Here is a 144,179-nt window from a genome sequence, read left to right on the forward strand (position 1 = left end):
CTTGGTCACATCCCTTTTGCCTGAGATCACAAGCATTCCCAAACATGTTTCGGTCTTGTTGGGCCTCATCACTGAGGGGTAGCTTGGGTTTCTATGCCCAGAAGGCACAGGACCCACGTCTTGGCATACCCCTCCCACTCGGGTTGAATAAGCAAAACAAAAGTGGTGATGGCTGGACGTTTTAGAATAAATCTTAACCTCTGGCATTGCTCTGGGCAACCCTCCAGACCATCGTTCTTCCTGAAATAGCCAGGAGGCATGGCCCTCAACCAATCATAGTATCCAGTGTCCCACAATAGCTGTTCCTTGACCCACTGAACAGATTCTCCACTCCCCCAAGCCACTTGTAGTAGCCACTGGGCTGGGCCTACGGTCAGTGGCCACTTTGCTTCCATAGAGGATCTGTGGGCCACTGGCTGCACTGCCAGAGACATGCCCCCCCCCCCACCCTAGCTGTGTAAGAAGCCACTGTCTCTTATGTTATGATGACAGATTGGTTGCTAATTGGTTGCCAATGTATATGTGCTTCCGGACTTCTTACCTAATTGGAGATGTATACTAAAAGATCAATGATAGATATGTGTTCTGTCAGGTCATACACAGCTCTTTCCACACGTTTTCTACACTTCTCCTCTCCTTCCTAATTTCTTTATAGCAGCTAACTCATACCTCATGTTTCCCTATGCATCGCTCGGTTGCGGGGGGCTTTACCATGTCTTCTCTTTACAATTTAAATTGTAATATTGCGCACAAATATATTACAAGTGAAATGATACCATTTCTTGCCAAATGGAGAGTTTAGCACCGGTATGCACTATTATTTTTTTTAGCTTCAACAAAATACGAAGAATGATTAAAAATAGAACAGAACATATCATCTCCTCTTAAGAATGCAAACGTGGGAAGCAGACTTCTTCCCTTCCTCTCTGGTTTCCCATCAAGGATGCTAAATCGGAGTAATGTGTTGACTTCTGGAATAAACAATCTCAAATGTTTACATTCATAATCAACCTCCTTCAAACAGAAAAAAGCCCACTGCCATAGATGGATTCCAACATGTGTTCCTGCGGCCCTTCTAATGGGAAGGGTATACGTCATGTTTATATTTACATAGGCCTTGGCTAATCCAGGAGATTATCGGGAGCAAGTGGCCCCAGAAATGTATTCAGTGGGTCTAATGTGGTTAGTGGTGCCAGACGCGCATAGGTTGCAAACAGCCATCCACTGGTTGTCTGCTTTTCCACATGATGTTTTTTTGCAGAAACACATATTTGCAAACGTAGCAAATCGATATGATGTACATTTTGAACATGCGTGGAATACAGTCATTCAATATATTTGAGAAGGATCCAAGAATTGTTAACCGTTTTAGTGTAAATCTTTCTTCACTCAGACAGAATTATATATAAGGGCTGTTACGAGGGTCTGGAATGTAGGGAAAGCTGACATCTTGGGTGCCGGTGTTCTTTCTAACACCACCACTTCAGCGTTGATCCCGGTTCTTAATCATCTGTTTGATAATAGCGATGACATTCGCATGGTTCCTGCACAACTTTGCCTTTTGCTCCATTTGTTCAGTTTTCCTCAAAACCTCTGATTCTGTCCTTGCCTCCGTCTGCTGTCCCAACTCCTAGACGTTCCCCCTCAAAGCCTCAATTCTACTTTCTTCCACCACGCTTCATTTATCAACTTCTCCTTGAAATCTGGGGGTTCTCCTTCATGTTTAGACCCTTTCCTGGCTATCCTTTGAATCTCGTCTACTTGTGCACCCCCTCTGCATCATTTTCTAATGCTTCCGTGGCCTTGCTCAATCCTGTCTCTGCCTCCTAATCTCTCTTCCACGCTTGCTCCCTTTCATCACAAAACGAGTCTGTCTGCTGACAATCCCTAAGTCACCCTGCGCTTAATATTGTTTTAGCTCTTTCGCACTACTGTACCCCAGACAGTGGAACTCCTTACCTCTTCACATCAGGTCCGTTCCCACGTACTCTCTTTTCTGCTCACATCTCAAAAAAGGTTCTGTTTTCTAACATGTATTAAACCCTACATATTTTTCCAAATAACTTGTTCATATTTTCTCCTATTGTATTCATGTGCAGGTCGTTTGCGAATGCACCTAACAAATCAATAAATATATATATAAATAAAGTTCATTTTATTCAACAAAATACCTAAGTTCGCTTCAAAACAGTGTACCATGAAACAGCTTAATCCTCATATCATTGTTTTGGAGCAGAGATAAGCAACCTGCAGCTCTCCAGATCGTTTTGCCGATTACTCCCATGACCATTGATTATACTAGCAAGAGCTGATGGGAGTTGTAGTCCAATACCTCTCAAGGGCCACATATTGCATTCTTCTGTCCCACATAACAATGGCTGGCCGCCCTCTCCTTTTAACCCCAATAGCATTAGTGTATCATCATTTTTTGTAAATGAGTTCTGCATTATTCAACTTAAATTATCCAGAGATAGTTGTGTTCCTTATCAATGTCAAATAGATGTAAGCATGCTCCAATGTCATATTGTAGAATACGAGCCTACTAGTATCCGGCACCATCTGTGGAGAACATCACAGCCATTGTGGATGTGAGGAGTACACACACGCACTAATCAGATCAACAAGCTTGCAACCCCAATTTGGAGTATGTCGAGTTTACACTAATCAAAAAAAGATGTAGGCAATCTACATGCAAAGCACCATCTGTTGGCTGAGACTAGGTGATCATGTCCCCCCTGTTTCCTCCCCTGGTTGCTTGTAGATCCATTGCTGCCCAATTGGCCACGCCCACTCACCCTGCTGTTACTTCCCTGCTTCTTTGCATCTCTGCGTCCCTCTCTGTGTCTCCCTATGACACGTTCCGTTGTTTCATAAAGATCGATACACACTTAAGAACGACCCTGATAGTATTAGTACACCTAATAATAATGAGCTGTGCATTATACAAAAATCCTGTGACATTGACGCCATATTTCAGCTTGCATGCCAATCCTCGCTCTTATTCTGTGTCTGCCTGTACAGAACTGCATGCTTGTCGAGCTAGGTGTGTGGTTCATGAAAACGGGAAGTAGCGTCTCTGACAGACCGCCATTTTCGATCAATACGCTATTAGGACTCTAGTAATGCTTTTTTCTAGCTCACACGTAATGTCAGACACCATCCTTAGGCGTGCAAGGCTAGGGCGTAAATCCATCGCTGAAGCACCCAGCTGGCACTGTCTTCATGCTTTGATGGATAAACTGTTTATCAGGCCGTGCTGTTCTCTAAACTGAGCCATTTGCATTCCACAAAGTACTCCAAACCTCCATGTACAGTGATAGGGCTATGCCTTCTATGAAGAGGCCTCGTCGATGTCTCTCTTCAGAAGTCCCAAGCAACATGACTTAGATTAAAAGGAGGAGATGGAATCATGTTTAGAACGTGTTTAGCAAGCAGCCTTTTATGCGTGACATCCCGTTCATTTCAACCCATTGCATAAGGACATAGAGATATAGGTCCAAGATGCGGACTAAAGGAATAAAGGAAATCTTGAGTGCCTAGAAATGACAGTGCTTTTGGGGGTATTTGAGGATTTGATGGTAATAATGCACCTCTAATCATACCCTGCACGGTGTATACTGATATTCTGTCTACCAGCACAGCACCGGCTTCAGGGATTCGAAAGAAAGGTTGACTCACAGGTAAGGATGGAACACACCAGCAGCAGGATGCATAGTGTAGCACAGTCACCAAGCACAGGTAATCCAAACAACCCTTCTTCGAAGCTACCTGATACCAACAGACCTACCTGGAGACGTGTTCTTCCTGCCCACCAACCCAAACATAGCCATTGGCGCCTAGAAGGGGCTGTTCTTAGTGCAATAAACGGAGCTGAAAGTGCAATGAATGTCCTACAAAACAGACTCCCACATACAAGTAAAGACTCATGGCACTTGGTTAGTGTACATGGATGACAGATATGTTTCAGTTATAGAATGAAGTGCCACATATCAAATAACAGGATGTCTCAAAAATCATTTTGTAATAATAAATAAGTTGCAAATACCTCGTTAAACCATACAGCACAGCTACGCAACCCATAGCAAAGTGAGCCATTGCGCCTGGTATAACGGAGGGTGTTAGTGAAGTCTATGCGCAAATGTACTATTTGTTTCTGCGGTTCTCCCTCTTTCTCTCAATTGGAAAGAGAGTGCAAGAAGAATCACGAATGCACTGACAGGAAAAGAGCAGGGTGGCCGCACAAGATCTCCCCCTAATTTGCACATGTACCTTGGAAGGGGTTCTGGAAGTCACGAATGTGTAGGATCACCTAAAAAGACCAAGAAAAAAAATGTATGGCATATTTGTCTGAACTTTGCTTATACGGAAATCTCGTATAGCCTAAAGATTCGAACAAATATGCGGTACAATGCATTACAGTGAAGAAGGGCAACAGGGGGATTCTGGGGTGTCCCCCGCAGACTTTTTCATTGTAATGTGAGCAGGGGTTGCGGGGGTGTCCCCACAACCCTTACTCACTAAAGTATAAAAAGAAGATAAAAAAAGAAAAGTGGACCCTGTGATGCTGGTTCCCATACACAAGTGAATTGAACCAGCGTCGCAGAGTGATGTTGGAGACAGCGGCACACAAGGAGGTGTGGCACCCACAGGTAAGTAGAGGGGTGGGGGCACGGGCAAAGTCTGAAACGTTCAGGGGAGAGAAGACCGAAAGTAATTTTCGGAAAAATAACTTTCGGTCTTTTCTCCCTCGAACATTTCAGCCAGGGTCTAACAACCCCAATCCGTATGTGTAGGTTGAGAGAGAGAGCTCCCATGAAAATGAAACTCGCATTGCCCCCCATTTTTCATTTTATAGTATGCCCAAGGCATAAGCGGCAGTGTTATACCGTACCCCAACTTGTGGACAATTGAGCTTCCGTGATCAATGCCTTTTGGCATTTCAGATCGACGCCAGGACTTAGCCCCAGGCTATTTTCCCTTTGAATCTGGCTCAGATATTCTTGCAAGTTGGGAGACCTTTTTTGTCCGAGTTAGTCAGAGCACACTCTATGAGTGGCATGCGTGCAGGGGACCGAGTTTTTGGAGGATTTGTGCCTGGCACCTGGAGTTTTAAAGGATGGACAGGGTTAGGTTAACATGCAATAATATTGTCCTCCATGCCCAGAAGAAGACTATTTGAGACAACACACAGTTGCCCACCAACTGAAGCTCTTGCAGCAGCAGACCCAAGACCCCTAATAACCCTTAATGGTTTCTGTTGTTTGCTGCTGTTGGTTATTTCCCTGGTAAACAAATTGCACCTTCATGCCTTTCCGTTTTTCAGCACCATGAGAGCAGTGCTACAATAATGCTACAAGTCTCTTCATTGCAGAGGTCACAACTATTCCAAAATATAAATTTAGCCAATTTAGCCAATTGCTTGTGCTTCAAGAACACAATTATCAGCACATCCACCAAAGTTCAGTGTACCCCCATATAATTTCTAAAATCCTTGACTGAACACAAATCTTCCATTTATAAGAACCACGGGGACAGGCAATCAGGAGGCTTGGAACGTGGGCTGACACTGCCTATCTAGCCCGTGTTCCAAGCCGCATGATGGCCGGTTCGCCCGCCCTCCATCTGTTCCTTTTTTTTTCAATCTCGCCCTCCCCACTTACCACATTGCGATGGCTTCATTATTTGTGAAGCTATGGGAAAATCTTTGCCGGGTGGTATACGGAACCTAAGAACAGTAAATGCCATTCCTAGTTCATATGTAGGTAGGATAAGACTTGTTGAAATTCAAAGAAATGTAAAGTTTCACTGCTAGAACATCTGGGAAGTAGGATGAAGTTGCCATTACATGTAGATTTCTATATCATCTTAAGTTGAAATCAGTTAGGTATTAGAAAGAAGCATTACATCCTCAATGTATCTATGTCTCAACTGGAAGCTAATTAGTAAACAGATGCACTACTTATCAACAATGCCTTTCAGATTTCCCAGTCCTTAAGTCTGAATACAAAGAATCCTTGATAGCCACCTGTATGAAGCCAATGATTTAAATCTCGGAAGAGTTGGAGAATCCTCCCACCTATTAAGGGTTTTAAATCACGTCTCAATCTGGTAGTTCCAGCCACGGCACTCACAACTCTTATGTCAAGTTCAGTTGTCAATAGAGAGCATTGTGGTTTGCAACTCAGTCTCTAAATGCAGCACCTGCGAGAATGTTCTGAATGTATCACATATCACTGAATCGGTCTCAAAATTGACCTAAATCTATCTTCGATATTGATTGTGCGCAACCTTTTGACATCCTTGGCATGTAACATGGGTTTGGAGCATCCACTCCTTTGAGTCAGAAGTGAGAGTGATGCAGGCGGTGTTAAACACCTGTAGATCCTGGTGTAACTGTGACAGACTGAGGACCAGGGCTTGAACCTAGTGTGAGTCTCATGTGGGGGAATGCCTCATCAAGCAAGTAGCTCTCAGTCAATTGGATCCCAGGATTCTTCCCATCCTCATACATCACAATGCACTCAGCTACAAAGTGGCAATCACTTTCCACCACTTCATGATATGGTACAGCATCGTGTACATGCTGCATATCTGTGTGCTCTGCTAGCAACACATCCAGCACCACGTTTGAGTGTTTTGTTTGATTGCAGCACAGTTGAGAAGGTGATACATTCATGTTGTCTCTTGCTTCTTGCTAATCTGCCCCACCCCCACCCCACACCTAAATTCTCTCACTTCTCTACCCCTGGCTGCTCTTACAGCAAAGCAGCGCATTCAGATCGTTTCCTCACTCATCTAGAGCCTTTACTTTGGAATCCCATGTAAGTGATTGTTTGCATTGCTACCACAACTGTGCCCTTTTTTCTCCAAATGCATTGCAGTTGCTGTGATTGCCAATGGACATTGAGGTTGGGGAGCAGGGGAATGGTACGGTCAATGAAACATTAAAAATTAAACAATTATATGCTGCAGTATTTTCTTTTTCCTAAAATGCGTTTACAATCATGAACAATGCAATTTAAAAGAAGAAAACACATAGGGCCTCATTACACGGTAGGCGGTAGGGGATTACCAGCACCGGTAAGGGCACTGGTGCCGGTAATCCCCTACTGCCCTACTACGAGTTCCCTTTGCGGGTCCTCCCTTAACGCCTGGTTTTTCCCGGCATTATAGACAGGACCCGCAAAGGGACCTTAGAGCTAATAACGGTACCGAAATTTGCGGTACCGTTATTAGCGCCTTCCCCATTCCCATTGAGCCCTATATGGGCTCAATGGGAATGGGGAAGGGCCCTGGTGAATGGGGAATTACCAGTCCCACCAACCTTGGAATGGACCAGTAATTGCTCCATTCACCAGGGCGGAGTCAGTAAGGTTTTGGAGGCAACCATGGCGCTATTAGCACCATGGTTAGCTCCTACCGTGTAATGAGGCCCATAGTCTATGATTATGATGAGCTCAGCGTTTGGAGACACAGCTTCTGATCTGTCAAAGAACGAGATTAGCGTGGTCATTAGCTATGCATGATTTGTGGTTGCCACTTGTAGGACTATGTCGCTATTCAGGGTCATCACAGTTTAGTATAGTTTAGTTTATTGTTTGCTTGTTAGGCACTTATACAGCAAATACATTCTATTTCAAAGCACCCACAGGGCAACAAAGAGGGGTCATGGGACTGCAGTACAATTAAAATATATAAATAAAATACAGTGGGGGAAAGGGACGGCTGAACCTATGGTGCCTTGTGAGGATTCAGAATGTGAAATTGCAGCAAGGAAGAGGGCAGTGGGTTAAGTGCTGGTGTGACCGTGCTCGAGGGAGAGCCACAGATGAAGTGTGCGTTATGCTAAGTGCTATGCAGTTAGGTGCTGCGTTAGGTGGAAAAGTGTGAGTCTTCAGTGCAGAGGGTGTGCCGAGGCAAGTGTTGAAGGCAGACAGATGCTGGGGAGATTGGGTGTGATTGATCAAGGGTCAGGAGGATGCATAAGGATCCAGGACATCAATCAAAGCAACTCTGAAATTAGCAGAGGAAGGAGGTAGGGAAGATGGAGTTGCTTTTGGAATTTAAGAAGGTCCTGCTCAAGATGCAGATGGAGGGTGAGGCTGTTCCATAGGAGGGATCCATCTGAGGAAAGTGAACAAACTCCTGCTCTCTGTTTGGTGAAACACTTCACACACAGGGAGTTGGTGCCAGAGGAACGTAGAGGTCTAGAAGGAGAGTATTTTGTAAGACAGAGCTGCAGATAGTGTAGTCCCCAGCCTTGTGGATGATGCAGAGGGATTTGAATTTGATCCATGCAGCAACCCGGAAGCCGCTGGATACTTTTTAGGCCCGGAGAGATGCTGTCCCTGGGCTTAAGGCCAAGAATAAGTCTCACTGCTCTATTCTGGTTTTGCAGAAAGGGTTGCCGAGTGGAAGAAGGTAAATTGAGGTGGAGGCTGTTGGAATAGTCAAGCCTAGAGAGAACCAGGGCTCGGGAACTGTTGTGCTTCTGGTGGAAAGTGAGAAAAGGTAGAATTGCTTTGAGAAGGAACAGTTGTAAATGGTAAACCTCTTAGTAATGTCCAGAGTGCGAGGCGGGAAGGAGACAGAGGAGTTAGAGATGACTCCAAGGTTTCTGGCCTCAGAAGAAGGAGAAGGGAGAGAGACCAAGATGGGAGGCCATAGAGAAGGGAAGAAGGAGGGAGCAGGGGTCCCAATCAGAAAGTTTGCAGTGTTGCTGGCATTGAGGCAGAGATTGTTCGAAGTGCAACAGGACTGGATGGCAGATAGACAGTCAGGGATGAAGGTAGGTGCAAATGAGTCAGCAAGAAGACTGAAAAAGAGTTGAGTGTCATCTGCATAACACTGGAAGTTGGGGTTGGGGAGGAGATGAGGAGTGCCAGCTGAGCAATGTCTATGTTAAAGAGCCGGGGGAGAGGATAGATCCCTGGGGGACACCACAGGTGGAGAAGGGAGTAGGAGAGGAGAAGGTGCCAAAAAATCACTTGGGAACAGCAGTCAGTTAGGAAAGAGTTCAGCCGTTCCAGTGCCCATTCTGAGATAACAAGGGTATCATGGAGCCATTGTATGAGGATGGAATGGTTGACAGTCTCAAAGGCAGAGGAGAGATCAAGTAGGATGAGGACAGCTGAGGAGTTGGAGTTCAGGGATGGAAGCAGCTCTTTATGGGTGTTCAGAAGATCAGTTTCCATGCCTCTGGATGCTCAAAATCCAGATTGATGAATGTGGAGACCACTGACAAGTTCAGTGTGTTAGTTGAGTTGGGGCAAAGCAAGCTTCTCCAGCAGTTTCCCCAGCAAGGGGATGATTGAAATAGGGTTGTAGTTGGATGGACAGGTAGGGTCTGCTGAAGGTTCTTTCAGGAGCGAGATTGGGAGACAGCGAAAGAACCAGCGGTGAAAGAGTGGTTGCATAAATCAGAGAGTGCAGGGGCAATAGAGCCAATGTTGTCCTTGATGGTTCTGAACAAGCAAGGGCAAACCTGTTTGGAAGAAGCCTTCATAGAGTAAAGAACCCTGGTAACCTCTTCAGGTGTGAAGATGGAGAAGGTGGAAGGAGGAGGGTGAGTGGCCAAGGGAGACAAGGGGGTGTGGCATGGGTTTGGCTGGTGAGTAACAACGGTGTTCGCAAGTTTAGGTGGCAAAGTGTGTGGCCAGTGCATTGCAGAGAGCTTGGGAAGAAAGAGGGGAGGAGAAAACTGCAGAAGGGTTGGCTAGCTGCGTGCAGATTTTGAAAAGTTCAGTCATGTTATTGGATGCACCATCTACCCGTGCCTAAATGTGGGCCCTTTTCTTGGCATGGATGGAGAATCTGTATTGTCTTTGGGGCAGACAGCAAGGCAGTTTGTCAGAGGGTGAACCTGAGGTGTGCCCCATCTTTCCTGCTGCTCTGCACTTTTGTTTCAGGGCCGCAAGTTCGGAATCATACCAGGTGTTACGCTTAGAGGCAGGTTTCAGGTGGATCCAGGTGGGGCAAGGATGTCAAGAGGATTGGTGACGGCTGAGTGAAGGTTGCTGAGAGCAGAATCGGTGGTAGAGTCTGAGGTGGTGGGCAAGGGGGGGTGAAGGTAGAAGCAAAGACAGCAGCTGACACTCATTTCATCAGGCAGATGGGTAGGGTACGGTAGGAGGGCAGAAGAGCCCCAGGTTGGAGGAGAGGAGAGAATGGTGTGACCAAGAGAGTGGGGTTAACAGAGGGGGAGCGAGAGAGAAGTTAGCATGGATTATGGCATCCAGGGTGTGTCCAGCCTTGCGGGTTGGACCGAGGGGGGATGGGGAGGGAAAGAGAGGTGCAGAGGTCAATGAAAAGATTGAATGCTAAGACAGAGGAGTCCAATTGAATGTTAAAGTCACCCAAGAGGAGGAGGTTGGAGGTGGTTGAGAGTAAGGAGGAGCAGAAATCAGCCAATTCAGAGAAGAACAGGGTGGTAGCGCCTAGAGGCCAGTAAATGGCAGCAATGAACAGAGTGGAGGGAGAGATGAACATCTTGCAAACCAGTCTCTCAAGGGAAGAATAGAGTTGGGTGGGTGCAATGGAAGTAGGAATCCACTCATGACAGTTAGGGCAACCCCATCGGGGTGGTCGAGACTTGGAAATGATCTTGAAGCCACCAGGGAAAAGGGAGTTAAAAGCAGTGACTGAACTGGCATTGAGCCAAGTCTCTGTGAGAGCGAGAATGTTGAGGTCAGTGTCTTCAAGAAGGAGGCAGATGTCAGCAGAATGTTTGTTGGCTGAGCGGGAGTTAAGAGTCGCCAGATGGAGGAGGTCTCTGCCTTTTAAGGTTTTCTGAGGTGTACATGGGTGTGCTACTCCGGTTAGAAGGGAGGGACAGTGAGAGTGGTGTGGGGAGAGGCAGCAGAAGGAAGGAAGTTAATGAGGGAAGGCAGGATCTAGTCAAAGAAAAGGAGGTTGGGTTGAGGATCCTGACCCAGGGTAGTGCCAATATGGTAGACATTAACAATGCAAGGTGAGCATGATAAGCCAGCCAAGAGGACTTCCCATTTGGTGTCACTGTTAATGGCAGAGGAAGTGAAAGGGGAGACAGTAGAGATGAGATGAGGAGTCCATAGACCTGGCGAGGGGACAAAGAAAAGGATATCTGTGAAGATCTCTCTGGAGGCTGCGCTGACATAGGTGTCTGATATGATATGATATGGCATTCATAGCGCGCCTTTACACAAGTGTTTCAATGTGCAAGGAGGCAAGGGAGGGGGAAGAGAGGGAAGACAGAGATAATGATCTTACTAGACAAGGTGACATTGAGATTGCGCAAGTGGATGGGAGGGGGGAAGGGAAAGTGCGGGGGGATGGGCAAGGGGTAGTGCAATACATAGGATAAACAGTAAAAGATAAATAAAAAAAATAGGTAACTGTGCGGCCAGCCTGTAGCAAGTGCAGGGTATGTGCAGGCATCAAGTGCCAAGAGCGGGTGGGGACTGTAGGTAAACAGCGCCCAAGTGAAGGCGTTGCCTGGAAGTCAGTGCAGGTGTGCAGCTGACAGCGGAGGGGACCTGGGCCCGAGATCAGAGAGTAGCAAGGTGACTATTGCAGTTTCAGTCAGTAGTTTAGCAAAAGAGAGGAGGAGGGAAAGCAGAAGCAAAGAGGAACGTTTTTAGGTGCTTCTGGAACTGGATATGGTTCTCCTCAAGTTTCAGGGAGGCATGGAGGCTATTCCAGAGGGAGGCCCCAGCCGAAGAAAGAGATCTACCACCAACTCAGTGCTTGGAGAAGCGACTGACCCTGAGTGAGTTGGAGGCAGATGAGCGAAGAGATTGAGAAGGAAGATATTTAGGAAGAGAGGGTTGGAGGCATTGAGGCCCCAGGTCCCAGAAGGCCTGGTGGACAATACAGAGGGTTTTGAACTTAATCCTCACAGCCACTGGGAGCCAGTGCAGAGATTTCAGTCCTGGAGAGATACGATCCCTGGGCTTGAGGCCAAGGACAAGTCTCACAGTCCTGTTCTGGAAGAGTTGAGGAGAGCAGAGAGTAGAAGCAGGCAGATTTAGAAAAATGCTGTTGCAGTAGTCCTCCCTAGAGAGAACCATAGCTTTGGAGACAGTGAGCTTCTGGGAGAAGGAGAGGAAAGCAAGAATACCTCTGAGGTAGTGTGACTTCTTGGAGATGTCAGAAATGTGAGGAGAGAAGGAGAGAGTGGAGTCAAAGATGACCCTGAGGTTTTTAGCCTCACAGGTGGGAGAAGGAAGACGGCCAACAGAGGCTGGCCAGAGAGCGACAGGAAAGGAGGAAGCAGGTGTACTGATGAGGAGAATCTCAGTCTTGCTGGCATTAAGACAGATATCATTGGTGGCACACCACTCCTGGATAGCAGACAGACAGTCAGAGATGAGAGAAGGAGAAGAAGTGGTGGAAGGGAGCCTGAAAATGAGCTGAGTGTCATCCGCATAGCACTCAAAGTTGGGTCAGAGAGCAGCAATGTGGTCAGCAAGAAGTGCCAGGTATTGGATGAACAGCCAGGGAGAGAGGTTAGACCCCTGGGGAACACTACAGGTAGAGATAGAGATAGAGGACAGGAAGGACTCAAGTTGGACCGGGGAGGGAAGATCAGAGAGGAAAGAGGACAGCCAAGTCAGGGCCTGATCGGTGATACCCGTGGAGACGGTTAAGCAGGATGGCATGGTTGACTGTGAAAGTGAGATTGAGCAAGATGAGGACACAGGGGGAATTGGAGTTAAGGTTGGAGAGCAGGTCTTCACAGATGTTCAGGAGAGCAGTTTTCCATAATTCTGGCAGCTCTGATGGCAGACTGAAGGTCATGGAGACAACCAGCCAATTCAGTGTGACGATTAAGCTGGGAGATGGCCAGCTTTTGTGGGAGTTTGCCCAGGAAAGGAGTGATGGAGATTGGGCAGTAGTTAGCATGGCAGACGGGGTTGGCTGAGAGTTTCTTACGAATAGGGTGCACAAGGGAGTGCTTCAGGTGGGAAGGGAAGACTCCAGTGGTGAAGGATTGGTTGCAGAAGTCAGCCAAAGCAGGAGCCAGAGTGTCAATGTGGTCCTTGATGGTTTTAGAGGAACAGGGGAGAACCTGTTTCAACGAGACTTCCATAGATCAGACTTGACTAGAAACCTCATCTGGGGAGAACAGGGGAAAGGTAGAGAAGGAGGGAGGAGAGGTGGCCACAGAAGGGCCAGAGGAAGAGATGGAAGTAGAGGTAGGAGGAAGAGAGATAGAGAGAAAGGACAGGATGTCCTGAGTTTTAGAAATTAAATTAGATGCCAGGGCCGTGAAGAGGGCCTTGGAGGGGACAGGCGAGGTAGAGACTGCTGCAGGATTGGCCAGCTCCTTGCATATTTTAAAGAGTTCAGCCAAGTTGTTGGATGCCGCAGAGACGTGGACTTGGATGAGGGCTTTCTTCTTAGTGCGGTCAGAGAGCCGGAATTGCCTTTGGAGCAGGCAGGAGGCCAGTTTGTCAGAGGATGTACAGGAAGCACGCCATTTCCTCTCAGCCAGCCTGCTTTTGCATTTAAGTGTGACGAGGTCTGAGTCGTACCAGGAATTGCACTTGGCTTTGGGCTTCAAGCAGATCCTCATGACAGGGGCAAGAACATCAAGAGTATCAGATATAGCAGAGTGGAGCATAGAAAGGGATGTGTCACAGTGTGAGTCAGCCAAAGGGGGAAGACAGGGTGAGAAAGTGGTGGTGAAAGCCTCAACTGACACACGCTTCATGGGTTGGATAACCAAGAAGGTAGGTGGCAGTGCTGGAGTTGGCTTGCCCTGAGGGGTGGAGAGAGTGAGCTGGGAGGAAAGGAGAAAGTGATCAAACCAGGAGAGAGGAGTGGTGAGAGGGAGAGAAAGGGGTCTGGAGAGATCAGAACATCCAGAGTGTGCCCTGCAGAGTGAGTCGGACCGGAGGGGAGTATAGAGAGTGAGAGAGAGTTGCAGAGGTTGTGAAAGAGTCCAGAGGAAGGACATGAAGCATCGAGGTGGATGTTAAAGTCTCCAAGAAGGAGGAGTTGAGTGGTCTAGACCAGGAGGGAAGAGGAGAAGTCCCCCCACTTGTAAATGTATTAATTTTGACACTTATATAGCGTATCTAGGCGCTTTAACTTAAGAATATGGTTACAGTACGGATACAGTGAGTGCTTCAGGTTGCAGAAAAGAAACGTGTGAGGTGAATTACATAATCATCATACGCTGAGTGCAAGAGAGAAGTACCTAGTGATAACATCCATTGACACACAGCAGATGTATAATCAAATAAGTAGGCAAATACATGGTGCCTGCTCCATGTTGCAGGGCAGCAGCTACACACAGATTCAGAGTAAAATCAGCAGGCAAATGCATGGTGCCTGTCCCATGTTGCAGGGTGGCAACTACACACAGATGCAGAGGACCAATTATGGGTGGGGGACATACACAGCAGGTGACATGGGGTGGGGGTCACACACCACAACACAGCAGGCGACCAAGGAGGGGCACACACCACAACACAGCAGGCAAGCAGGGGGCACGCACCACAACACAGCAGGTGACCAGGGGGAGTACACACCACAACACAGGCAGCAAACCTCTAGCAGACAGGGGCTTTGGGAATGGGCCTTGTGAGGAGGGCCGGCCAAGCCTGCCGGCCTACCCATTCGCCCAGATGAAGAAGGCAACAACTAATCCCAGACCACCAGCAGCACCATGCCCAGACCCCCAATGCAGGCAATGGAAACGGCCATCTTGGAATGGCAAATCCCTAGGCAAAACGAAAGTGGCACAACATCGTAGCAGTGAAACAGAGTGTTCTTAGGGCTCCCAACGTGAATAACTTCTAGGTGTTACAAGTGCTGATGCAGGCAAAGTTAAACACAATTAAAATCCATTCAATTTGCCTTTGCACGCCTCTAATTGTAGCCCAGTGGCGTGGGGATTACCTTGCAGGGTGTCCATGTCACAAGTGTAAGAAGTCAGAAGATGGTAGGAAAAGAGAGCTGCAGCCGCTCTGGCATCCACATCAGTAATAGGGGAAGAGAGGAAAGAAAGTGCACGGAGAAGGGGCTGGGGGTGGGCCTGTCAGGAGAGCCAGCCAAGCCTGACGGCCTTCTTATTGGCCCAGATGAAGAAGCCAACAACCAATCCAGATCCCCAGCAGCACCATGCCCAGCACTCCAATGCCGGCAATGGAAATGGCCAACTTGGCATGGCGGATCCATAGGCAAAACGAAAGTGGCACAACAACGTAGCAGTGAAACAGAGCATTCTTATGGCTCACAAAGTGCATAACTTCTAGGTGGCACAAGTGCCCATGTAGGCAAATTTAAACACAATTAAAATCCATTCAATGCACCCTCGAGCGCCTCTCGTCATAGCCCAGTGCTCTGGGACTTACCTTGCAGGGTGTCCATTTCATGAGTGCAAGAAGTCAGACGATGGTAGGAAAAGAGAGCTACAGCCACTCCGGCAGCCACATCAGTAAGAAGTGAAGACAGGAAGGAAAGTGCACGGGGAAGGGGCCAGGAGTGGGCCTATTGAGGAGGGCCCGCCAAGCCTGCCGGCCTTCCTTTTGGCCCAGATGAAGAAGTCAAGAACCAATCCCAGACCCTCAGCTGCGCCATGCACAGTAATCCAATGCAGGCAATGGAAATGGCCATCTTGGAATGGCAAATCCATAGGCAAAACGAAAGTGGCACAACAACGTAGCAGTGAAACTGAGCGTTCTTAGGGCTGTTGAAGTGAATAACTTCTAGGTGGTACAAGTGCCTATGCGCGCCTCTCGTCGTAGCCCAGTGGTGTGGGGCTTACCTTGCAAGGTGTCCGTGTCACGAGTGCAAGAAGTCAGAAGATGGTAGAAAAAGAGACCTGCAGCTGCTCCGGCAGCCACATCAGTAAGAAGGGAAGAGAGGAACTAAATTGCACGGTGAAGGAGCCAGGAGTGGGCCTTGTGAGGAGCCTTCCCATTGGCCCAGATGAAGAAGGCAACAACCAATCTCTCACTCAGAGAGGAATGAGGAGATCTGACCAGGTGGCCGAACAGATGGTAGCCACAGTAAAGGAATAGCTAGGAGAGAGAGGGAACCTGCAGACAAGGCATTCGAAAGAGGAGTAGGCCTGCATAGGAATTACAGAGGAAGGAATCCATTCAGGGGAGATCAGGGCTACACCCCCTCTGGAATGATTGGACCTGGGCACGGAAAGGATCTTGTAGCCGTCTGAGAGGAGAGTGTCAAAGCTAGTGTCATAGTGAAACATGTCTCAGTGAGACCGAGGACATCGAGGTCAAGTTCTTCGAGGAGGCAGCAGATGTCAGAGGAGTGTTTGACAGCTGAGCAAGAGTTTAGAGTGGCAATATGGAGAAGATTGCCATCCTTGAAAGACGTCCTGGGAGGGGTACAAATTAGAGGTATGCCCTGCGCAGGTGTAGAAGAAGCCTGAGGGGGGGCAGAATAGGAAGGAGGAGAGGGCAAGGTAGCCAAGGAGGAGACAGCAGGGGGAGGCAAGGAAGCCGTGAAGGGAAGAGAAGGGACAGCAGGAGAGGAAAGGAAGTGGAGGTGTGGGAAACATCTATCAAAGAGGAGAAGTTTGGCCTGAGGGCCTTGGACCAAGATGGTACCATTCAGGTAAACATTAATGATTACCTTAGAAGAGGGGAAGGAAGCCAGGGAGGCCTCCCACCGGGTTCCACCATTAATGGGAGAAGAAGAGAAAGGAGAAAGCAAGGAGAGCCTATGGAGAGTCCATAGATCTAGTGAGGAAACGACAAAGAGTATGTCGGTAAGGGTTTGCCTAGAGGAAGCACTGGTATAGGTGTCAGCGATAGGGAGGCCTGGGATGGAGACCAGGATGTCCTTTTTAAACTTCTTCCTACCAGATTTTGTGAGGAGAGCAGGATAGTCGATAGAGAAGCAGTTAGAAAAGATTGGAGAGACAGAGAGCACCATAGAGTGGGCAGGCAGAGGAGAGGGGGGGGCGGCAAGAACACTAGGGAAGGACACTGGGATGGGCGCAAGCAGATGAGACAAAGAGGGACGAGACAATAGTAGACAATTGGACAAGACGGCAGGAGCTCAGACAATGATAGAAAAGTTTGCTAGATTAATGCTTTGCAAGAAGTCAAAACCACAGAACTGCACTCATTTCACAATGTAGTTTAAATACTGGAGAAAAACACACCATAGTATGAGAGTCCTGTATAGTGGAAAAAAGGCCTAGGTTTCACAATGCAATATAAGTACTTTCACAATGCAATTTAAATATTGGAGAAAACACACCCAAGTCTGTGAGTTCGGTATAGAGGGAAAAATGCCTAGGTTTCACAATGCAGTTTAAATACTTTCACAATGTCATTTAAATACTGGAGAAAACACACCTAAGTCTGAGAGTCTGCTATGTCGCAGGGGATTCAGGGTAGAGTGAACGCTCTATTCCTCACCCGGGAAACTCCTACCTTACTTAGTTGCTGCTGGTTGATGGCTGGCCACTGGCTTCCCTGGCTGACACCTGCAGCCACCTCTGTAGTAGCCGCGCTTACCCACAGGGGCTGTCAGGCAGAGGGCTGCCCAGGGGAGGCGAGTTATGTGTACTGATCTGACCAATCAGGGGAGGTGGGCGGGCTGGGAGATGGGAGGAGGAAGGGATGAGGGAGAAAGCAATGCTGGGGATATCGAAATGCGTGGGCTGTGGCAGGGACCACAAACAACGGGCAACAAAATTAGACAAAGGCCCAGGAGTCTAAATGCAATATCAGCTCACCTACAGCTCTAGCATAGGAACATGAGATCTTGGTGCAGCAGGGTGAAGGACACAAAGCAGGGCAGGAGGAAGTGGCCAATCAGGGGAGGAGGGCGGGCGGGCTGGGAGGTGGGAGGTGGGGGGAAGAGGGAAACAGCAGTGCTAGGGATATCGAAATGTGTGGGCAACGGCAGGGGCCTCAAACAATGGGCAACAGAATTAGACAAAGGCCCAGGAGGGTCTAAATGCAACATCAGCTCACCTGCAGCTCCAGCATGGGAAAATGAGAGCTTGGTGCAGAGATGGGAAGGCCAGGGTTTGCATGCAGGATGCCTTTTTTGTGCTATTTCATTCCAGACTTAGTGAGAGAGGGGGATAGGAGATAGAGTAACAATTAGAGAAGATGGGATGGTGAGTGCCATTAGGGTGTCAGAGGGAAGTTGAAAGGAGAAGGGTGATTGCACTGCAAAGTTCTGGCCAAATCTCAGAGGTGGCCCAGTAGTAACAGGGGAGAACAAAAAAACAATGCAAATTCGAGTGCAGGATGTAAAAGGCACAAATGCAGTGAAATTAGGGTGCAGGATGCAAAATACACACCGCTAAATTTGGTTTTCATGCAAAAGGGCACACATGCAGTGAAATTAGGGTGCTGTAGTATTTGGGTTCATCAGATACGCAGGAACCAGACTGGAGACAGGTATGTATAAAAGGAAGTTACTTTAATTAGTTACAGGGCAAGTTATAGAAAGGAGGTAGGAGCTCAAGGTATATACATCTTCTCTTGTCTCTCTCCCATCCTGTGTGTCCCAAATGTCTCCACTGGAACCTTGGTGTAGTGTGGGATTCCAGGCTACTAGGCTACTTGCATTTGTGCATTCAATCCAAGTCACATACTGCAGGTGCAGGATGTAAAATACACGCAGCTAAATTCATTTTGCAAGGAAAAGGTACATATGCAGTGAAATTAGGGCACAGGATGTGAAATACGCACAGCTAAAATCGGCTTTGTGCAATGAACACAGAGCAGAGAGAGAGAGAGAGAGAGAGAGAGAGAGAGAGAGAGAGAGAGAGAGAGAGAGAGAGAGAGAGAGAGAGAGTAGAGAAGGTGATGAGGATAAGCAAAGCGAGATAGGCACATATATTTATCAGGTTGCTAGTGGAGGAGGCAAATGTAAAGTTCAACCATCACTCACTGGAGGTTCAACAGCTCGTAGGGGTGCTGAGGCCCATGTTCATGGGAGAGTAGAATGTACTCAGCAGGCTGCAGCATAGTTTGCAGTGGTGCTGAAAAGGATAGAGTCCCTCCTAGGCCCAGAAAGGCACAGACAGGGCCTTAGCTGTGGGCCCAGGAGGGCTGGAAGGGCCTGCTTCCGCCTGACGGCACCTCTCATTGGCTGATGAGAGAAGAGACAGCCAATCCTGGTGGGGCAGGGAGCAGGCAGTCAATGGCTCCAGGGCCTAGCGAGGGGGCAGCCATCTTCGAGGGTGTCAAGTACTGCAATGAGTGATGGTCCTGGATAGTAAAACCCCCCCAATGAGGGTTGCAGCCCTTCACAGTGCCCCCCTAATGAGAACACTATGATTGCACAACAATATCAGGATTAGTGTGGCAATCAGAGCATGATGCACGCTCAGCATCTAAGTTATAATAAATAGCTTTTTCCGGTCCCTCTGACAGCTACTAAGTCCCACAGGGCCTACCTTCTTAGTGATCAACAGCAAAATGCTGCTTCAGCTTCCACCGATGCACCAGGTGGTGGGACTGCTCGAGGCTGCTCCTTCAGCCTTCGTCGATGGAATGGGAGATCCACAGCCAAACCCCCGAGGCCTAGCTGTGGGCCTTTGCTGGAGGGGCCAGCTTCCGTCTGTCGGTGCCGCTCATTGGCTGATGAGGGAAGAGGCCGCTGATCCTGGTGGGGAAGGGAACAGGGAGTCAAAGGCTCCAGGCCCTAGTGAGGGGCGGTCATCTTGGAGGGTGTTGAGGACTGAATTGAGTGATGGCCCTGGATAGTAAAAAAAATAACAATGAGGGTTGCAGCCCTTCACAGTGCCCTCCCACCCCCCAACATTATCAGGACTTCTGTGGCAATAAGAGTGTGATGCTCGCTCCACATCTAAAATATAATAAATAGCTTTTTCCGGCCTCCCTGCCAGCTACTAATCCACACGGGGCCCTACCTTCTTAGTGATCACCAGCAAAACGCTGCTCCAGCATCTCCAGATGCACAAGGTGGTGGGACTGCTCGAGGCTGCTCCTTCAGCCTTCGTGGATGGAAATCTAACAGTGCAGCATTCACAGACGAAAAGAGCATATTTGAAATCATTAAAAAAACATTCCTTTGAGTTAGGGATTTTCTTTCTTGCAGCATCACTAATCATGGATTTAAAATTTTCCACTCACATGTTTTTGACTATATTTCCCAGCCAAAACAGTCTATGGTGATGGATCATAGCAGTTGTAGTTAAAAAAATCAGGAGAGGTGCAGGTTGCATACCTAAACTTTTATTGCTACAATATGCACTTACTGTACATTCCACAACTAAGGTGCATGGCTTATACCCTGGTCTTGGTCTGGAAGTATACATTTTTGGATTTGTAAGCTGGGAGAGAGATTCTATAAGTCTAGATAGCCACTGTCTTCACTAACCCCAACCAAGAAAAAAATAAAATGCATGCTACAAATCCATTCTTGGTGTGACCTGCTGCCCCCCACCTGTTTTCACCTCACTGTCAGCTACGCTCACCTGGCAGGGAAGGGTGTTACAATGACCATACACATGTCTTCATGATCCATACAAAGCCCACAGCGTGTTTTAACGCCAAGACAATATGCCAATGTATCACAGTTCTTCTTGGTCTTGGAGTACTCCCTGACTATGAAATCAAAGAACGTTCACAAGGTGTGTACCCCCTACTCAAAGACTGCATGATTGGCAAAAGCTTGGAAGACCACTTGCACTCCCGAAGTCTACATTTGTCCCGTGATGTCCAATTTTCCTGAAAAGCTGCTCACCAAACCTTTTAAAATGGAATAGGAGAACAGGTTGCTTGGAATTGGTCAGCTTAATTACTGCGATCTCTGCCTGTTTAATTACTCCCTCTCCTCTTTACCATTACTGTTCAGTACAGTATGGTACCTTTACATAAGGGAGAACCCTATATGTTGGGTACAATAGGTTCAGTCGAAAAATGTTCACAGAAGTCTGCTTTGCATCATTAATGATGATGTCAAATGACTTATACTTCAATCAATGAAAAATACACGTTTTTGAAGTCTGTATTTTAACCAATTTTCCTTTATTATTGGTACTTTTTTAAAACTTATTTCATGGTTTTTATACTTATGATTTTGCATTAAAAAAATTCTGGCAACCTTTTGCCGTCCGAGATGTATTTTCACGAATTAAGCAATGTACATGTCGATTAGAACAGTTCAGTTTTTTTAGGTTTTAGGCTAATTGAATATTTACTGGTTCAGCACATGATATCATAAAATCATTAATTACATTAAACAAACAAGAGCAGAGGATCTATTCTTCAGCTACCACCTCTTGTTGTGGTTCCCACTAATCATCCAAGTGTACATGTATTCTTATTTTATTTCCAAAAATAGGGTCTACATCTAGAAAACTATATTGATATGATTTGTCCTATATCTGTTGCTTGCGGTGAGGACATCCTATGCCTCTCTGCTAGCGTGACGCTTCGGCAGTATTTAGATTTGGGCACCTTACTCAGGACCTCTGGTTATTGCTTGACCTTGGAAAATAGCAGAACAATGTGTTTAAACTATTTTCTACTCTAAAATAATGTGACAATAAAAGTAAGGTGTATTTTTAGATTGATAGATTCTCTAAAGTTCCCATCAGAATACTGTGTATTAGTTTAACAATTTACTGACCTTGAATCTCGCTGTGCCTCTCTTCTCCCTTCCATTATTAATGTTCTCTAATTGGCTGCACTTTGTTGTTCTGCTACTATAATCCACTATACAAAGAAACCATGAATGCATCATGGACTTCTATATCTCTTCCACGATCTAGTTTTAGGTAGTATTGTGGTCGATATAGGTTGCAGTGGTTCTTGCTAACCCTTGTGCAGTTGATTTATAGTGGCTCTGTAAAGCAGGGCCTTTCCAATGCAAGGATGTGTAGCACCTTGATATCTTATTTTTTGTACCCCTCTGTGTGAAGGCTTCATTTAGTCTGCCCACAGCTGTCTCGTCTGTAGCCAACAAAACATATACCTAGTGTGCAAAAATACACATATAAGCATCTGAGCATAAATCATAAAACCACAAAGATTTTCAAATTTTTGGGATATATATTTCCAGTACTCAAATCAAAAAATGTACATCCAATACATAGATCATAAAAGACATACACAAATATTTACAACATTACAAATCACACAATGCATCACAATATAATAGAATCATTGATAAAAATATATAAAATGCAACAAATATTATACCATAAACTGGAAGCTGCAGGTTAAAAAGCGAAAATATAAAAATGTCAGACTGTGCATCAAGAGAATGACTATGAGGTTACGTATTTGCATCTCTTCCTCCAAGATTGGAGCAAGTAATTCCCCAGCAATTAGTTGCCAACTCACAGTCCCCCGCCATGCAAAGGTGAAGCGCCTCATCAATTCTTCTAGTACAAAACTGTTTAAAACGCGATATCAAAAATCTTGTCCTAATAAGAGAACACTCAAGACAAAACAAAATAAAATGCACTATACTCTCAATCTCATATGGGCAAAAAGGGCAAGCAGCTGAGATACTCATGTTCCAATGATGCTTGACCTTGGCTAGAGGAAGAATGCCAATGCACAATTTCATATACAGTGCTTTCATTGATTTCAATTTAATTCTCTCCAAATAATCTTCAAAACCAAGATATTCTTTCCTGGAAAGATAAAGTATTAGACCAGCTGACCTCGTAAATTTCGCTCGGGTTTCTCTCAACCATTTGCTTTCAAAGCCTTTTTTACCAATATTTAAACATTCCCAGGGATTTTGTCCGGGCGAGACCATTAGCTCTCCAGTCCCAGGACAATCAACTCTGTTTTGATGGCTGAGAACCAGGGTAAATTAACTCCATCTGGCTGAGACACAACATCTTTGACAACACCTCTGTACTGGCTCAGATTGCCATCTGTCCAGAGTCTAGCCGAACGAAATACCAGCCTCGTATGACATAAGAAGCCGATGTTTTGCAGGTCTAACTCCCAGAAAACGGGGGCATTCGGGGTGTTTGCATTCAATCCCAGAACTGCTTTGAGAAATTTCTATTCTATGACCCTGAGCTTGTCTGAGTTATAGTAGCCACACAACTCTGCCCAATAAAGGGCAGCATGTCTGGCCTGGCTCTTATAAATCTGTAAAATAACACTTATTGGGCCTGTCCCATGAGCCTGCATGAATCTAGACATATGTCTGCAGTGCCTAATCAGCTTCAAGCCTGCCCTAATGCTGATCCTTACATACACAATTTACAGTCAATCGAACCCCCAAATAATCATAACCTGTAACCTGCTCAATCACCCAACTACCTAGGCTAATTGTTAACCGTGGCATTTTCCCATCCCTTTTCCTGCTGAACACCATTATCTAGTTTTTTTTACATTTATTGAAAGTCCATTACCTTCATAGAAACTCTTGCATTTTTCCAATTGCTTCCATAAGCCTTCGGGCGTCAGAGACGGAAGGACTGTATCATTAGCAAATAAAAGGATGGGGATGCGCTCACCACTGAAAAATGGGGCATCAGTCATCTCAGCCAATAGTAAATCAATAACCCCATTTATAAAAAGGCAAAGCAAACTTGGTGCAAGGACACAACACTGCCTGACTCTGACATCAATTTTTATTCCAGCAGTGGTTTGTCCCTTCGACCCATACCTGATTTTCACCCCATTATTAGAGTAGATAGATCCAATTGCTCTTAGAATACCAAGTGGCACCCCCGGTTTAGTCAATACAATCCAGAGATTACTTCTTGGCACACTCTCAAATGTGTTTTTAAATCAGCAAAGACTGCGTAAATGTTCATAGGCTGTAGTGTAACATATTTGTCCAGAATCAGACAAAGCCTTAGCACTTGATCAACCGTACTGATATTACGCTACAATCCAGCCTGGAAAACCCCCATCTGCCGACTCCATGTGTCTAAATGGCCCAATACTGCCTCAGAAAAATCCTTGCCCCTAGCATCCAAGAGGGAGACAGGTTGGTAATTTGCTGGACAACCCCTGTCACCCTTCTTGTATATGTGGACATGTATTGCTTGTGTCCAGGAGTAAGGTACTCTGTTCATTTTCAACAAAGTTTGGAAACGTTTTTCCAAATAAGGGAGCCATATAACCATCTCCTGCCGATACCAGTCGATGGGGAGCAAGTCCGGCCCAGGGGATTTCCCCCACTTCTGCGACAATAGATCCACCTCAATATCTTGTCCGGTCAACACCAGCGGTGCATTATCACCCACCTTGGGCCTGTCCAGGATGACCTTGGATCCCTTGCAGAAGTCATGGATTTCTGCTTTTTAGAGATTTCCAAAATGGGCTAACCAAGCCAGCTCAGGGATACCATTCTGAATCAGGTTTTGTGCACTTCTCCTTCCCACCCCAAAAATGTTGCCAAACGCCCCTGGAGTCTCCCGCCTTAGAGGCCTGGAGAACATTGTCCAACAAGTGTTCGGAATACTCTGCCTTTTTAGTTTTAAGCAGTTTGCGGTAAAGTGCCCTGGAATCAGCCAGGGCCAAAGTAGCACCCCTCCCAGGCCCCCTAGAATGCTAAATCAGGACCTTTTTCACGGCACAACATTCACCGTCATACCAAGGAGTCCTATGGGCTGGCTATTTCCCCCAGCTAATGGAGGTCTGCTTAACCCATTTCCCGTGATGCTAACAATTATTTCATGGAATTATAACAAATGATCCACATTGTCGCCATCACAGTAGTAAAACCGCTCAAATGTGTGCTCAATCTTTGTGTAAATGACAGGTAGTTTAATTTCTAAATCTAGCTTCTGTCAAATAATATAATGTCTATCTCCACCTTTTGCCTCAGTTAATTGAGCTTTTTGAGCACAGTCGCTCCCCCTCCTATCAAACAATGACCCTGGTGCTAGGGCCACAATGGGATTGTGATCACCTTGCAGCCTCTTCATCACCATAAAGTTCTGGAGATGGTGCCAAGCTTCGACATTTACCAGAGTATAGTCTATCAGACTAGATTTAGGAGAATAGATGAAGATTTTGGGCGCAGGACAATCACTGGAAAATCTGCTATTACATGCCCTGATACCCAAAGCCAGAAACATTCCAGCTGTTACCTCAGTGGATCTGTACCTCTTTGCTGAGGGTGCCGCCACCAAATCCGTAGTACATCCTCCTCGTCCGTCAACCCCACCATGCTTTCCAATGGCTTCAATTGGAGATTTAGGTCACGAAAACTCACAATTTTTATCAGTCCCGTTTGACTGGACCTCCACTGGGTGACTCTTTCCTCCACAAATTGAAGCAAAACATTGCTAGCTACTTTATCGGGGGCAATTTTACAAGTTGATCAACAAGAAGTTGGACCCATCATGACAACACAATTGGATTTACATATAATCAACTGAAACGGTAGGGTACATGTGCTATTACCTAAATAACTTTGTGCTAATCCACAGAATCAGTCCCTCACTTGGTGGCCCCACCTTCCTCTTTACTGCTGGAACATGGGAGGTTGTGAACCCCTGAATGTCATGGGCCATCAGAGACCAGGTTTCCTGCAAAACAATGATGTCATAACAACAAACCAGGTCCAACGAAGATGGGCCGTTCACATGTTTCTGGAGCCCTGCTATGTTCCTCGACATCAGGTGGAATGATTCAGATTGTAGACATGAGTGGGTTTGAGATACTGTCACAACATTTTAATCTTGAATGGCTTCATGAGTAGATGTTGAGGGTCCACCCAAATATCCAAATATACACTGGCTGTCAGATCCCTGAAAGTAGCACTACAGGCATCATTAATTGGCCTCATTTCACCTTGTGCTATCTCAGGATAATTGGACTGTCAATAATCATTCAAGCTCTACAACTCAGCGGCCCACCCATTAGACACAGAGCCCATGGCATGGTCAAAAAAATTCCTCTGGTCCACCAGGTTACCACTCACTGTTAGTCAAAAAAACATATTTTGCAATACATCAGAAGACATATACATTTAAGAAGTTACCATAGTTGATGCAAACTCCATTAAAACCCAATTTGAGGCACTGGACCAATTTGGGAGCTCGATGTCTATCAGATCAGCACTAGTAATAGCTGAAAGACCCGGTTGCTGATTCCATAAAGCTAGCAAAAAAGGATCTATTCAAGAACGGACTCTCAGATTTAGGTTAATTTCCTCAATTTTTGCTAGTTTTCCAAAATGAGACACATTATCCAGTCCCATTTGTTCCTATTATGGTCTTGTACTCACACAGACTTCACCTAATTTACTCCATCCCCACCTCCTGTGGTCAATCACATGATCTTCCCTTTGGTGACTTTCTTTATGCACAGTGTGAGTCGAAGCACAGGCCGATTTGAATTGTTGATGACTGGCTGTTCTCTCCCAATGTCCAGGTATTGTTCTCACAGGCACTGCCAACTATGATAGTTCTCTAATAGAAATGTTAATATGAATGTATGTTAATACTTTGCTCATGTAATGCATTTGCTTATTTTAGTAGTGTGAGAAAACAAAATTCTGCCTGTTTAAATACTATAATTCATCATTCTTCACTTAGCGAAATTGTTGAATATTTTTCCAGTTATTCCTCTGGCATTTAGCTAAGAGAAATACAGCACAAAACAAATTTGCTTTTAACAGCAATATAGTTTGAAAACTAAGTTAAGACTTTTCACTTAATTTGCTGAAAAGAAATCCCAGAAACATATTATTAGCCGGATTATAATCTGCAAACATATATGGAACAACATTTATTAAAGAGGTTTCACTTAACTGGATGAAAAGGAATCCTAAAAAACTAATTTGTTTGAGGTTTTATCAACAAAATAAATGGAAAATATCTCATACAGATTTACTTCATCGGTTTACTTTGAATATCTAGAGAAATATTATGAAATCAAAAGTACATAAATAGTTTTTAAAATATACGTTCCACTGGGTCTGTCATTTTTACCCTCTGGGTACCTTCACTATAGCCACTTAATTCCACCAGCCACACTTATTTAAAAAGATAAGGCAGACATGTCCAGCTAGCAGGGGCCAGCAGCAGGGAGTACATTTTTTGAATGTGTTGATTTTACCCCCAACTTCATCACTTACCAGTAACGCATTTGGCGTGTTTGCCACATTCCAGCCATATTTCTATGTTTTATGTTTTTTTGCATGCTTGTTTTCTGTGTTATCTATTTTTCAGTGAGATAAATTGCTACACAAATATATTTTGTCACAGTCTTTAATGTTTCTCCTTCACAGGGCCGCACCACGAGTTGGACAGTAGCCCTTAAATGCAGCAGTAAGGGTGTTACCGCCTCATTTAAGGGTCTGCCCAATCTTGAATCTGGTGTGTTTAGCCCCAGCTCAGAGATGGGGGTAAACACGCTGGAAAAATGTCAATTTTCGGCAGATTACAGCTGGCGGTATTACCACACAGGAATTGTGCTGAAAATACCCCATTGGATCCAATGGACCTAATGGGGAATCAGAACTAACAGTTAGCAGTTATAGCGCCGAATGGGTGGGTGCTAACGCTAGTAAAATTGTGTTGTATCCCAGCCAGGATACCCCCAACTTGTGATGAGACTAACAGTCTTTGAAAATCCCTTCCCTGCCTGATTCACATTTCTTTCATCATCATCAATACTTATTTATGATAAACATCCATCCGACATTGCAATCAGAGTAAAACATTTCACTTATAAAGACAGTAAAACACCTGAAATGGAAGTACCATTCCCCCAGAAACATGCTGTCTCCAGAGCTCTGGTTCTCTCTAGGCTGGACTACTGCAGCAGCCTATTTCTAAATCTGCCTACCTCTGCTCTCTGCCCTCTGCAACTCATCCAAAATAGGACTGCAAGACTTGTCCTTGGTCTCAAGCCCAGGGATCGTATCTCTCCAGGACAGTATCTCTCCAGTGTCTGCGAGGATTAAGTAAGTTCAAAACCCTCTGCATTGTCCACAATACCTTCTGGGGCCTTGGGCCTCAATACCTTCAACTCTCTCCCTAAATATCTTCCTTCTTGAGCTCTTCACTCATCCGCCTCCAACTTCCTCAGAATCAGTCGCTTCTCCAAGCAACTAGTAGGTGGTAGATCTCTTTCTTCGGCTGGGGCCTCCCTCTGGAACAGTCTCCCTGCCTCCCTGAAACCTAAGTAGAACCATCTCCAGTTCTGGAAGCACCTCAAAACCTTCCTCCTTGCTTCTGCTTTCTCTCTCCCTCTCCCCTGCTTAACTCCTGGCTAAAACTAAAACTGCACTCATCACCTGGCTACCCTCTGATCTCGGGGCCAGGTCCCCTGCCCGGCCAGTTGCACACCTGCACTGCCTCCTGGTAACCCCTGCACTTGGGGACTGTTTTCTGTATCCCTACAGTCCCCTACCAGCACTTGACACCTGATGTCTGTACTTACCCTTGCACTTGCCACCAGCTGGCCGCACTTTTTACTTATTGCTTTTATATATTCTATTTATTTCTACTATCGATCCCATGTACTGCACTTCCCTCTCCCCTTTCCCCCTACAATTTTCCCCTTCCCCTGCCTAATAAGATCATTGTCTCTGTCTTCCCTCTGTTCCCCCTCCCTTGCCTTGTCGCACCTTTAAACACTTGTGTATAGGTGCGTTATAAATGCCAGATCATATCATATAATACCTGGTTTGTTGAAGAAGGATCATAATAATAATAATAATAATAATAATAATAATAATTTAGAATTTATATAGTGCTACAAACCCTCAGGTATCTGAGTGCTGCTCATTATTATCATTTATCAACCTTGGTAGGATGAAAGGCTGAGTTCGGCCCTGCCGGGATTCGAACCTGCATCAGCAGTCTCTGCACGGATGTCAAAGCGAACGCTCTACTCGCAATCATACTAGGTCTCTCTTGTTTTCATTGAGTTTTCATTCTACATTTCCCATACAAATGACTATTTCAATTTAAAAGACTATAGTCATCCTCTTACCAGTATGTTTTTATGATATATCAACAGTCTATCTCACGACATGTCTCTGCTATCACTTAATGCCCCGAGATTGGGTGATGCCAAATGGAGCCTCCTCCTCTTTTCAGACAATGCAGTGCTCCTGTCAAAGAACCCTAGAGGTCTACAACATCAACTTACACACTTTGGATCACTCTGTGCAGCTAAAGGCCTAACTATAAATACATCCATAAGAAAGGTTATGGTGTGTCACCCTGTAACTTCCCCCCCCCCCAAGAGCAAAGCCTATATTTCATCTGAATACCCTTTAGTTGATGTCTGTTGAGAGTTTTGAATACCTGGGAACAACCTTTGTTAATAATTTGAAATGGGCTCAACAGATTGAGAAAGGTAATTTCATAGCTGCTAGGCAAGCGGATTCAGTGGTGGCTTCTCAGCCCGATTTGCAGGCAGGTCAATCTCCTCTGCCATGAAGGTATACAGGATTCAATATTTTCCGGCCATAGTATATGGAGCAGAATTGTGGAGCCACACATCAAATGTCCCTCTTCAGATAACAGAAAAAAAACAATTCTGAAGCATCTTGTGAAACCTCCTGGCAGTGCTCCTTCTGCACCATTGACATTTGAAGTAGTCGATGTAGAAATTAAATACAAGATGATGATCAAGGCCTTGTTGTGCTGGCTCAGGATTTTGGCTTTGCACAACCTTGCCACATATAGAGAGGGTTTGGTAGATATTTTAGCAAAGAATGGTGCAAAGGCACTGCCCTGGTTGAAAAATGTTAACCATCTGCTTACAGGGCTGGATCATCATTTTTTTGTGCTCTGATCATTCCAATATTAAATCTCAAAGCGAACTTTCATGATTGGGTCCTGGAGACCATACTAGATATGTGCTAAACTGGCCGATTGACAGCAAGCTATTTGGTGTTTAAATCTAACTTGGCCATGAAGCTATATCTATACTATTCAGTGGGAATGAAGAAGAAATATTGGTTTATTAAATTCTGCTTGGAAATTCTCTCCCTTGCTAAATGTATGCAACATTGGAGGAAAGGATTGACAGTGTCATTTTAATTATTGAAAGTATAACTGTTCGTTTTCAGTTGTATGTTGAATTAGACTTGGATTTGGAATAAAGACATTAAGGTGAAATTATTCAAACAGTGTACTTCCAGAAACCCTTCTCCCAGTAGGGCTAAACTTGTATAAGTTCCCCATCTGAACTCTAACTTGCGACAGTAAATTGATCATTCAGATCTTTCAGAGGAGATTGCATTCTATGGATCCTTTGGACCTCCTTGAATAAGAATGTACTCTAAACATTACTGCTCACAGTTACTTTATCAACTATCCACCAATAAAAACCATCTGCTGTGTGGCTATGGTCAGTAAAATGTTGAACCATTTGGCGTATGCATGCTACTACAACACATTCTTGATTGATGTTCTGCAGTATGCCTATGTGCTGCCCTCATAGTATGACCAACATATATTTAGCCACATGGGCATATGATAATGTATTCTACTTTGCTAGTTTATTTACGTACAGAACAGCCCCAGATGGGAAATATCCAATCATTAGACCCAAGTCCCAAAGTGTTTGTTCTTTAGTTTTCTTAATGTGTTTTAAATGGACTAGCTTGTCCTTTATGTTTTTGTGATATTTTAAAAACAAACTTGGGTAACTCTTCCCACACCAATTTGAGATGGAACAAGGGTCAATATAATTTACTCTCCTCTTAATATCCTGCGTGTTAGGGCAGAAGGTGTGGCACTTATTTGTTCTCTTATGCTACGTGATTCTTTTCACATCAATATTGTTTCTCCAGGAGTACATGTAGCTCTCCTCTTAGAATGGTTTATACATTTTCTAGGGTATTCCCTTGAGAGAAGGCATGCCTCTAAATTGTCTGCATGATTGTAAAGGTTTTGCAGTGAAATGCACTTCCTTAATAATTTCAGGGCTTTGCCACAGAGAAGATTATAGTATAAATTGCGTGGTTGAAAACGTCAATAGTGCAATCATTAGTTGTTTTTCTATAACATGTACATTCCTGATTGGCACACTCCTTTTTTTATTAACACATCCAGACAACTGATATTTAAATGACTATATTCCTTGGTGAACTGAATATGTTGGGTGAGGCCATTGATCGAGTCACCAAAGGAGAGTAATAGTCTTTCTTCTCCACGGCAAATCATGATCATGTCATCAATATTGTATTTTGATGTTTTGATGTTATCATGAAATTGATTAGTGTTTGCAAAAATGTATTTTTGTTTTAATCTGTCATATAATGAACAGCCATACTAGGGGCAAAAGCTGTAGTTCCCTTTGATGCTTTGGCAATCAAGGCAAACAACTCCTTTTCCCTTTTTCCTTTGGCTTGCAAATGTAAGTTTCAGCAAGGTACCAAGACAGCTTTAATTTAAATGCCTGATAAAAAGGGATAAAATCAAATAAAAAAAAAAAAAAGAAAACTTCATACTTGGAGGGCAGTTTCAGCCGAATATCACAACAAAACAGGCAAAAAGGGCTGGTTCCAGAAATGTTCTCTTTCAGGAACCAGTCATCGAATGCCCTCTTAAGAACCTCCTTAGTGAAGAGTACTGCCCAATTACGGGGTTACCCACAGCCAGCTCAATTCAAAGATAATGAGCAAGAATCTCATGAGTCTGAAGCATGGCAGAGATTAATCTCCAGGCAGTGCAAGTATGTCTAAAAGTGTACCTCTGTACTTTGGAAGCCAGTTGGAGTTCCATAGTCTAATGCTATAAAATACCATGTTTTACTTAATATTGTACATGATGCACATATGCCTTAAATCCACAAATAGGACAAACATCAGGCTTCTCTTAGGGAGCCTCAATAGTTTCCACAAGGTCGAACATCGCCTTGATTTAAGTACAGCCACTTCATTGGCTCTTCAAATCTCTGCTAAATGCATTGATTCCACATGTGCCCAGAAGGCCTGCTTTGCTGGGCTAATGGCCCTGCAACAGAAATCCTTAGAGAAACCTCCCTCCATCCACCTCTTCTGAAAATCATGTTGACAACTTTTCAATTATTCTTTCCACTTGGAATGCTTGTTAAACCCCCCCACAAGTTAGTCAACGGAAACACACTTCTGACTTTTTCTCCATATAAAAAGAAAGACAATCTGAGGACTTGCATGCATGGAATACCATGCATTTGGTCTTGTTTGCATCAAAAACAAAACCTCGGTAATTAGAAAGGTTAAGTTTATGCCTTAGTCCTTGCTGTGTCTTGGTAATACACACAGCATCATAAGCAAAACAGAGTTTTTCTATCCAATCCTTCTTGAGGAAGGGAGGGTCCACCTTTAGTTTTGCCATACTAATGGCATTAATATTGTAATTGGTTTCTCATAACGCGCTTAATACCCAGAGGGCTCTAAGCATGGAGTGGGGATCAAACCTGTGTTTCTCTGTGTTGTCTTGCCTCCAAGCCAAGCACGTTGCCCCTGAGCTATCCTCCCAAGACAATATATTAAACAAATGCAGTTGTGTCAATAAGCACACCAGCGTCACTCTCATAGTTACAGGGAATGGTTGCATACTCTTCTCACCTAAACCTCATTGGGCTGAAATTTTCAGAATACAAATACTTACCATCCAACAGCATGTGGGAAGGGGGGAAAACATGCATCTGTGGTATACCAGAAACCACTGTGAATATGGGCAGACTGGCAACCAAATGTGGCCCTGGAACTATATGTTTCAAAGTAGCCCCATATGACACCGTGCGAGCAGACCCAACCTCTCTGGACAGGACCTGGACTAGGATGTTGTTGGTTCTCCCATAAGAAATAGTGGAAATATTGATCAGGATAGTGAATTCTAAAGAACTAATGCCCCATTCAGGGTTTAAAAATCAGTCAAACATAGCAAATAACTAAAACACAAAATTTGTTCACAATGTGTAATAATATACTTCAAGATGTGTAGCATTCTCTTTAATTCAAAGGGATGTGGGGGATGAGGAGAGATGGAAAAAATGGGTGGGGTGTAATGGAGAGAAGGTAAGATGATCAGAAAACCATGGCACACACAGAGTGGCCCATGGTGCAGAGGCCCACCGTAAAATCTTGAGATTTCCCTGTAGGCCGGTAAACTCTTCCCTGTGAGGTACTGTATCAAACAGTTTTCAGGAATATGAAGGCCATATAATGGGCATATGTCCCCAGAACTATATATTTTTGAATTATCAAAATTAATCAGAAGATCTAATCTACTGTGCTGACCCTCTTCTGAAACTACCACTCTATTTGTGTCAATGGTAATTTCCCATCCGTTTTTTCCAGGAGTCAATAATGGAAATGTCTGAAATTAAAGGGATAGTGTCTGCCACCCTTTTTCTTTTTTCATAAATTAGCCTACTTGAGCCCCCTGCCCCTACTAGGCAAATCCATAATATAAACCATCTTTAATAAGGAGGGGCCTCAAATGTCAGGTTCCTGCTTGGGTCTCATCACTTTTGTGACTTTCAAGCACTTTGGCCACCTATATATTTTGGAAGACCAGAATTTGGTTGATGGCACCCAATGCCTGGGAAGATTTCCCTAGATCCTGTAGCCCTGACATGGGCTACTCCAATGCCTTTGCCTTCCTTAAGGGCTCAGGCAAAGGGTTCCTTCCTGTGGGTGCTCACAATCCCTGTTTACTTGTTCACCCTGGTGACCCACCCCTGCCAGGTCTCGCCCTCACAGCGTGCAGCTACAACCAGGTATGAGACTATGCCATTGCTGCACTGCTTCATTTTTGAATATCGCTGTTTTGTTCCACCACATCGTCACCACATTGCATTATCTTCCCACAGTGCTTCTAAGGTGGATCTGTATTTTCTAAAACTTGCTGTTGTTTTGTTCAACCGCATTGCATTATCTCCCGACAGTGCTTCACAGACATGCTGCTGTTCACCAATGCCATGCCTGCCTTTCTTCCCTTTAGGTCCTAGGTGTGGGTTTCTCAACTGTATTTTGCTACTGTTTTCCACTGTGTTACTTGCATGCTGCAAAACATAGCCATATCCCACTTGGGCATGACCTACTCACTTATATACCTCTCAATAAACACTACTCGATTACACACACCCAAAACATGCATCACCTTGTCCAATAGAATACAGCTGAGAACCACGCAAAAATTTGGACCAGCAGTTCACATAATCTCACACTACTGATTATCCAACTTCTCTGACAATTCCTTCATGGTATCCATTCTCTCACCTGATATCTATGGATTGCTGCTAGGGACCTAGCCACTCCCTACCCATCTCGGTGCTGGCTAAAAATGCACATGCATTTGAGCAAATCATTTCTTTAACTCTTACATCTCTGACTATGGTCTTCCAAAGGGCGTTCAACCCCCCCCGCCCCCAGCGCTTTGAGGCCATACCAATGGCAGTAGGTGCTATACAAGTGACATATACCATAACATAACATACAAGGATTCATATTCTCCAACCGCTTATCCACAGTAATAATGCCACCATTTTTTTTTGTATTGATACAGTTGGCAATTCCAACCTTTCAATTCATCCCAATTAGAGTAAATACAATCATAGTTTGATACACAACGTCTGTTAAAAACAACATTGCTTTTAAATATACAGATAAGGTAGTTAACATATGCTGAGCAGAAATCCTATAGGAAAATTAAAGGTTAAAAAAGAAAGACTTGGGGAAAAAATGTCAGTTACTAAAATTGTTACTTCATTAATTCGTTCAGCATTGCATGCCACAATTGGCAAAAACGTTTTCCACTGTTTCCTTGATGATCATTAACCGGAAAGTCTTATAACATTTCCTCAACTAACCTGATTGTAACAAACACCGCCACCCCCACCCTCCGAACAACTGAATTTATAACAGTAATAGTTTGACTAATATGCATTCTGTCTTGAACCAACTATCAATTTTTCTTGCTTTGTTGCAATGACCAGGCAACACTTTGTAACAGATGGTACATTTCCACTGGCAGAATTCCAGTATCAGGTAGGAGAAATACATTCTCAAGAGGGTGCACAATTCTATACAATGCAGGAATATACTCTTGTACATTTAAAATAGCCCAATGTATTCTCCATGTGTTACCTGAAGACCTGGGTCCTCAATATCTTCAACTCTCCCTTCCTAAATACCGTCCTTCTCCAGCTCTCCGCTCATCCGCCTCCAACTCCCTCAGGGTCAGTCGCTTCTCCAAGCAATGAGTTGGTGGTAGATCTCTTTCTTCGGCTGGTGCCTCCCTCTGGAACAGCCTCCCTGCCTCCCTTAAACTTGAGGAGAACCATCTCCAGTTCCGCAAGCACCTCAAAACCTTTCTCTTTGCTTCTGCTTTCTCTCCTCCTCACCTCTGCTGACCTCCTGGCTGAAACCTGAACCACACTGGCTACCTGGACACCCTCTGATCTCAGGCCCAGTTCCCTCCCCTGCCCTTGTCTCACACCTGCACTGCCCACCTGGCAAACCCTGCAGTCTGGGACTGTTTCTGTATCCCTACAGTCCCCCTACCAGCCCCTGACACCTGTTGTCCGCACTTGCACTTGCCACGTGCTGGCCGCTACTCACTTGTTGTTATCATCTTGTACTGCACTTGCCACATGCTGGACTTTACTTACTTATTGTTATTGTCTTGTAATGCACTGTCCCTGTCCCCTTCCCACGCACTTGCTCTATCTGAATGACACCTGGCCTAATAGGATCGCTGTCTGTCCTCCCTCTGTTCCCCTCCCCTGCCTTGTCACGCGTTCAAGCACTTGTGCATAGGTGCGTTATAAATGCCATATCATATCATCATAAATCATGGTTGAACGCATTCTCTTTGTGCAGTCTCACGGGACTGGCCAAGGGCATATGACTGGCCACGATTAAAGGATCATGGTCACTTTCTAGTTCACCAACCATGCCCTATGCCTAATTCACCATTTTAACCCATTATTTAAAAAAAAAATCTACGGCGGAGATCCCAGCGCCTCGCTTGTTTCGTTTGGAATCTCGCTATACACGCCCACAATATCCTGGGAAACATTTACTTCCTTCCAATTAAAAGAAAATCATCAGCCGTCACTGTTCTGCCAAACAGAGAATAATACTGCAGCAAGACCACTTTTTCAGGTCTAAAGCTCTGCCCAATTCAGGCCCAATTCCTCCCCCCTTCCTACACGTACTATATATGTTTCCAGGCATGTTATGCTATGCATTTTGCGTAATTATTAGTTTTACTTCACGTTGGGCATTTGTTTAACATTGATCTAGCCAAAAGTGTTCAACAGAGATCTCTATTTTGTAAAAGAGTTCATCAAGCGAAGAGGAGAGCTATTGTAAAACAGAATACATCAGTCGATGGTACATTAAACAGTTATCAAGATCAGGCTGAAGGACTGGGTGGCGTAGTGTCTATGTTTCCCTAAAACGATTTTTGACCCCTTTTCTTTTACAATTATTTTGTCATCTGCTACTTTCTTCCCAAATCCCAGTCCTTTCATTTCTTTCACTGGCTTTCACCCTCTTTTAATGTCCTCCTTCTTTCCTGCCCAATTTCTTATTTTGCTGACACACTCTTTTATTTCGTCCATGGTCCCTATGTCAAACTCACTCTTTCCTTTTCTCTTTTCTTCCATGTTCAGCCCCCTTCGTTTTCTGTCTCCCTCATTTAGTTTCCCTTGATCTTAATTGCTGCCTTCAATATTCACTGTGTTTTCCCGTTTTCTCTTTCTCCACTCTTCTCTTTGTGTAGCTCATGTTTTCTTACAAGCTCAGTATATTCATTTAGGTATTATACCCGATTTTCCAATACTCTTGTTTAGTAGACCACCAAAGTAGTCAATGAGCAGTCCCAGAGGGTCGGCTATTTCATTCTCCATTAGTAGAAAGTGCTGAACATTTTAGCATTACTATGGTAACAGCTGGTGCAGTTGTCAAAAGCGTTTGCTGAAAAAGTACAGAACAATGTCTACTGTTCACTGTAATGAAAGATCGGGGTGTTGTAAATTCCACTAACGATGTTCGGAACGTCTGTACTTTACAAGCAAATCAATATCGGCTCGGGAAAGTCTGGCCACACCATGCCTCGCTCCCCGTAAACTTTAAATATGTTTAATGTACATGCTTAACGGGAATAACAATTTCTGCAAACATGTAGCCAAACAGTATGCATTTATTTGGCCACCATTTCACTGCAAATCTTCAAGCTTCACGGCCTTAGAAGGCACGGATTTATTTTCATACAATAAATGAAAGGAAGTAGAAGATATGTCAAATGAATAATTTTACTGAAATTAGAATATATTATTGAATTCATCCTTACACTTTCTCTGACTGTACATTTTACAATGTTTGCTAGAACTGGCCCCCGGCTCAAAGCTTGTGTGAGCTATCTAAAGTTGGAGCATGTCAAAGTTGGCTGCCACGGAATGGGCCCGCAATGGAGATCCTGATGGCATCTTCTCTGGTTCTTACCTATCAGGCTCAACTCACCAATACCTCAGAGAAACGTGAGACATCCTGCACCGACCATCCCGGAAAAATGAGCAGATGTGCTGGAAAGTGAGAGGTCAGGGTCTGTCATGGACAGGTTGCGAGCATTCATCTTCCTGGGTGCATCTTCCCCGGTTGAACTTTTGATATGGGGTGGGGTGGAGAGTGGCAGGAAAACTGTGCAGTGGAACCAGTGGGGCTAAACAAAGAGACAAGGAGAAATTAGTTGGTCTGGTTTCCCAGATACCCAGCCCCACACCATGGGTATTAATGTTCACTAATAGCCTGGACTTAATGAGACGCGCAGTCTAGACTCTAGAGGGTGACATTATTAGAATGAGGCCATCCCAATATTTGTGAAGGTGTGGACAGAACCTATGATGAAACATTTTGGAAGTATGCAGGTAACTGCAGAGACAGGATCAGGAAGGATGAAGCTTGTAATAATGCAGGTTCCTGGAGGCAGCAGGTAGGTTCATAAGATTCTTTAGTAAGTTACAGGAGTAATCGGGTATCTTCAGGACATTAGAAGCAGAAGAATAGAGCTTCAGGGAAGCCCATCGGCTCCCACCACCCAGGCTACATGACCCCAACTGCCTGGGGTGGAACATTCACTGAAACGCAAACATTCCAGGCACTCTCAGCGTATTCTCTCGTTACATCACACCATCCATGCGGGAAAAGAGACAGGATACAGTACACCTCCCTTCCTCAACATACAACCAGAGAAAAACACACACGCGGCAAGGACAACCACCACACAAGCACCTTCAAGCACCACCACCTGCGGAATCAGAAGACACGGTTGGTCGCAACCATGCATAACTAACATTCAGCAGAAGGCTGCACCACAACTCTACATTCACAAACACCAAAATTGCACTTTCCACCTTATACCCAACACTGCCACCAGTGAGTCTCAAGTCTGCCATGCTTGAGCACAAACCTTTCCCTTCTTGGACTACGACATACCGCCACAATCCACCCAACAAACACTAAACACCTTCCTTCCACCACTGCCTCTGGAGGACCTCAGACCAGCCACATCCGAGCACTGACTGGCCCTATTTGGGCTTGCATGCTAGCCTGGTGCAACAAAGCAAAATACTCACTAACGTTCAAGGAGAACCCATCTCAAACTGAGCATGTCCACACACAGGAATCCAAAAACAAATACCATGCCTTCATACAACACGTCATGTAATCACAAATGCTGGACAACACACACACACAGATGGCAACACTGTGAGCAAAATATTCCACCAAAAACGAACATCTCTACAAACCAACCCAAAATGCTGGCCATGCAAATTGGGAAAAAACAAAGAATTCCACAAACCACCAATCAATTGCATCCGACAAAGATGAACATGTTCTGTGTAAAACAATAATACCAATGAATATATTTTCAGACAGGGCTCAAAACTACATCGCTTTAGACTCACCACCAGGCATAAAATGTGCATACGAACACACTTGAGCCCCATCTACACCAAAGCACCTGGCACTAAACCATGCATTACTTATCACTGGCAAATTGTGCAAAGTTGTTCTATAACCAGGATAACTCACACAGATATCCTGAAACACTCTCAATAAATCTCATCCAGACAACTGAAAACGCTGCAATACTTTGACTGCGCATAACACAGCCAATTTGACAGTGCGTAATAGCAAAACCCCTCATCCCTAAACAACTACACTGCAGTGTGGAAGGTGTAGCAGCCACACAAGTAACTCAGTAACATGGAGTGTGGGAGTCATCCCTCCACAATTCAAAATAAAATCTAACCCACATAACCACATCCAACCAATAAAACCGCATTCATCTTCCATGAGCAGCATGCTAACATTCACACCTACTACTGAAATGTTAAAACCCATCATTCAGCATTTACACGCAACTGATTCTTTCATCCAACACACAAAACAATCCACTCAATACATTATGCATTTGCACACACATGCGAAAACCTTTTTAAAACAACTAATTAAGCATTAACACTCATCTGAGTAAACAATTCACTAAACACTAGGGTTACCACCAAAATAAAAGGCAAAAGTACCAAATGGCTACAAGTCCATGCTGCTTAAGGGCAGCTTAATCCTGCAAATCACAATAACAATTCTTTTGAATTAAAGTGAACACAGCAGGAGCGAGCAGTGCCACTGTGAACTTACAATTGAGCAATTTCCAGTTTGTGTCAACCAAGGCGTGAAACGACTGGTGAAACGGGCATAAATCACTGTTTACATATTTCTCTTCATAGCCATAATATGGTTGACGGATATTACACAGTCATTTATGTAACCTTGTAACTTGTTGCCAATGTAATAATGTAGGTTACTGGGGGAACAAGCTGGTTCAAAAGTTTCTTTATTAACTTGCAGGAGTAATCAGGTATCATCAGGACATTACGTCACTAGGAGCAGGGGAACAGAGCTTCAGGGAAACCCACTCCCACCAACCAAGCTACATAACTTCAATTGCCTAGGGTGGAACACTCACTCAACCACAAACATTCCATTCACTCTCAGAACATTCTCTCATGACATCATACCATCCATGCAGAAAGAGAGACAGGATATAACACACTTCACTTCCTTCAACATACTACAGAGGAACACAAACACAAAGAAGGGACCAGGACACAGCAAGGATTTAGTCAAATAATGGATGGCATCTAGGCAGAATCCATATGAGTGTAGGGATCAAGAAATTAGCAGGAGGTGTGAGTTGTAGGCTTTTGTAATGGTGTCTTTGGCACAACTTTGTCGTGTAGAGATAATAGCCTGTCACATGCTGTAACACTAAGAAGAGTTAACATTTTCAATGCCCCCATTGAGTACTGCAATCTTTGGAGTTGAGGATCGTCAGGTGGGCTAATATTCTGGACACTCACCTCTGTTGCTTTGAACCGTGAATGTGGACATTATGTGACTCTCATTTCAAAGAGTTGCAGCTGCAATCTGCATCTGGCTTGGAATCTCATTCCAAAGCTGTCTACCTATTGTAGGGCAAACATGAGGAAAACAGACATTACTTGAGCTTAGAAATACATTCTATGTTGATCACCCCTCTGCTATCCGGCCAGACCCAGAGGAATTGATTGATTATGCTGTCAAGAAAGAAGAACACACTCTTCAAGCCATTTAACCCATTGAGCAGTCTTGCTATCGCAGCTCACATTTATTTAAAATGTCTCTGCCTTCCAAATACAAAAACATAACAATAGGCTTCCAGAACATTGGACAGACACATGTGTCATTTATGTAGGTAGGTCCCTGAAGTAACCCTGACGACTAATTGAAAGTAGTGTAGGCCACAATTTGCCAAACATGCAGCACACTTATTTATGGTTAAAATCAAGTATCTCAGATCATAGCATGCTCTTTCTCCTTGGTGAATTCCTTATTTGCGCTGAAGAGGCCAAAAACAAATTTGCACTAATGGTATGCGAAGATCAGTGGCATCTCTCAACTGGCTTTTAACCCAACTCTTGATATTGGCCTGGGCCTGGCCATTATCTTCTCCCAAATCCCCAAATCACCCACACATAAATAACAGGCCCTTTCATGGTTAGACCATTCAATGGTTTACTTTGCAATGCGCAAAGTGGTCCTCTGAGAATTGCAGAGAGCCACACCCATGGATACATTCTCCTGCATTAGAAATGCAACAAAACTCCCACAAAAAAGAAATTCCACAAGGCATTTCCCGACATTGCTCAATCAAGCAAAAATGTACCTAGATTACAGCTATAAGTTAAAACCACAGATTCAAACGGGTAATTTTCAGAAAAAAAGTCCTCCATGTGTTGATGTGCCCATACACAAGAAAATTAAATAGTAAATTGAAATCAGTATTTCAATAAAAATTATTCTGCAGGTTGTTGTGGTTTCATGTGGTGGTTTCCACAAAGTGCTACGTACAAACTCAAATAAGATGGCCAACCTGTTTTTTATCACCTGAGCTTCAAAGGTAAAACTCTCAGAGCCAATACAATTCAATGGGAAACAGAGAGGCACACCCTGGAAATCTGAGCTCTAAGGCATGCATATGAGAAGTTGTTGCTGGAAGGCTGTGCCTCATTCTCTTGAGATGGAGGATACGTCACCGAGCTTCTGCACTGGTTGTAGATCCTCCTGAGTGGAAGAAATTCGAAAGAACAGGTTATTTGAACCATGTTTGTGCTCTGAAGAAGGGATACCACGCGTTTCTTCTGATTCGTTGATGGTGACAGCCTTTGAATTCCAGTACTTGCCTGCCACAGAGGCAAACTGATGAATATTTCTATTTCTAATACTATTTCTGCATATTTCTTGAGAGCCAAAGCCCTCAGGCATCCAGGCACTACACTAAAACATAGGACAGACATCAAAGAAACATTATGAGACAGAAAACAAGATGGGGGAACCTCCCTAGGAGAATAGACTAGTCCTTAAGCACTCCCGAAAGCAAGATAGCTTGATTCCTTTTGAAGTGTCTCATGAAACGCATTCCAAGCTTGTCCAAGCAAGAAAGGAAACAAGCATCCATTTCCCCTACTTCTCTTTAGACGGGCAGTAACGATGCCATGTGCATCAGAATACCGGAGATTGCGAGCTGGTTTGTAAACTTCCAGTTTCTCCTTCAAGTAAGATGGCACAGTTCCAAACAGGCATTTGTGACCAAGCATATCTTAAACCAGCCCTAACGGCAACAGGGAGCCAGTGAAGATGTCTGCAGGCCCCAGATACCGGTTCTCTCCACGCAATGTCACGCAATGTTACAAACAACTTGCACTGCATCATTTAGAATTTTTTGTAACTTACCCAAGCATTTCTTACTAGCCCCACCTAGCAATGTTATAGTATTCAGGTCTGGGTAATACTATGGCTCAAACTAGCTTCTCATGATTTTTCTAGAAAACCAAGGGGCAGATCTGCCTCAAAACCTTAAAATAGTAATTGGAGTTTTTTTTACCACATAATTTACGTGGGCATCTGCATTTAGTAATGACTCCATGAAAATGCCTAAGGTTTTAACGTTATCAACCACAGGGATGCAACCACCATCTTTGCTAAAACTCTTATAAGCCATACTCACTCTTTCCCGGGCGTGTGTCGACCCGTAAACCATGAGTTTAGTTTTAGCAGCATTTAGGCACAACCCATTTGAGGTCATCCAGTCTTTGATGAGTTTATACATTTTATTTAAGTTGTATTGATCAGTTTCACTCAATTCCACAGACAGTTGGAAATCATTGACATAATTCGCAAAGAAAACCCCTAGTTAACCCCTAAACTCTAGAGATTGAACATATAAATAGAGGAGTAAAGAAGTTGAAGAGCAGGCTCTGAGAGACAGCGAAATTGTGACAGAGCAAGGAAAAGGCTACCTAAATGTGATAAATGTCTTATAAAATAATACAGAACATTACCTTCACACCAAGTAACTATGCCCTTGCAATGTTAATACTACCCCACCACATTTGCTGTCAGATGGTACACCCAAGGGCCTGACTGAAAGTCCTGACCCCACTTCCAAAGACAAAATGAACATACGAAAAACATCTACACAGTCATGGTTTACTTCAAGGATTTGTTCTCAGAGTGCCTTGACATATTGAACAACCCAAACTCCATGGAACTATCCATTCTCACGTCTTGAATAAGTTCCATGAGGACAGCGAAGGTGACTAGAAAAAATATCCATTGTTTAAATGGAAGCAGTTGTCAACTTGGAAACTCAGACTGGTAATGGCCCTCCTACTCGGGTCATATTGCCTAAATTGAGAATTATTAAAACAACTCCAACACAAACCCTTCTGACTTATATTAATTCAGTAGCTAACTTTTATATTTATTTTATTCCAATGTATTTGCAGGAGTCAGTGTATTTGCAGGATTCGTAGAGTGCTTCAAATGAAAGTATCGTTTATAAAGTATTTTACTGATGAAGCTTTCACGTTTCAGTGAACCTAACAAAGGATCAAATGAAGTTAGTTGTTACATAAACAAGGATCTGAAGAGGAGTAAGCTGGAAGGGAAACATGAGGATGTTACCACTTGTAATATTAAAGCAAGTCTTCCTAAATTATCAGATTGACAGTCACTGTTGCAGCAGTGATTATTAAAGGGAGATTTTGAGGACAGAGTCTATGGTTGCTCAAGGGAGAACATGGGTTTCTTGAGAGTAATCATGAAACTGGCTGCAGTGTGACTGTCCTTGAATTATGGTGGTGGTGAATTCCAGTGGTGATCAAGGCCATTCTCTAAGGATTTTTGGGTCCTGTTCAGTGTGCATCCTTTTTAGGTCCACCACCAAAAATGAAAAACGAGTAGGGTTAAGACTTCTCCTCTTGCCACATTTAACAGAAATTCATTCAGTAGTCAACGCAAACATTTAGGGCCTCATTACGACCCAGGCGTTAAGGGTTAACGCCGTAGTTAACCCTTAACGCCTATTCTGATTTTAACGGCTGCTCTTAGCAGCCGTTAAAATCCATGGCGCTAACCTGCCATGATGCTAATTACACCACCGTAATTTACGGTGGCGTAATTAGCGCCTTCCCCACTCCCATTATGCCCTATGGGGCAAAAATGGGAATGGGGAAGGGAAAATGGGAAATGGGGATTTACCGCCCCACTCACCTTGGAATGGGGCGGTAAATCCACCATCCACCATGGTGTAAACGTAGATTACACCATGGTGGTAAAGTTGGCGCAATTAGCGCCTGGGTCGTAATGACCCCCTTAGACTCAAGTACTGCATGAAACTTCTATATCTCCCTTGACCAATTTCCTTACAAGGATTCAAAAGTGGAATGAGCCATATCTTTTTTTTTCACCATCCTCCAAATCTTTTATTGGCTCAGAGATCAATCTGATCCTCCTGTCTGTGCATCCTCCTCAATTTGGAGGGTACATGTCAACTCTTCCAAATCAACTTGATATCATCACAACCAAACAGAAATGCCTCAAGACCATTGCATTTTGGGTATATGTATTGCTCGTTAGCATGTTTTTGCTCTAGAAAATTGCACTACAAAACATTGCTCAGTGACTCGGAACTAGAGGTCAACATCCAGGAATAGCTACTGGATGTCTCAGTAGGCTCTTTGGCTTAGCTGAAATGGCCTATTCTACTCTCAAATTTCAAGTGCAAGGGTTGTATTCATGTGTCTTTGTACCCACCATAACAGTGAAAGTGTTCACTAAATATACCCCAAAGATCTAACCACAAGGATTGCAGACTACAGCACATTGATTATGCCTAAAGAGGATGCACATGTGTTTTTTTGCATTATTGAGAAGTGTCTCTTGGGGTAATAAAACTATGTATAAAATAGTGGTGTCCTATAAAAGGAAGCAATTTCTATAGCAAAAGTCATATTTTTGAGTTAGTTTACTTACCCAAAATGCATTGCTTAGTGGCTCAGAACTGCAGGTGAACACCCAGGAATATCTACTGGGCACTGGGTGGAGCTGTGTGACATGTGTGGTGCACCTGAAATGACCCACCTACTCTAACATTTCAAGAAGAAATGGCTTTCAATGCTTTTATAAACAGACAATGTCCTGCTGGTCTTTTCTATAAAAAAAAACAATGCTAAAACATCAAGCTTGTCAGACTAGACCACACTGATTATCCCTAAAGAGGGCGAACTGCCTATGTGGTTGTTTGCATTCTTGAGATCTGTGCTCCAACAAATCATCTAATGTTCACTGGTTACCTGCCTTATTTCCACTCTCAAGTGATAGAGAGTCGCAAAAAACATTCAGTTTACGCACATGCATAATAAAGAGACTTTTCAAAGATTTACCAGCATCAGCTTCACGTGCTGAGAAACCGGTGGAGCAGTTCCTTCGCAGTAAGTGCTTTGCAGTAACAGGGCATGGGCGAAGGATTTCAAGAAGGAAGATAGGTCAAGTAAAGTCTTTGTTCAACCTCTAAATGTCTGAGCAAGCTCAGGTGAGCTTATTAAGTGCAGTCAATCCCAGCTGATCACCAATCCGAGGACACAGGAACAGACGCTCGCAAAAACTCCAGCCCAGGAGAATGGGGCACAGTGCTATAAATGTCCACTCGGGCAGTGTGGGCGTTTGAAGACAGGGCCAGAGAAAGGAGTGTAGGGCAGAGGGGCAAGCATGGAGTGTACACACATAAACTTGAAGGGAGAAAGAAGATTCTGGAAAGAAAGAGGGTTTTGAGAGACCAGAAGGGGATAAGGAGTTGCTTAAGGGAAGTTTGATTATAGTAAGGAAAAGATTGTAAACGTCAGGAGGAGATTTTTTAGGTGCCTCAGAAAGGCATTGGTGATAGTGAGACAAAGGTTGATATATATCAGAAGGAGGTTGATTAACTGCATCAGGAGGTGGTATATGATATTTAGGAAGAGTTTTTGGAATTTAAGAAGGAGATTGGTAGGGAGTTCAGGAGGATATTTATGTTAATAAATAAGAGGTTAGTGGAGAACTTCAGGAGGAGGTTGGTGATCATAAGCCAGTGGGTAGAGGGACTAAGGAGCAGGCAGGAACATACCAGAAGGAGGTGTTTGCACAGAGTACGGAGGAGTTTAGAGACTATCAAGGGTTCATGAAGTCTCTGAGAAGAAAGTCCAAAAACATCAGAATTATGTAAGACGAATATGCATAGAAGGACACAATAAGAAGACTCTTGAGGGCTTGGTTAGCTTAGGTAGATGTTAGAGTCTGGAATATGAAGAAGCACAAATTTGCAGGGAGCTTATTTAAGGATCAGAGAGGGAAAAGAAATGACTTAAACCATGATTCCTGGAGTAGTTCTGTGAACCCAGCCCCTACAGAAAGTGGAGACCATCCTCAATGTCTCTTTATTAAGTAGTAAAACCAGCTCCTCTAAGAGCTGGCGTGCAGTGGAGTTATCAAGGCAGGGAACTCTGAGGTGGAGGGAGCAGGAAACCCTCTCAGTCCGGGGACATTGAAAAGAAGGGTACAGTAAATCCAACAATGCAGAAAGATAGAGACACAGCATGAAGGAAACTGTAATACCTTGAAGGTCAGATAAATAGGTTCAGGATTCCTTAAGACCAGGACTGAGAACACCAAAGCAGACCCTGTCAAGGAAGGGGGCATAGGGCTGAGGAAGCAACTCTGTCCCAAGAAGGGGTTAGCCTCAGGTGTTTAAAAACCTGCCATTTTTATTTATTTACTACTCTTTAATTATTTTGACCCATGCTGAGTAAACCTATTTCCATTTAAATATAGCAGAGTCTGCTTATTTATTTATCTATTTTTTACATGTGTAAAGCGTGCAAACAGCCATTGGGCATCAAGGCGCTTTCTCTTATCATACTTCTTGATCCTTGCATCCTCATGACAAATAGTGTTAAAGGTGGATGCAACAGGCTTAGACTGGTAAACTGGCCCTAATATGCCAATGCCTGTGGAGCCTTTCCCTCCCACCCTGACAGGATTTATTGGGATTTCTTCAAGGTCCAAGGTGTGTGAACCCAATAAGGACCAACCTCGCAATGATGAAGATGCCAGCTCCCTGTCTGTGCAGAACAACTCAAATGGTGGATTGGAAAGTGAACTTCTGGGGTTTGTTGCCACCAATAACTTTGCGTACCACATGGGGTCAAGACTACATACAGGAAGGTCCATGAACATACAAACTACCCAGTTGTCTATCCGTATGGTTTCCCATTCTAGAAAGGAGGGAGGAGACAAGGACCCTCTTTAATCCCCTAAAATGAATGAAAACCACTTTGGACAGCTGCCACTTACCACACCTAAGCTTCAAGCTACCAGATGAATGTCATCTCCAACCAAAGACCCATCAGAAGGAGGAGTCCAACCCCTGACCGCTATCTTGGAAACGTTGCTAGTTGGATGATTAGCCCTGATCGGTCAGCTGGAAAGCCTAACACTGGTTCCACATGTCTCACTTTCACATAGATCAGCTTATGGGGAAAATACTGAAATCTTCCACAACCATGTGCATATCAAATAAGAAGTAAGTTGGGCGAATATCAACTGACCTCACTGCATTGCACCTTTGATCACAGCAGAGTTACAAGCAACCTACCAGTTGCTTATTGCATGTGGCCAAAATTAGTATGACGCCCTGTGGGATGGCATTCTATTAAGGCTGGAACAAGTTGCCCAATACCATCACCAATGCATTTGAGACATCAAGCTGCTCAATCAAGGGAGCCCAGTACAGATGGAGTTACTAGTCAAGGAGTAGCTTGTAAGGAAAAAACATTAAGACGATGAAGGTGGAACTAGTCCTAGAGCAGTATGAGTCCTCCTTGCCAGCCCACCAACAACAACTTTTCGGACAGTTCCACCAGCCCATCTTGGGTCTAGCCATTTTCGGAGCGCAACAATGGAGTCCAGTTAGACCAACACCCTAAATGAAGAGGATCGACTTGAATTCATCAAGGAGTGAATTGGGAAATACTTGACCCTGATTTTAGACCAACAAATCTAGAAACAGTGCACAGTCAAGCATGTGATCAACACTACTCAGTGCTACCATAACAAAGATACCAACACGACCTTTAGTTGAGAGACTCATCATCAGATGTTACACCTTTGGACAATTGTGTCACTTGGCTGAATCCTTTCACAAAATGCCACCTTCCAATCAAGTTTCCTTGTGGTATTGTGTACCAGAAGACAGCTATATAATACAAACAAGTTTAATGGTAGGAGCCTGAATACCACAGCACCCATATTGCCAAAGAGGCTGGATTATTGGCTCAACGAATACCTGGGATGTCTAGGTCCACTGCAGGGTAATAATACAGGGCTATGCAAGAAATGGTATGAAGAGGAGATGGCTGTCTTTATTTGTATTTTGCATTTATTTGAACAAACAAATATGTCAATGTTGATCAGAAATGATTTACAATATCACATTTACAGGTGGCGGATGCATTCTACAGAAGGGTGTCAATACAATAGCACGAAGATTAAAGGGCATGTAGAGCCATTTTATGAGGGTGTGAAAAAAGTGAAACATACACCAGGGACAAAACACACAATACAAATATAAGTAATAGGTGACTTACAGAGGCAACATTAACCTAGGGAGCAAGTGCTTCAAACTAATGAGTATTATATGAATATACAACAATATATTGTTACGTTATTATGTTATTATGCAGCAATGATTTGATTTGATTTAATTCGATGTAGGCATTTATATGGCACATACCCCGAAGGAACCAGGCATTGACAGCAAAAACGTGCTGATTTAAATAGTGGTTCAGTGGTTAAGTGCACCAAACTGTCTCATATGTCTGTCAGGTCATTTTTGACAATTTATAGGAAAAAATATGTTTTTAACTGTTTCCTGAAAACTGTCAATGAGTTCATCCTCTGGAGTTCAAGTGGAAGAGAGTTCGGTGCCCGGGGGCCAAACGAGGAAAACCGCCTGTCACCTCAAGTGGTTGTCAGAAGGTATTGGTCCTTAGAGCGAAGGTGTAGTTGAGGACAGTGCACCTGGATTTTAGCAGTCAGGTAGGCTGTGCCAGCCCATGAATGCATTTCAGGATCAACATAGTACTTTAAACATAACTCTCTGCTGAACTGGAAGCCAATGCAGATATTGTGAGACAGATGTCTTTCTGGGTAATGATAAAATCAACCTGACGGCAGAGTTTTGGGCAACCTGTAGTCTTTTGATTTGAAAATATTGAGCCCCCATAAGAAGAGTGCTACAGTAATGTAACCTTGCATTGGTGAGTACACCTATTACCATAGGACAATCCTTCTCAGCAATGAGTGAACAACAGGTTTCATCAGTCTCAATTGATAATATATGGATTTGACTGTCTGGCTAATCTGGGAGTTACAATCCATATTCACCTGCCAGATACAGCACAGGTTCCTCACTGTATCTGAAAATGTGGTAGGATGCCAAACAATGAGAGTCAGGGAGTTCACCAGACAATATTTTTTACCCGTCTGTTGGGACTGAGGAAACCTCGGTTTTTGAGGGATTTAGCTGGAGTTTATTGGCCAGAATCCAATCTTTGATTTTATTGGCACATGCCAAGACTTGATCTATTGTTTCCCAAAGCTGCTTGAATCTTACGTAGATCTGTGCATCGTCAGCATATGAGTGATACGACAGACCAAACTCAAGAGAAGATGTTCAACAAAGTGCAGATGTATATATATTGAACAACAGTGCTGAAAGTGAAGACGCCTGAGGCACCTCGTAGTCCACAGGGATGGCGTTGGATAAATGGGCCCCCAGTTTCACCTGTTGGGTATGGATTGTCACGAAAGACACAAACCATCTCAAATTTTCAGCTGAGACCTGTGCCACCGAAGATGGTCTGGCCAGGAATATCTCAAAATCGACAGTGTCAAAGGCCGCCAACAGGTCCAGCATGGCAAGCACGCTGGCATTCCCTTTGTCAGTGACCCCCTGCAAGTCATCCCAAACTGTCACTAGCGCTGTTTCGGTGCCATGGCCCTGTCTGAAGCCCGACTGAAAAGAGTCGAGAATGTTAAGTTCATCCACGTAACTCTGCAGTTGACTTGTCACAACTTTCCCAAACTTTTGGTGGCCCATAGCAGGCAGGTTATTGGGCGATAATTGAATAGGACTTAATGATCCATCATCAGCTTTTTTAATAAGGGTGTAAGATAGGATTTTTTTCAGGTCTTGTGGAACACAGTCCTGAGATAATGAAGCATTAATCATTGTCTGTATAGGCATGAAAAGGGCAGCAACTGCTGCTTTGTCAAATGAGCTTGGATCGAGTCGTAGTCCAAGTCAGTGGGTTTGGATTTTTCCTGAAGACCAATAATTTCATAGATTCCTACAGGGGAGAAAGTGAATTTTGGGCATGACACTGTCAAGGTCCGGGGGCCTGTTTCTTTCTGGCACACTATTGATATTGATAGGGTAAATATTCATGCTATTTCTAATGGTTTTGATATTTTCCTGGGAGAAATAATTAAACTCGTTGGCCTTAGCAAATGACGCTACCAGACTTGAAATGATGCAGTCAGGAAAAGTGACGTTTTTTATGGCAAGAAACAGAGCCATAGGCCTGTTTGCAGCCAGGTCAATTTGCTTTTGCAGTGATGCGGATTTAGGGAGCATGATTTCTCATTTATAGATCTCCATTTATAGATCTCCAAAGCTAATTTCGCTGCCTGTCCGCGTTTTTGTTATTTAAGCCATATTTTTTCTTTCTTCCTATAGTGTTGTTTTAGACTTTTCAGCTTTGCCTTGTACCACGGATTTATTATTCCTAGGAATTCTTGTTATATTTTTAAGGAGAGCAGTGAGATTGCAATTAATTTGCAAACATAGCATAACTTTGGAATAGTATTCAGTGCAGTCAGCATTAGGTTGCAGGGGGGTTAAATCCTGCAATAAATTAGTACTGGAAATGCAATTAAGGTCCTTTTAATGGCGATGCAGTTGCTGCTTAATGGGGGTATGTTGCTGCTGCGAGCAGTAGGGGCTAAACATATAAAAACTCACTATAAAATGATCAGACCAACTCACAGGAATAAGTTCAAGCATGCCTAGCCTTAGGCCTCGATATATCACAAAGTCCAGATAATGCCCCCAAAGTGAGTGGGTGAGTTAGACATGAGGTGAAGATCAAGAATCTATATAACATCAAGTAGGTGTTTGCAGTCAGCATCTTCAGGCTCATTGCACCAAATATTTAAATCACCTAGAATAATTGGTTTTCCATGCTGACGCGCTTCTTGTCCCAAATAGGCATCCAAGCTGTCTAAAACAGAGTAGCCGAGCCAGGGGGTTTGTAACAGAGTAACACATGAATTGCTTCATTAGGGGATGGGTGATAGGTGCAAGCCAGAACCTGGGATGTAGCGTCCCAATCGGGGGAGTGACAATGTGTGACTTCTAACGAAAGTCTGGTCAAAATGGACACCCGCCCTCTCTTTGATTCACTCTGTTATGCCATTTTATCTGGTATTGATCTGGTACTAACAGATGAAAATGGGTGATACTACTATCTGTAAACCATGATTCTGATATGAAGAGTATGTCAACTCCATAGTGGATATAATATCATTTAGTGCAACTGGATTTTTTTATGGCTAAACGGTATTGATGAAAGCAACTTTCAATAATGCTGTCGCAGGGTTGGTCTGCACCGGCAGTCACTGTACATATATATTGTGCGATTGGGTCTTATTTAGGGTCCGTAGCGTTACTGTACCAAGTGTAGTTTCCCTGAGGGATCGAATAACATCAGGTGTGTAACTAATCCACATAGCCAAGCACAGGAGTATTTTACTTGTAATCTTACTTGACAGAAGTTCCAAGATAAATCAGCCACACACCACCACATCCGCCACAGACCAACACAGACTGGCTGGTCTCAGTCGCACTGGCGTTTTCATGCCTGGTGGCCAATAAAAGAACGCAGGGAACTACAAATCTGTGGGAGTTGTAGTTTAGCCTCATACAGCAAACTAAATGATCACAAAATGTTTACGTAACGCAATGCGTTTAGGAGGCAAACAGGAAAGTCTGTTGTTGTTCTGGTCCACCCACAGCCCAGCAGTAGCATGTGCAAATTCTACTATTTAGCAAAATTCGAATCTAGGTACTTTTAAAAATAGGTAAATGCAATCAATTTAAAAAACAGTTTAAAAATTCATACAGTTATCAATTTTATCTAAGACAGTGCAATCACTAGAACTAAAACGAGCAGCATATAGCTAAGGTGCAGTGCAGTAAAATGCAGTTAGCACGAAGAGAAATTGGTTTTCCTATTTATACTCAACAGAGTATATGGAATAATGGGGTCAGTTATGGAAGATGAAGGGGATGGCAGGGGGAGCCCCTTCTTTTGGAAGAAAGTTCGGTTTAAGCTAACCTTTGAAGAGATACACAGTTTAGCTGTCTTTGATTGTGCTGGGCAGCTGGTTACAATGGAGAAGGGAAGTAGGGAGAAAGAGGGTTGTGCTGGGCAGCTGGTTATAATAGAGAAGGGAAGTAGGGAGAAACAGGAGAGGGAAACAGGTGGGCATGGACCAGTCAGATTGAGATTGGAGGTGTCGCAGGAAGGTGATAGTGAGTAGGTAGACATATAGTGAGATATGGCACGATAGGTATTGACAATACCATTGATAGCTTTGCTGACTAGGAAAAGGAACATGAAAAGGGAGCGGTTGTTCAACAGGCATGGTGTCGGTAGGTAGAAGTGGGGGAGGATCTGGGTAGGTTGTAGAGAGTGTGGGTAGCAAAGTTGGGGATTTTGTCTAGGGGATGGAGAAGTAGAGAGGATGACCAAGGAGAAGGCATTAGCAGTTGTCAAGTTTTCTGAGTACAAGGATTGATGTTAGAGTTTCATAGAGTAGTTATTAAGAAATAGACACATTTTCCAAATATTGGGAAGTTTAAATCGAGTGCTGAGGAAGTCGCAGTGATTAATTCGTTCAATCAGAAGTCGCTATCAAAGAGGGCTCCAAGTTTGCAAGGGAACAAGGAGGTCAGGTAGGAAGGATATAGGAGAAGGGGCGGATTGGCAGAAGAGGTAATGAGCATGGTCCTACTTAGGTTTGAATTTTTATGCTGAACATCTGGAAAATCTGTCTCTATTTTACCTTGCTTTCCACAATAAACTTTAATCTGAATTTCTCTAGTGCACTAGATTACTGCTCCATCCTCCTCATATGTGTGCTCTCCTTCTTTGCACATTCAATTACCATTACAGAATGCAATTTCCAGAGGGGCCCACATTGCATATAATTTTGCTCTGTTGTCATTTGAGTTGTAAAACCACCCCACATATGCAGTATATCAGAAATATGGCATGCAGGATTTCTGAAATACCTGTCACGGTGGGGACACTGGTCAGTTTCAAGTCAGAGCAAAAAACTGCTATTTCTATTTGGTGTTAACTTACACAGGGTGGGCTAAAATAGCAAACAGACACTAAACTCCTGAAAATATCAGGTTTCTCCACCCTTGAGTCTAACCTCATTCTGGATTAGTGCTTCTTGCCCACTCTAGCACTCCTCTCACTTGAGAGGACCTGTTTTAAGTGTGCAATGACAGCTGTCAGGGGTCCCTGTGTTTGGTCTTGTCATTACTGGAGTTAAGAGTGCCCCCAACATTTGCCTCTGGCCCTCCCTGTTATAGGGTTTCACACATTGTATGTCTAATTTTCTGGGGTTTAAGGTTTCCTGTTGCTGTGCTCTTAATGGCCAGGTTTAGAGAGTTCCCACTGGACACTGCTCAGGTCTCCTGGCTTGACGGCTCCTGTCCCCATAGGTGCACCAGATTCTTGGTGGAGCTGGTCTTCCTGCAATTAGGCAGTGCCACAGGGGACACTTCGCCCTTCAGATTGTGGTTCCCAAACCTAGTTGTCCCTTCTTCTAGGACAAGACCCAAAGCGTTGATCTTGTTCCACTCATTCACCTCTATGATCCTCCTATGACTTTCTTGACATGTATGTGTTTCTCCTCCTGCCTCAAACACCTGCCTATGCCCAAAGCCTGGGTGTTAAGCTCCCTGGGTAACCAGACCATAGAGGTAGCATTGGAGAGAGTGGTGTACCCAATACGGATTCTGCACATATGACAATTAGAGACAAGGGGAGGACATAGGGTGCCAGATTCTGACTCCTTTACTCCAGGATTGGGCCCTGGATGTACAACGTGATTGCAGTAAAGTGACCGATTTACCCAGCCTGGCTTGTGTAAGTGGATGGAAGGATAGTGGAACGTGGTCAGAGACGAAGGGAGAGGTTTGATAACACACAATTTGCTTTCCAACTAGATTGTTACTAAAGTGATGTGGGTAGAGAGTTAGAGGGAAATGAAAACAAAGAAGAGGGATGTTAAAGAGATAGAACAAAGCTACATAACAACCTCTGAAGGCAAGGGCATCCTCTCACTTTTATCTCTAAGGATATCACATGGTGGGGAACTGCCCGAACATCCCACATGCTATGTTGGACCCCACATGTCTTTGCAAGCAAAGGGCCGAAGGGTTCTGAAGCACCTTAATTCACCAATGAAACTCCTCACCTGCCTGCTCTGAAGTCTAGCACGAGCTATGTGCCCGAGCACCTTTCAGAAATGGAGATCTGCTGCTGGGGCGTCTCTCATCGCCTCTTCCATGGTCTGCTTCATCGCTGCGCCCCCGGGAGACATGTAGAAAGATTGCAATTGGAAAGCTGCCACACAAAGGAAGGACATGCTAACGCTGGAGGCTGGACAATATGTGCATGTAAAGATAAAAGGTCCGCGAGTTCAAGCAGCTGTGTCACTCAGTCTTTCAACCCTTCCACAAATTCATCAAAGTGAGCGATTTCATGTCTAGAGTGTATTTAACCAGGGTATTTAAGCATTCGTGAATTAACTGCAGCCCAAAACAGAGGTACTGGGCCTCATTACGACCCTTGCGGTAATCCGCCGTCATTACCGCCATGGCGTAATGAACGTTAACGCCGTGGGACGATGGCGTAAAGTGTGCCACATTAGGACCCATCGCGCACGAGCATTACGCCATGGCGGTAATGTAAACAGCGCCATGGCGGTAATGCCCCCAAAACGGCACCTACCGGCATCGTATGCGGCGCAAGGTGCACCACCGCCACCGCCGTACATAGCGGTGACCGTAGTTAGCGGTCACCGCAATTAGCGGTGACCGTAGATAAGCGGAACCGGAAGTAGCGTCACCGCGGCGGAACGGGAAAGAGCACGGCGGCCATCTTTAAAAACACAATCCATTGCCATCCTCCGAAACCACTGGACATCCGAGCCTGAGACCCCGCCAATACCGTCTTCAACCTTCTACCTGCAGGAAGATGCCTAAAGTTTTGAAAAAAGCCTGTGACCGCCAGCGGCAAGACCGCTTCTCCAGAGAGGAGCTTACCATTCTAGCGGAGACCCTCCAGGAGAACGCTGCAGTGGTATTCTCCAACCAACTGACAAGACCGGCCATATCCAAGAAGAAGGCCATATGGGCACTGGTAGCTCAGCGGGTCAGTGCCGTGGGAACAACACCCCGCAATGTCAAACAGTGCCGCAAGCGGTGGGACGATCTCCGGCTCAGAGTCAGGAGCATACTATCAGCCAACATGAACCTGGCAATGGCAACTGGGGGAGGATCGGAGTCCCCTATAAAATTGCAGCCATGGGAGGAAATCTGTGCCTCCACAATCGGAATGCAGAGCATTGAAGGAGTAGGAGGAATGGAGAGAGGAGCCCCGACATCGGGCGATGCAGGTAGGTGGCTCAAATCAAGGCATGCAAATCTCACCTAAGTCCATTCATGTGAAGTACAATGTTGGCCCATAGTGTGAATGCAACACATCAGCAGGAGACTGCCCACAGATACATCCGATCTGCACCCTGTACACATGCAGCACGCACACCCTAACTGCAGGCACCCACATACCTCCATGCTACTTCCACACAAAAGGGAGACAACTTTTTTCCCCTGCATGAAATGTGCCACATGTACTAACTGATGAGATGCCAGTCGCCACAATGCCCGGCCAATGTCCGCAGACCCATCAATAACACTCTCCCTCCTCTGTCCCACCACAGGCTCAAATTCCGACCTTGAGGAAGAGGACACCACAGCCTCCACACCCACCAAGAGGGCCAGGCCAACTGTGCCAACGCCACAACCCTCCACCTCTGTCGTCCCGAGGAAAACACCACAGCAGGCAAAATCCCTGCAAGGGAAACAGGACAGGGCACAGACAGCCACCCCAGCAGGCAGTACAGCAGCAGCAGCAGCAGCAGACATCACACCAATCATGCCCACAGAAGCCACAGCCTCTGCTGCAAGCAGCACAATTGGGGAGACTGCTGCCATTGCTGCCTCCTCCGATAGCGAAGCAGGGATCTTTGAGGAGAGTGATGTCAGAAGCCCCACAGGCCACCCTCATTCCCCCTACCTGTCCCTAAGCAGCCCGCATGCGGATGCCACACAGGGTCAGCCAGAGGATGACGATTGGCCAGCCACTCCATCCCCGCTGCAGGGGCAGATCAGCCCAATGGGAATACCACTGCCATTAGCCATGGGCCAGAATTCCAACCATTCTCTGGAGGCGATTGCCACCCGGCAGCAGCAACTTTCCTCGCTGCTCGAAGAACATGTTGCAGAATGTGGGGGGTCAAGTGCAGCAATGGAGAAATGTGCTGAGACTGTGAAGGCAGCTATAGAGTCGTCCACAAAGGACATCTGCGCGGAACTAGCTGCTGTGCGGCACGCCATCACTGACCTTGTGCAGACAATACGGGCCATGCGTCCAAATGAGCAGGCAGGATCCTCCTCGGTTGCCAGCTCGACACCGAGCAGCCCCATCCGCCGATCGGGGAGGAACCTCCGCAGCACAGGCAGGGGTGCCCCGGGGGCCAGTGGAGGGGGCTGCCAATAGTGGCCGGACAGTGTAGGAATCCTACTACTGACACTGCTGCACAGACCAACTCACACCTTTGTTGGGATTCCAGGGGGGGGGGGGGTGGAGGGGGGAGTGGGTGTGTTGGGGTGTGCAGGGGGGTGGCGGGGTGGTGTGTTGGGGAGTTAAGGGGGGAGTTTGGGGGGGTGTGTGTGCAGGGGGGAGGTGGGAGGTGGGAGGGGGTGTGTTGGGGTGTGCAGGGGGGAGGTGGGAGGTGGGAGGGGGTGTGACACGACAGTTCATAGTTCAAATACACTTTTTCGTTTCAAAAAAGGAAATGTGTGGACATTTTCATTGCGTATGTGTGCTTTATTGGTGTCCAGTCCTCAGTGTGCATGCCCCAGAGTCACACAGTGCCCCAAGTGCAGTCTCCATGCGATGAACACCAGCCGTGTGTGCTAGAAGCAGTGGTTGATGATACTTTGGCGCATGGCACGCCCCTCCTGTGCATCGCCTCCTCCATGTGGTGGCGCCCCTTCTGCACCCTCCTCATCCTCATCCTCATCGTCAGGTGGTTGCAGTTCTGCGTCAGGGGGCAGGGGCACATTCCGTCTGACGCACATATTGTGCAGCATGACACATGCCATGACGATCTTTGCCACCTTCTCATGGCCATACAGGAGTGCCCCACCAGACCTGCTGAGGCTTCGGAATCGTGCCTTCAGGAGGCCGAATGTCTGCTCTATGACCACACGAGTACGTGTATGTGCACGGTTGTAGTCCTCCTCGTGCTGGTTCTGCGGGTTCCGGACTGGCGTGAGGAGCCACCTCTTCAGGGGGTAGGCTGCATCACCTGTATGTAGGCGAGAATGTATGTGTCAGTCATGTTGTCTGATCAGGAACATGATGTCCCACCATGGCTGGCATGGAACTGTTACCTTGGCTCACTTCTACATGCACTAATTGATTCACACTATGCAACCAGTATATGCTCATTGCTGCCATGGCCTGTTTTGCATGCCATCACCCTATGTATGCAGAGGGGTTTTGTGCATTGTGAGTGGCCTTCCTCTGTATCCGTTCTCTGTGTTACTCACAGCCAGGTGGAGTATGCATCATCCCCCCCCCCTTTCAGCCAGGTGGAGTATGCATCACCCCCCCCCCTTTCAGCCAGGTGGAGTATGCATCATCCCCCCCCCCTTTCAGCCAGGTGGAGTATGCACTGGTACGTCATTCCCATGCCCACTTCCATGACATCGCACTCACCGAGTAGCCAGGATCTTGGGCCTGCATGTCGCTCCATGTAGCGTGGTATTGTGGAGTTCCTCAGGACCATGGAATCATGGGTTGATCCGGGGAATCGGGCACAACAATGTGTGATGATCTTGTTGGAGTCACAGACCATTTGCACGTTGACAGAGTGGAACTGTTTCCGGTTGCGGTACGGTACCTCCATGGCACGTGGAACCACCAATTCCACATGGGTGCAGTCGATGGCACCAATGCAACCGGGTATGCTGGCTAGTGCATGGAAACCCACTTTGGTGTTTGCAATCTCCTGGGCAGTCCGTGGTAATGAGATGTGGTCGTCTGTGTGCTTGAGGAGGGCATCGAGCACTTGGATGAGTGTTCGTGAGAATAATGGTTGTGAAATGCCATGCAGGTGCCCCACTGTGTGCTGGTAGGTGCCTGTGGCCAGGAAGTGGAGTACAGCCACTACCTTCAGTAGGGGGGGGATGGCGGTTGGACTTTCTATCATGCTGACGATGTCGTTGTGTGTCATGTCTACGATGGCGGTGATGGTGTCCCTGTCCAAACGGTACAGGGTGTGGATCTGCTCAGCAGTGAGGTTGTTTGGATTGGCTCTGATGCGTGGGATTGGGGGCTGCCTGCGTGGTGGCACTGGCTGTGCTGGTGGGGCTTGCTGGGCCTGCCTTGCCCTCCTTCTCCTCCTGCGTCTCCTCTGTGCTGCCTGTTGTTGTTGTTGTTGCTGTTGCTGTTGTAGTAGCACATGCATTGCTATCAGGTCCTCCAGCCCCAACATTGCTAGTCGTATTGGCATCATTGTGGAGTGTGACTGGGTGTGGGTAGGGGTGGGGTGTGCTCTTTTTATACTCCCCTGAGTCTGTATTGCCTTCACCTGTGCTGTTTCTGTGCACCTGTGGCAGCTGCATTCACTTGAATTGGCCCTTTACGGTTGGTTCGCGATGGCGTTATTTGCACCATGGCGGTAAGGTACTTAGCGGCCTCATTGATGGCGTTAGGTGCATGTCCGCTTGGGTCGGCATTTGCGTGCCTTTCCGCCATGGCGCTAAGTACGGTGTGGGCGGTCGCGTGCGCGCACCCTTAGCGCTGTTTGCGGCAGCGTTAACTACGATGCCGCTATTGGCATCGTAGTTAACGGTCACGGGTCATGATCGTACCTGGCGGAAAACGATGGCGGTAAGCATTTACCGCCATCGTTTTTCGCTTAGCGCCAGGGTCGTAATGAGGCCCACTGTGCAGTAGCTTTCAGGTTCAATAAAGCATTGGCCAGTAGGGTTTGTTTGGTACTCTGCACGTATACAGGCTGTCTCGTTTGAAGTAAAGGTGCTTTACTAATAGGAACTTCCTACATTCTGTAGATCTGTATCACTTGTGACCCTCCTTCAGTGTGTTCCTCTACAACAAGGAAACCACACTAGGGGGCCTTACACCATCACTGCTTGTGCAACACTAATTTCTCACAGGGATCTCTCACACCATGTGCAACCAGCGCATCACTGACATCTATTAAGGGACACTCTGGCGCTGTAAATTCTCATCTCTAAAATACCACAGCAGGTATAATGATGCATGATGTACTTCCACATCACAAATTCCACACTACACCTCTCAAACATGTTGCACCTACATATCCACAGTATTCCATTAAAGACCTTTACACATACGCTGTACGTCACTGATACCACAGCAAGGGCCCTCAACATATCTAGACCTGAACATCACTAAAAGCACACTGGGAACAATAAGACCAACTGCACAAGCACCAAACCAATATCACACAAGTGAACTTCACACCCTCTGTACATGCACTGCACTGTAATCACAGAAGAGACCATCTCAACTTCTACACCGGACCATGAGAGATAACAAACGAGAAATCACCTCATCTTCTGCACCAGTGCATCGCTAATAATAATGCACTGATATGTAATTGAGGGTTTGATGTTCCCTAGTGTGATTTGTTTTGATGCACACTAGTGACTATCACTTTTCTATACGTGTGCATCAAAACAAATCACACTAGGGAACATCAAACCCTCAATTACATATCAGTGCTTACACTAATGGCAATAAAACCTTCTATCCCTATTTATCATGAATACTACAATAAGGATCCTTAAACCTTCTTGTTGAACCATCACAAGCGTTTTTAATTTTTCTTTGTTTTTTTTTGCAAAGGGCGCTATCGCACCAGGCTATCAATAGTCTGGATCAGTGGGTACAAAACAACGGGGAGGGAAATGTGAATTGGACCAACCATGTCAGATGGAATTTCCCTGGTGGATGCTTCTGTCTTTACAGAGCAGGCGGTCAGAATATAGGTGGAGAGGAGATTGGTCAAGAGGGAAGAGCCTTAGTAATGCTGCGATCTGCAATAATTGTAAATATGTGTTAGTGTGTGAAACTCTGGCCACAGGCAATCTGAGTTGTTGTGCTGACTTATAATGTATGAAGAGTTTCTTCATGTACCCTGGGGCAAGCATGATATCTCACTATGGAATATCACATTTCTTTAATATGCATCCCTAAAATCACCTTAGAGACAGTACCAATGCATCAATAATAACACAAGATGGACAACCAACTACACCTACACAGCATTGATATCACACTAGGGGACCTCACAGTGTTGGTCTGCTTATGTTCATAACTAATATCCAGTTTGGGATAATCATAGCTGCTCAACATTCGCATCACTGATATCCACCACAATAGTTTCACACCATCTCAACCCTCACTCCATCTCAATATCACAAAAGGGATGTGTACATTATCAATATTATATGAAGGCTCCTCACACATTCAGTATCTGGGCACCATTGACATCATGCCAAGGACCTTCAATCTTCCCATAACTTAGCATCACTAAAATCCAAATAGAGACCACCAGGCACACTGTTCCTTCAAATCACTCTCCTCACATTACACACCCTTACACCTTACGCAGCTGTGCATCGCAGATACCACACTACTGACCTTCAGACTTTTCTTGTGCATCACAAAAAGAACAGGATGGATCGTTGACCTCTTCTATACCTTTGCCTTATTAATATCATACTGAGTACCCTCACACTTTCAACACCTGTACAGCATCAACAATATGCCATTGGGGGTCCCGAGACCGTCTTTATCAATGGAGGAACCTTTACACCTTCTTTACATCTAGATCACTCTGCCTGTGTGCCTTCGTCTATGTGGATCAATCCAATGCGTTGAGTTGAGGGTGGGAAATTTAGACTGCCTCCCTGAGGACCTGGGGAAAAGTCAGTAGTGGTAGGATGACACTGCTAAAGAACATTAGCTCTTTCCTTTGAGTTTGTGGTGATGAAGCTATAGAGCTTCAGGATTTGAGATGATGAAATAAGATGACACGTGTTAGAGATTTCTCTTCAGGCGGGTTCCCCATTGCATGTAGCATGAGTTGCACTTGGCAATTCTCAGTTGAGCACCAGCAACCAGTTCCTTGCTGGCCCAGTAGTGATTCCCCCGACACCTAGGTCCGTCCTATCAATGCACTGTTCTCCCCAAGCTTGGGAGAGGCTAAAAACGACGCTAAATTACTAACTCAACACATCGTTCTTCTGGTCAAACAGCTCAGACAGTTTATGAGAATCTCTGGCAGGGTCATAACAACAGAGAAACAGAGCTCTAGCTCGACAAGGTCCTATCTCTCACCATTTGGGAAGATTTTAGCTGAAGGCCTCAAGAATTTCAACAATGCTTTCAAAGGGCGAAGTGTGCAAATCTTGCAGCACTGGGGATAGACCAAAGCCATTCTCCATTTTTCTAAGCCCTTCCAAAACCTTGCAAGCTAGTCTTGCCTAGATGTACTCAGACTTCCACATAACTCATGATAAATGTACCACAGCGATGAATACTATAAAAAGTCCCTCCTTGTGATGCAGTATAAATTACTATTACATTACATTTCATTACGTAACTTGTGATTGGTGATGTTTAAGCCTACAATGGGGCCATATGGGGCTCACATGAAATTGTATCACCCCAAATTGTCGTTCATGTTCAAGAAGGTCCAAATGTCTGAAGGTTTTTCCTACAGTAATCCATCAATAAATCTGAGTGAATGTGTTCAAGGGTTCAGCAAATTAGCAGGATTTTGGATGATTTGGCATCCCACAAAAGGTTTAAACTTTCCTGGAGTGTAAGCGGATTCAATTCAACACTACAGCTAAGTCAATGCCTAGTCTGGGATGCTGATGGAAGCCCTTATTGATGTATTTGTATGTCCAGTTCATTTACTCTGGATGACAACCCTTATATAACACCCCTCTCTCAGAATCCCCCCTACCCCTCTGAGCCAAGAAGTAGGTTTGTTTTGCAAATTTAAAAGGTTTATTTGAAAATTAAACAATATATATATATATCACACTTTTATAATAAATTAATGTTTGATAGCACACTTGTGAAGATGATAGTGATCAACAATGGATAATGGTACGGTGGTACACTCTTTTTGATGGCTTAGAAGTGATATAGAGAGGATAAAGTAGCTGAGCATGCTTTTATGGCTTCAAGGACAATGCAATGATGAATGAAAATGCAGTACAGAAAATAAACTTGATATGACTTCAACAAAAGACAATGTAATCACTTTTCTTTGACAATTCACCCCCCCCCCCTCTATGCAAGGCAAAGAGATGGGAGGAAAGCACACAGTTCTCAGGAATGCAATCAAATATAATTCAGTTCCCCCCTAGCAAGCTTAGAGGAAAACAGGTAGAAGTTTTAAACACAGGCAAGATACTTTGATGTGGTTGCAATTAAGTGAAAAATATGCTAAAATTGCTTTTAATTCCCTATAGGAGGTTCCGGGTGAGTGAGAGATACTTTAAATTAATTCAGGATCACTTTAGCAATGCTCTATGAATGATTGTCAGGTTGCACGCGAATTTCAGCAAGAAAGGCAAGGACAAATATTTTTACACGTGGCTGAAATTAAGCAAAATGTCAAATCGCGGCAAATTTAGACACGTGCGTCGAGCGCAATTACGGAGGCACTATAAGGAGTAGGAAGTCGGTTCTAGGCTCGTTGGAAAGCTCATAATCTTAGCTTTAAGATGACTCCTAGCACAAACGGTTCCGGAGATACGGCCGATTTAGTAAAGGTAGTTTTTCGGATTTGAAATTTTAAAGCTCAGAATGACAGAGGACAGTTTTCAGTTTTAAAAATGACAGAATGACACGATTTTATGAGGCAGTTCTAATAGGCTAAAATAGTTTGGATTAGATTATTTTAATCTAAGAGATTGGTTTTGGCACAGTGCTAGCTGGGTACTCTCACTAGGTTTTGGACAGGAATGCGACTTTGTCACCGATCGGGTCAGGATTGGCTGGACTTCTGCTAGCAGTTCTTCACAGCGATCTGGTCTCTGGTTCTCTCTGGTTCCAGATACAGCACTGCTTTCTGGATACTGCTACAGGTTCTCGCAAAAGTTCTTGGCAAAGAATTCAAACAGCTCGCCCGGCTGTTGAATAGTTTGGTTGGTTTTGAGGCCTGCTGAAGAGGATTCAGCTTGTGGATTCAGGCCTCTATGCTACAAATTCTGTAGTTAATTTCTGGTCTCTGGAGATTGATGGATTTGAAGTCTGGATCTCTGGATGTAAAGTCTGAAGTCTCCCGGCAAAGCGTCCCGCAAGAAAGTGGAAAGTGAATGTCTCTACCTGGGTTTCAATGTTCCTTTTATGTGTTTTGAAGATGGGTGTGTGCCTGGGCCTAGCTAAGCCTGCCCCTCTCACTTATCATTTGCCAGTTCCTCCTCTCTTCCTTGATTGGGGGAAAGAAATGGTGTGTCAGAGTGATGCTGTAGGTTTTATAGTCAGAGGAACCTCCCCTTGTCAAATTGCACACAAATCTATTTCTGACCCAAACACATTTTTATCTATGTACCATATTTCTAATATTATAGGTCCAGTTAGCATATTTTCTGTAGCACCAAACCATCCGATCCCTGTCTTTGTACGATGTTGTGTCCACTTATGACAGAATTCTCACCTTTTCATCCAGATAACGACCTCTAAACCTTTCCAGATTTTACACAAATGTGCACCAGGGATATGGGTTTCAGATGATAAAATGTCAGATTTTTAACATGCATACATTTGGAGTAACAACCTTTTTTCCGCTACTATCCCCAAGAACATCCCACAGGGTCCTAACACCTCTTAAAATGGTCACAGAAAAATCACAAAAATGATGATGTTATTTATATAATTTTGACAAGTCCGCACTGTGAATTATCCATCTTTTTAAAATCATGCTCTGGCCCCAAAGGGGTGTGGTTTTCCAAAGCACATTGTGGAATTTCTGGTGTATCCACTTCCCCCAAGCTCAGCTGGCTCTCAAAGGCACTGCCCCTCCCAGTTTCTCCCAAGAGGAAGCCATTTTACGACCCCCCCAATATAACATTTGCCTGAGTCCAGGACAGGGCTTTGTTCAACTTCCTGCAGTCCCCAGGTGCTCCTCCCCTAATCCAATCAGAGAGGTGTCATCTCCTTTTGGCAGGGGCAGCAGGATGCAGCTAGGCCTGGGAAGGGTTTGTTTGTTCAGTTTTACACAAAAGTCTGGTGGTTTTAAAACGCCGCTTTCTGATAGTGGTGAGCACCAGTATTGCATCCATTTTTGACATTAAAAAAATGAATTCCCCACAGTTCTGGTTTGCTTTTGGCAATCAGCATTGCCATTCCCAATGGTTTCAGGCTACTGTGTGTGTAGCCCAATGGTGGTTTTAGGCAGTGCCCTCCTGTGCTCACAACATTGGGAAAAATGGGTGGCAGCCTATTCTTCATGTTTTCCCTGTGCACTCTCTGGGGAGTTCTGGCCATCATGATGTTTTCAATGCCAGTAATGCACAGTTTTATGGTAGGGCTTGTATGCATGGGTAAAAACATCCCACAGGAGGTTCCTCTGGGGTAGTTTGAGGTCACCCCTGGGTATACTGTTAGGGACCCAGGGGTGTGTTATCCTCCACAGTCCATGTCAGTGGCCCATGATAACACCTTTTAGTTTTAGCTATTAGAAAGCACCACAAGCCCGATATATTGCATTTTATTACAGCTAGGAGAGAGCTGGGATCTGAAGAGAGACACATTTGTGAGTTTGTTGTTTAGTTAATTACCCAGCCATTGACTGCCTATGGCCTTGCTAATCCCTATGGCCATTTCCATCCACCCCTTTTCAGCCCCTCCGCATCTGAAACACATTCTCCTATTTCTCTTTCTGCTAACTTTGTCAAGCAGTAATATCAAATGTTGGCCTGTCTGTGTATTTATTCAACAGTCTTCTGAGAATTATTGGTTTGATTGCAATTGTAAATGTATTACTGGCACATTAACGAAGTTGCCATCAACCACTATTTTTATAAGTTGTACGCTTACTATATGTGTCCTTGCACTGAAGATCTGTTAAAAAGAAACAGTGTTTGCATATAATAGGCATGTTCCAGCTGTTAAAATCTTGTGGCCATGTGGTGCCAACATGGCATTCCTTGATAAATGCCTATCCCATGCCTATATACAATCTCACCACTTAGGGAGAGGATGGAGGGAGCAGTGCGGGTCAGATCATAATGATGCTTTGAGGCAGTGTGGGGGGCTGATTTTACCATAGAGGTGCCCTACAATATTCACAGGCCAGGTCACTTAATATTTGGGTCAGTGATCTGTAAAACTGTCTAGGTCACTTTTTGGAATATATGTTCAATCTTTCTTCTGTCTCACCCACCACATTCTGAAACTTGAAGACATCTACACATGTATACAAGATGGTTCTTCATGTTCGTGCTTGCTCGTGCTTCAAAACAAGTGTAATCAGGTTCACCCAAGACTTGTATCCCAATGAGCATGCCCAAAGAACTGAGATGGCGCTCAAAACACCTACATAAGTGGAAGCTGACTTCCTTCCTGTACATTAACTCTGCTCACCCCTTTCCCTGGAATGAGTGAAATGCGCATGGTGTAGACACATTACCACTTCATAGCACATGGAAAACTTGAATGGCAAACCACCTGCTGAAGCCTTACTGGCTGGAACCTAGCAATCCAACATGAAGTTAAATCCATTCTAGACACTCAGCTCTTGCTAGAATGCAGATCTTACAAACAATTTTATTGAAATCTGAATTACAAAAAGTATTTCTGCGTGATTTACTTTCCACAAAGACTTGAAGCATGCCAGCAAGAGAAAATAACTGCTTGACTTGCAAAGGAAACGTACATTTTAAAGGCATGGCTTTATATAGTGTGTGCAGTAGCACCTTGAGCGTTCCAGGTACTGGATGGGATTTCCACAATAACTGATCCAAGGCTGAAACAACTGGACAGAGTCAAAGAATATTGCAAAATACGACATTATTATCAGTTCAATAAAGTAGGGAAACCTGGCTAACATTACGAATGGCAGCTCACACACTCTCAGAGCATTTCTGTTACACAAAAGGCGTCATACCGCAATGTACGTCAGCTATGACATCATCCCACATGGTAAACAGTAAAAACCTATACGGTGGAGGGATTGGTTAAGGGGACATATATACCTACGTATGCAGATGTGTTAGTAAAATCATACGCTGCTGCTTATCAAGTAGGCACACCTAGAACGAACTTAATTACATACATGTTAGGAAATATTTCATTTATGTGCAATTTTCCCCCAATTTTTGGACCCCCCCAAACCTTTTTTGCTTTTTCTTTGGCTATCCTAACCTGACATTTTCCAGTGGAGCCTAGCCTTCAGCTGAACTCCCCTGGGCTTTTGCTCACTTGTTATGGGGAAACAGACACGTCCTTCAGACAGTCAGTACTGGGAAACTATGTATCCCTTAGTCTTTTACTATGTTGCCATTCCTTAGTAACTTTTTAACCGTGCACAAAGTACCTTCCAGTACAGTGCACTGGGGTCCCTTTTTGTTTTATGGCCTTAGACACCCTTGAATGATTTTTTGGTGATTGTACATGTGTGCCTGGGATGAGCTGGAGGCAGCAGTTAATTTTTTTAAAAATGTTTTACTTCTTTTTACTAAGTTAAACTTTGTTTACTGCGTTTGGCTCAAGACTGTGGCCAGGGCCGAAAATGGCCGAACCACGAAGTCTCCCCATGGCCATTTTGTCCCTTGCCATCACGCAGGTGAGTAACCCAGGTTTTCCTTATTTGGTCATGCAGCCTCCCGCGAAAACCAATCTCTTTCGCAGGATTCTGCCTGTCATGTATGTGTGCCCAGGAAGAGGGCTGGAACTGTCTAGTTCCAATCAACACTACTGGTGCCAGGATGTCTGGAGTGCCTGAATGACTGAGATCGCTGTGGGCTGTGAATGGTCTATGTCTGGGATGCCTGCAAGAGAGCAGATCTTCTATTGGGGGTCCGCAATTTTGGCGCAAAGTTAATCTTGGATAAGAGAAGAGGCTTTGCAGCCATTCCAGGTCGATCACCTATGTTCTCACGGAACTACAGAAGGAGCCAAATCTCCTATATGAAGAAACGGACTTGTAATACTGCTGCCTAGACACTTTGGAAGGTTTTGGCACCCTTCGCCCTCTGCTGTACCGTCAGACCTCTGCTTTCTTCTTCGATCAAGAATGCCTGCCAGTAGTGGGAACAGCTACTCTTGGCACCCCCTGCTTACCCACCAAACAAGCCCCCTCAGAAGTGTTCCTGGCCCATCCAGCAAACTGTCCAGTTCTACCACAGGGTAAACCACAGCTCCACTGCCGTCTCGAGCGCAGACCCGAGACTTGGGATGTCACTTGCTTGTGGTCCCGTGCATTCTCCTTCAAAATCTTCTTAGCTCCTCTGGGTCTCGAATTAGGAGAGTGTGTAACGCTGCTCGCATCCACGATTCCCATGCCACTACCTGTTGTTGACGGTTGCTATAGTTTCCCTGCTGTTCTGCTCTCCTGTGCCCTAAAGCCACCAGCACCGGAATTATCTTCAAACCTCCTATGGAATCTGAGAAAAGGCAACTGTCAAGTTGTGGACGATTGTTCTCCGCTGCAGCCATGACGAGCCAGAGCACCACAAAACTGCAGGACTCAAACCTACTAGCAACCTCGACTAAACTGGCAAAGTTTGTTCCGGACTGTGCCGAGGGCCGATGAGTAGTTGCATAACTTACCAGCCGTCCCCTGGCTTAGCTAATTATTTTTATGAACAAGTATCCCATAAAGGTATTCAAACTTGGCTGGGTTAGCCTGTGGTCCCTAGCTACCACCCCCTTTTGAACAATGTTTTGCCGCCAAGGGCAGTGCCTACTCAAATAGTGGGAACCAATTCTTCATCACCTCAAGCTCCTTCCTGACTTGCCACAGCCCCATAAGAAGACCCGCTTTTTCTTCTTGTGAGCAATCATGCGTATTTAAGCACAACAGTACTGTTGAGCATAAGTCTCCCCACTTCTTAGGGCTGGACACGAAAGTTAGGGAACAAACACTGAAGAATTGTATATCACCATTTGTGTACTAAACCTCACCCTCTCCTCACAGGTTGTGGGTGTAGCTTTTAACTAAATTGCACTAGGAATTGTAATGTATTTAAACTGTGAAGTTTAAGGATTTGTGTGATCATTGGTTTACTCATTGCGAAAGTTACTTGTGTCTATTTGGTCCAGCCGACAATACATGTATAGATAGTTTTCATATACACTTGTCTAAGAGTAATTTGTGGTTTCCTGCTGTGTGTGCTCATTGTGGGCTTTGAATCACTCTCACTCCTCCTGAGACTTAGTGTTAACCGCCTGCCAAGCTACCTATATTGGTCTGGCTGGTCTAGAAGGTTCCCTTGTTTCACTAAACTGAGGGTGGCCTCCTAAACATCTGCCCATCAGGTCAGAGTTTAGAAATCCATCTTAACAGTACAATACAGATAATAGTAGAATAATATCACCGGATTGACTTCTGCAGAAATGTATAATCCACCATCACATAGGCCATCCTTATTGATTGACACTCTCTTCCAACCTTGGACATTCAGTCTGTTTAGCAGCAGGTAAGCAAAATTAACCCCAGGTGTGGGAAACAACATCAGACAACTGCCCACCTGGCTACCATCGCTCATCAGTTAGGTCATAAGCCAAGGCTTTGTTTTTGTAGTTGACCTTGCTGACTGTTGTCTTCTCCCGAACTTTAAAGGGAGAGAACTACAATACTATCTTCGTCTGGAGCTTTATCAATAGGCCTTGTTTTCTGGTCTTGAACCACATGTGAAGAGACCATGATTTGTCCATTCTGTCCTGTAATTCAGTGCTATTTGATTCAATGATATCAGGTGCTGTTACTCTCTTTGCCCTCTGGAGGCTTGGTTGCTCCATCTTGCATATGCTTTCTACATCCTTGATTGTTCAATACTTGACACTAGCAAATGTTCACTCCTTTACTTAATCTAAAAGAAATATGTCTTACGCACATGGCTTATCCCCTTAGACTCCTTTTGTGCTTTGCAGTTACTTCTTGCTGTGGCATTCTTGATGCTGAGCCAAACAAATATTCTTTGTTCTTGCACGAGCTTGTATTACAGTGCTTGTCAGCTCCTTGAGGCTTCTAGCTTACTATTATACGAAACCGGCGTCCATCTTCTCAACATGGCTGCTTTACCCATGTAATATTTCCAAAATTTAGCAAGCTTCTATGTCTAATTTACTTTGCGTTTCTGCGTATATACGTCTACTACATTTCTTTTTACTTATCTTCTCAGTGTATATGATTTCTTTGTATTCGCATATATGGTCACATTGTTACTTCAGTCACATATTCATTCTTTAAGTATTTAAGTACGCCCTCGTCTCTTCTCTTCGTGAAGTCACTTTACACCTGTCAGACTTGACTTATTGTCCAGTGGTGTCTGCAGATTTCCTCCTACCACATCAGTTTGAGAGTACATTCACTACGGTTGTTTGAGCGCATAACGTCATTAAGATCTGTTCATGCATAGTGCTTTCTTACTGTTCTTCAAATGTGATGGAGGTGTGGTTTTGGGGTGCAATGATGTGCCCATCTGCCTCTCTACATTCCCCCCTCTGCTTGAGTCCTCGGCCACCTCCTCGATTCGCTTCGCCTTCTCTTCATACTTTGGTTTCTTTGGAACTCACATCTTTGTCACCCTCCTCAGGTCACCTGCAATCTTTATATTTTCATCCACACTTCAGGTCATGTGGCAACATTTCCCAGTTGGTTGAGAGAATACCCAATGCCTCAGAGGTGCCAGAGGGCTTCCTTTCAGAAGCTCAGTTTTCAGTCTGTGTTTGCTCATCCATCACATCATTCCTGTTAATCACTATCTTCATCCCAATAGCTTTATTTGCTGTTTTCTTGCATCGTCCTATGATTCTACTTATAGGACAGAGTCCCAGCAACACTAGCACTAGTATTGCTCCCAATATTTTGAAGGTATTTGCCATCCAGGTTGTAACCCACGAGAATAGAGATGAAGACCAATCTTCATCTTGGGTCTCATCTACTTCTTCCACCATTTTCGTATGCAGAGTTTCCAGCATAGTTATTGCTTCTGTCAGGGTTCCATTCTCTCCATTGTGGGAAGGTGTGTAAGTACAGCAAGCAGGCCCAATGTTTGCACACATGCCTCCTTCCATTACTGTAACAAAGTTATAGACATGCCTGTTCTGGAGGGTCATGAGTCTGATGGCTCTCAATTCTTCTCTAATCAAATTAAATCCTTTCATTGTTGTGTTAATTTTTTGTGTCAGCTCCCATCTGGTGATTTACAGCCACTTGGCATTTGCTGAAGCTTGCAGTCCTTGCAGGAATATGGATGTAAATATCACTGCCCTCCTCTTAAACAATGTATGTTCATCCAGAATGTCCTGGTATGCTTCTATTGATTTTGCTGAAAAGTAATTCTATCTCTTCTGCCGGGTGAGGTTGAGCTTCCTACATACATTTTTGGAAAGTCAGTGATGCGAAGATCACTCTGGGGGATCACCAACACAGGAACATGTATTATCACTATAGAACAGATTCCTTCCAAACAATGTAAGCTTTGGACCAATAGGCCCAAAAGTGGTCCATTATCACTGCAGATTCTCTTGTCATTCCTGGCACATCAATTATTTGCTGGCATCCTTTATTTTCTCTAACTGCAATACTGCTAGGTTCAGACCCCTATTTCTGAAACTGAGTGTTGCATTCTTCATGGGCAGTATGGATACAGGTCCTGCTTTATTTCAACCCATGTTATTAACTTCACATCCTTGGCCCAGTCCTTAAGACATGTTACACTACCTTCTCTGGTGCTGTCATTAATAAGTGTGCACTGCATGCCAACATTCCTGCTTCCCATCCTGTAGTAGTGGATACATGTCTATATACAAATAGCTGAGGTCTCTCCCAGCCTCCGGGTAATCCTGCTGTTTTTCATGTATCTGCACAAATCTGTCTCTTTTGTTCAACAATCCAGATCACTCCTCCAGTCTGGCCAATAGATGAGTACAGGAGCATTCTGATCTTCCAATGTGATCCTTTTCTGTGTCTTTATGTATGCAGCTTCATATGGGAATGTTCTTTTTGACATCCATCGTAGAGTTGCTCACTTCCCTTCAAATTGTCCTCCTGTCATTCATGCTGCCATATGGCTGAGGCACTTTACTTCATGTATAGGTAATTCTCTTGCAATTAATATTCTGGCTGTGCTCATGGCATAAGGGATGAAAGAACACACATAGCAGCTCTTATCTGACATTTTCCTCCCCTCCTTACTCATGTGTTGATACCACATGTTATTTTGTAAATGGGCTGAGTTATCAAGGTACGTATTTATATCCTGATAATTTTCTTCAAAATCCCTCTGGACTTGATTAATTTGTTTGGAAGTCTCATGGAAAATATCACTTGTGCTTTTGTTAGGGATGGAAAGAGATGTCTCATTGTTGGATACTTCATTTAAACCATAAACCATCATTTCACAAAATGCTATAAGCAAAAGGAAGTAAAGAGAACACATTGTAAAAATTTAGCTACAAGAAGTATTGCAAAATAATTCATGTGTTGAATTGTATCCTCTGCAATAAGTAGTCTTCTTAAGAGCAACGTGTGTCTTACATAATGGGATATTCCCATTTTTTTTTAAAATCAATCATTCAGCTTCTATCACTTTCAAAAACCACAACTTTTTTATAACAGGAATTGTAATATGATTGCGATGATAATGCTGAAGATAATAGGACTGTTTTTAGGATTTCAGAAAAAAGTGACAATATCAACGTGTCATCTCAGTAGAGCTGGATAAGATTGAATTATGTATACAAAAACAGCATACAGACATGTTTGCAATGTTACAGACAGCATAAAGTGTTGTGTTCGTTCTTCAGGTTGTGTTTTCAAAGCATTGTCTCTTTGAACACTGCAAAGTGTGTTCATTTCCCTTCAAATTTTCGAATAATTGACATTTCAAATTGATTTTACTTTATCTGTTCTTTGTTGGCTCTTGGTAGCCAATATAGTCTGCATCCGCAGAACTTCTCTTGCTTCACTGTCAGTGGGTACATGAGGCATAAGGGTCTCTTCTTTGTAAAGCTGTATGTCATTCAGGTGCAACCAAGCTCTTCTTCCTTCCAGCTTCACAGCCTTGGGAGTTTCCCCCTCTAGGTACAGTCCTTCGAAGTGGGGCTTGTTCCAAGTGCAAACAAAACTTCTAACAAGTACTTGGTCACTGTACAAACTAGGTGGCTTCAGGAAGTCCATTGGGTCAACTGTTTGGCTGTCTTCTTCAATCTTCTTGAACCCTCCCTCCGAATGTTAATCTGTTGGGAAATAAAATAAACACTAGTGCTCATATTTGTCAAATAATCATGCATCTCATCCTCTAATGTTTTTGCTACACTAAGGGCATTGGTTTTCACTCACGTGGGAGGAGCAAGGGGTACTCTCATGCAGCGTCCAGTCACCAACTCATGAGGAGTCATATGGTGATCTGAGTCTGCCTGATTTCTCAGTGCAAATAAGGAAAGGCATATGCAATGTAGCCATCCCTTCTTCAAAGTCATCTTTATTTAAGTTATCCTTAAGGAGTTCATTTAAGTTCTCAAATATACAATTCGCCTGTGGGTGTAAGGCTCACAAAAACGTATGCTTTATGCCTAATATAAGAGCTATCTGTTTGAATAATTAATTAACAATATGTGGCCCATTATCAGACTGCAGGACTTCAAACCCGCTTCGCGTACAAGAAATTTGGCACAACATGTGGCATCAGGGAGAGTACATGGACATGCCCCAATCCCTCTGACAAATTGGACATATTACCACTAACATGTATCTGTAGCCATTGCATGTTTGCAACATATCCACATAATCTATATGTAGATGCTGAAAATGACCATTGGGTCTGGGTATTGCTCTCCTCACTGTTCGCAAGGTACGCCCTGCTGCGAACCTCTAGCAGATGATGCAGTTTGCAACAAACTGTGCAACATGTTCTAATAAAATTGGCGTAAACCAGTCTTCGGGAATCATGGCAACAAGATTCGTTCTGGTTGTATGTGCAGAATAGTGAAGCTGATCCAGTGCAACTCTCAATAATGCTAGAGGCATAACTGGCTCTCCAGTGTTATCTTGTCTCCATATAGCCACTCTGGGGGATAAGAAACACCCGTGTCTCTCCCATGAATCTTTTTCTTCCTTTGCAGCTCGACCTTGCAGCTCAATTAACTGTAATATGGCTAACATATGAAAACATTCCTTCATCATCATGCAACCTCTGACATTTGCTTATGATCTTCCACTTCAAAATTATTAATATTTGGAAAATATGCTGCTCTTTTGGGTCCAACTTCTGCAGCTTCCTTACCATGAGAAATCATGCCTGAGCTGTTAGTATGTGCTGTACACTTCACCACAGAGATAGCCAATTGGAGCTTTAGTACCTTAATACGCTTGTTGCACTGGTGTGCTGTCTGCACGGAGGAAGCACCTCCTTTTCCAGCATGACAACCCTGCATGTACGGTTGACGTCACATAGGCGGAGTCAGAGTACAATGTCACTTCCTCATCCTCATATATCGCGAGAGCAGCGACAAGTTCCACTAATTCTGCAACCTGTGTGGAACAATGTGAAGGCAATTTTGCACTTGTCACTACTTCAAATTGACCAGCATTCACCATCAAATTTTAACTTCACTACTGCCTGTCATTTTCTTGAACATGGGGAATATCATCATAAACCTCATTATACGTTGTGCAGTCATGTGCATAGCCCCTTCCCTACTGGTTCTGCTATGATTCACTACTCTACATCTAACAATTTTGATTGCAGGGTTTGAAATAATCATTTTGTACCCTGACTCATTTGTGTAGTCAATGTGATTTTGGGATTTTCTAAAGGGGCGAATAAGGAATGCTCGACGAATAACAGCATTGAACACCCCATTGTAAAACTTGAAACTTTGTCAATCGCCAAAGAAGCAGCAGCTAATGCTTGTTCGCAAGGGTAATATCATTTCATTACTGGATCTAGAATCCCACATTAGTAGGCTGATGGTTTATGTCAATGTCCTAATGTCTTCTGCATGAGGACTGCTGTCATCACTTCTCCATTCAAATGTGAGAATAAGTAAATCTCATCATATTCCATAATCCCCAACATAGATGCTGTACAGATCACCCCTTTCCATACTTCAAATCTTTCAGTCATCTCATCCATCCATGTTATTTCATGTGTACCTATCGGTGGTTCCTATAGTTCCTTTAAAAGAATGACATAGGCCCCTACAAGAATTACATAGGCTTAAAATTGTTGTATTTCCCTTCGTTTTTGGAGTTTTCATGATCGCTTCTGCTCTCTCAGGTGTCACTTTTCTCCCGTCTTGAGAGATCAGTCGTCCTATCTACAGGACCTTGTCCTGGCAGTATTGCAGTTTCTCTTTGTCCACTATGTATGCTTTCTCTGCTAGTATTGTCATTAACTGAACTGACCCTTCTATGCATCTTTCTTCTGTCTCACTGCACACTAATATGTCATCTGTGTACTGAATTATTGTGCTCTCGAGTTGTACATTACCTAGGTCCATTTTAAGAACCCTATTATAGATAGATGGGGACTCACAGTAACCCTGAGATAATCTTGTATGGTTGCAGTGCGGATTTCTATACAAAAACAAGGTCAAATCTTGTGAGTCCTCATGAAGCGGAATTGAAAAGAAAGAGTTTTTTAAACCTATCATTGTAAATTATTTGGCTTTAGTTGGGATGTTGCATAATATCGTAGCTGGATTCGGAACCAGTGGAAACTCTGCTTCAACAGTATTGTTTAGAGGGCATAGAGCCTGAATAAATCTCCACAACCCCCCCATTGATTTTGTCACTGGCTATACAACAGTGTTACATGGGGTTTCTGATGGTACCAGTATTCCCTGCTGTATTAAAAGGGAAATGGTTTCAAATATGCCTTCATCTGCTTCTCTGGACATGGGGCAGTGGCTTTCTCGTGGTAAAATTGCTCCTGGTTTGAGCTTTATTTTAACTGCTCCAGGTCCACTCAATGGACCCATGTCATATGGAATGTTGGTCCATAAAATGCTTGGCCCTTATTTCTAAATCGTTCCTGGAAAAATTATGGTTTCTTTTTCAGCAATGCCATTCTCTGTGGTATTTCCCTATTCTCAACTTTATGCCAATAAGTGAGACTTATGAAAAATTCTTATTCATCGTCTGAATACTCATCTCTGAACAATTCCTCATCTGTCAAGTCTGGTAGTCTGAATCCTTCAGCAAAAGCTATCACTGCTCTCCATCCTCTTCCCTCCTCAGCTATCCTCTGAACAACCACCCTATCCTCTCCTACCACTACTGCCTCTAGTTATATAGGCAGAACCTGTCCTTCCTCGTGATCCATGGGTATTTATGCCCTAAACAAAAATTCATCAGGTATTCTCATCAATTTACCTATCAATCCAGAAGGCCATGTCAACTAAATATTTACTCTATACAAAAATGCTTCTGGGTCTAAAGGAACCCCTCATGATACCTTTTGGCCTGTAAATGATCATATGAATTGTCTTACATGTATGAAGTGTAACCCTGGAGTGGAACAAACTTTCCCTTTGTCAGTGAAAGATATTGTGATGTTAAGTTTTTCCATCAAGTCACGTCCTAATATATTAACTGGTGTCTGCTGAAAATACGATAGAGGCATGGTCACATAATGTTCTCCTATTGAAATTGGTAATTCTTCAGTTAAGGGAACTAAACTCATAGCCCCTGAGAATCACTGTGCATTCATGGAAATGCCAGTCATTGGGTACTGTCCCCCTCGAACACAGGAGCTTGATGCTCTAGTGTCTACAAGGAATGAAAATGACTTCCCTCTTATTGTTACCCTGACCCTTGGGGTTCCTCTTGTGAGTCTGGTGTTACAGATAGTTCTGAACACATCAGGTCGCTCTGTCGGATTTCCTATTGTGGGTATACATTCATCCCTGTACCTGTAAAAGGATTCGCTCCCACTACTGTATCACTCCCTCTCCTCGGTGTGGGTGTTTGTGGGGCTCCTGTATTCGCCTTCCATTGTGGCACTGTTGCTTGTTGCATCAGAGTCTACTGTTGCAGTTGTGTTTGTACTTGTGTTTGCATAGGCACGTGTTGTGGTTGCTCTTGTGATAACTGTGGTTGCAGTGGGATCTGCTGAGTTTGCTGTATTTGCAGTGCACGTGACTGATACTGCATGTGATCTTGGGCATAATACTCCTGTGGTTCTGTACTGAACTGTGGTGAATAGCCCATCCCCCCGCTTAGAGCTTGCCAGTTCTGCTGAATGACCCCTCTACTTCCACACGTGTGGGCCATATGTTCTTCCTCCCATAGATCCAGCACTGCTGCAGCTCCTCCAATAAATCCTCCTATTCCTTGAGGGTTTTGAAATCCACCTCCCCCACCTCTAGCTCCATTCCCTCTAACTCATGGCCAAAAAGTGTACCCACCTTGATTTAGAGACATTTCTTGTTTGTGTAGGCTGTAACTCTTTTGTGTCCATGCCTTCATCACTCGTCAATACTGCTCCTTCTATAGCAAATTTCCACAACCTTTTCTGAACTAGCTTTGCTTCCTCCTGCTTTCTATTCGTAGCTTTTTTCTTATTCTTCTCTTGTAATAATCAACAATTATGTATGACAGTCAACTGTTTTTCTAGTCATGGTTTCGCTTCCATCCCTACCTCTTTTTTTCTTCTGCCATTGCACTGGCTTGGGCAGTCCTTGACATAAAATATGATAAAACAATACTATGGGTTTATCCCATGGTTCCTCATCTCAAGACGCCAACGTTTTTGAATCTCCTGAATAGAAACAACAGGATCTTCGTCCTCATCCATTTTCCTTGTCATAATCACACCCAATGTTTGATATGTCAGGATATTGTACTCTAAGCACCCTCCATATATAGGCTCTAAAATTTTTAAATGGGGCTCCGCTATGAGTCATGTTTTGTGCTGTCACACTTGCATATCCTGCTTGTCTCCAAATGTCATCAGCTCGCTCCCCTAGAATAGCTGCTAGTAGGCCTTTTTTCCGTCCCCCACTGCTAATGTCATTCCCTCTGTCATTATTTCAAACACATAAATCATTGTTTCCGCATCTGCAGTCAAACTAGGTAATTTACATTTCAAATGTTCTTTATCCATTTGCGGCCACAGTATATAGTGTGGTCATCCTCCCCCTTTCTATAATAAAAGGAATTGTGTTAATCCTGTTCTACAATCATATCCACCTATGCTTCTTGTCTTCCTGATAGGGCTAGTTTTGCCCATTCATCTTTGTCCTGGCAATAACCTTTATCTACTTACATAAGGCAGGGATATATCCCTTTTACTTTGCAACCATGCTTGTGGTCATTCACAATATGGTATAGGTTCTGGTGTTTTTTTCTTTTGTGTCCTCTAAGTCTGACCAATTTACCACTCTTTTTATGTTTGGATCTACTGAAAAACCATGTGCGCCCTCACTTCTCGCTCTCTCGTTTTCGTCCATTTCTGCATCTGACATCATTATATTCCAACTGGTATGGCTATTGTTACTTTCCACATCATCAAGGTCTAATCTACTTAAGAACAGCGTTCTATGCTTGTCCATCATTACATCATCCAATCTGCCTCCTATATCTTTCGGTGGCGATCCTTCGATACTCCCTCTGGTCTCCTAACAATCTTTCTGACTCATTTTCCTATATACATCCCCTATCCTTTTTACTATGCCTTCTGCCTCATGCTCATCAGGCCATGACTGTATTCTTAGTCTCTTGTGCAGCTTCCAGCAGGGCTGTTGCGACCCTCTCTCTTTCTCCCATCATTCTCATGCTTCAATTGGTATTATACATCTATTAACAATATGATCTATTTTGTCTTCCCTTTGTTCCCCTACTCCTTATTTCTTCTTTCCTTCTTCATATGTCCCGTTTCTCTTCTTCCTCTCGCCTTCTTTGTAACCTATGTTCTTTCTATCTCTCTGATTCTATTTCTTCACGTTTTTTTTCCTCTTTTTGCTCTTTCTCTTTTTTCTGTTCTTCATAACATCTTCGGTCTTCCTTTCACTTCCTCTCTTTTTCCTTCTCCTCTTTGTATATATACCCTTTCTTGTTCCTTTTCCTTCTTTTCCCATTCCTCCCTTTCTTGTCTTTCTTTGACATCGTCAATACCTTTCCCTCCAATTTGCGTAGTATCTGTCCTCCCATCCACTCGTTCTGTACTAGTGTCACTCTGCTAGCTCGCCCTTCTCTCCTTGTTGTCTCTTAGGTTCTTCTTCTATCTCTATCTTTGTGTCCATTCTTTCATCACGCTCTTTTTGTACATCGCATGTAGAAATATATATGCGTTCTTTCTACTTTCTTTCTTCTTTATTAGCTTCACTACTAAAGATGGGGACATGTAAATCGGATTAACATACCCTGCTGCTGCTTTTAACTCTTTTAGAGGATAAAATCCCTGTTTCTCCTCAATTGTACTGTTGTTTTCAGGAGGAGAAAGAGGAGTCAAGGGTGTTACACCCTCTCTTTTAGGCTGATTGGGCAGCCACTCCTTTTCAGGCGTGTCTTCTTTCTCGCTCTGATACATTTACCATTGCTCTAAAATAGCTAACCTTTTTTGTTACTTCTACCCAGAGTATGCAGCATGTAATTATGTTGTCATGTGTTGCAATAATGTTCTCGATAGCGAACCTTCTTGAGGCAAAGGCATGAACAATTTGTCAGCCATGCCTTTTAACCACTCTGCATGGTATTTCCTAATCTTAGGTGTGTATCTCGGTAATGTTTTGCACAAGTTTAGAAGGGGAGGGCCCCCTATAATGACAGGTCATTTTTAACTGTCAATACTTACCGGTTCTTTCATTCTGTTATTACTTTAATTTACACCACAACAATCAATTCAGACAAGCACCATCAATCGCTACCCATTTGCCAAAAACAATTCTCCAAATTAATTTTCAATCCAACACAATGATATCCTGCTTGCTTCATCATTTATGACTGTATCAATTCTTACTATGCTGTTTTTCTTATTGACAATTTAACAATCTTATGTTTACTCTATTTATTTTCTCAACTAATACTCTCCTATGATTGCCACCAATCGCTTGTTTTTAGGGACTAATATTCAATTTAATGTATTATTATCATTATATAGTTTCAACCTACAACATATATTTATCACAACTTACACAAAACACATCTAATTTTTAAATTAATATTTTCATAACCCCAAACAAATGTGCAAAACAATTTGCACAATCGTCTTCCTTACTGTCTCTATGAAAAGTATCTCATCTGTATTTTACTGCATTTTGGAATGTGTCGCACATCCTTTTTGAGTCTGGATCTGGAACATCCGCACCACTACCAAAATGTGCAGTAGCACTTGGAGCTTTCCAAGTGCTGGATGGGATTACCACAATATCTGATCTCAGGCCCACATAACCAGACAGACTCAAAGAATATGGCAAAATACTACTTTATTATCAGTACAATAAAGTAGGGAAACCTGTTGTGCATAACAAATTCCAGCTCAAACACTCTCAGATCATTTCTGTTACACAAAAGGCTTTATACCTTGATGTACGTTCAGCTATGATGTCATCCTGCATGGCAAACAGTAAAAAACCTTCGGGTGGAGGTATTGGTTAAGGGAACAGATATACCTATAGTCTACATAGGTGTTAGTAACATCATACCCTGCTGCTTATTATGTAGGCATGTCTTTATCTACCTCTAATTACGTATAATGCAGATAATAGTAGAATAACAGCAGTGGATTGTCTTCTGCAACAAAGTATATTCCAACATCAGATAGGCCATCCTTTTTGGTTGGCACTCTCTTCCAACCTGGGACATTCGGGTCGATAGCAGCACGTAAGCAAAACAAAACCCAGCTGCAGGGAACAAGGTCAGATAGCTGCCCACTTGGCTACCATCTCTCATCAGTTAAGTCCTAAGCCAAGGCTTCTTCTTTGTAGTTGAACTTGCTGACTGTTCTCTTTGCCTGATATTTAAAGGGAGAGAAGGTACATTGCTATCGTCGTCTAGAGCTTTATGAATAGGCCTTGTTTTCTGGGCTAGCACCAAGAGTGAGGAGTCCATTCTGACCTCTTATTTAGTGCTATTTGGTTCAAATATATTAGGTGCTATTACTCTCTTTGGCCTCTAGAGAATTGGTCGCTCCATCTTGCATATACTTATTGCATCCTTGATTGTTCAATACTTGGCACTCACCAATGTTCACTTCTTTAATTCATCTAAGAGAAATATGTCTTACACACATGGCTTATGTTATTGGACTCCTGTGGTGCCTTGCAGTTGCTTCTTGCTGCGGCATTCTTGATCCTGATCCAATCAAAATTCCTTGTTCTTGCACGAGTTTGTATTCCAATGCTTGTCATCTCAGCAGCCTTGGTCTCTCTCCTTGATGCTTCTACCTTACCATTAAACCAAACTGACATTTATATTCTCAACATGGCTGCTTTACCCGTTTTATATTTCCTACGTTTAGCAAGCTTCGATATGTCTTATCTACCTAGAGTTTCTCTGCATATACATCTACTAAGTTTCTTGTTACTTATCTTCTCAGTGTATATGATTTCTTCGTATTCGCATAAATGTTCACTTTGTTACGTCAGTCACATTGACATTCCTTAAGCATTCACATATTGTTTCAATGCACCCTTGTCTCTTTATGACATCACTTTACACCTTTCACACTGTACTTATAGTTCTTATATGTCCATTGGTGTCTGCAGACTTCCTTCTACCACATCATTTCAAGGGTACATTTTATACGGTTGTCTGAGCGCATAACATCTTTCATATCTTTGATGCAGAATTGGGACGATACCAGGGGTCATGCATAGTGTTTTCTTGCTGTTCTTCCAATATAACAGAGGTGAGGGGGTGGGGTCCAATGACATGTGCATCTGCCTCTCTACAAGTGTTTTATAAATGTGCTATCTGCAACATATGTGTACTCCTTTCCCACCCATTTTTGACATTGGAAACGGACTGGGTACCGTCACTAGTGAATTACTAGTGAGTCACTAGTGAATTACAGGCAAGAATTATTATCAATCTCTATGATTACAGGCAAGAGGAACGAGGCCGAGGAAATCCCCTGCACTAAAGAACAGAAGATCCAGCCATAGGACAAAGTTCTGCTGCATTTTATTCAAGATTCAACAACAGGAATTGAGGTATGAACAATTCAGCATTCTCCACAATCACTCATCGAGATTGAGCTTGTCGTCCAATTTTGATAATACATGATGTTACAAAATGAAGTTACACCCTAGAAAACCTAACGTGAAGCAGGATTGGTCAGTAGGGTACACTTTATACACATTATATTATGGGTAAGTGTGATAATTGGAAAAAAATATCTGATGGCTTCTCCTGCGACCACCTCTAAATGTTGCAAATACAAATGTTACAGGTTAGTGTGCGGTGATTTGACGGTGCAGCAAAGTATGTTCTTAAGGTGGAAGGTGGATAGGGATTGGGAAAAGAGGATCTTCTCAGCCTTGGAGCTCTGGAAAGTTACAAGTCCAAGTGCAACTATTCAAGGTGGTGAGAAAGGCCCCACAGGTGCTGTATGTTCTCAACAAGTTACCAACTGCAATCTCCTAGACCTTGAGACATAACATTCAGTTTTGAGCTGGTGTTACTTTTATATTGTCCTGCCTTCGGCTGGATTGAAACCGCAACCCCAGTCTGGCTCAAATGAATAGGCTCTGTCTTGCAGGTTCTGATTACGTGTGTAGGGACCAGAAAATTGATTTTTCCTGCTTGTAATTATGAGGATTTTTAGCTTGTCATCCCTGCAGGTGCCCTATCTCTTTTGTTAACTTGAAACTTTCCTTCTCTCTGTGCTCTTGGAGAAGTCTGTGCACAGTTGCTGCATTGGAAGCGGGTCTGCGTGCTTCAGCTGGATTGGCATGTCATTTTTTTCTCTGTATTCTAGAGTACTTTCTGCTTCTTCCATTCACTCCAATGTACTTATGGCTTCCATCTTGAGTTACATGGCCGCCCATGTTATTTGCATTTAAGCAAAAACAAGGGTGGTTCTGGGAGTTTCTCTACTACCGGCCTATATCCCGGGTTACAGTCTCAACCAGAGTCTTTAGCTGGTTGAGACTCTTATAGTAGAGAGAAAGTCCCAGAACCCCCTTTATTTATGCACATTAAGCAGATTTGGGTTTTCACCCTAAGTTACTAGGGTATTCCAAATCTGGAACCCTTGCTCACTGTTCTTAGAGAGGCACAGCTCCACCTCACTGATGAGGCACAACCAGACCGAAAGACGTGTCTGGTTTTGCTGTTGGTACTTTTGTTCAGAAGAGAATTGCCTGGCATTTTGGTGCTGGACTGCCCTTGGGCAGGGCAAAGACTGATATGTAGTGGAAATGTCTCTCCTGTGAAAGGATGGTGAGCTAAAGATTCTGATTGAGACTCAAAACTGTGATATAGGCTGGTAGAGAGAAACTCCCAGAACCCCATTTACATTTGCATTTACGTATCAGCAAGCCGTTCATATATAGTCTTGTGCATCTTGCGGTTTCCGCATGGTGAAGGTGTACGTGTGTCAGTGCTCTATGTTAGTTATGAGCATGTGCTTCGTGTCTGCCAGCAATAAATCTAAGTGTCTGCATAACGTCATGCAGGGATTCCTATGTGCTTCATGTCTAACACATCTATTTCATGGTATCTGTTGTGGTGTAATTGTCTTTCTTTGAGGTTACAGTCTGTCAACTTGCCCCATTGAATGCAGCCGAATCTCATCAACACTGTCATCAGAATATGGTTGAAACGGTTGACAGAGCGAGTAGCGTTTCTCACATGTGTGATAATTCGATGATGGGTAGGAGGGGACGAGGAACAATGTATACATTTCACTTCTCTGCCACTGAACTGAGAGTGGTATAGCTGCAACAAGTGCCATGTTTAGATCTCCCTCTTCAATTCCCCCTCTGGTCGATAGACAACAATACTTCCTTGACAACTTTCCCTGTTCATGTGTAACTTTGGGAGCCATATTTTGACCATGCCTCCCAAGTGACTGTGATATTTCACCTGTTCGTCTAAGCTCCAGGTCATATAGCAACAGTCTCCATCAGGCTTGCACCATGCTCATCTTCCTCAATCGTTGTGTGGATCTGGAGGTAATGGGAACTTTGTGCCTGAAGGAAACAGAGGACACTGGTTCAGGTTTGATTACAATACATCAAAAGTCTGTTCCTCTTCATCTGTTTTTGTCTCTACGTCCAGTAATATTTGTATTGTCTTTTTGGTGGTCTCCTTGCATTGTTTCATACCTACTCTAATAATGCAGAAGGTGAATAATACTATCACTAAGGCAGCTATCAGTACCTTCAATCCGCTAGCCATCCATGATGGGATGCAGGAAAATATGTATGTCAGCCAATCTTCTTCTTCTCCTATTTGTTTTGTCATTGCCTCCATGTTGGCATGCAGGTTTGATAATTGCATTATTGCCTCTATGAGTGTCCCATTCTTTCCATTGTGGGAGGGCACACAAATGCAGCAAGAGGGCCCGATCTTGGTGCACACGCTCCCTTCCATAGCTATGAGGAGATCCAGAATGTATCTGTTCTTTAGGGTCATCAGTCGGACAACTCTCCATTCTTCTTTGATAGCATTAAACTGCTTGATGGTCCAGTTTAATCTCTAAAACAGTTTCCATCTAGTGATCTGGAGCCATTTGGCATTCACGCTGGCCTCAACTCTTGGAATGACTGATGCAAATAACTTTTCAGTTCTGCTGAACAATCTGTGCTCTTGTCGTATTATGTCCAATGCATCTTCCATTTAGGTTGATATATAGTTTCCCCTCTTTACTTTTGCCAGCTCCACAGATCTCTTCTTCCGTTGGTGGAACCTATCTACATGTATGTCCATTCGAGGCACTACTAATGCTGGTGTGTTCATTTGCACTAGAGAGCATAATCCACCCCAGTTTGTTGGTAGTTTCATGTATGCCTTGGATCTACAGACCCACTAGTGGTCCATTAGCACTGCAGTGCCGACCTTCATACCTGGTATCTTCATTGTTCGCTTGCATATTTTGTTCTCTCCAACCGTCACTGCACCGTCATTCTGGAAAAACAGGGAAGCATTCTCGAGTGGTATGATTGGCATGGGACCCACTTCATTCTCCACCAAGGTGAACCGCTTGGCACTTGCTGCCCATTTCTTGAGGCAATCATCATTTCCTTCTGCAGCACTTCTACTGCACCGTCAGGAGTGCATGTGATTTGCACCCTTCCATTGCTTCCTTCCCTCCTTCTCCTGTGAATATTTGTCCATATACTATCAGCAGCTGAGGTCTCTACCAGCATCCTGGCTTCCCTCCTATCTCCCTGTGACCTCTCTTTGTGCATGGTAACTCCTTTTGTGTCACTATCACAGCTTCTCCTTTATATGGGCCATCTGGAACATATTCTATTGTCTTGTCTGTACTCCAATAGTCATCTATCATTTCTTGAGTCGTGATGAGGCTATCTTCATATGGGAACATTCTTCCATCAGAGTGTGGACCATCTTCCTTGAAATGTGCAGAGAATAGGTGCATGAGGCATTGCGCCCTGGCCGTTGGGATTTCTGTAGCTATAAATGTTCTTCAAGCACTCAAGCACTGGAAGCACTCATTTCATAGGGGATGATAGAGCACACATGGCAGCTCTCCTTCGTTGCATCTCTCCCTACCTTGGTCATGTACTTATACGACCCATTTTTAGACACGTGGGCTGAATCAGCTAGATATGTATTTACATGTTCAGAATCTATGTATGTGCTTCGCCTGAGTACGTTTACCTCTCAGGCAGCACTGGTTACTCGCCCAGATATGGCTTCAGGAATAGGGGTTGTGTTAACACGTGCTACAGCGTGTGCATGAGACAATGCAACCTTTTGTAATGTAAAGAGGGTAAAGAGGTAGAAGCAGCAAAATGCTGAAAATACCTTCACAATTGTTCTCACTGTAACTTCCATGGCTTGTAAGGCTGTACGCCTGATGTTTTGTCCATAGATTCCACAAAAACGGATGCAAAAACCTGTGATGTTCACGTTAATGTTAATGTTGAAGGATATTTGTACCCCGCACTATCACCAACGGAGTGGTCCCCTGGCGCTCTGGTGGATCTGAAAAGAAAAGGGGGTGGGGTGTGCTAGTGGGCTTGAGCGGGAAAAGAGCAAGAGAGCAGTGATGTGCTGTTGGCATCTTCAGTTCGGTTAGCACCGTTCACTGAGCTTAGGTGTGCTTTTCAGTTTGTAGCCATTGTGTTCTGTTGTGCGAAGCTATGTGTGATTTGTTTAGTTGTAGCGGTGTAGTGAACTTTGTGCAGTTTGCTGTGCTTTAGGGGTATGATTGTGTTTGGTTAGAATTTGAGATGTGTATGCCAGAGGTTAGGATTGTTAGTGGGTTGGTTTGCGGCCTCTCTATCTAGATTTGGTATATGATAAGTTCCAAATTCTTTCTAGATGTGGTGCATCAATATCTCCACATTTCTATCCAGATGTGGCACCGGCCAATATTCACGATTCCGTCCGGATGTGACGCAAGGAATATTCACAATTATATCCAAATGTTGCACTCCCTAGTATTCACAATCTCATCGAGATGTGGCGCAGGCCAATATTCAGAATGATATCTAAATGCGGCATTGGCCAATATTCACAGTCTTGTTTAGAAATGATGCAAGCTAATTTTGACAATTATATCCAAATGTGTTTATATCCAAAGTCATGGTTATTACATGTTAGGATAATCAGGCTCTTCTGTGGTAATACTGGGCTAATACAGCTATGAACATTCGTTCCCAGGAAAATCGTATTGTTGCACTATTAAGCAATGCAATAGCAGATGTGTCACCCTGTGCCTATATTGGATAATTATGGGCTAAGTAGAGAAGGAAGGCATAAAAGAACACCTTAGCTGGTATTGTTGTCCGCAGGTTACTACAAGTTTTTAAAAATGTTCTTCAACTTATGTGCAGGTAGGAAATTACTCACCAAAATCAGTCCAAACGTTTGCAATGATAACCTAGTGTAAGGAAAATACAGTGTGCCTAATATAGCTTTTCAATTTGCTCTTGTCTAGCCCTAGTTCTTGACCATGTCTGAATCTGTTGCTGTGTTTCTTCTTGTTCTTCCTGTTCTTCTTCTTGCATCAAATAATCTACATGTTGGGCCAGGGGGGTCTCAGCTATGCAGTGCTTGACATCTTCAAGGTAGTGCCAGGCTTTTTTCCCTACTTGCTTTTATAGCCTTCTCAGTTGGTTGCTCTACGGTAAACGGGCCATCGAACCTAGGTTTATACCACGACCTAACAAAGTTCCTTATGAGCACTCGTTGTCTGGGATAAAGAAGTGGTTGCTAAAGCAGTTCAGATTGTTCTAACGGAGCGTTATCTTCATCATCCTTCTTCGACCTCCCCCGCTGGAACCACAAATGATGAGAGAGAAAAGTAGCAATAGCCATCATTGAAGCAAGATATTCATGCATTTCATCACCAAGAACAATAGCTATACTCTGGACATCTGTCAATGCTGAAATGGAAGGAACAAGCGGGAGGCACATGCGTTATTCTGTCACTACCTCATGCAGGGTTAAATGGTGATCAGATCCAGGTTGATTATGGAATGGGAATGTACACATCACTCATGGTTCCCGCCCCTCACCTCCATAATATTGGAAGAGCGGTAAGAAAGCACTGTGCATGACACCTGGTATCGTCCCAATACCACATCGAATATATGAAACACGTTATGCGCTCAGACAATCATGACAAATGTACCCTTGAACTGAAGTGGTAGAAGGAAGTCTGCAGACAGCACCAGTCATAGAAGAATTATAAGTAAAGTCTGTCAGGTGTAAAGCAACATCATAAAAAGAAGACATAACGACGTATTGAAATGACATGAGAATACTCAAAGAATGAAGATGTAACTGAAGTAACAAGGTAAATGAACATATGAGTACAAAGAAATCATATATACTGAGAAGATAAGTAAGAAGAGATGCAGTAAATGTATACATGCAGAAACACAAGGTAGATAACAAATATAGAAGCTTGCTACAGTAGAAAATATAACACGGGTAATGCAGTCGTGTTGAGAAGATTGACGTCAGTTTTGTGTAATAATAAGCTAAAACCCCCAAGGAGGGAGACCAGGCCTGCAGAGCTGACGGGCACTGATATGCAAAATCGTGCAAGTACAAATAATATTTAGTTGGCTAAGGATTAAGGATGCCACAGTGAGAAGCAATGCAAAGTACAAAAGGAGTCGAAGACGACAAGCCATGTACGTAAGACATATATCTCTTAGATTAAGCAAAGGAGTAAACCTTGCAATTGCCAAATATTTTACAATTAAAAATGAAGAAAGCATATGCAAGATTGAGCAACCAAGTCACCAAACAGGCCAAAGAGGGTAATAGTACCCAGTTTAATTTAATCAAATAGCACTAAATAAATGTACAGAATGGACAAATTATGGTATCCTCACACATGATGAAATATCAGCAAACACGCCCTATTCATAAAGCTCCAGGCGAACATAGCAATGTACCCTTACTCCTTTAAAGATTTCAGAGAAGAGAACAGTCATCAAGGTCAACTACAAAGAAGAGGCCTAGGCTTAGGGCCTGATTGATGAGAGATGGTAAGGCTAATTGGCCAAGTGGACAGTTGTCTGACGTTGTTACCTGCACCTGGATTTCGTTTTGCTTACGTTCTGCTAACAAGCCGAATTTCCAAGGTAGGAAGAGTATGTCAACCAATCAGGATGGCCTATGTGATGATGGACCATACATTGTTACAGAAGCTAATCCGCTGCTGTTATTTTGCTAATATCTGTATTATGCATAGCATATGTTGTTCTAGGCATGCTTACAAGATAAAGGGCAGCCAATGTTGTTACTAACACCTAAATAAGCTATAGGTATACATATTTCCTTAACCAATCCCTCTGAACAATAGGTTTTTACTATTTGACACTAAGCATGACATCATAGCTGATGCATATTGAGGTATAAAGCCTATGTGTAATGGAAATGTATTTGAGAGTGAGTAAGCAGTGATTTGTTATAAATGTATTTGAGAGTGAGTAAGCTGCGATTTGTTATGCCTGCCACATTTCCCTGCTTTATTGAACTGATAATAAAGTAGTACTTTGACATATTCTTTGAGTCTGTCCGGTTATTTGGGCCTGTAATTAGTTGTTATGGTAATCCCATCCAGCAGTTGATAAGCCCCAGGTGCTACTGCACACGAACAAGGCTAAGTGCAGGCAATGGAGCCAGCCCCTTTTCAGCTTTACTTTTGTTTTTGCAATCTTGATTTTGAGCATGCCATCGAGGCATTCACAAATCCCATATGCTTGCGGGGCAAATTCGAATGGAAAACATATGATTAATCCCCAGCAGGTAGGTGATATGCTCAAAAACTTCATTTACGAAGTGAGGCCCATTGTCTGAACTCAGGACCTCACACACACCCAATCGTGGGAACACCTCTCTGTCGATGAATTTCACCCCACTGAGGGCATCGGGGTGTGAGCATGGACCATCTTCAATCCAGCACGAAAAGGGGCGTACTACCATGATCATATATTTGTAACCATTGCACACTTGGATCATGTCCACATAATCTATATGGAGATGTTGAAACGGTCATTAGGACACTGTATTGCTCCTCACACTACGCGCAACATGTAACCTGCGTTGAATACTTGGCATAATATGCAAGTGCTCATAAATGCGGTGATACATTCTGCAAAATTGGGACAGAACCAATCTTCCCCAATATGTGCCGCAAGAACATCTTTGCTAAGGTGAGTAGGGTAGTGCAGCTGCATGGGCACAACCTGCAACAGCACAGAGGGAAACACTAGTTTTCATGTGCTTTCCTGTTGCCATAGGGGATATATATTGAACACCCACTCTTTATCAACAGCTCTTTGTCCTCTGCTGGTGCTCACCCCTGAAATTCCACTATTTGAGTAATGGGTAATAAACTGTATCCCTCTCGCATATCATGCTAAGCGTGGTGGCATGTTAAACTCTTAATTCTGTAAAATATGCTGCTCGTTTTGTTTCTGAGTGTGCAGTTTCATTGTTGCCACGGGAGATTGCATCTTCCCCCCTCATGTGTGCTTGGCGCTTCACGACCACTATGTCTGTTGGGAGTTGCAGCGCGTCTATGAGCCTAGCCAATAGAGATTCATGCTGCACCAGTGTGCCGTCAGAATGCCGATAGACCCCCTTTTTGAATTTTACAGTCCTGCATGTACTGTTGACAACACGTAGCAGGAGTCGGAGTATAATGTGATCTCCTCTTACTCATGCACTTCTAATGCCATTATGAGAGCTACTCATTCTGCCGATTGCACTGAAAATTGCGAGGGCAATCTTGCTCTTGCCACTATTTCAACTGTCCAGCTCGGTTTCAGCTTTACTGCTGCTGTCCCAGTGTGTTCTCCTGTCGTCTGGTCGATTGGTCGAAGACCCATTAATAAAAAGTACCTCCCCTCCCCCATGGTTGTTCTCCCTTGCTCCGGGGATGTCGTCATAATGGTCTGTGTACATCTTACAGTCATGTACGTAGTCTTCTTCTTCTACTGGTTCATACATGAATGTCACCGGGTTTACAACTCGGCACCTTACTACTTTTATTGCTGGAATCAAGATAATCACCTCATTTCCAGATGCTCTCTGCATGGTCAATGTGCTCTTGATCTTTTCAAGAATAGCAGAAAGGGCATACTCCACAAAGAGAGTGGTGCTAAAGTCCATTGTGACATTTTTCCGACTTCTCTAATGCAAAGGCAGCATCAGCCAATGCTTGTTCGCATGGGTAGTGACCTCTCATTACCGGATCTAGATGGCCAGTAGTAAGCTACTGGTTTATGCCCTAGGATCAACTTCTGTGTGAGCACTTCCGTCATCACCACTCCATTGGAGTGTGAAAACAAGTAACATTCTTCATTGTAGTCTGGAATCCCTAACATTGAGGCTGTGCACATTGCCTCTTTCAGTTCAAATGCTTCAGTCATCTCCTTGTTAGTTTACCTCTGGGCCTCCAGCAGTCTGCTTAAAAGAGGTCTAGTATACGTACTCTAATGAAACACCCAAGCCCTGCAATAATTACAGAGACCCAAACGATGCTGCATTTCCCTCACACTCCATGCTGGTGGTGTTCTAAAGATCACCTCTGCTCTTTCTGTGGTTATCTTTCTGCCTTCCTGTGATATTAACTGTCCAATGTACAAAACCTCCCATTGGCAGTATTGTCACTTTGCTTTGTCCACCTTATAAACCTTCTCTGCTAGCTCTGTCCTCACCTGTACTGAGTCCTTCTGGCACTGTTCTTCAGAATTGCTACATACCAAAATGTTGTCCAGGTACTGAATGACTATAATGTCCAAATGTATGATCCTAAGGCCCAGTTTGAGGACCCTGTTGAATATAGAATGTGATTTTCAGTACCGTTGTGGGATTCTTGTGTTTTTTCACTTTTTATTTCTATATAGAAATGATGTCAGATAATGTGACTCCTCATGAAATGGGATTGAGAAGAAAGTGTTCTTCAAATCTATCACCGTGAAATGAGTAGCTTATAGCAAAATGCTACATAATATTGTTGCTGGTTTTGGAACTAATGGGAACTCTGCTTCAACAATGTTGTTCTAAGTGTGCAAATCCTGAATAAAACACCATGACCCCCCCTGTCATCTTCTTCACCGGGTACACAGCTGTGTTAAATTTGATTCTGATGGCACCAATATATCTTGCTGAACATTGTCTCAAAAATGACTTTGACTGCTTCCCTAGATAAGGGGTATTGTTTTGCCCTTGGTAAGATCATCCTGGCATGAGCTTAATCATAAGAGCTTCTACACCTTTCAACAATCCAACTTAATACGTGCTGTGTGTCTTTAAAATGCTCAGCAGTGCTAGATCTTCCTCAAGAAATGGATCCTGCACCTTTTTCAGTAGGGCCTTTCTCTGCAGGACTTCCCTGTAATTTATTCTAACCCAATAAGTGATGCTCACAAAGAACACTCTCTCTAGATCCGAATTGTTGACTTGAAACAATTCCTCATCTATCAAATCAGTCAGTCTGCGCCCTACTCCTACCGCAATCACTGCTCTCCATGCTTATCCTGTGTCATCAGTCCCATGTAGTGCTATCCTCTCGTCCCTCACTATAACCATCTCCAGATCTTGTAGAAACACATGCCCTTCCTTACTGTTTAAGGGAATCTCTGGTCTGAACAAAAACTCACTGGCAGACAAGGCAGTTTGCCCTGTATCCCTGCAAGCCATGCTAATAGCACTTTCACTTCATATTGAAATAGCTCGGGCTCTATGGGCACCCCCCTCTGTACAGTCTGACCACAAAATGCACGAAAACATTCTTGTGCATTCATGTAGTGAATCCCTGGGGTAGAACACACTATTCCCTGCTCAGTGAGTGAAATGGTCATGTGAAGTCTGCTCATCATGCCCGTCCCCATTATGTTAACTGGTGTCTGTCTTGAGTATAACAGTGGCATGGTAAGGTCATATTCCCCTATAGAGATAGGAAGTGCAGCAGTAAAAGGAACCAACTTCGTAGCCCCAGAGAATCCTTGTGCATTCATGCCAATGCCTGACATTGGCTATCTCCTCTCCCTCATACAGGATCTGGTTGCCCCCATATCCACAAGAAAAGAGAAAGTCATGTATCCTATGGTTACCCCTGCACTTTGTTCCTTGTTCGGGTCAGGTGTAACAGATAGGATTGAACACATAAAGTCTGAGAGTGGGCTGTCCTATTGTGGATATAGTGTCATCCACGTCCCTGTAAAGGGGTTGCCCCCTACTACAGTCACACCCCCCAGTCTCTGTATTTAAGCCTGAAGCTGTGTTAGTCCTTCACCTCTGTCATATTTCCCTACATCTTTTATGGTAGTTAACACTCTCGTCTAACTTGCTCTTTTTCATCCCGGTAAAGGAAGGATAGCTCATGGGCAAGAGGCTGCATAGTGGTACCTGCAGTCTGTGGTACTGTGGAGTTTTCTTGTTGTCAAGTCTTTCTGCTGTGTTCATTGGGAGGAGGAGCACCTACTGAACACTTGTGTTCAAAAACCCAGTGCGGCCACGGAGCGGACTGCAGAGTGAGGCTGCAGAGTGATAGCTGCAGTCTGTGGCAGTCCGTGGTGATCCTCGTGGTCTTGTTGATTCTTTTGTGCAGCTTCGAGTATTCATACCAAAGGTAACTGTGTGACTATGTTATAACTTCATTCAATGCAGTAAGTTGCCATAACTCAACGAATCTTCCTATCTTAAGTGCCAGGCCCGATCTTTTGCCTGTTGGAACTGTCTGACCAGGAGGACCAGTCTATTACAAAGTTTCTGCGATTTTGATCTGCGTGCTCCTCTTCCCCTGCTTCCCTAATTCAATTTACGGCGATCGCAACATTCTGGCCCGCTACTCCCTGCCTTCTTACCAGACTGTTTTTTGTTTGTTTGCTCTTGAAAATCTCCTGGCTATAAACAAACAGAGGCCCACTGCTGGTGTGGGGACGGTGGGTGGAGCACATCCGGTCCCACGTCGACAAAGTGCTGGTTGTGGGAGACCCCGGCAAAATAAGACTTTGCCGAGCAAACTGCTTTCAGCTTTCAGTGTTCAGCTGCTCTCGGTAGGGTACTGCGGGTACTGTGGGCGAGACGTCTTTGACCCACGTAAACCTGATTACAGTGCTGCTGTATTGTGATGGTGTACACTTTAGGTATGCTAGGAGGTCGAAGTGAAAAAAAAACAAATTAAGGGGCTGAACACCATGACGAAGATCTACAATTTGCGCAGTGCCTCCGCAGGAATTGAAACCAAGCCCTTGAAATGGAAGAATCAGGTGGCCAGGATAAAAATTCTATCCCGGTAAACAGATCTATATAGATTGCCTTCAATGGGGGGGGGCACGTCTTTGGAAAGCAAAGCCTCTTCCCAAATGATGGTCAACAACCTTTGTGTTCAGGCTTAGCTTCAACGTTTATACCTGTCCTTTATGATTTTTGGGAATCTACGCCCAGTAACTCACCCCTCAAGCATTGTCTGCCTTTAAATCAGGATTACACTCTCATGGCTACATCTATAAAAAATACAATCCTGAACTACTTCACCCTGGAGCATATATCTATGATGACAACCTCGAGGGAGGTGGCTGGCAATGTTGGGCAGGTTCCAGTGAAGCTCCTGCAACAGGGCTAGGTACAGGATGGCCCAGGAATCGATTTGATAGATGAAGAGATGATGAAATCTGACATCCTCCCAAATCTAGACTCGTCCTTCGAACTGAATGCGATCTCACTACTGCTGGAAGTTTCCAGAGTGGCAAAAGGCTTTCAGGAGAAAGCCACTCAGAGAGAGCAGGATGTTTCGGAGGAGATGAGGAGGGTGAATAGCCCTCATGAAGGGATGCCAAATACTTCATCAATGACAGCCCTCAACTTTGTCCTTAGCTCCCTTGTGAAGGTTTTTGAAAACATTAGGGGGGTCATTCATAGAATTTCGCGCACTAGTGGCGCACGCGGCTGATGCACAGTGTGCGCATGCGAATGTCTGCGCCAGACGCGTGTGCTAAAATCGATTTCCGCGCACAGCGTATTCATGGATTTTAGCCTCCAAAACCAGCCATGGCGCAGAGTGGTGCAGCGACCCTGCAGCAGTGCCAGTTACGCCCCCAAGAATGCCCTCGCGCAAGGAAAAGCCATCAAAATCCCCAATCCAGCGCAAAGGGCTGCGCTAACCCTGGACCAGTTTACAGGGCTGCCAAACAGCAAACGGCAAGCGGGGAACGTGTATTACTGGGGTTCGGGTGAAGTTTCACATGCGATAGGCCCTGTGCGAGCGGGGTACGTGTATAACTGGGGTTCGCGTGAGGTCTCACACGCAATTGGATCCGGGTACATGTATTTCGGGGGTGCGCAGGAAGTTTCACACGCGAAAGGGCCTGTGCGAGTGGAGTACGTGCATAACTGGGGTTCGCCGGGTGTTTCACATGCGATTGGAGCAGGGTACGTGTATTACGGGGGTTCGAGGGAAGTCTCACACGCGATTGGATCCGGGTACGTGTATTTCGGGGGTTCGCGGGAAGTTTCACATGCGAAAGGGCCTGTGCGAGTGGGGTACGTGTATAACTGGGGTTTGTGGGAAGTTTCACACGCGATTGGCCCTGTGCAAGTGGGGTAGGTGTATAACTGGGGTTCGCGGGAAGTTTCACACGCTAAAGTGCCTGTGCGAGTGGGGTATGTGTATTACTGGGGTTCGTGTGAAGTTTCACATGCGAAAGGGCCTGTGCGAGTGGGGTACGTGTATTACTGGGGTTCGCGGGAAGTTTCACATGCGAAAGGGCCTGTGCGAGTGGGGTATGTCTATTACTGGGGTTCGCGGGAAGTTTCACACGCGAAAGGGCCTGTGCAAGTGGGGTACGTGTATTACTGGGGTTCGCAGGAAGTATCACACGCGAAAGGGCCTGTGCGAGTGGGGTACGTGTATCACTGGGGTTCGCAGGAAGTTTCACATGCGATTGGCCCTGTGCGAGCAGGGTATGTGTATAACTGGGGTGCGCGGGATGTTTCACATGCGATTTGGGCAGGGTACGTGTATTCCTGGGGTGTGCGGGAAGTTTCACACGCGATTCTGCTGTCAGTGTGGTGTACTGAATTTCGGAGGTGCGCGGGGAGTCCTACACGTGGATTGGCAGTGAAGCTCCTCCCAGGTGTTCCCTCTACACCCTCCACGGCCCCCGCAGGCAGCCCACACCACAGGGGACTACCCTGCGTCCCTGGTCATGTCCCGCAGGCAACCCATCTACTATGGGCCTGCCCCCCAGTCAAGCCACATGTCAGCTTGCACTACTGATCACCCACTCATGTCCCCCTGCACCCCCACCCCCCAGCAGTGCAGGGCACCTGCTAGCAGGCCCCCACTCATGTCCCCCTGCACCCCCACCCCCCAGCAGTCAGGGGCACCTGCCAGCAGGCCCCCACTCATGTCCCACTTATGTCCCCCTGCCCCCAGGTCATGACAATCCTCAATCATAGCCCTTATGGCCAGCCTCCCCAACCCAAAGACCCACCAAGTATTGCATCCACCCACATAGAAAAGGCAATTACATGATACAACCCCAATGGCAAGTATGTAAATGAACACATGTCCATCACACACACACAATGGGTGCAAGTGAATGTGAAAACCCATATCATGACATGCATGAAACCAATGAGATAATACCACACATCGAAGTATGAAGAATAAAATGTATTAAACACAACATGAATGTAATTAAAATCCAAAACACAACAATGGGAATAATAAAAGAAAAGCTGCATGTCCGCAAAAGAATAAAAAACAAGAAATCATAATCCAAAGAAATCCAAAAGAAATGATGTCCAAAGTCAAAGTTCAACAAAGCAAATCCAAGGGAAAAAAGAAAGTGAAAACCATTGCTCCATGGTGAAAAAAAAAAAAAGAGAATAATCCAATGGTGAACTATGTACAGATGAACAATCCAGGGTCCATGAGCCCAACTGATTAAATGAAACCTATCAAAAATACTACCTAATAAAAAACTATATACAAAAACGTGGTGCATTGTCCAAGCGCAACCAAAATAAAGAAAAAACTAAAGGAAACCTAACACTATCTAACTATATGCAATGGCGGCGGGCAAGTCTAGCGGCTCACTCTGTGGTGTCCCAGTCCAGGGCATCATCGAACTCCATGTCTATTCGCCAGAGGCGGGCCTCTGTCCTGGCCCCGAGGTCTAACAGGGAGGCACTCATGGCCTGTTCAAACTCCCTGCGAGTTGCCTCGAGGCACTCTGCCCGCCTAAAAGCCCAACGCATGGAGAACTCCGCCCTGACCATGGTGAGCCACGCCTCTTCCGCCTGCCGCCGCTCCGCACCTATCTGCTGGCCCAACCGGTGCCACACAGAAGACACTCCCATTCCTCGGTCCTCCTGCCCTCTGGCCGATGCCTGGCCCTCCGATGTTGATGGCCCCGAGCCATCATTGCTCCTACCTAGAGCGTGCTCCTGCTGCTGCTGTCCATGTGCCGTGTCTGATGGTGCCTGCACATCCTCCATCAGCTGGTCTCCAGTTGTGGTGTCCACCCCTGCTGGGCCGCCGACTCCCGACTGTGGCAGGGATGTGAGCTCCACCAAGCTGGCTGTGTTGGTCGGGCCAGGTCCACAGGGGACCCTGGTGGAATCTGGGCTGGTAGACGGTGTGGAGAACAACTGGCGCATAGTCTCCACAGAGGAGGAGAGGTCCGCCAGAGTGTGCGACACATGTAGGAACCCACCAGCCAGGGCCCCTCCCAGCAGTGCCACATCACGATGCTGCTCTCCGTGATGGCGTGCGTTCTCCGCCCAGGAAGAACGCACGTCATCACGAATGACACGCGTGCGCAACATGACACCAACCAGGACGGAGCCCATACGTTCGTGGGACCCCACCGGAGGGGCCTGTGCATGTCGCAATCCCTGACCCTGTGACTGCACCACCATGCACCAGCAGCGAGGCCCCGTCCCAGGCCCGTCCGCAGGTAGTGGAGAGGCAGATGACATGGCACTCTCCCCTACCTGCGGACGGGCCTGGGACGGGGCCTCGCTGCTGGTGCATGGTGGTGCAGTCACAGGGTCAGGGACAGCGAAATGCACAGGCCCCTAGGCGGTGACCTGTGCTGCCTCCTGACCCTGGCCCTGGACTGCACCACTTGCACCAGTGGTACTACCCCCACCAGGTCCCATGTGCGGCTCAGTAGCAGTCTCCTCCTCCTCTGTGGAGACCACCAACCTGGATGTCTCCACACCGTCTTCCGCCATTGGAAGCCCCTGTGGGGGCTCACCCAGCCCTTCCGCTAAAGCCATTGTGGAAGACGCAGCACCAGCCCCCTCGCTCCCGGATGATGGTAATTCCTGGGAGGGTGGCTGGGCCTTGCGTCGCTGCCCAGTGGAGGCATCCCTGCCGCTTGGCTCCACAGCGCCGTCTCCGCCCTCTTCTTCACTTGACGCTGCGTAGAGGGATACATAGAACACAAGTATCAGGGTACAGTACAAAATACCCTAGACAGGAAGCAATAACACATGAGTGGCACTGTCAAATGTCACTTCCATCCTGTCATTCCACAACACATGGGTGAATGCACACAGCACACATGCAGAAACAGTCCCGGCGCCTGCAATCAACATCAACATCCATGTAGAAGGGCCCCTGTAAACCAAGATGTTGCCTTCAAAGTCACATGCATCCATGGCGTTTCAAAGTCACACACACTTCTCAGGCACACACACACACATGTGCACCATACATGTACATGACATCAGCACCCATTCCTCACCCCCCTCCATGTCCAGGAACAGAGAAAGCCATGCTTTCATGTGTGCATTCCGCATAGAGCTCCTCATGTTGCATTAAAACACATGCACCAACCATGTGGTTCACACATAACTGGTCTCACATGCATGATCATGATGTCCCTGCACACACACATCCATACATGGTCTATGTCACACATACAGGCAAGCATCAGACTACCAGCACACTGCAACATGCCCTGTCTCACACAGCAATGCTTGGCCACTTACCGCTCAACTCCAGATGGGTCTGCCTCCAAAGGATCTGGGCGTGGAGCGCTGGGTCTATGCATTCCAGGACCCTCATCTGGATGTTACTCATGCGTGCCCGGCCCCCCTCCGAAAGGCGCCGGCCTTGTGGAGGGTCCTGGACCTGAAGTCCTCCCAGCGCTTCTTGACGTGCTTGATGTCGCGGGTTGCCACACCCTTCGCATTGATGGCAACCACTACGTCGTCCCAGGTCCTCTCCCGTCCTTCCTTGTTGGCGCGTGATGTTCCGAAGAGGGCATCATAATGCCCCAGGACATGCTCCACCAGGACACCAACTTCGGTGGCAGTGAAGCTGGTGGCCCTCTGCCTCTCTGGCTGTACGTTGCCAGTGGTGCCAGATGGAGATGTGCCCGACATGGCAACCCCAGAGGCAGGAGTGGGTGGCAACTAGGTCCTGGGGCTGGGCTGTGGAGCGATGGTATCCTAGTCGGGAGTCTTCTGTTCCAGCAGCGGTGGACACAGCAACTGGACCCCTGCAGATGGCTGATGTGCAGGCACCAAATAGCAGGGCACGTGGGCAGCAGACAGTCAGGCAGCAGCAGATGGCAGATGGGAGCGTGTTCGGGGCTCTGGGGGGCAGGAAAATGGCCTTCAGGGCAGGAGCGTGGTCTTCCGTGTGTGTACGTGTGGCCAGCTTGATACGGAGTGATTTGGCACGTGAAAAAATTGCACATCAGCGTGTAATTCGAGGAAAGGCCCTTAGCGTGTAAGCGCGTCAGCACACATATGCGATTTCATTGGACCAAAGGCCCTTAGCGCGTCTGTGATGTATCACGCATGGGCGTTGCCCTTTTGCGTGTAAAACTTCACGTGAACCCCAGGAATACACGTACCCCACTCGCACAGGACCCTTTCGCGTGTAAAATATCACGCAAACCCCAGGAATACACGTACCCCACTCGCACAGTGCCCTTTCGCGTGTAAAACTTCACGCAAACCCCAGGAATACACGTACCACACTCGTACAGGGCCCTTTCGCGTGGAAAACTTCACGCAAACCCCAGGAATATTGGCCCTGTGCAAGTGGGGTACGTGTATCCCTGGGGTGCGCGGGAAGTTTCACACGCGATTTTGCTGTCAGAGTGGTGTACTGAATTTTGGGGGTGCGCGGGGAGTCCTACACGTGAATTGGCAGTGTGGGTCCTCCCAGGTGTTCCCTCTTTACCCCCCATGGCCCCTGCAGGTAGCCCACCCCACAGGGGACTACCCTGCACCCCTGGTCATGTCCCGCAGGCAGCCCATCTACCATGGGCATGCCCCCCAGCCAAGCCACATGTCAGCTTGCACTTCTGATCACCCACTCATGTCCCTTTGCACCCCCACCCCTCAGCATTCAGGGGCACCTGCCAGTATGCCCCCACTCATGTCTACCTGCACCTCCACCCCCCAGCAGTCAGGGGCACCTGCCATCAGGCCCCCACTCATGTCCCACTCATGTCCCCCTGCACCCCCACCCCCCAGCAGTCAGGGGCAACTGCCAGCAGGCCCCCACTCATGTCCCCCTGCACCCCCACCCCCAGAAGTCAGGGGCACCTGCCAGCTGGCCCCCACTCATGTCCCCCTGCACCCCCACCCCCCAGCAGTCAAGGGCACCTGCCAGCACGCCCCCACTCATGTCCCCCTGCACCCCAACCCGCCCAGCAGTCAGGGGTACCTGCCAGTAGGCCCCCACTCAGGTCCCACTCATGTCCCCCTGCACCCCACCCCCCAGCAGTCAGGGGCACCTGCCAGCAGGCCCCCACTCATGTCCCACTCATGTCCCCCTGCACCCCTGCCCCCCAGCAGTCAGGGGCACCTGCCAGCAGGCCCGCACTCATGTCCCACTCATGTCTCCCTGGACCCCCACCCCCCAGCAGTCAGGGGCACCTGCCAGCAGGCCCCCACACATGTCCCACTCATGTCCCCCTGAACCCCTACCCCCCAGCAGTCAGGGGCACCTGCCAGCAGGCCCCCACTCATGTCCCCCTGCACCCCCACCCCCCAGCAGTCAGGGGCACCTGCCAGCAGGCCCCCACTCATGTCCCACTCATGTCCCCCCCTACACGAAATAAAGATGCACAGTCATGGCCCACTTCTACACCAAAAAATACCACATCACGCCAACCCATTCTTGAGACGCAATGATTTCCCAATCCACCCCACACTGACATGCCTATCTCAAGACACAAACCAAAACTCAACTATGTACATCAACACATGTCCACCACACACATACACCGGTTGGCATTGCTTGTGTAAACCCACAATTTCACATGCATCAACCCAATGAGCAAATCCCACACATGGAACTAAAATATGAAAATGTATTATGTACATAAATAAATAAATGAAATGAAAGCATACCAAAATATCAAACATGAAATGAAAAGCATGTGAAAAAGATGAGTGAATGAAAATGATAAGCAATGCAAAAAAATTTGAAAGAAAAACAGTCCAAACTCTCCCTCCACCAACACAAATCCAAAAAAAGGTAAAAAAAAGATATCCATTGTTTCATGTTCATAACGATAAATAAAAATGCGAAATCAATCCATAGTCTAACTATTTACAATACATTGTCCTGAAAAAAAAACATTACTCCATGTCCATAATGAAAAAAAAAAAAATCCAAATGAATCCATGATGTAACTATATACAATCCATTGTCCAAAATAAAAAATCCATTAATCCATGTGCAAAAATCCCAAAAATAAATCAATCCATTGTCCAACGATGTAAAGGGTCCATAAGCCCAACTAAACAAATGAAACCTACCTAAGAAACTACCTAAAAATATAACTATATGCAAATGTGTGTGGAACTGTCCATTGACCACAAATAAAAGGAAAATGAAAAGGAAACCTAACTCTAAAAACTATTTACAATGGCAGCGGGTTAGTCTGACGGCTCACTTTTGGATGTCCTGGGCCAGGGCATCATCGAACTCCTGCTCAATGTCCTGGAGGCGGTCCTCTTCCATGGCCCCGAGGGTTCGCAAGGACGACGACATGTTCTCCTCCAACTCCCTGCGAATTGCCTCGAGGCACTCGGCCCGCCTCAGGGCCCTCCGCATGGAGTCCTCTGCCCTGACCATCGTGAGCCATGCCTCTTCTGCCCGCTGCCACTCCGCATCTATAGCATGGCTTAACCGCTGCCACACGGAAGACACTTCCAGTCCTGGGTCCTCCTGCCCTCTGGCCGATGCCTGTCCCTCCGATGTCGAAGGCCCCGAGCCATGATGGCTCCCACCTTGTTGCTGCTGCTGCTGTGCCTCTGCCTGTGCCCTGGCTCTTGCTGCCTGCACCTCCTCCTCCGGCTGGGGTGCAGTTGATGTGGCCACCCCTGCTGGACGTCCGACTCCCAACTGTGTCAGGGATGTGTCCTCCACCAGCCTGGCTGCAGGGTCAGAGGCAGCTCCACAGGGTACCCAGGTGATACATGGGTGGGAAGCTGGCATGGAGTACGACTGGTGCATAGGGGGTTCAGTTGAGGAGGGGGTCAGAACAAGGTCTAGCAAACGGAGGAATCCGGCCCTGGTGAGCTGTCCCAGTAGGTCAACGCGGTCAACGAGCCATTCGAGATGACGTGCAGTCTCCTCATGAAAAGACTGCAGGTCACCTCGCATGGCCCGTTGGTTCAACGCCACCCCACCCAGGATAGGCTCAACCCGGTCCCGGATAGCCACGTCCGCAGGGAGAGGAAGGCCACTTGTAAGCGGATCCCCTCCCTGAAAACGGGTCTGGACGTAGGCATCCCTGCTGGTGCGGGATGATGCAGTCACAGGATCGGGGACAGGATTAAACACAGGCACCTCCGCGGTGGCCTGTGCTACCTCCTGTCCCAGCGCCTGCACTGCACCACTAGCACCAGTGGAATCCCCACCTCCAGACCCCATGTCTGTCTCTTGCAAGGCCTCCTCCTCCACCAAACCCCCCACCAACCTGGATGACTCTGTGCCATCTTCCTCCGTCGGACCCTGTGGGGTCTCAGCTGCCCCTTCTGCTGCCGAGGAGTCCAACTCCGACCTCCGCCTCTTGGACCTTCCCTCGGCAGCTGCGGCCTGGGACACGGCACTGGACTCCTCACTCCCCGACAAGATGACAACCTGGGAGGGGAGCCAGGCCTTGCGTCTCCGGCTGGCGGGATGATCCCTGCCGCTGTGCTCCACAGCACCCTCTCCGCCCTCTTCTTCAGTTGACGCTGCAGACAGGGAGAGATAAAACACTGGCATCAGGGCACTGTACAATGGACTGATACACACATGACAGTTGCACATGAGTGGCATTGTTTAACTACAGACACAGCATCACACTCCACGACACACATGTAATTTTAACTCACACACATGAACATTTCAACAGCAATATTGCACCAGGCAGCACCATCCATACACATATAACAGCATGAACAGCCAAAGGTGAGCCTGACATCACATGAAACACAAGGAGTGCACTAGACATGCACACACGCCACCACACTTACATGCATGTCTACATCTCCAACTGTTGCAGTGATGAGATCGCCATACATGTCACATCTGCCATTCATCCTTCTACATATCAGTGTCACGTGCATCCATGTTGCATCACAGTTGCACACTTGCCAGATACACATACATGCACATGTACACAGTGCGGATACATGCATTATGAACCACCATCCATGCCACAACCATGCCAATGTACATACACAGAAATTCAAACATGTGTGCTCCCACACCTGCATTTGCCCAGCATGCTTACCCACACATACACCATCAATGTGTCTCACAACTGAGAGGACTCACATGTGGCAGCCTCACGCCGATGTTCATACACATCCCTACATGGCCCTACATAAACACATGTGCAACCTGCACACTACTGGCACACCACGACACGCACAGCGTACTATCAACATGCATGTACACTTACCGCTCGACTCCAGACGGGTCTGCCTCTCAAGGATCTGGACGTAGAGCGCTGTGCATATGCATTCCAGGAACCCTCATTGGATGGTTCGACAGCTGGCCCCGGCGCCCTTTGGCATCCGCTGCCTTAGCGAGGCACCGGGCCTTGTTGAGGGTCCTGGACCTGAAGTCCTCCCAGCGCTTCTTGACATGATTTAAGTCGCGGACTGCCACCCCCTCCGCGGGGATGGCAGTCACGATGTCCATCCAGATCTTGGTCCGTCCTTCGTTGTCGGCGCGCAAACTTCCAAAGAGGGCATCATACTGCCCCAGGACTTGCTCCACCAGGACACCAACTTTGGTGGAGGTGAAGCTGGTGGCCCTCTGCCTCTCTGGTTGTGGGTTGCCAGTGCTGCCAGATGGTGTTGTGTTGGACATGGAAACCCCAGAGGCAGGAGTGGGTGGGCAACTGGGACCTGGGGCTGGGCTGTGGAGTGATGGAATCCCAGTCGGGAGTCTTCGGTTCCAGCAGGGGTGGTCACAGCAACTACACCCCTGGCTGACGTGCAGGCAGCAAATGGCAGGGCACGTGAGCAGCAGGCAGTTCGGCAGCAGCAGATGGCAGGTGGCTCCACAGCACCCTCCAGAGCATCTTGTCAGGGCTCTGGGGGGCAGTAATTCGGCCTTCTGGGCAGGAGCGTGGTCTTCCGTGTGTTTTCGCGTTGACAGCTTGATACGGAGTGATTTGGCATGTGAAAAAATTCACGTCAGCGTGTAATTCGAGGAAAGGGCCTTAGCGCGTCAGCACACGCACGCGATTTCATTGGACCAAAGGCAATTAGTGCGTAAGCACATAAGTTACATTACGTGAGCGGCGGTTTCCCTCATAGCACGCGATGACAGAGCACACGTGGAAAAACTGCACGTCCGAGTGTCATCGCCTGTAATTGGAGGAAAGCCCCCGCGTACACACGTATCTGATGTGTACGCGTGGGCCGCTTTAAAAGCTACATGTAGGACACCATTTCCTTGTACGTGCTTTTCGTGGAGAGCGAGTGGGTGAAATCTGCACTTCTTGTTGGTTCACACGCGATTACTTCACGGAGTTTCTAGTTTGTACTCCCTGTTACCTCTGACAGCTCTTTTTGGATTTTTTTTGGGCCTGTTTCCTCAAACAGAGTTCACTTCTCCTTTTGTCCTGTCTTCTCAGACAGCGTACAATTCTTCTTTTGGCGGGGGTGTTGCCAACGCACACGCACGTATTTTTCACGTTCTTTTTCCAGGCAGACGGTGAGTTCCGCACGTACTTAGCAACTGTGCTTGCCCCGTGTGTCACGTTCCCCTTCAGAGGTCATTGTAGGGTGCGTGTATTATGCGTACGCTTATTTTTGTGTTTCTGGGTGCCACAGAGTTGTGCGGGTTCATTTTTTCACGCACGTGGTCTACGAGGGGTTGCGTGCACGTTAATTTTTGATTTTGGGCTGCCTGTGCGTTGCGTGATTCGTCATCTTTCCCCAGGGGTCACAGACAGCCTTGTTAGAACACTAGGGTACGAATTCCATCTAGTATCCTACCCCATTGACCCCCAATTCCCCAGGACAATAGTTTACTGCAACTCCCATACGCACAACAACATCAGTGCCATGGTTGGGAGGCGACCTTCAAAAGGTGGATGTGGTGGGCGCGGTAGGGTACGTGGCTGGGATTTGCAGGGTGCCCCTATACCCCCATGTGTGGAGGAACAATCAGGGACACCCATGCCCCCGCCCCATGGTTGAGGGAAACGTGACTGACACCATCCCAGCTCAGCCCCTGTTGGACCAGCCCATTGTGGCACCTGACCTGGCACAGGATGACTCCCAGGCTGACTTCCAGGTCAGCAAGTCTAGGCCACGTGTGGCGGTGCAAGTTGTTGTCATCAAGCCACGTGGATCTGGGGCAGCTATGCCATCTGCTGCCCCAAGTATGCAGGGTGGGGCGGCTACAGGGGCAGCTGCAGCTCCATCTGCCCCAGCTCTGACTCTCCCAACCAGGACAGTGTCAGTCCAGGTCCATCAAACTGACGTTCCCCCTGCCAACATTACCCTGCAACCAACGCCTGCATCAAGACCTATGGTCATTGTGCATTCCCACACTCCTACTACCCAGTCCACCGGTGGTTCTGCCTCTACTGACCAGAGCGGCGTAAGCCACTCTGGCTCCGCTCCACCTTTAAAGAAAAGGAAGAAGGGTGCTCTGGCACCACAGACTGAGACCCCAGAAACGGCTACACACTCCGGCACGTCAAGGAAGCCTTGCTTTAATGACGCGGAACTTGATGCACTTGTGTCCTATGTGTCGGCACATAGCCGCGAAATGTTGGTGACTGCAGGGTGCAAGACCACACCTGGTCAACGTAGGGCATACTGGCAGACCATCGCCGACCACATAAGTGCCCTTGAATTTGTGAGGCGCACAGCTGATGATTGCTACAAGCAGTGGAATGACCTGAAACGCAGAGCAAAGAACAAACTGGCCTCAAATCATGCCGCTACTCTGGTGACTGGCGGTGGGTCTCCACAAGAGGACAACAAACTCACTGAACATGAGTCTTTTGTTGGGGCCTTCTTCACAGAGGAACAGATCCAAGGCGTGGGAGAACTACCTGATTATGATGCATTGTCCGGTGAGTGCCCATGCATGTGTGTGTAATGCATGTGTATGTTGTTTGGGTGACGGGTTCTGATTGAGTGCCAGGTGAGTGTGTGTGTGCCTGAGTGGTATGGGTCACCCATGTGCTTCATCCAAAACATTCAGCGGCCTTGAGTTTGGGTGTGACAGTATCCCTTCTAATTTAGCGCAACATTACGGCAGTTGCCCTTGAAGTGGCATCTTGCAACAACATTGTTTGTATTTTTCAGTGTTCGTTCATGCTGATTGTTTCAATTCTCCCACTTTTGCTACGCATTCCTCAGCCCTATTGTCACATTTGTGACATACCTCTGTCATTGATGAACCCCACATTGGCCCACATGTGTTACCTTGTTAGGTGACTGATTTGACCATTTAGGCTGATTGAATATTGGCCTGATCACATACATTTTTGTGGCCTGTTTGAATGTGGAACATGATAGTTGTTTCCTGTCATGTTGAAGTGCACAACCATTGATGTGTACATCGGCCATCAATCACTGTATTTTTGTACACTGGATGTGTTGCAGCGTGTGACACATGCGTATTTTGTCACACTATGTAGCATTTTTCATCTCATCATGTCCATCTCACATGGATGGCTGACAGTACTCATTCACTGACATATGGATGTACTTGTGGAATGTACCATGGCTATGGTACATGCCATCTCTGTGATGGCATGTGTCATGTATGTGTATTGGACATGCCACTCACAGGCCGATGTGTGATGGCAGTGCTACCCAGCATGCAGCAAATGTGTTGCTCTTCCATCTTGGTGTCATCAGTGTCTGCCTTTTGCCTCCCCTTCCAACTCAGTGACAGTGCGTGCATGGGAGGGTTATAGTCATGTGGGACATGTGTAAATCATGTACTGGTTCTGTAGCTTGTCAGGCCTATTTGTGTGCTATGGTGCTAATGCCTGTTTCCATTTTTTGTCTTTCATGTTTTTGCAGGGGATGACGCACTTGATGCTGTTGAGGTTGAGGAGATGGTGCAGACCCAGGAGGAATCTCAGGCACGACCGGGCACCAGTGGGGGACATGGTGGGGTGGTGGGTGAGAACCCAATCTTGCTGCAGACCTTTCTGTCCAGGGGTGTCTCTGGGTGCACCTCCCCAGACCTCTATTCAGGTGCTGATTTGGATGATGAGACCTATGTGCCGTTGCAGGTAAGTGTTTCTGGCAGGGATTCTGTTCTGTCCAACCCACCTGCACCAGGGGTAGAACCCTCTATGGGGATGTCAGTGTTGGTAAGTCCGCCTTCAGCGGTTACAGATGCAGGGTCACACTCCACAACATCTGATCCTGTTCCTGGGCCAGCAGATCAGAGGGGGAATACAGTCCTGCAGCCTCAGGCAGTGCCGGCACAGCAAGGCGCAGATCGCCTTGCCCCAAACAGGTGTGGTGCCCGCCGACGCGGTGGCCGTATGCCACCAGGCAATACCATATGGGAACAATCCATGTACGCTATGGCAACCCAACAGGCAGCATCAGTTGAGATGATGGCTCAAGCAATGGAGAGGGTGGCCACTTCCATTGTCCCCCCTGAAAGGCAGATGGAGCAACTACAGCAGACAACAGACTCCATTTGCCAATCACACAGGGAAGACATGTTGGCGTCCAACAGGGACCGACGGGCGGCACTGGAGACTCTACGCCAATCGATATCAATAGAGTCCCAGGCCCACAGGGAAGCCCTGAGGGTAGAACTCCATCACCTCAGGGAGATTCTTGTTGACCTTGAGGCTTCCACTAACTTGAGGACAGAACAGCAGCTCAAGCGGCTCACACGTTCGCTCTCAGCTGAGATTCAGGCAACTCGGGAGGAGATCCGGGCATCACGTCAGGTGCTGCATGGGGATCTCTGCACTATAATCCTCCAGAACGAGACCTTCCACACCTGCATGCTTGCTGCCATGGAGGACCATACCAGGGCTTTGTGTGGGCTGCCTCCCATAGCACCACCACCTCCTGATGCAGCAGCAAAGGGTGATGAGAGCGACGGCAGCAGTTCTCCCATATTGGCATAGCCGTGCAGGCCATGAGCCCATGGAGGTGTTTTTTTTTCCCAACATCCACACAGGTGGCTGTTGGCGCGCACCCTGTCCTCGGACCGCCTGGGTGCCCCCCCCTCTCCGGCCCCACGTGGCCATTTTTGATTTTTGATTTTTGATTTTTTTTTTTTTTTACAGTGTGTTGCCTTGTGTGGCTCCCATGGGCATCCACTGTATTCCAGCTGGGCACATGCAGGCTTGTCCTGAGTGGGGTTAGATGCTTGGGTTCGTGAGACACACACCCCTCCTGCTTCCCGTTTCCATGGGCTTGCAAAGGGTGTGCCCAAGTGACAGTGAATTACACAGTGACGTTGGACTCTCATGAGCTGTGTGGGCAGTCTGTAGTCAATACTGTGTATACATTCCTAGTGGATGTTGTTGTTGTATTGTACACTGCATGGTGTATTGATATGTGCTTGTGCATCCATGTCTTCCTCCTAATTTGCAGGTTCATTCCTCATGTCTTCAAAAGGCCGTCTACTTTGGAGATGGAGTTCATGTTGTAAGCAGTGCACTTACACATTTCCGTGGCAGCAACACTGTACAGTTGGAAGAGGTCGATGTGCTGGCATAATCAGGTTGTAAGACTACCACTACTTTAACTTAGTACTGTCATGTTTTTGCTATGTTTGAGGTTGTGTAGCTGCATTGTATTGTTGATAAGTATTTGGTCATGTGTGTTGTTAGTTCTACATTGCTGGGAGCATATTGTGTGTGGCCAGTTGCCATTAGGGACACTGTACTTTGTGACACTTGTGTCAGGTTTTGGGGATTGCTTTGTTTGCTCTCACATAGCATGACATGCCATGGTGTGTTGGGTGGCGGTGCTGGGGAGGGGTTGGGTGACATGGCACTGTTGTCATGTTGTATTTTGCAAGGGGGTAATGAATTTAGCAGCATAGAAGTGTGTCTTTTGATGACACAGCATTGGTGGTGTTTGTGTAGGTAGGGATGCACACAATGTAACACTTTCAGGTGACCAATCTCAGTCTGGTATGGTTGTGACAGTTGACTGTCCCGTATGTCATCATCATTGATTGTCAGCTGGTATTTGCCAGGGCTGTGTGCACTCCACAGGGGTGTAATTTTAGGTGAAGTAATTAGCCACCAGCTGCGTATGGGCTGCCTCACCCCGTGCCCTTTCCCCTCCCATGCGCAGCTGCTGTGCATGAGGTTGGGGATGTGGGGGCACCACCATGTCCACGGGCAGGCCCCGGCGTGTTGCAACATTGTGCAGGACACATGCTGCCACTATGATCCTGCACACTACTGGGGGAGCATATAACAGCTGCCCGCCAGAATGGTCAAGGGAGCGATAGCGTGACTTGAGCACTCCGAATGTGCGCTCCACTATGCCCCGGGTTGCAATGTGGGCTGTGTTGTATCTTACCTCGGGTGGCATGGAGGGGTTCTGAATTGGCGTCATCATGTGCGTGCTCAGAGGGTAGGCACTGTCCCCTGGGGAGGTGGTGATGGGTATCATTGGTGGGGTTGTGACATTACTCAGTATCTGACATGCATGCATGTGCTGTGGCATTTATACTCACCGAACAGCCATGTATCGTCATGCCGCCCGGCTTCTAGGTCCCGGTTTAGGGTTGACATTCTGTAAATAAAACTGTCGTGGGTGGACCCTGGATAGTTGGCATATACTGAGGTGATGATTCCCTTGGCATCACATACTACCTGCACGTTGATGGAATGCCAGTGCTTGCAGTTTCTATAGATGTGCTCTGATGCCCTGGGGGGACGTAGAGCCACATGGGTGCAATCAATGGCACCTAGGACTTTGGGGAATTGTGCCACCCCGTAGAAATCCTGGATGGTAGCCTGCCTTTCTGCAGGTGTTCTGGGCAGGTATATGTGCCTGCGGACTGATGGGCGTGCAGTCATGATGGCCAAGACCTGGTGTGGGCAGCGTGACTGCATGGCCTGTGACACCCCCCCCACTATAGCACTTGTCCGCTGAAATGGTCCAGTGGCCAAGAAGTGCAGTACATTGAGGACCTTCTCCAGGGGGCTGAGTGCTTGGGAGCACAGGGTGGGTGATGTGAGGTCATCCTCCCACTCACTCACCAGGTCGAGTATTATGTGAGGTGGAAACCTGTACCTCCCATACACCTGGTCATCAGGCATCCCAAAAAGGCTGGCTCCGGGTGTGAAAATTCTGGGCCTGACTATCCTCCTCCTCCTGCGGTATCCCACGACCGCTGCTGCTAGGAACGGTTTATTCATCCTGGCGTCTGAGCTTGTTTGTTGTTTACGCGCACTTTTATGCTGCTTCCTGCTGGCGTACGTGTTTCTGGATTAGCGCGTCTTTTTTGGCACACGCGTTAGCCCCGTTCGAATTCATGAATACGTGTTTTGAACGTGCGTGTGGGTGTTCCACGCATTTGCCTCCTGTACTTCCCCCGTGACGCCCACATTTTCACGCGTTGTTCCCCATTCCGCGTGTCACACCCCCTGTTCCTCCTACTTTTGTTGTGTGCGCCGCCCTATGTGCGATTTTGCTGTGCACGTAGCGCATGCTGTTTGGAGACGTGTGCGCCAGCGTGCGCCACGCAGAATTTTGGCGCACATCTTGGGATTTACACGCGCACAGACTTCCATGAATCGCTGTGTGCAGGTTTTACTGCGATTTTCGCACTGGCACTGCGATTCGCATGCTTTTGCACGCTTGCGCCGAAAATTTCAGCGCACATTAATTCCATGAATCGGCCTGTCGATCTGAAGTTCAACAAATTTCGGGATACTTGCTGGAGATCAGCAAGGACCTGGAAATAAATGACAGCTCATTGGTGGCTCTTAAATCAGCTGTGAATGAATCAATTAAAGAAACTCTCTCTGAATTCTGTCAGCAATCTGCAATCCATACACGCAAAATGGATGCATTAACCTCTAAATGGGAGGTAGCAAGGGAAGTCTTGGTCATTTTGAATCTAAATGTATCGCAACTCACCGATGAATTACTCCAGGGTCTATGTTTGAGATGCTCACATCTGCCTCAGGTCCCCTCGGTAAATCAGGAAATGGATGGTACCCCACTGTCTGCCTCGACTTTGAACAAATTTATGCGGTTGGCTCAACTGGTCGAGAATGAAGAGGCCGCCCGATCCCCGGCAGAACAGCTGTGGACAGAAGTGATCCGGCTATAAATGATTTGATAGTTCAACCCCCCCAAAAAGAAAAATGGGAGGTCTGAAAGAAAACACACACAACAAGTTCAGGCATCCTGCGTAGTCTCAGAGTTGGAAGTAGCAACTGAAGAACATATAAATGGCACCCACAAAGCAAAAAGAAAAATAATCAATCAGGAGACACCAATCCCTTCATCCACAATCTGAAAGGGCAGAAAGCTAAGGTTTCTGAGAACAACAAAAATAAAAAGGAAGGATTAACTCATGATGGGAAGAATCACCACAAGAAAACCCTCAAAAGTGGCTCAGGCTTACCCCTCTTCCCTTGAATCATCAACGAATGAGCAAGTAGTGGGGAAGCTTACTGTAGGGATTCAAACAGACCCAATGAAACCTCCCTTAAAGATTGCTCCAATCTTCTTAAAATCCAAGCCTGCCTTGAAGATTGCTCCAATCTTTTCTCAAATCTAAGCCAAAAGGGGTGGGCAATACTAAGAAAACGGCCTGATATAACGGGATGCCAAAATGATTTAATCATTGTAGAGGGAGTGGGTCCAACTCAATATGTGGAAACATAATCTAATGCTTTTAGAAGTAAGCCATCCATTGAAAAGCCTATCTCAATAAGGGTTCTCCAGAGTGGTAAAAAAGGTGAATGGGATTGGACTTAACAGAGTAGAAGTACTGATCAATCAGGGGATCACAAAATGGTTAATCGTGAGGTGGTCTTGCAAGGCCTGAATTTATTTCTGTCCCGCTCTACTCCTAGCAACAATGGGAAGACTCTGTTGAATCGATCAGAAATTCTGTCTGAGATTAAAGCCATCCCGAGCCTAAAGTACATTACAACGGCGGAAAATGAACGAGTTGGATTTCCAGACTTTCCAAACACTGATACTGCAGAACTTGTGTTGAAATCCAGGCTAGGATTGGACTCTATTTTGGGAGCGAGCTCTGAGTGGACTCGGAGGGGGTTCCTGATCACAGAAGACCTGTCAGATTTCACTGACCCAACCCCAATCCCTCATCGAAATAAAGAGCTGTGCCCCCATTCTAACCCTAATGACGAAAGGCTCAAATCCACCACCATCAGGTTTGGAGATGGTTCCATAGATAATTTCCCAGATTCTCATTAAACTGGTCATAGCAGAGCAGCACCTCTAACCGGCTCTATGATTAGAACTCATTCATGGAACTCTAGGGTTTTCATTCATTCTGTAATGAGGCCATGAAAAGATACATATTCAATACCTTTGATCTCATCTTTTTTCAAGAAACTTGGTTAACAACGTCTTTTGACATTGACAGGTTTTCTTCTTAACATCAACTGGCTATAGCTACTGGTGTGGGCCATCCTACTGGCGGTCTTTGTATTATGTGCAGAAATTAGGTGTTCTGGAGTTCAGTTGTGGTATCTGAGGAAGTCCCTGGGATTAAGATAACTAGAGTTGTACTAAAGGACAGAGCTGTGGAGCAAGGTTGGTTATTAGTAAATATATACTGGAATCCAGCTCACATGCCAGTAAATGCCTTTATCCAGAAACTGTGGGAACTAATTAATACATTCACAACACAATATCCCAGAGATGACATAATAATAATGGGGGTTTATCATTCTCAGTGTGTTGGAGAGGGTCTGGTGCTGATCGCCCAAGGTAAGTGTAAATTGTCAGATGGCAAGGTTGGTGTCAATTTATGAATGACTGGCATCTGGCTGTGCTAAATTGTAATTTGAGTATGGATATCCCAGCCACGCCAACGTGGAGGAGGGGTTCTTCTTACTCTACCATTGATTATGCTTTTGTCACACAGCATCTGTTTGAATGTTGTATGGAATTCAAAATCATAGAGGAATGCCTTAGTGATCATGCTATGTTGGTGGAATTATCAAGGAACTCGCAGAACCTTACTAGTACACGCTTGAAGCAGAATTTGGTCTGAAACGCGGCAGGAAATAGGCTTGTAAGATTTGGTAGAAGGGGGTCTAGTTCTAAATAAGAACTTAGAGAGAACCACTAACAAGTGGACTGATCAAGAACGCTCCCAGCATTGTATCCAGGCCACTTTGTAGAACTTCTATAGAACCTAGACCCTCCTGATTCATGCCCATGAAAAATAAACCCATGCATAAACATTGGGCCTCATTACACGGACGGCGGTAACCATGGCGCTATTAGCGCCATTGTTGCCGCCGGTATTTTACTGATTCTGCCTTGGTGAATGGGGGAATTACTGCCCCATTCCAAGGTTGGCGGGGCGGTAATTCCCCATTCACCAAGGCCCTTCCCCAATCCCATTTGAGTCCCCATAGGGCTCAATGGGAATTGGGAAGGAGCAAATAACGGTACCACTATTAGCGGTACCGTTATTTGCCCTGAAGTCCCTCAGCAGGTCCCTTCCTTAACGTGTGGTCTGGCCTCACGTTAAGGGGGGACCCGCTGAGGGACCTCATAGTATGGCGCTAAGGGATTACCGGCACTGGTGCCCTTACCGGTGCCGGTAATCCCTTAACGCCATCCGTGTAATGAGGCCCATTGTTTTGATACTCAAATTCGGGAAAAAAAGAGAGAAAGAAGGAGAAAGTTGAATGCTTTAAAAAAATCTTAGATATATATAGCTCAGCGAATTAAGGATGCCAGACTAATTATTGACACATTTGGAAACTGGATGAGGTCCCAAAGATTTCTGAGGCTACAGAAAGATGGAGAAGATATGTTAAAGACATTATGCCTCAAAAATGTGCGTAACTTCTGGACATTGATTAATAGAAACCAGTCCTGGAACAGGACACAATCATTCAGGAACAGTCCTGGGTGGACCATTTTGGCAAAATATATGGGCCACCTGAGATTCCAGAGCCTAGGATTTAATTGGATACTAAATGGGCCCTCAGCTGCTCTTTGGAGGAAATTGGGAGTGTTTTAGTTAAATCATCTGCATCATGTGTCTCGGGCCCCAGTGGGCTCTCAAATGTAATCTTAAAATCTAATTTTTGCGTGTAGGCAAGGGTGTTAAAAGCCCTGTTTGATAAAATAATCAAAACAAGAAAAATCCCAGACTCGTGGAGAAATTCCATGATAATTCCCATCTATAAGCGTGGTGATCACTTGGCGGCATCTTATTACCGTCCGATTTCCTTATTGGATGCGGATGGCAAAGTATTTGCAGGCCTGGTCCTTAGAGATCTGGAAGGCTGGGCCAAAGAATTATCTCCAAATTCCAAATGGGATTTGATCAATAATCTGGCCCTTAGTTGTCTTAGTTCAGGAAGTATCATGAAGGGTGAGAAACCTCTGTTCGTAGCTTGGGGGACTTATCCCAGGCTTTCGATACAATCAACAGAGACCGCCTATGGATGTTCCGGATAACCTGTTGGCAATTCTGATAGAACTCCACCACAATTTCACCTTACGTGTTAGACTTTCCAGATCTGGGGATCTATCACAATTAGTTAGTATAGAGAGAGGAGCTTGCCAAGGGTGTCTGGTGGCCCCATTTCTATTTAATTTATATTTGTCAGACCTGTTTCAGTGGTTCCTAACGGTGTTAGTGGTGAGTCCTAAAATAGGAGAGACTAAGATATCTTGGCTAGATTATGCTGATGATATTCTGGACTACACACAAATTGGCCAGCAAAGGCTACTCAATGCTCTGGGTGAATATGCAAAAATAGACAGCTTGAAAATAAACCAATAAAAATCCAGAATACTGATATTTAAACGTCCACAAGTGAAGACAAAACATTTCACATGGTTGATTGATAACCAAGCTATTCTTTTAGTAAATGAGATCACGTTTTTGGGTTCTAAGATCAGTGCTTGCCCATCCAAATGGGAGTTATTAAACACTCTAGATATAGAGACACTAAAGCTAGGTTCTCAAATGATTAAGATCCACATTAAATTATGTAAATTCTCCATCCTCCGATAATAAAATATTAAATAGGCAAAGTAGTACCGACCTTGCTCTTCGGCTTAAAATGCAACACTCAAAGCTTTGAAATTGATTGGGAAAAATAGAGGCTAGATCATGGAAAAGAACCCTGAACATCCCAAATTCGTTGCCTCTGTCCTCTATTCGGTATGAACTGGGGTTAACATCTCTTTTAGCCTGGATAGAATGGAGATGGGTTTCGTTATGCAGACTATCACAATCATAGAACTTGCTCCAAACTCCCTCTATGAAGATGTTTACACTCAATTGAAGAAGGGCGATAATAGATTTCTAAACACCCTTAAGAACAGATGCACAGAGATCTTAGCAAAAGCAGATTCTGATCTAAGTACCCTGGTCCAAAACCCATTAAAATCAAAAGAATGTATGAAAAGATGGGATTGGATCAGAACGATTGACAAGATGAGAGCAGCCAAAATATCTTCTTCATTTTCAGTCTGTGACAAACCCAGATAATTTCTACCTACCTACCTAAGAAAGTTACCTGATCCAAGAATTAGGGTGAATTTCCTTAGATTCAGATTAAACATCTTACCATCCCTGGAAATCTTACATATTAGAGACAGGGTCGATTTTTTTCCTAGTGATGTCTGTCAGGAGTGTGAGATAAATGTAAAGCTCTCAACTAAACATCTGTTATCTGTTTGTCCAGGGACTAAGGAACTGAAGTGTCACAGACTGCAAAGGTTTGTCCATAATGCAGAGTCATTGGATTCTTCTATGTTCTGGGAAAGAATGGCTTCTGGAAACAAACTGTTCTTGACAGTAGAAGTTGTAAAGATTGTGAATGCTTTAAACCTTACTAACAAAGATAGTACTTGTAAGAATCTGTAAAGAATGAAATATGTTGTATTAGCCTGTACTTAATCTTTGCCCTTTTAAAATTAATTGTTATATTTCATTTGGTTCTGACACTGATTTTTCTCGTCATTGGTTTTTCTTCTTTTTTCTCTGCTGGTTTTTTTCCTTTCAATCGTAAAACTAATATTTTTTTGGTTTTGTTTGATTAGAATGATAATGATTTGCATCGCCACGTGTCATTTTGATGTGAGACTAGTGTCAGAATTGTAGATGTGTTTTTAATGTGTTTTTATTCTGTGCTTTCTCGCTCATTTAAATGCGTAAAAATTCTCTAGGACCTCTAAAAAAAAAAATGTTTTCCTTGTTTTTCTTTTCTCAACTGTAATTGTTTATCATGTGTAAATAGTCAAGATGTCTCTTTTGTCCATCTGTATGTGAACTGTTCTGACAAAAACCTACCGTAAAGTGGCTACTTATATCGGGCCCACAGCTCTGGTTGAGCCCTCTCCTAGGCCAACCCTTAGGTGTGAACCATTGAAAGAGTAGTAGGTACAACTTGGTTGATGAGTTTTACCTTCCCCAAGATTAAATGGGTGTCCTCCTATCAGAGAGCCATTGTGATGCGGCGATTTGGAGCAATGTTTTGTACTCCCCTGATTTTGTAATTATGGAAGGACTATTGGCTAGTCCCTTCACCATTATCCCCTTTTGTTGTTCGCAGGTGGGTTGCATCCACCTCCCGCTGGATCAGAAGCCAAGCTGATTGCTAGAGCAGGAACGAGCCGCTCTGATTTTTCAGTATCCAACCCCCACTCGACATCCATAGTGTTTGGCAGGGTGGAGTCTGTTTCTGAGTGAGAAACTCTCCTACTACACTAAGTTTGTTGTTGTTGTTTTATAGCCTTTCAGAATTGCACAAACCTTTTTTAAGGTGAATTGTTTTCTTAATACTAGTGCATGCCCCTGATGAATTTCACATTACTGTGTGTGTTTGAAATGAGTGAAACATGTTGGGTTGAATGTGAGTGAAGGAGTGTGTGATTTAGTGTCTTTTTGAGTTCATTTGAGTCTGATATGGGATATCTTCATTCTTTGTTGTATAACTGTAGATAGTGATCATTTAATCTATCATTGTTTTGCAACCAGAGCGATCTTGGTTCATTTACACTTTCCTTTACCGTGGACTGTGCTTTGTGCAATTCCCCCCCTTCTTTATTGTATTCTTTACTTTAATATGTTGTATAATTGTAACAACCTTTGAAGGTGCTGATTTTTAAATTTGTGTAAAGTACAATAATAAAATGTATATGTCAACTTTTTGCTCAATGTGTATGGTATAGCGATAAGGTTGTTGGTTAGCCTTTCCAATTATCTGTTAATGAGTACTGCAACCTTTCATTTAGATTTGTTCTACTGTAAGGTGGATGCTTCACAAGTGTGACAACACTGTTTACCAAACCCGATGTATACTATTTAGGTTCACCTAAATTAGGGGGAAAGTTTGGTTGAGCAGGATAAACATTTCCCCCGACCTCTTTTTGTGTTTGACTGTCCATCTGGTGCCATGGTATATATTGTGGTCATCCACCACCCTTTTCTAGCAACAGAAACTGTGTTAGTCTTACACCTCTGTCATATTTCCCTTCAACTTTTGTGGTAGTGAACGCTCTCGTCTAACTTGCTTTTATTAATCCCGGTAAAGGAAGGGTAGCTCAAGGGCAACGCGTTTGTCTTGGAAGCAAGACAACACAGCGCAACACAGGTTCCCGATGCTGTGCTTAGATACCGCTTGTTGGTATTAAGTGCATTATAAATGAACAAATATCATTATAAAGCTCTCAGCCTCTGTGCATATGGAGTGAATTTGTCTGCTCTATGCGATCTACCTTTGGAATGTTCAAGGTGTACCTCATTTCCCAACTTGCCGTTCTCAATGTCTTCCTCTCCACCCCACAGTTTCTCCCATTCTGGGCTTACTTCCCTTGAGGGGTTGCATGGCCTTCTCCCTTCTTCATTATCACTTTCCCCTAGGTACTCGTCTGATCCCATGGTTCCCAAGCTGTCATCCCTATCCTCGTCCTCTTCATCTTCAAAATTAAGCCTCCTCAGCACTTTTTACCCCTGTCATTTCCGGTTACTCTGTCCACTTAGTCGCTCTCCCCCCTGAATGGGGACCCCGCTATACTCTCTGCTCTAACTGCTCTCTTGTCAAATATACATATGCTTCACAATTGTACAAATGTTCCTCATCCTTGCCTGTAACCTTATGTTTTTGCCTGTAACTTGATGTTTTAAGCACCCATATACCCTTGGGTCTGGAGCGCTATACAAGTAAATAAACAAACAAACAAGCTCCGGCTTGCCTTAGGGACAGGGCGCTATCCCTCCTGCTCCTATACAGAATACCTATTTTCTCTGTATTCCCTCTTCCTCATCCTCATTTAAACATGATGGTCCTGTCACTCCTTCCTTGAGGCATCTCTATCTACTTTTCTCTCTTTACTGCTCCTGTCTTCTGTCTTCTGTCTCTTTCTTCTTCCTCTCTATGTCAACGCACTTTAGCGAGCGTTTAAATTTCCAGTTTCTTCTTTTCCCTCTTTGCTTGCCACTGCCTCTTTTTCTTCCTCTGCCTTTCTCATCACCTTTTCCTCTATTTATTTCTGTCTTTTCTTCTCTCTTTCCTTTTCTTCAGCCTTCTACGCCTCCCTTCTCAATTGCTTCTGCTCCTCTTTATCTTCCCTCTCTCTTCTCTTCATCACCTCTATTATCTCTGCCCGTTCTCTGTTCTCTTCCTCTTTCTCCTTGTGTTTCTGACTTTCCTCCTCAATGCTTCTATGCACTACTGCAGCCCTTCTCTCCAATTTGAGCAGTATCTGTCCTCCTACCCACTCATTTGGCGGGACTGTCACTTCGTTATCCCTACTATGTCCCAGTGTCACCTTGTCACCCCCGTCCGTTTCGCCTGCAGGTGGCTGAACTCCTTGCATTCATCCATCATGGTCCCTATTGTCTTATTTGCTTGCTTCGTACCACTAAGTGTGTCCTTGCTGCTCTACACAGGTTTTGTATAAGCAGGGTTGGTCACAATGCCACTGCTTTAAATTCTTTCTGTCAGAGGATCAGTGGTTTGAAGATGAGGAGGAGATGCTCTGGGCGCTTCACCCCCCACATCACGCTGGCTCAGCATACACTCTTTCCTGGGAGGGTCCTCTTCTATGTCCTGAAACATTTTTCATAGCTCCAATATAGCTAATCAGTTACTCAATGGTTTCCCTTTATATGCAGCATGTAAATACTTGGTCATGTGTTGAAGCACAGATTTGGAAAGACGGCCTTTCCAGGGCCAGAGCTTCACCATTTTTCCCTCTGTATCACAAGTCTGTTCCGCGCTATACTTGCATATTTTGTTGCGATACAGTGGAAGGGACTTGCACAAGTTCTTAAGGGGTGTATCCCCCATGATGGATTTTCACTTTCTGACTGGTGATACATACTTGACCTCAATTTGGTATTTTTTACACATTTCAACAATTTGTCAAATTATGTATCACAATTATCGTCAATTATCAATGCACTTCTCCAAAACCACAACAGCTTTCAATGTATTCCACCAACCTCCCTGCTGGGATTCTGTCCTGCAATTCCGAAAGACCTGCTGCTTGAGGAAGGACCAAAGCTGTGCTTAAGCATCTTTTGACTCTCCAAAGAATGCAATGGCAAAGTCCTGCCTCTCCAGACGACCAGAGTGAAGCCTCTGCAGTGCTCCTTTCCCCTGTTCTGGTGAGGACAACTAGGCCACTGCTTTTACCTGAAGGCCTCATGCCACTGATCCCCTGACAATGCTGGCATCAATGGGTACAGAAGCATGTGCCCCTTCACTGTCAGGACTCTGAAAGCTCTGCATTCTGAACTGATCAGGGAATCAATCTTCATCCCAGGACATCAGGCAAGTGTCAGTTTGCGGCTCCTGCAACTGGAAAGTACCAGGGGTCTGTACTGTCTCCTATTCTTATACCAAAAAAGACTTGACCAGCAGATAGAATATGACAATGTACTCTTGATTCCTTTTTCTTAATTCACAAAATGATTTTATTTCATCAAATATAATTCAGTAGCAAAATCAATATCCATGTCTAAAAATGGTCATACTCCTTTTCCCATCATTCATAGACATTTATACATTCATACACAAAAACTTCTCTAATTTGATCAATAACTAGTGTCATTGTCAATATCACACAATTCAATTAATACAAAGTGGTTGTTCCCTTTCCTATTTACAGATTACAGGAGATCTCAAAGCCGACACGAGTTTCGGTTGGTTTAAACAGGGTGTGACATCCCTTGCCCTTCTATTATTCCAACCTTCGTCAGGACTGAGGCAATCTACCCAATGTGTATCATCTCGCAGATGGATGGGTTGAGCAACATCATCTCCACTGCATAGGCGTTGGAGGGAGTACAAATATTCTGAGCATTGTCAATCAAGAGTACATTGTCATCTTCTATCTACTGGTCTAGTCTTTTTTGGTATAACTGTATGCTCAGCTGGAGGGCCGTAGATTTTTGCCAGTTACCCTTTATTTTTGAAACTGTCTCCTATTCTGAAAGCAATCCATCAAACTCACCTCTGAGTCCTTCTTCCATAATTAGGTCCTCTTCAGAGTGACTCTTTCAACCTTTTTTCTATATTTGTTCTTCCTTGAGGTCTCTCCAAGCCAACCTCATCCTCAGAAGCCAAATACTGTGCCTGAGTGTGGCATGGAAACCGTGCATCGATACTGCTGGTCGTAGATGACTCACCTTTCTACTCCTGTGGCTCGGTCCCCTGACCTGGTTGTCACCAAATCTTCAATAATCATTCTTCTGAAGGGACTTGGGGACCCTCCTGCACCAGTGTGTTATCGTTGGAAACCTCAGTGTTCACTGGACAATGTGCACAGCAAAGTTTTCTGGAAACCACCAACTGCAGACCTGATTTTTTTTTATCTGTCTCTGGTATGCTGGTGAGTCTTTTCTTCATGATTTTTTCATCCCTGGATCTACACTTTTTTTTATCAAGGTTCTTCTGTGGGTCTCACTCCACCAGAACTCTAGAAACTGCTCCTTTGTACAATTGAGCATAAACAAACTACTTCTCACTATCTCACCAAGGACTTCCCAGAATCACCACTACTGGTCTCCCTTGGTCTCTTGAAACTTTCTGGCCAAATTAGGAACAGTGTATTGCTCAACTGCTACTGCATTTTGCAGGGTAATTCATAGAAATTCGCACAAAAGTGGCGCACGCGGCTGGCGCACAGCGTGCCCGTGCGAATGTCTGCGCCAGCCGCGTGCGCTAAAATCGATTTCCACGCACAGGGTATTCATGGATTTTCGCATTCCAAAACCAGCCGTGGCGCAGCGTGGGGCAGCGACCCTGCAGCAGCGCCAGTTACGCCCCCAAGAACGCCCTCGCGCAAGGAAAAGCCTTCAAAATCCCCAAATAATCGCAAAGGGCTGCGCCAACCCTGGACCAGTTCACAGGGCTGGCAAACAGCAAACGCCAAGCGGGGAACGTGTATTTCAGTGGTTCACGGGAAGTTCCACACGCGATTGTCCTGTGTACGTGTGCATCAGGGGTGCGTGGGAAGTAACACACGCAAAAGCAGCAGGGTATGTGTATTCCAGGGGTGCGCGGGAAGTATCACACGCAAAAGCAGCAGGGTACGTGTATCTCAGGGGTGCGCGGGAAGTATCACATGCGATTCCATCAGGGTACGTGTATTCCAGGGGTGCGCGGGAAGTATCACACGCAAAAACAGCAGGGTACGTGTATTCCAGGGGTGCTCGGGAAGTCTCACATGCAAGAGCAGCAGGGTACGTGTATCTCAGGGGTGTGCGGGAAGTATCACACGCGATTCCATCAGGGTACGTGTATTCCCACGCAAAAACAGCAGGGTACGTGTATTTCAGGGTTGCGCGGGAAGTATCACACGCGATCCCATCAGGGTACGTGTATTTCAGGGTTGCGCGGGAAGTATCCCACGCGATCCCATCAGGGTACGTGTAATCAAGGGGTGCGCGGGAAGTATCACATGCAAAAACAGCAGGGTACGTGTATTCCAGGGGTGCACGGGGAGTATCACACGCGATTCCATCAGGGTACGTGTATTACAGGGGTGCGCGGGGAGCACCACACGTGAATTGCACATGTGGGTCCTCCCAGGTGTTCCCTCTACACCCTCCACGGCCCCTGCAGGTGGCCCACACCACAGGGGCCTACCCTGCACATGTCCTGCAGGCACCCCATCCACCATGGCCATGCCCCCCAGCCAACCCACATGTCACCTTGCACTACTGCCCACCAACGCATGTCCCCCTGCACCCCCTGCCACCAGGGGCAGCCTCCACCAGGCCCCCACCCATGTCCCCATCACCCCCACCCCCCAGCAGTGCAGGGGCAGTCTCCACCAGGCCCCCACTCATGTCTTCCACCACCGCCACCCCCCAGCAGTGCAGGGGCAGCCCCCACCAGGCCCCCACCCATGTCTCCCATCACCCCCACTACCCAGCAGTGCAGGGGCAGCCTCCACCAGGCCCCCACTCATGTCTCCCATCACCCCCACCCCCCAGCAGTGCAGGGGCAGCCTCCACCAGGCCCCCACTCATGTCCAACTCATGTCTCCCTGCACCCCCACCCCCCAGCCACCAGGGGCAGCCTCCACCAGGCCCCCACCCATGTCTCCCATCACCCCAACCCCCCAGCAGTGCAGGGCCAGCCTCCACCAGGCCCCCACCCATGTCTACCACCACGCCACCCCCCAGCAGTGCAGGGGCAGCCTCCACCAGGCCCCCACTCATGTCCAACTCATGTCTCCCTGCACCGCCACCCCCCAGCCACCAGGGGCAGCCTCCACCAGGCCCCCACTCATGTCCCCTATCACCCCCACCCCCCAGCAGTGCAGGGGCAGCCTCCACCAGGCCCCCACTCATGTCTCCCATCACCCCCACCCCCCAGCAGTGCAGGGGCAGCCTCCACCAGGCCCCCACTCATGTCTCCCATCACCCCAACCCCCCAACCACCAGGGGCACCCTCCACCAGGCCCCCACTCATGTCCCCTATTACTCCCACCCCCCAGCAGTGCAGGGGCAGCCTCCACCAGGCCCCCACCCATGTCTCCCATCACCCCCACCCCCCTGCCACCAGGGGCAGCCTCCACCAGGCCCCCACCCATGTCTCCCATCACCCCCACCCCCCAGCAGTGCAGGGGCAGCCTCCACCAGCCCCCCACCCATGTCTCCCATCACCCCCACCCCCCAGCAGTGCAAGGGCAGCCTCCACCAGGCCTCCACCAGGCCCCCACTCATGTCTCCCATCACCCCAACCCCCCAACCACCAGGTGTCTACAGTTTGATACATTGTAAATCAGCTAAATTTTAGCCTGTCACGTAACGCCTGTTTGTTTTTCTGTTACTCTGTTTATGAATTATATGTATTGTGGACCACATTATTTAATCACTTTTTAGACTCTGAACTTATTAAATTTGATGTTTATCTCTTTTTAATAACGATTGGTCCTTGTGTGGTCTCCCGATTCTGGGAGTCCTGTAAATGTGTGGCATCTACACTTTAGCTCTGTCTTCACCATAACTACAGATCTTTGTCCCCCCAGACACAGACAGAGTATACGTTGCTAACTTATGTCAGTCAACTGTATACCGGGCTTCCTCCATATTTAAGTTGTTCACAGTGGCTGATTGGTCACAGGAAACTCCCTCTAAGTGGGGTGGAGAACGTGCCCTTGCTTAGCACCCTTTTGAGTTACCCCCTCTTTTTTTCCTCATTCTATTTTTTCACTTCTAACAAGTTTCCTAACTCCATACTTCTAGCCACCAACGTTATGGCAGATGACAGGACACTAGCTTACAGCGATGATTATGCTGCAGCCCTTATGAAAGCGATTTCTATCCTGAACCACGAAGATACGGTGGATATGATGAAAGACAAAGATGAATGGAACGAACTCATACAGCTAAGGAAAAGACTCACGAGGACAGAACTTCATGGAGCAATTATGCTTGAATACCTGAAGAATAAAGCACTACCACAAGGACTGACAGTCCAGAACGAACCTAGATTGTTTCTTGATAACGAGAAATTCAGAGTACAATGGAGTTACATAGCTAATCGCTGTGGTCGTGACTGGCTGATTTTGATTATAGATACAGCCAAAGAAACATCTACCAAAATCGAAATTGAACTTCTGAAAATTGAAGACAACATAAAGAAACTACTACCTCTGGACAATTATAAGAAACGCCTTGAAGAAATAGAGAAAGAGATGAAGGAATTTAAAAGCATTAATACCAACGAAAGAATCCAACGTCTGAAAAAAGATTTAGCTCGTTTCTCACATGAGAGGGCTTTTCCATACGTGAAAGAAGACCACATCAACAAATCTTTACAAACCAATGGTCCCACTAGACACAATAGACGAGTCAGATTTCGTAATACCTCATACAGTACCAGTCATGATAGTAGTGATCCTGATGATGCAGGCGAAGGAACGTCCTCTGGAAATAGAACTCCCAACCGAAGAGGAAGAGGTCAACCATCTCGACGACAAAACAACGGAGGAAGAAGAGGTAATCAGGGCCGTTTTTTATACCAGGCCCCAAACAGAAACAGCTGGGACGACCCAAAACAAACCAGAAGCGGGAATCGCTTTTGATCAATCTGTCTGATTACACCCTTACGAATACTGAACAACAAGTGCTTAACAAAGGTCTGGGCTACGTGATGACTAAAGCACATGACCCCTTTGAATTCCTAATTGATTTCAAAAAATTCATGAGGAAAATTCATCTGAAAGAATTCTTCGCCTCAGACACCGCGAGCACCGCTGAAGGACCTACGAATTGTACGGGACTCCGCAAACCCTCTACCTTCTATCCTCCTTCACAGAGTTTCTCGCCTGAATCACTGGTTTTTGAAAAGAGAGTGATTGCGGAAATAAAAGCCTTGGAAAGTAAACCTTCGAAACTGTTCCATAATCTTTCTAATCTAGAACTCCAAGCACTTGACTCCTTGTCTAAAAATTCTCAAATTGTCATCAAGAAGGCGGATAAAGGTGGAGGCATCGTGGTCCTTAATCGCACTGATTACATCACGGAATGCGAAAGACAACTGAGTGATATTCATTATTATCGTCCCCTTACTATGGACCCAACCCCAGAACTTATAGGACTTGTTTCTGATAAAGTGTCCAAAGCTAAAGACCGAGAATGGATCTCGAAGCAAGAGGCGGATTTCCTCATTAACAAAAAACCAAGCATCCCTACGTTTTACATCTTACCTAAGGTACACAAAACGTTGGTCAATCCTCCAGGACGACCCATTGTGGCAGGGATTAACTCGGTTCTCGAACCCCTTTCCACTTTTGCAGACCACTATCTGAAGGGATTTGTGCAAAAAATGTCATCTTACCTTAAAGACTCTCGAGATGTTATCAACAGTCACGAAAACCTGGCCTTCGACCCCAATACCCAGTTGCTACTCGGCTTTGACATCATATCTCTTTACACCAATATTCCTCAGCAAGCATCTTTAGAGGCGATTGAAGAAATACTTCTGGGCCGTACTGACAAGGATCCGGTTCCCACGTCCTTTATCTTGTGGTGTGTCGAACTGGCGTTGAAACGCAACTATTTTGAGTTCAACGGTAGGATTTTTCAACAAACGGAAGGGACTGCCATGGGTGCTACCATGGCCCCGAGTGTTGCGAACTTATATGTAGAGACTTTCGAGAAAAGTAACATCTATAGTAATCTTAATCCCTACAATAATAACATTGTGAAATGGAGTCGGTACATTGATGATATCCTGGTCATATGGAGAGGCACCTTGACTGAAGCTAACAACTTTTTCAACTGGCTTAATAACCGTAACCCTCACCTCCAGTTTACTATGACGTCTAGCAACGAGCTCACTAACTTTCTTGATCTAACCATTTTTGCTTCGAATGGAGTCCTGAAAATTAAGCCCTATCATAAACCTACCGATAAAAACTCCCTTCTAGAGTACTCCAGTCACCACATTAAACATCTTCGTGACAACCTCCCCTTTGGGCAGTTTCTACGCCTGAAAAGGAATAGCTCTACTAAAGAAACTTATGAGGCGGAGGCCGACACCCTTGCAAAAAAACTGAGACAGAGAGGGTACCCTAAGAAACTGGTGCAAAAAGCAGCCAAAAGGGCTTTCAATAACAATCGAGAGGCACTATTAGAACCTAAACCAGTCAAACCTAAAGATGACCGGATTGTTTGTGTGAGTACCTTTTCTAACCAGAGCTTTGATATTACCAACATCATTAAGAAGAATTGGAAAATCTTTCAATCCTCCTCTCCAACTATGAACATGCCAATATTTGCTTATAAAAAAAGCACAACGATAGGCAACAGAGTTAGTAATAGCAAACTTAAATCTATCCCTATCCAGGAACCCAGATTGACCACTCTATGGGGTCTACCTGAACCCACCGGTCATTACCCTTGTGGTTCATGCGGGGTCTGCAAATTGACCTCTGTAACTAAAAATATTGATGTTGGACTCTCAAAGCTCTGGACACAAAAAAATTTAACTAACTGTAACACAGAATTTGTGGTATATCTGATCACTTGTAAATGCGGACTGCATTATGTGGGGAAAACAACTCGCAAGGCCAAAGTTCGGATCATGGAACACCGGAGCTGTCTTAAAAACAGGACTGAAAATGCCCCAATGGTGAAGCATTTCAATCTTCTGAAACATCACTATGAAGACTTTAAATGGACAATACTGTTATCACTCAAAGGTTCTAATTATGCCACCCGTGAGAAAAAACTGTTTACTATGGAACAAAAGATGATTTATACTTTGCAGAGTGATATCAGGGGTCTCAATGACTCTGTCGAATGGTACAATATCTAATTGCCTGTTTTTTTGACCATTTCTTTGATCTTTTCTTCTGCTATCTTTGTATTGTGTGTACGAGGTACTTCAGAGTTCTCAGGACTAATATTGGTAGCTGTATTATTTGTTACACTGTTTACCATGCACTGTACACCTATAAGGATAATTGTTTACCCTTATCTCTCTACATACTAGCTGTATTCTCCCTAATGAGTATATTTACAGATAATTTATTCTATTATCTCTATACGGTCCTCTTGCCCTTGGAGTAGCTCCTTAAGAACTGTTATAGTTTTGGTACTATCCCCAACAGCTTCCCCGTATGTCTATCTTTTTAGCACTCAGGAGTTCTGTCTTCGCTCTGCGACCGGCTCTTGCCACTCCAAGATGGCGGCCGTTCAGAACTACGTTGGTCTGCTTGCTCTCTTCCTGGCCAGACATAGTTGTAGGACCACTGTGTCTCCATGACTACCGTTCAAGCACCGGTCATCCAGCCTAATGACCCTGTTATCTCCCCAGAACACGGTGCTCGCTGTACTAACCTTGCAGTACTTATCGCTGGTTGCAGCGTCTATTCCTGGAGCCGTTTGCCAGATCCGTTCTCGCCCGGCACTGCTATTTACATTTCGTAGGTAAGGCTAGATGCACACTGATTCCCTGTTTGGGGACCGCCGTTGATATATGACTTGCTTGGTTTCTAATGGCGGCATTTACTAATTTTCTGCCCCTCTAGTCGCCCAATTCCCTTACTTTAGGGCCTATTAACGGTGTAGCACGAGACACCGTGTCACGCTTTGATGAATCTTCTTTGATTAGAGCTACCCAATGCACTACAGCTCGGAGCTACGTAGGAGGCACCCTGTGGACATGTTTGTTCATTTTACCACATTAGACTCTCTCTGTCTATACTTCCATCTCTAGATGGTTCACACTTTACACTTATGTCATTAGCTGCTAAGCTTTAGCACGTTTCCTGCTTTTGTTAATGAGCTACTTTTTAGCGCTCATGTGTATGTATTTTTACTCTAGGTAGGAACGATTTTCGGTCCCATACCGCCTACTACTTCTCGAGTAGAGAGCACCCACTCGGCATCAATGGAGGTATCTATTCCCCTCTTTTTTGATTCCGTAGTTCATGAATTTTGAACTTGCAACATGAATTGCTAATTGTAAGTTTATGTTTTGCGTTTTGTCTTTTATCTTATAGATGCTACGAATTCCGCGAATGTTATTAGTTGTCTACTGACTGTTGTCCTGGTTACGTGGTTAATCATATACCTCCTGATGAATGTTCCATAATAATTGTAGGAACTGAAACATGTCGAGCTAATACTCTGTATTTCTCACCAGAGTTATTAATTGTTTGTCCTAACTAAACCTAACCAGTGTAGGGTATGGTACACTATTTGTTAAAATGTACCTACAGACATTGAATGTGTCTACAGTTTGATACATTGTAAATCAGCTAAATTTTAGCCTGTCACGTAACGCCTGTTTGTTTTTCTGTTACTCTGTTTATGAATTATATGTATTGTGGACCACATTATTTAATCACTTTTTAGACTCTGAACTTATTAAATTTGATGTTTATCTCTTTTTAATAACGACTGGTCCTTGTGTGGTCTCCCGATTCTGGGAGTCCTGTAAATGTGTGGCATCTACACTTTAGCTCTGTCTTCACCATAACTACACACCCCACTCATGTCTCCCATCACCCCCACCCCCCTGCCACCAGGGGCAGCCTCCACCAGGCCCCCACCCATGTCTCCCATCACCCCCACCCCCCAGCAGTGCAGGTGCAGCCTCCACCAGCCCCCCACCCATGTCTCCCATCACCCTCACCCCCCAGCAGTGCAGGGGCAGCCTCCACCAGGCCCCCACTCATGTCCCCTATTACCCCCACCCCCCAGCAGTGCAGGGGCAGCCTCCACCAGGCCCCCACTCATGTCCAACTCATGTCTCCCTGCACCCCCACCCCCAGCCACCAGGGGCAGCCTCCACCAGGCCCCCACTCATGTCTCCCATCACCCCCACCCCCCAGCAGTGCAGGGGCAGCCTCCACCAGGCCCCCACCCATGTCTCCCATCACCCCCACCCCCCAGCCACCAGGGGCAGCCTCCACCAGGCCCCCACCCATGTCTCCCATCACCCCCACCCCCCAGCAGTGCAGGGGCAGCCTCCACCAGGCCCCCACTCATGTCTCCCATCACCCCCACCCCCCAGCAGTGCAGGGGCAGCCTCCACCAGGCCCCCGCCCATGTCTCCCATCACCCCCACCCCCCTGCCACCAGGGGCAGCCACCACCAGGCCCCCACCCATGTCTCCCATCACCCCCACCCCCCAGCAGTGCAGGGGCAAGGGGCAGCCTCCACCAGGCCCCCACCCATGTCTCAAATCACCCCCACCCCCCAGCAGTGCAGGGGCAGCCTCCAACAGGCCCCCACTCATGTCCCCTATTACCCCCACCGCCCAGCAGTGCAGGGGCAGCCTCCACCAGGCCCCCACTCATGTCCAACTCATGTCTCCCTGCACCCCCACCCCCCAGCCACCAGGGGCAGCCTCCACCAGGCCCCCACTCATGTCTCCCATCACCCCCACCCCCAGCCACCAGGGGCACCCTCCACCAGGCCCCCACTCATGTCTCCCATCACCCCCACCCCCCAGCAGTGCAGGGGCAGCCTCCACCAGGCCCCCACCCATGTCTCCCATCACCCCCACCCCCCAGCAGTGCAGGGGCAGCCTCCACCAGGCCCCCACTCATGTCTCCCATCACCCCCACCCCCCAGCAGTGCAGGGGCAGCCTCCACCAGGCCCCCACTCATGTCCAACTCATGTCTCCCTGCACCTCCACCCCCCAGCCACCAGGGGCAGCCTCCACCAGGCCCCCACCCATGTCTCCCATCACCCCCACCCCCCAGCAGTGCAGGGGCAGCCTCCACCAGGCCCCCACCCATGTCTACCACCACCGCCACCCCCCAGCAGTGCAGGGGCAGCCTCCACCAGGCCCCTACTTATGTCCAACTCATGTCTCCCTGCACCTCCACCCCCCAGCCACCAGGGGCAGCCTCCACCAGGCCCCCACCCATGTCTCCCATCACCCCCACCCCCCTGCCACCAGGGGCAGCCTCCACCAGGCCCCCACCCATGTCTCCCATCACCCCCACCCCCCAGCAGTGCAGGGGCAGCCTTCACCAGGCCCCAACCGATGTCTCCCATCACCCCCACCCCCCAGCAGTCAGGGGCAGCCTCCACCAGGCCCCCACTCATGTCTCCCATCGCCCCCACTACCCAGCAGTGCAGGGGCAGCCTCCACCAGGCCCCCACTCATGTCCAACTCATGTCTCCCTGCACCCCCACTCCCCAGCCACCAGAGGCAGCCTCCACCAGGCCCCCACTCATGTCCCCTATCGCCCCCACCCCCCAGCAGTGCAGGGGCAGCCTCCACCAGGCCCCCACTCATGTCTCCCATCACCCCCACCCCCCAGCAGTGCAGGGGCAGCCCCCACCAGGCCCCCACTCATGTCTCCCATCACCCCCACCCCCCAGCCACCAGGGACAGCCTCCACCAGGCCCCCACCCATGTCTCCCATCGCCCCCACCCCCCAGCAGTGCAGGGGCAGCCTCCACCCGGCCCCCACTCACGTCTCCCAGCCAACATGTCACCACAATGTAGATCCCTGGCCCTTATGGTCAGCATCCAAATGGCTAACACTCACTCGAGTTTTGCATCCACCCACTTAGAAATTGCAAAAAAATGACAGAAGCCCAATTGCAATTTCTGAACTGAACACATGTCCCTCACATACACCCACTGGGTGTCAGTGAATGTCAAGACCCATATCATGATATGCATGAAACCAATGAGATGATACTAAACATTGAACTTTGAAGAAAAAATATGTATTAAAAGCAACATAAATTGATTAAAAAATAAACAAACAATAATAGAAATTTAACACAAAAAAAACAGCAGGCCCATGAAAAAATGCTAAACCACAAATCATAATGCAAAGGAAAGGTGTCCAAAGTCACAAATTAAAATCGAAAACCATTGCTCCATGGCGAAATCATAATAAAAATTGAAAATCCAAAAGTCAACTATGTACAGATAACTATCCAGGGTCCATGATCCCAACCGAAGAAATGAAACCTATCTAATAACACTACCTAAAAAAAAAAAACTATATACAAAAATGTGGCCCATTGTCCAAAAGGTCCAAAAATAAAGCCAAACCAAAGGAAACCTAACACTAACTATATAACTATTTACAAGGGCAGCGGGCTAGTCCGACGGCTCACTTTGGGATGTTCCGGGCCAGGGCATCATCGAACTCCTGCTCAATGTCCCGGAGGCGCTCCTCCTCCATGGCCCCGAGGGTCCGCAGGGCCGTCCACATGTTCCCCCAAACTCCCTGCGGATTGCCTTGAGGCACTCGGCACGCCTCAGGGCCCTCTGCATGGAGTTCTCCGCCCTGACCATCGTGAGCCGTGCCTCTTCCGCCCGCTGCCGCTCCGCATCTATGGCGTGGCCCAACCGGTGCCACACGGAAGACACTTCCTGTCCTGGGTCCTCCTGCCCTCCGGCCGATGCCTGCCCCTCTGATGTGGAAGGCCCCGAGCCATCATGGCTCCCACCACAATGCTGCTGCTGCTGCGCCTCTGCCCGTGCACTGCCTCCTGCTGCCTGCACATCCTCCGCTGGCTGGGGTGCAGTTGTTGATGTGGCCACCCCTGCTGGACGTCCGACTCCCGACTGTGGCAGGGATGCCTCCTCCACCAGCCTGGCCACACCATCAGAGGCAGCTCCACAGGGCACCCAGGTGACTGATGGGTGGGAAGATGACATGGAGGACGACTGGCGCATAGGGGGTTCAGTTGAGGAGGGGGTCGTAGCAAGCCCCATCAAACTGAGGAATCCGGCCTGGGTGACCTGTCCCAGTAGGCCGACGCGGTCAACGAGCCATTCGAAATGACGTGCAGTCTCCTCATGAAAAGACTGCAGGTCACCTCGCATGGCCCTTTGACGCAACGCCACACCAGTCAGGACAGGCTCAAGCCGGACCCGGATAGCCACGTCCACAGGCAGAGGAAGGCCAGTTGTCGTGAGCTCATCCCCTGCCTGAAAACGGGTCTGGATGTAGGCATCCCTGCTGGTGCAAGATGATGCAGTGACAGGATCAGGGACAGGATTGCACACAGGCACCTCCGTGGCGACCTGTGCTGCCTCCTGTCCCTGGTCCTGCACTGCACAACTAGCACCAGTGGAATCCCCACCTCCAGACCCCGTCTCTGTTGCTTGCACGGCCTCCTCCTCCACCAAACCCCCCACCAACCTGGATGACTCCGTGCCATCTTCCCCCGTTGGGCCCTGTGGGGTCCCAGCTGCCCTTCTGCTGCCGAGAAGTCCAACTCCGACCTCCGCCTCTTGGACCTCCCCCCGGCAGCTGCGGCCTGGGACGCGGCACCGGACTCCTGACTCCCCGACGAGATCACAACCTGGGAGGGGAGCCGGGCCTTGAGTCTCCGGCTGGCGGTGCGATCCCCGCCGCTGTGCTCCACAGCACCTTCTCCGCCCTCTTCATCAGTTGACGCTGCAGACAGGGAGAAATAAAACACAGGTATCAGGGCACTGTACAATTGACACATACACACATGACAGTTGCACATGAGTGGCATTGGCAAACCTCAGACATGGCATCACAATCGGCAACACACATGTCATTTCAACTTGCACACATGAGCCATACCACAGCCACATTGCAACTGCCAGCACCATCCATACACATACAACAGCATGAGCAGGCAAAGGTGAGCCAGACATCACATGCAACACAGGGAGTGCACTACACATGCACGCACACCACCACACTTGCATGCATGTGTACACCTCAGCCAACTGTTGCAGTGTTCCGATGGGCATCCATGTCACATCTGCCAATAAGGCTTCCACATCCCACTGTCACATGCATCCATGTTGCATCATTGTTGCACCCTTGTCAAATACACACACATGCACATGTACACAGTGCTTATACATGCAGCTGAAAACAACATACATGCGTGACATCACGAACATGCCCACTTACATACACATTCATCCAAACATGTGTGCCCACACAACTGCATTTGGCATGCAAGCCTACACGCACAAGCACCATCCATGTCTCACACATGACAGCCCTCGCATGTGTTAGCCTCACAGCCCTGTACCCCCCACCCATACTCGGCCCCATACAAACAGATGTGCAACCGGCACACTACTGGCACATTACCACACGCACAGCTTACAATCATGATGCATGTACACTTACCGCTCGACTCCAGACGGGTCTGCCTCTCAAGGACCTGGACGTGGAGCGCTGGGGATATGCGTTCCAGGACCCTCATCTGATCTTCCGACAAGTGGCCCCGGCGCCCCTTAGCATCTGCTGCCTTCAAGAGGCGCCGGGCCTTGTTCAGGGTCCTGGACCTGAAGTCCTCCCAGCGCTTCTTGACATGTTGGAAGTCGCGGACTGCCACCCCCTCCGCGTTGATGGCAGTCACGATGTCCGTCCAGATCCGAGTCCGTCCTTCCTTGTCAGCGCGCACACTTCCGTAGAGGGCATCATACTGCCCCAGGACTTGCTCCACCAGGACACCAACTTCCCTGGCACTGAAGCTGGTGCCCCTCTGCCTCTCTGGCCACGGGTTGTCAGTGGTGCCAGATGTTGCAGTGCCCGACATGACAACCCCAGAGGCAGGAGTGGGTGGGCAACTGGGTCCTGGGGCTGGGCTGTGGAGCGATGGAATCCCAGTCGGGAGTCTTCGGTTCCAGCAGGGGTGGTCACAGCAACAGCACCCCTGGCTGATGTGCAGGCAGCAAATGGCAGGGCACGTGGGCAGCAGGCAGTCAGACAGCAGCAGATGGCAGGTGGGAGTGTGCTCGGGGCTCTGGGGGGCAGTAATTCGGCCTTCTGGGCAGGAGCGTGGTTTCCGTGTGCTTACGCGTGGCCAGCTTGATACGGAGTGATTTGGCACGTGAAAATCCTGCACGTCTGCGTGTGAATCGAGGAAAGGCCCTTAGCGCGTATGCACGTCAGCACGCATATGCGATTTCATTGGACCAAAGGCCCTTAGCGCGTAAGCGCGTCTGTGACGTGACGCGCGCGGGTGTTTCCCTCATTACACGTGATGACAGAGCACACGTGGATTTCCACCAATCGCGTGTGGAACTTCCTGCGCACCCCAGAAATACACGTACCCAGGCCAATCGCGTGTACGCTCACTTCCCTCCGATTACACGCGGTGACACTTGGACGTGCAGTTTTACCACGTGTGCTCGCATATGCGATTTCATTGGCCCAAAGGCCACCATGCGCAGCTGTGACATCACGTGCATGGCCGTAGAGAATGGCGCGTGTAAAAATGAAGAGATACACGTCCGAGTGTCAAAGCGCGTAATTGGTGGAAATGTCCTCATCGCGTATGCGCGTCTGTGACGTGGGTATAAGAGGTACGTGTAGAACGCCATTTCCTTGTACGTGCTTTTCGTGGAGAGCGAGTGGGTGAATTCTGTACTTCTTGTCGGTTCACACGCGATTTACTTCACGGCGGTTCCAGTTCGTACTCCCTGTTACCTCTGACAGCTTTTTCTCGTTTCCTCTTTTTCCTGGGCCTGTTTCCTCAAACAGCGTTCCCTTCTACTGTTGTCCTGTCTTCTCAGACAGCGTACGATTCTTCTTTTGGCGGGGGTGTTGCCAACGCGGACACGCGCATATTTTTCACGCTTTTGTTCCTGGCAGACGGTGAGTCGCGCACGTATTTAACATCTGTGCTTGCCCCGTGTGTCGCGTACCCCTTCAGAGGTCATTCTAGGCTGCGTGTGACACGCATACGTTCATTCTTGTGTTTCTGGGTGCCACAGCGTAGTGCAGGTTTATTTTTCCACGCATGTGGTCTAGGAGGGGTTGCGTGCACCTTACTTCGCTTTATTGGGGTGCCTGTGCGTTGCGTGACCCGTTATCTTTCCCCAGGGGTGACATACAGCCTTGCTAGAGCACTAGGGTACGATTACCATCTGGTACCCAACCCCTTTCACCCCCAATTGCCCAGGACAATAGTTCACATCGACCCCCATACGCACAATAACATCAGTGCCATGGCTGGGAGGCGACCAAGCCTTAAGGGATAAAGGTGGCCGAGCCCCAAGTGGTGGCCGTGGTGGATCCAGTAGGGGACGTGGCCGTGACTTGCAGGGTGCCCCTAGCCCCCCATGTGTGGAGGAGCAGTCAGGGACACCCATGCCCCCCCCACCCCTGGTTGAGGTTACCGTGGCTGACACAATCCATGCTCAGCCCTTGTTGGACCAGCCCACTGTGGAACCAGACCTGGCACAGGGTGACTCCATGGCTGACTTCCAGGTCAGCAGGTCTAGGCCACGTGCGCCGGTGAACGTTGGTGTCATCAGGCCACGTGGATCAGGGGCAGCTAGGTCATCTGCTGCCCCGCGTAGGCAGGCTGGGGAGGCTGCAGGGGCAGCTGCAGCTCCATCCACCCCACCTCTCACACACCCATCCAGGACAGTGTCTGTCCAAGTCCATCATGCTGACATTCCCCCTGACACCATCACACTTGAGCTAATGCCTGCACCAACTCCCATGCTGAGAGTGCAATCCCACGCTTCTGCCCCTAGTGTCCAGAGCGGCGTAGGACACTCAGGATCCCCACCACCTTCCAAGCGGAAGAGGAAGAGTGCTCGTCCAGTAGAGGCTGATGCCCCAGACACGGCTACACAGTCCGGCCCGTCAAGGAAGCCCAGCTTCAATGAGGCCGAACTGAATGCACTTGTAGAGTATGGGTCCGCACATGACCGCGAAATGGTGATTGTTGCAGGATCCAAGACCACACCTGCACAATGTCAGGCACACTGGCAGACCATTGCGGACATCATAAGTGCCCTTGGAATCGTGAGGCGCACAGCTAATGAATGCTACAATCGCTGGAATGACCTGAAGCGCAGAGCAAAGAATAAGCTGGCCTCAAGTCATGCCGCAACTCTAGTGACTGGAGGTGGGTCTCCAGCAGACGACATAGAACTCACTCCACATGAGCAGGTTGCTGGGACCTATGTCACGGAGGAACAGATCCAAGGCGTGGGAGACCTGGCAGATTACGAGGCATTGTCCGGTGAGTGCACATGCATGTGTGTGTCATCCATGTGCATGGTGTGTGTGGGAGGGCTTCTGTTTGGGTGCCAGGGTAGGGTGTGTGTGCCTGAGTGGTTTGGGTCACCCATGTGCCTCTTCCTATACATTCTTGGCACCAACATTTGGGTATAGCAGCATCCCTTCGGCCAACATTAGACATCCAACCCAACACCAAGCCAGTTGCCCTTGGAGTGTCATCTTGCCACAACACTGTTGCTTATTTACCTCTGTTTATTCAGGCAAATTGTTTGCATACCACCACTTTTACTCGGGATTTCTCAGTCCTATTGTCACATGTCTGACATGGCTATGGTACAGTGGACTGGCTCAGTTTCCTGGACATGATTAGTTTAGACATGTCCCTGTGCTATAGGACCATTTTTGACTGGCAGCTGCAGGTTAAACATTTGAACCATTACAATGAAAATAATCAATTATATGAGCAAACTGGACTGAATGAACAATTGGTGACCTCCTCTCCCTCTTCACTTCATGGATAGGGTACATGCCATCTGTGTGATGGCATGTGTATTTGACCTGCCAATCACTGGCCAATGTGTGATGCCACTGCTAGGCAGCATGCAGCAAATGTGTTCATCTTCCATCTTGGTGTCATCAATGTGTGCCATCTGCCTCCCCATCACACGCAGTGACGGTGCATGCATGGGAGTGTTTTAGTCATGTGGGACATGTGTCAATCAAGTACTGTTTCTGTAGCCTCTCAGCCCTAATTGTGTGCCATAGTGCTAATGCCTGTTTCCATTTGTTTTCGTTTATGTCTTTGCAGGGGAAGACACACTTGATACTGCTGGGATTGTGGAGATGGTGCAGACCCAGGAGGGGTCTGAGGGCCGAACGACCACCATTGAGGGACGTGGTGTGTTGGTGGGTGAGAACCCACAACTGCTGCAGGTCGTGCTCTCAAGGGGTGTCTCTGGCTGCACCTCCCCCGAGCTGTATTCAGGTGTCGATTCGGATGATGAGACCTACGTGCCGTCGCAGGTGAGTGTTCCTGGGAGGGATTCTGTTCTGTCCGACCCACCTGCACCAGGGTTAGAACCCTCAATGGGGATGTCAGTGTTGGCAGGTACGCCTTTGGTGGTTATGGATGCAGGGTCACACTCGGCGACATCTGATCCTGTTCCTGGGCCAGCAGATCAGAGGGAGAATGCAGTCCTGCAGCCTCAGGCAGTGCCGGCACAGCAAGGCGCAGTTCGCCTTGCCCCAGATAGGTGTGGTGGCCGCCGACGTGGTGGCCGTACGCCACCTGGCAATACCGCATGGGAGCAATCCATTTACGGCATGGCAACATCATCAGAGATGATGGCTCAGGCCATGGATAGGGTGGCCACTTCCATTGTCCCCCCCGAAAGGCTGATGGAGCGACTACAGCAGGCAACCGACTCCATCTGCCAGTCACACATGGAGGACATGTTGGCGTCCGACAGGGACAGGCGGGCGGCACTGGCGACTCTGCAGGAAGCCATCTCCATAGAGTCCCAGGGCCACAGGGAAGCCCTGAGGCTGGAACTCCTTCACCTCAGGACGACTTTTGTTGAGCTTGAGGCTTCAACAAACCGAAGACAGAACAGCAGCTGGAGCGTCTCACCCGTACGGTTTTGGTGTGCACCCTGTCCTTGGACCTCCTGGGTGGCCTCCCCCACCCCCCTGGGCCCATTAATGGCCATTTTTGATTTTCTTTTTTTTTTTTCTTTTGGGACAGTGTGTTGCCTTGTGTGGCTCCTGTGGGCATACGCTGCATTGTGGTTGGGCACATGCAGGCTTGTCATGTATTTGGTTCAGATGCTTGGGTTTTTGTCACACACACCCCTCCTGCTTCCCGTTTTCATGGGCTTGCAAAGGGTGTGCCCAAGTGACATTGACGTACATGGTGACATTGGACTCCCATGAGCTGTGTGGGCAGTCTGTAGTCAATACTGTGTATACATTCATAGTGCATATTGTTGTTGTATTGTACACTGCATGGTGTATTGATATGTGCCTCTGCATCCATCACATCCTCCATATTTGCAGGTCCATTCCTCATGTCTTCACAATGCGGTCCACCTTGGAACTGGAGTCCATGTTGTAAGCAGTGCACCTACACTCTTGCGTGGCGCTAACACTGTATACTTGGAAGTGTTCGGAGGGCTGTCATCATCAGGTGGTGAGGCTAGCACATTTTTAGGTCTGTAATGTCATGTTTAAGGTAGGTTGGAGGTTGTGTAGGTGATTGGTATTCTTGGTAAGTATTTGGTAATGTGGGTTGTAGGTCCTGCATTACTGTGAGCATTTCATGTGTGGACATTTTTCCATTAGGGACACTGTAGCTGGTGACACTTGGGGCATGTTGTGAGGATTAATTTCTTTCCTCTCACATTGCATGACATGCCATGGTGTGTTGTGTGGCCGTGCCGGGGAGTGGGTGGGTGACATGGCACTGTTTTCATGTAGTATTTTGCGAGTGGGTATTCATTTCTGCAGCATGGAAGTGTCTTTTCATGACACTGCATTGGTGGTGTTTGTGTAGGTAGGGATGCACACATTGTGACACTTCCACATGAAAAATCTCAGGCTGCTATGGTTCTGACAGTTGACAGTCCCTTTGTTCGTCTTAATTGTCAGGTCGAGTCATCATTGCTTATCAGATGGTATGTGCCAGGCCTGTGTGCACTCCACTGGGGTTTGATTTCTATGTGAAGTAATTAGCCTCCAGCTGCGTACGGGCTGCCTCACCCCGTGCCCTCTCCCCTCCCATGCGCAGCGGCCGTGCCTGTGGTTGGGGATGTGGGGGCACCACCATGTCCACAGCCAGGCCCCGGCGTGTTGCAACATTGTGCAGGACACATGCTGCCACTATGATCCTGCACACTACTGGGGGCGCATATAACAGCTGCCCGCCAGAAAGGTCAAGGGAGCGAAAGCGTGACTTGAGCACTCCGAATGTGCGCTCCACTATGCCCCGGGTTGCAATATGGGCTTTGTTGTATCTTACCTCTGGAGGCGTGATGGGGTTCCGAATTGGCGTCATCATGTGGGTGCTCAGAGGGTAGGCACTGTCCCCTGGTGAGGAGGTGATGGGTATCATTAGTGGGGTAGTGACATAACTCTGCATCTGACATGCATGCATGTGCAGTGGCATTCATACTCACCAAGCAGCCATGTATCGCCATGCTGCCCAGCTTCTAGGTCCCGGCTTAGGGTAGACATTCGGTAAATGAAGCTGTCGTGGGTGGACCCTGGATAGTTGGCATATACTGAGGTGATCATCAGTGTTTTATGTACAAGCGCCCTGATGCCTTCGGGCTACCGGCGCTATATAAAAATTAAATACATACATACATGATTCCCTTAGCATTACATACTACCTGCACGTTGATGGAATGCCAGTGCTTGCGGTTCCTGTAGATGTGCTCAGATGCCCTGGGGGGACGTAGTGCCACATGGGTGCAGTCAATGGCACCTAGCACTTTTGGGAATTTTGCCACACAGTAGAAATCGAGGGTGGCAGCCTGCCTTTCTGCAGGTGTCCTGGGCAGGTATATGTGCCTACGGACTGATGGGCGTGCAGTGATGATGTTCAAGACCTGGTGTAGGCAACGTGACTGCGTGGCCTGTGACACCCCACCCACTATGGCACTTGTCCGCTGAAATGATCCTGTGGCCAAGAAGTGCAGTACATTGAGGACCTTCTCCAGGGGGCTGAGTACTTGGGAGCACAGGGTGGGTGATGTGAGGTCATCCTCCCACTCACTGACCAGGTCCAGTATTATGTGTGGGGGAAACCTGTACCTCCCATACACCTGGTCATCAGGCATCCCAAAAAGGCTGGTTCTGGGAGTGAAAATTCGGGCCCTCACTATCCTCCTCCTCCTCCTTTGGTAACCCACGGCCACTGCTGCTAGGAATGGTATATTCATCCTGACGTATGAGCTTGTTTGTTGTTTGCGCGCACTTTTATGCTCAGGATTGGACCATTTATTGTTCGGCACGTCGTAGGCGAACGTATGAATCTTCCCACCCACCCCAGGAATACACGTAGCAAGCTCTCCCAGGCCCAGTCGCGTGTGGAAGTTCACGCGCACCCCGTAGTACAAGTACCCAGGCCAATCGCGTGTGGGACTTCCCGCGCACCCCGAAGTACACATACCCAGGCCAATCGTGTGTGGAAGTTCACGCGCACCCCGAAGTACACGTACCCAGGCCAATCGCGTGTGGAAGTTCACGCGCACCCCGAAGTACACGTACCCAGGCCAATCGCGTGTGGGACTTCCCGCGCACCCTGTAGTACACGTACCCAGGCCAATCACGTGTGGAACTTCCCGCGCACCCCAAAGTACACGTACTCAGGCCAATCGCAGGGCTGGGGGGTGGGGGTGCAGGGGGACATGTTTGGGAGTCTGGTGGAGGCTGCCCCTGCACTGCTGGGGGGGTGGGGTTGATAGGGGACATGAGTGGGGGCCTGGTGTAGGCTGCCCCTGGTGGCTGGGGGTGCAGGGGGACATGTGTGGGAGCCTGGTGGAGGCAGCCCCTGGTGGCTGGGGGGTGGGGGTGATAGGGGACATGAGTGGGGGCCTGGTGGAGGCTGCCCCTGCACTGATGGGGGGTGGGGGTGATAGGGGACATGAGTGGGGGCCTGGTGGAGGCTGCCCCTGGTGGCTGGGGGGTGGGGGTGGTGGTAGACATGAGTGGGGGCCTGGTGGAGGCTGCCCCTGGTGGCAGGGGGGTGGGGGTGGTGGTAGACATGAGTGGGGGCCTGGTGGAGGCTGCCCCTGCACTGCTGGGGGGTGGGGGTGGTGGTAGACATGAGTGGGGGCCTGGTGGAGGCTGCCCCTGGTGGCTAGGGAGTGGGGGTGCAGGGGGACATGTGTGGGAGGCTGGTGGAGGCTGCCCCTGCACTGCTGGGGGGTGGGGTGATAGGGGACATGAGTGGGGGCCTGGTGTAGGCTGCCCCTGGTGGCTGGGGGGGTGGGGGTGCAGGGGGACATGTGTGGGAGCCAGGTGGAGGCTGCCCCTGGTGGCGGGGGGTGGGGGTGATAGGGGACATGAGTGGGGGCCTGGTGTAGGCTGCCCCTGGTGGCTGGGGGGGTGGGGGTGATGGGAGACATGAGTGGGGGCCTGGTGGAGGCTGCCCCTGCACTGCTGGGGTGTGGGGGTGATAGGGGACATGAGTTGGGGCCTGGTGGAGGCTGCCCCTGGTGGCTGGGGGGTGGGGGTGCAGGGGGACATGTGTGGGAGCCTGTTGGAGGCTGCCCCTGGAGGCTGGGGGGTGGGGGTGATAGGGGACATGAGTGGGGGCCTGGTGGAGGCTGCTCCTGGTGGCTGGGGGGTGGGGGTGGTGCTAGACATGGGTGGGGGCCTGGTGGAGGCTGCCCCTGCACTGCTGGGGGGTGGGGTGATAGGGGACATGAGTGGGGGCCTGGTGGAGGCTGCCCCTGGTGGCTGGGGGTTGGGGGTGATAGGGGACATGAGTGGGGGACTGGTGGAGGCTGCCCCTGCACTGCTGGGGGGTGGGGGTGATGGGAGACATGAGTGGGGGCCTGGTGGAGGCTGCCCCTGCACTGCTGGGGGGTGGGAGTGATAGGGGACATGAGTGGGGGCCTGGTGGAGGCTGCCCCTGGTGGCTGGTGGGTGGGGGTGGTGGTAGACATGAGTGGGGGCCTGGTGGAGGCTGCCCCTGCACTGCTGGGTGGTGGGGGTGCAGGGAGACATGAGTTGGACATGAGTGGGGGCCTGGTGGAGGCTGCCCCTGCACTGCTGGGGGGTGGGGGTGATGGGAGACATGTGTTGGTGATCAGTAGTGCAAGGTGACATGTGGGTTGGCTGGTGGGCAGGGCCATGGTGGATGGGTTGCCTGTGGGACATGAGCAGGGGTGCAGGGTAGTACCCTGTGGTGTGGGCTGCCTGCAGGGGCCGTGGTGGGTGTAGAGGGAACACCTGGGAGGACCCACATGGCCAAATCACGTGTAGCATTCCCCGGCACCACCGAAATACACGTACCCTGCAGAAATCGCGTGTGAATCTTCCCGCGCACCTCGGAATACACGTACCCAGGCCAATTGCGTGTGGAACTTCCCGCGCACCCCGAAGTACATGTACCCAGGCCAATCGCGTGTGGAACTTCCCGCGCACCCCCACCTACCCAGGCCAATCGCGTGTGGAACTTCCCGCGCACCCCGAAGTACACGTACCCAGGCCAATCGCACAGCTGGGGGGTGGGGGTGCAGGGGGACATGTGTGGGAGTCTGGTGGAGGCTGCCCCTGCACTGCTGGGGGGTGGGGGTGATAGGGGACATGAGTGGGGGCCTGCTGTAGGCTGCCCCTGGTGGCTGGGGGGTGGGGGTGCAGGGGGACATGTGTGGGAGCCTCGTGGAGGCTGCCCCTGGTGGCTGGGGGGTGGGGGTGATAGGGGACATGAGTGGGGGCCTGGTGGAGGCTGCCCCTGGTGGCTGGAGGGTGGTGGTGGTGGTAGACATGGGTGGGGGCCTGGTGGAGGCTGCCCCTGGTGGCTGGGGGGTGGAGGTGCAGGGAGACATGAGTTGGACATGAGTGCGGGCCTGGTGGAGGCTGCCCCTGCACTGCTGGGGGGTGGGGGTGGTGGTAGACATGGGTGGGGGCCTGGTGGAGGCTGCCCCTGCACTGCTGGGGGGTGGGGGTGGTGGTAGACATGAGTGGGGGCCTGGTGGAGGCTGCCCCTGCACTGCTGGGGGGTGGGGGTGATAGGGGACATGAGTGGGGGCCTGGTGGAGGCTGCCCCTGGTGGCTGGGGGTTGGGGGTGCAGGGGGACATGTGTGGGAGCCTGGTGGAGGCTGCCCCTGGTGGCTGGGGGGTGGGGGTAGACATGGGTGGGGGCCTGGTGGAGGCTGCCCCTGCACTGCTGGGGGGTGGGGGTGATGGGAGACATGAGTGGGGGCCTGGTGGAGGCTGCCCCTGGTGGCTGGGGGGTGGGGGTGCAGGGGGACATGTGTGGGGGCCTGGTGGGGGCTGCCCCTGCACTGCTGGGGGGTGGAGGTGCAGAGGGACATGTGTGGGGGCCTGGTGGAGGCTGCCCCTGGTGGCTGGGGGATGGGGGTGCAGGAGGACCTGTGTGGGAGCCTGGTGGAGGCTGCCCCTGCACTGCTGGGGGTTGGGGGTGATAGGGGACATGAGTGGGGGCCTGGTGTAGGCTGCCCCTGGTGGCTGGGGGGTGGGGCTGCAGGGGGACATGTGTGGGAGCCTGGTGGAGGCTGCCCCTGGTGGCTGGGGGGTGGGGGTGATAGGGGACATGAGTGGGGGCCTGGTGGAGGCTGCCCCTGGTGGCTGGGGGGTGGGGGTGCAGGGGGACATGTGTGGGAGCCTGGTGGAGGCTGCCCCTGGTGGCTGGGGTGTGGGGTGATAGGGGACATGAGTGGGGGCCTGGTGGAGGCTGCCCCTGCACTGCTGGGGGGTGGGGGTGATGGGAGACATGAGTGGGGGCCTGGTGGAGGCTGCCCCTGCACTGCTGGGGGGTGGGGGTGAAGTGGGAGAATGGAAGAAAAGGCTCCCACCAATCCCCTCTCTCCCCTGGCCTAGAGGATCGCGGCCCAGGCACCCGCCACGAGAGGAGTTTGCCCATCTACCAGACGACCAAATACCCTGGTACAAGAACATACGGATGTGCCCTCCCGCGTGCCCGCCAGCCTGCCATACCCTTGCCGACGCCTGCGGCATGGAGGGACTCGACTGAATCATCCAGCACTAACTCAACACATCGTTAGAGATGCCATGACGACCTAGCCAACGGTCAGAATACCCGTGCCACATACACACTGGACACTCCCACACCAATCCACACGAAGAACATACTCAGTGTTACGACGTAGGTGACGGACACACCCACAGACGCGCATCTTTATTATTTTTCACATAGGCTTCTCAAAATGCAGAAACGCCAGACGCACAATGAACGCATCTAAAAAAGTTTGCTCACGCTTCTCCTAAAACCATGCGCAATAATGAAAAGTATAATGAAGACACGATACTGGAGATAAAGCAATATGATACCATAACCTAAAGCGCCTGTGTATCAGATGGCTCCACTTATACACCAGGCCCAAGTAGGCCTCAAGCAAGAGTTCCCTTGAACATCGAATGAGCCAGAGTACAGTTGCTGATCCCGCAGAATGAGCCCGGCGAAAGCAGACAGTCAAGGGCACAATGTTGCTAATTCGCATGCCACAAGCCGACGCCAAGGTCAAACCTGCAATCAAGCCAGGCACACAGTGGAAAATACAATATTAATTGTGCAGAATTCTGCCTCAACCACGGTCCCACCTCACGTGATCAAGCCAAACCTGACAGGGTGCCAGGCCCGGGAGGAGGGAGACGCCTGGATTCCCCGCTTCATGACTCAGGCAGATACTATTAAGCGTCTCAAAGGACATCTGCAGCGGTGGGAGTAGC

The sequence above is a fragment of the Ambystoma mexicanum genome, chromosome 2p (assembly GCF_040938575.1).
Source record: "Ambystoma mexicanum isolate Mex_15411 chromosome 2p, UKY_AmexF1_1, whole genome shotgun sequence".
In the NCBI taxonomy this organism is placed as follows: Eukaryota; Metazoa; Chordata; class Amphibia; order Caudata; family Ambystomatidae; genus Ambystoma; species Ambystoma mexicanum.